The sequence below is a fragment of the Paramormyrops kingsleyae genome, chromosome 18, assembly GCF_048594095.1.
Source record: "Paramormyrops kingsleyae isolate MSU_618 chromosome 18, PKINGS_0.4, whole genome shotgun sequence".
Taxonomy (NCBI): Eukaryota; Metazoa; Chordata; class Actinopteri; order Osteoglossiformes; family Mormyridae; genus Paramormyrops; species Paramormyrops kingsleyae.
The window spans coordinates 6,307,789-6,429,684 of NC_132814.1; the positions used below are offsets into that span (position 1 = coordinate 6,307,789).

The 121,896-nt window shown below is 42.3% G+C and overlaps 8 protein-coding genes and 2 long non-coding RNA genes across 15 annotated transcripts in view; 7 read left to right on the plus strand and 3 right to left on the minus strand.

Moving 5' to 3' along the window:
- LOC111834669 (protein mono-ADP-ribosyltransferase PARP14) overlaps positions 1 to 12,376 on the plus strand; it is a 20,142-nt gene extending 7,766 nt beyond the window's left edge. Inside the window, exons 9-14 of the mRNA XM_072702453.1 lie at positions 257 to 433; positions 2,090 to 2,296; positions 2,516 to 3,130; positions 3,313 to 3,452; positions 10,982 to 11,156; positions 11,720 to 12,376. Coding sequence (XP_072558554.1) covers positions 257 to 433; positions 2,090 to 2,296; positions 2,516 to 3,130; positions 3,313 to 3,452; positions 10,982 to 11,156; positions 11,720 to 12,006 — 1,601 coding nt within the window. The 3' untranslated portion in view covers positions 12,007 to 12,376. The remainder of the gene's footprint in view (positions 1 to 256; positions 434 to 2,089; positions 2,297 to 2,515; positions 3,131 to 3,312; positions 3,453 to 10,981; positions 11,157 to 11,719) is intronic.
- A 1,967-nt stretch (positions 12,377 to 14,343) lies between these two features.
- On the plus strand, positions 14,344 to 38,011 carry LOC111834672 (protein mono-ADP-ribosyltransferase PARP14-like). 3 transcript variants are annotated; one of them, XM_072702454.1, is made up of 13 exons: positions 14,344 to 14,951; positions 15,220 to 15,332; positions 15,420 to 15,444; positions 16,000 to 18,293; positions 19,891 to 20,035; positions 20,580 to 20,729; positions 21,896 to 21,958; positions 22,623 to 22,799; positions 26,314 to 26,520; positions 26,780 to 27,394; positions 27,578 to 27,717; positions 35,898 to 36,072; positions 36,908 to 38,011. In XM_072702454.1, the coding sequence occupies exons 1-13, from the start codon at positions 14,774 to 14,776 to the stop codon at positions 37,192 to 37,194; spliced, it is 4,569 nt and encodes a 1,522-aa protein (XP_072558555.1). In that variant the 5' UTR covers positions 14,344 to 14,773; the 3' UTR covers positions 37,195 to 38,011. The 3 variants fall into 3 exon arrangements, with proteins under 3 accessions (XP_072558555.1, XP_072558557.1, XP_072558556.1); XM_072702455.1 differs by having other exon boundaries at positions 14,345 to 14,951; positions 19,891 to 20,005; XM_072702456.1 differs by lacking the exon at positions 22,623 to 22,799.
- LOC111838672 (uncharacterized) lies at positions 24,750 to 26,024 on the minus strand. The gene is made up of 2 exons (XR_002836924.2): positions 25,852 to 26,024; positions 24,750 to 24,940 (listed from the first exon to the last, which is right to left on the minus strand). It is a non-coding gene; the product is annotated as an uncharacterized lncRNA (long non-coding RNA).
- Positions 38,012 to 39,095: 1,084 nt separating the features above from the next.
- LOC140577611 (protein mono-ADP-ribosyltransferase PARP14-like) lies at positions 39,096 to 54,344 on the plus strand. Its single transcript, XM_072702451.1, has 17 exons — positions 39,096 to 39,675; positions 39,944 to 40,056; positions 40,144 to 40,168; positions 40,952 to 41,173; positions 41,438 to 41,674; positions 41,762 to 43,207; positions 43,478 to 43,714; positions 43,802 to 45,321; positions 45,991 to 46,105; positions 46,664 to 46,813; positions 47,077 to 47,139; positions 47,751 to 47,927; positions 49,562 to 49,768; positions 50,024 to 50,638; positions 50,821 to 50,960; positions 51,705 to 51,879; positions 53,209 to 54,344. The coding sequence occupies exons 1-17, from the start codon at positions 39,498 to 39,500 to the stop codon at positions 53,493 to 53,495; spliced, it is 5,907 nt and encodes a 1,968-aa protein (XP_072558552.1). The 5' UTR covers positions 39,096 to 39,497; the 3' UTR covers positions 53,496 to 54,344.
- A 1,675-nt stretch (positions 54,345 to 56,019) lies between these two features.
- On the plus strand, positions 56,020 to 73,381 carry LOC140579764 (protein mono-ADP-ribosyltransferase PARP14-like). The gene is made up of 17 exons (XM_072702452.1): positions 56,020 to 57,358; positions 57,627 to 57,739; positions 57,827 to 57,851; positions 58,620 to 58,841; positions 59,108 to 59,344; positions 59,432 to 61,725; positions 62,423 to 62,659; positions 63,866 to 64,087; positions 64,967 to 65,081; positions 65,551 to 65,700; positions 65,964 to 66,026; positions 66,657 to 66,833; positions 68,441 to 68,647; positions 68,907 to 69,521; positions 69,705 to 69,844; positions 70,885 to 71,059; positions 72,260 to 73,381. Exons 1-17 carry the CDS (start codon positions 57,181 to 57,183, stop codon positions 72,544 to 72,546), a joined length of 5,457 nt encoding a protein of 1,818 aa, XP_072558553.1. The 5' UTR covers positions 56,020 to 57,180; the 3' UTR covers positions 72,547 to 73,381.
- On the minus strand, positions 73,368 to 77,850 carry LOC111834671 (histamine H2 receptor-like). The gene is made up of 2 exons (XM_023794235.2): positions 77,574 to 77,850; positions 73,368 to 74,748 (listed from the first exon to the last, which is right to left on the minus strand). The coding sequence occupies exon 2, from the start codon at positions 74,567 to 74,569 to the stop codon at positions 73,577 to 73,579; it is 993 nt and encodes a 330-aa protein (XP_023650003.1). The 5' UTR covers positions 74,570 to 74,748; positions 77,574 to 77,850; the 3' UTR covers positions 73,368 to 73,576.
- A 6,458-nt stretch (positions 77,851 to 84,308) lies between these two features.
- On the plus strand, positions 84,309 to 91,991 carry LOC111834690 (eukaryotic peptide chain release factor subunit 1). 2 transcript variants are annotated; one of them, XM_023794257.2, is made up of 11 exons: positions 84,309 to 84,444; positions 84,831 to 84,939; positions 85,914 to 86,089; positions 86,612 to 86,751; positions 87,600 to 87,738; positions 88,019 to 88,209; positions 88,314 to 88,443; positions 88,585 to 88,758; positions 89,474 to 89,538; positions 89,745 to 89,892; positions 90,026 to 91,991. In XM_023794257.2, the coding sequence occupies exons 2-11, from the start codon at positions 84,854 to 84,856 to the stop codon at positions 90,106 to 90,108; spliced, it is 1,332 nt and encodes a 443-aa protein (XP_023650025.1). In that variant the 5' UTR covers positions 84,309 to 84,444; positions 84,831 to 84,853; the 3' UTR covers positions 90,109 to 91,991. The 2 variants fall into 2 exon arrangements, with proteins under 2 accessions (XP_023650025.1, XP_023650024.1); XM_023794256.2 differs by having other exon boundaries at positions 84,328 to 84,704.
- Positions 91,992 to 93,097: 1,106 nt separating this feature from the next.
- LOC111834692 (F-box and WD repeat domain-containing 11-B-like) lies at positions 93,098 to 108,713 on the plus strand. 2 transcript variants are annotated; one of them, XM_023794261.2, is made up of 14 exons: positions 93,116 to 93,213; positions 101,602 to 101,706; positions 102,403 to 102,453; positions 102,571 to 102,790; positions 102,881 to 103,067; positions 103,186 to 103,276; positions 103,363 to 103,500; positions 103,655 to 103,773; positions 103,847 to 104,096; positions 107,117 to 107,235; positions 107,317 to 107,427; positions 107,523 to 107,601; positions 107,684 to 107,848; positions 107,953 to 108,713. In XM_023794261.2, the coding sequence occupies exons 1-13, from the start codon at positions 93,118 to 93,120 to the stop codon at positions 107,843 to 107,845; spliced, it is 1,728 nt and encodes a 575-aa protein (XP_023650029.1). In that variant the 5' UTR covers positions 93,116 to 93,117; the 3' UTR covers positions 107,846 to 107,848; positions 107,953 to 108,713. The 2 variants fall into 2 exon arrangements, with proteins under 2 accessions (XP_023650030.1, XP_023650029.1); XM_023794262.2 differs by lacking the exon at positions 101,602 to 101,706 and having other exon boundaries at positions 93,098 to 93,213.
- A 3,061-nt stretch (positions 108,714 to 111,774) lies between these two features.
- LOC111834660 (fibroblast growth factor 18-like) lies at positions 111,775 to 119,259 on the minus strand. 2 transcript variants are annotated; one of them, XM_023794217.2, is made up of 6 exons: positions 117,570 to 119,259; positions 115,922 to 115,961; positions 115,404 to 115,581; positions 113,931 to 114,037; positions 113,602 to 113,826; positions 111,775 to 112,654 (listed from the first exon to the last, which is right to left on the minus strand). In XM_023794217.2, exons 1-6 carry the CDS (start codon positions 117,599 to 117,601, stop codon positions 112,571 to 112,573), a joined length of 666 nt encoding a protein of 221 aa, XP_023649985.1. In that variant the 5' UTR covers positions 117,602 to 119,259; the 3' UTR covers positions 111,775 to 112,570. The 2 variants fall into 2 exon arrangements, with proteins under 2 accessions (XP_023649985.1, XP_023649984.1); XM_023794216.2 differs by having other exon boundaries at positions 115,404 to 115,584.
- Positions 119,260 to 119,705: 446 nt separating this feature from the next.
- LOC140579555 (uncharacterized) lies at positions 119,706 to 121,686 on the plus strand. Its single transcript, XR_011983529.1, has 3 exons — positions 119,706 to 119,822; positions 120,865 to 120,981; positions 121,335 to 121,686. It is a non-coding gene; the product is annotated as an uncharacterized lncRNA (long non-coding RNA).
- The last annotated feature ends 210 nt before the right edge of the window (positions 121,687 to 121,896 follow it).

Consider the following 121,896-nt stretch of genomic DNA (forward strand, 5'->3'; position numbering starts at 1 on the left):
CCATCCTGTAAACCCGATCAGATACCTGTTGTGGCACCAGAATTGGTCTTTAATACAGATATCTGAGTCTGGTTTTTATTTTCTTTTTTGCTGAAAAGGATATTTTATCCTTCTATTTTCAAACCAATATTGTGTTGATCCCGTCAGACTCTGTCCCCCCTCCCCAGTTAAACACTGGGTCATGCTTAATTGCTTAGTTGGTTCCCACTGTGCACAAAAGTTGTTGTTTTTGTTTTTAATATATTCACTCTTTCAGGTTCCCAGCCACACAAGGGTTATTTACTCACCCAGCCGGGACAGCTGTCCTGTAAAAACATAATTCACATTGTCGGGCAGACTGACCCCAATAAAATCAAGGAGGTGGTCTACAAGGTGCTTCAGGTGTGTGAAGAGAAACGTTTTGTTTCCGTCTCTTTTCCGGCCATTGGCACTGGTAAGTAAGCAAAGTTAATTGTGAATGACCAGTTCTGTGTCGTTTTATGATTTTTCTTTTCTATATTCTATGTATATTCCGTCGTGTTTTCCTAGCTATTAGTGCTGGGTGCCAGTTGCAAACAGTGTCCATTGGTGTAGATTAGGCTCTGTGTAGCTTTCGTGTGGGTAGCTTTTCCCAGCAAACATGAGACATCTGCCAGATGTGTAGATTGTCTATATTGGGTCAGTCGGTCCAGGACCACATCTGAACGTCTGCATGACAGGCAACTCAGGTTCAGTATTCGGACGTCTGACTATAGTCCGTCTTGGATGTAGGTGTGCAGTTCAGTGTTTGAATGTCTGGTTAGATTTTTTTGGGCATCTGTGGGAGCGCAAGTCAGGTACAGGACTCAATACTGGATGTTTACAAGATGTTATAAAACGACATCATAAAAACTCTCTAAAGATGTATTTTGGACACCTCTTTGGGTTGTCTCTACCAAGAGCGCAGCCTCCAGGAAGACATTCTGGGGAGAATAATCCCCAGTCCTTCACTAACACAGAAGACGACCTATAAACTACATGTGCTTCCCCTGACATTATTGACAACATACAGATTTGTTTTTCTTATAGCTAAAGTTCCAAGCTGATCATTGCTACAGCTGTTTATACATGATGGTTCTGTGCATGTTTGCTGGGATCGGCCAGCTCGATAGTAACACCTAACCGGAACGCTGGGGGTTTGCTGGAGGGGTTGGTTAATTTCCAAAAATAAACTGTATTGTAAGGGGCAGTTGGCCTGTAATAACTAAATATAAGACGAGTTAATCACTGCCACAAATAGCAACTTATACCCCCACTAGATAAAGTACAGGCTTGTAAGGATGAACACAAAAGAAAAGATAAAATAACTGCGTTTATTCTAACCGATTTATCTGGACACAACACTGTTTCTTATACCAACCCTGCCATTTATACACCAAATAACAAAAACATATTTGAAACTAACAACATAACAAAACATGCAGTTCTATTAAATACAAACACAACAAACCTGCAAATATTAGTCGTAAAACCAAGCGCACCTGCTTAAGCGCATGATTGTGTTCGATTAACAAACACGAGCCTTTCTGAATGTAGCAAACGATTTCAGTTCAAACAGAGTTTTGAATCTTAAAACCAACATTTCATTTCGGTGGAGACGGGAGCTGGAAAAGCCCCCATCTGTTTAACACTTTGACCACTATTCACCCTTTCACTGATTAAAATGAAGAATTTTAAAAATCAAGACTTTCAATATAAGCAGTATACCTACAGGAGTCTCCAGGCACAATCAACAACTCGGCCAAACCTCACGTAAATCCCTCTTCCGCTTTTATATTCATGAGGAGTGTCAGGGTGCAAAATAATTGGATGCCGAGGACACGCCCTCCAACCCATCAGCTGACCCATTTCGTTCACACGGAAGACTGATAAAAATCAGAAAAAAGTCCCCCAGTTGGTAGAATCCCCCCCCCCCTCAAAAAGCAAACAAACATACATAATACATCCATCCACCATAACCCTTTACAATATATTATCAAAGAAAGCAATACACTTGGCAATGAGCAGGAGTGAGAGAAGAGTGAACAGGTCACTCTGTAAAGAAATGATATCTATTTTGCACATCTCCCAGGTGCTGGAGGAGTAAGCCCATCTCTGGTGGCAGATGCCATGATAAATGCCATGGTAGACTTTGAGAAGATCAAGAAGGGACAGTCTCTGAAGAGTGTGAAGATCGTAGTTTTCCAAGCAGGGATGATGGCCGACTTTCACAGGAGCCTGAAGACAAAAGAAGGCACAGATCAGCCAGAGGAGAAGAGTATATTCTCAAGATTAAAAGGTATCAGAGGATCACAGACATATTTAGTGTCTTATCACTTAGACTCACTAAAATGTACTTTTAAATGCAAAATGTTCTTCCATGTTCCTTCTGTGCCTTTAGCAACTGACAGAAAGTCCATTTTTAATGCAGAATGATTAGTTTAATTAACACACTTCTAGTATTTGAAAATGTTGTAAAATGAACTCTGTTCATAACTTTCCATTTGTTATCAAACAGACACAATTACTAGTGTGTTTGGAGGTACCAGTGTTCCACCTGATGTCGAACAAGATTTCACCATAGTAGGAGAAGAGTTCGCTCCAGCCATATTTCATTTTTGCGGAGAGAGCCATGAGGAGGTGTCCAAGGCCAAGAAGTATGTCCAGGACCTCATCATGAAAGAACAAATGGAACATACCATCAAGGACAGTTGTATTGGCTTATTCACTCAGGAGGACTGTAGGAAGCTTCAGGACCTGCAGAAGAAGTTGACAGTGAGCATTCATCTAGAGAAGCGAGGCACTGACTCCATCATCCAACTAGAGGGCCTCTCCAGAGATGTTTTGACAGCCAATGATAGTATTAAGGAAATGATGCGCAAGGTGGAGAGTTTGGACAGACGCAAGCGTGAAGCGGCCCTTGTGGGTGCCATGGTGGAGTGGCAGCATGACGCTTCCGGAACATTCCTTCCTTTTGACTCCTTCACCAATCTTATCCTTGAACAGGCCTTTGATAACCGTTGTGCTAAAGTTGAAATAAACATCAATAATTTGGAATATACGGCTGATTTAACTTCTAAGGAAGCTTTCAGTGGAAGACAAATTGTCAAGCTCAAAAGAAAAGAGCTGAAAGGTAATTTGCTTTAGTATAGATTGTGTGTAATTGTACATTTAATAGTGGTCAAAGTAATTTTATTGCTCTAGACAAATGCAAGTCCAGCTGAACATTGACTAAGGACCCTGTGCAGAACTTCTCTAAAGACAAGAGATACAAACTATGCAATTTACATTTTACATTTCTTTTTTCTTCATCAGCTGCGGAAGGTCTTCCGGGTGATTGGGATGACATGAAGGGTTCTGAACTATTTGAAGTGCCCCTGGGAACCAGCTCTACAGAATACCAACGAGTAGAGGCCGAATTCAGGAAGACCGGTCTAAGCAACAAGATTATTAAGGTACTACCAGGTCACCCTGAGCAGCTGATAGTCATTGTTGGTTCTTTGGTATCTTACTAGATATTCCAGTTTTAATCATAATTATTTCAGTTATACATTTATGTTTATTAATTTTGTAGATAGGCTTATCAAAAGTCAATCAATAACAAATATTGGTCATTGACGTAACTGATTCCGTAAATATTAAATTTATTGTGCTTATGGTTTATTACATGTACTTTGTTCAAATTGAACCAGAAGTTACAGTAAAACAGTACAGGCAAGATGCTATGAAATCGAGAGATCATGGCTTGAAACAGCAGCATGGTTTCCAGGTCTGTGAGCCAGAGATGGATATTATAGATGTCGAATGGGATGATTTTACTGGACTAGATTTTCAGACCAAACACAAAGTTAATACTGGAAATCATAATGACTGAGCATATTTTTATACTGCTTTTGTTAAAGTCCCTATTGTGTTGTATTATAAAAGGAGGTACACGGAGACCGCATGCCCCCACCTTATATTATATAACGTCATATCCTATCACTACACCTCCCCCATTCAGGTTAGGTAATTCCCTTTAACAAAGTAACTCTTCCAAGGTTTACTATATTTCTCTGTAACAATTAACATTCTACTTAACATGAACTTTGCCCAAAAACAAATTTCAAAATCCAAATTCACTACTCTATATACCCCCCGTTTTTTTTCCAGTGATTACACCAGGATAAATTTAAATATAAAATGAACATTCTTAACTTTTTTTCCCCCCTCACACCAAAGGTGAAAAACCTGTGAGGTGGGGTAGACTGCCCAGCCCCTCTGTTGTGGTATGGGGATTATTCTGCCCCTCTTATACACACAACAAGCTACAAATCCAGTCTGGAAGGTGCTTTAATCCTACACCCAGTCCTAGAATGTCTGTGACATGACAATCCTCCTGACACTGAAGGGATGACCCTCAGATGAGAGCGGTACCGTCTGAGCCGTCCTGTTGGTGTCTCTACCTCGTAAAATCTTGGGGTTCTAGCGCAACTTGCGACACTGCCTGGATGTGGACTGTTCTTTATCCAGACTCTCTGTCCTGGCTGGAGGGATGGTCTCTCCTTAGCTTGGTGCTGTGCATTGTACCACACAGCTTGTTTTGTTTTCAGTTGCCGATCTATTCTTTCAAAGGCATGCAGGTTTGAAGCTATCCGGACTGACAGGAAGTGGGGTACGGATGTTACATCCCATTAGGAGTTGTGCTGGTGACACTACGTGGGCTAATGGTGTTGCCCTATATGCCATGAGCGCGCTTTGAGGGTCTGCATTTTTCTGCTGCATGGCCTTCACAGTCCTCACCATTTGCTCTGCCTCACCATTGCTTTGAGGATAATGGGGGCTACTTGTAACATGTATAAAGTTGTAATCCCATGCCAGGGCTGGACTGGGACCAAAAAAATGGCCCAGGCATTTTTTGGTCATGGCGGCCCACTATGATTATTTATATGATATGCGAAAGCACATGACATACCAGAGGATATATACTCACCTAAAGGATTATTAGGAACACCTGTTCAATTTCTCATTAATGCAATTATCTAATCAACCAATCACATGGCAGTTGCTTAAATGCATTTAGGGGTGTGGTCCTGGTCAAGACAATCTCCTGAACTCCAAACTGAATGTCAGAATGGGAAAGAAAGGTGATTTAAGCAATTTTGAGTGTGGCATGGTTGTTGGTGCCAGACGGGCCGGTCTGAGTATTTCACAATCTGCTCAGTTACTGGGATTTTCACGCACAACCATTTCTAGGGTTTACAAAGAATGGTGTGCAAAGGGAAAAACATCCAGTATGCGGCAGTCCTGTGGGCGAAAATGCCTTGTTGATGCTAGAGGTCAGAGGAGAATGGGCCGACTGATTCAAGCTGATAGAAGAGCAACTTTGACTGAAATAACCACTCGTTACAACCGAGGTATGCAGCAAAGCATTTGTGAAGCCACAACACGCACAACCTTGAGGCGGATGGGCTACAACAGCAGAAGACCCCACCGGGTACCACTCATCTCCACTACAAATAGGAAAAACAGGCTACAATTTGCACGAGCTCACCAAAATTGGACAGTTGAAGACTGGAAAAATGTTGCCTGGTCTGATGAGTCTCGATTTCTGTTGAGACATTCAAATGGTAGAGTCAGAATTTGGCGTAAACAGAATGAGAACATGGATCCATCATGCCTTGTTACCACTGGGCAGGCTGGTGGTGGTGGTGTAATGGTGTGGGGGATGTTTTCTTGGCACACTTTAGGCCCCTTAGTGCCAATTGGGCATCGTTTAAATGCCACGGCCTACCTGAGCATTGTTTCTGACCATGTCCATCCCTTTATGACCACCATGTACCCATCCTCTGATGGCTACTTCCAGCAGGATAATGCACCATGTCACAAAGCTCGAATCATTTCAAATTGGTTTCTTGAACATGACAATGAGTTCACTGTACTAAAATGGCCCCCACAGTCACCAGATCTCAACCCAATAGAGCATCTTTGGGGTGTGGTGGAACGGGAGCTTCGTGCCCTGGATGTGCATCCCACAAATCTCCATCAACTGCAAGATGCTATCCTATCAATATGGGCCAACATTTCTAAAGAATGCTTTCAGCACCTTGTTGAATCAATGCCACATAGAATTAAGGCAGTTCTGAAGGCGAAAGGGGGTCAAACACTGTATTAGTATGGTGTTCCTAATAATCCTTTAGGTGAGTGTATGTGCACATTGTGTGATTTCAAAAATTAAAATAAAATGCAGCAGCCTACAAGGAAGAGAGTAACCATGTTAAAAATCTGATATGCTCTTTCACTACTCAGGGATTCATCTTGGGAGAGATGGTCACAGTGTCACAATTACAATGCCCCATATATTTTGCCCTGTGACTCCTCCACTCCTATTTCAACAGTCTGGCTTGACTAAACACACGGAGAGAAAGAGAGAGAGAGAGAGAGAGAGAGAGAGGCAGGAATGTTAATTTCACTAGTGTTATTTCTCTGGTTACCTATGAATGATAAATCATCCATTTCAGCATTTTTACTAATATTACATGATAACTGTAAGCTGTAACACCTGCAAACTGTAACTTTATGGCAAGCTAAAATACCCCTAAGTTGGACACCAAATCTACTTATAGCATTATTTAAAAATGAAGGCTATAAAGGCGATTCTCTCTCTCATACACACACAGTTTGTGCACAAACTCTATAGGCTAATATTATTTTGCATGTTTTAAGTCTGACTGAATAAAATAAGTCTTGTAATAATTTCCAATGTTGAGCATTTGCACACTTTTGGCCCAGATACTATTTAGTGAAGATGTGTCTCTAATAATTTTTTTATCATTTTAAAATTGTATTAATCCGAAGTCTTTTAACTTTTTTCTTATTTTACGTTTTCTGTTTTAATTCACTATTATTATTAATATTAAGCACATCCCAAAACATTATTTTTATGTTATTGTTAACTCTGACTGTGTGCGAGCTTACGTGTAGGCAAAAAGGGGAGGGAGGGGCAGGCTGAGGAGGGCTGAGAGATTTCATTGGATTAGCCCAATGTCCTTCAAGAAAATCAACCAATGGAACGTTGCGGTTGATAAAAATTATTTATAATATACTTTTTTGGGTAAATTATGTACGTAAATTGGCCCAAAAATGTACGTCGGCCCACCGGGCACTGCCCGGTATGCCAGATGGCCAGTCCAGCCCTGTCCCGTGCCAAGTCTCCAAACTCCTCTGCCGAAAACTGTGGTCCGTTATCAGATACAAATGTTTCCGGGACACCATGCCAACCAGGGTTGGGGCCATTCTGGAATGCATTCGTCAATTCCAATCCAAATCAGAAAATGGAACTGGATTGGAATTTAAATCTCCCTGAAATTCGAATTCAATTCCAATTCTGTTCTCCATAGTTTTTTTTCCAATCCCAACTCCAGTTCCATTTCCTGATTTGGACTGGAATTGATGAATTAATTCCGGAATGGCCCCAACCCTGATGTCAACCAAAGATTACCACTAAATACTGACCCTTATTCCACTGGAACAAGTCTGCTGCTATATGCTGCCATGGGCGCGAGGGTAAGGATGCGGTTAGCAGAGGCTCCGGAGCTTCATGTCTGTCTTTCACACAGGTTTCACACTCTCCTACTTTGTCCTTAATCTTTTTGGTCATAGATCGGCCTGGCCACCACACTGTCTCTCGGGCCCTGGCCAAGCACTTCACAATTCCCTGATGACCTTGAAGTAGTTTCTCAAGAATTTCATCTTGCATGCTTTCTGGAATAACAATTATCCTTCCCTTCATGAGAAGGCCATCCACAGTTAGCAGGTCATGCCGGTGCTGCCAGAATGGTTTTAAATGTTGGGTGGAATTCAGTCTGTCCCACCCAGTATCAATCAAAGTGGACAACTGTCTGCAATTCATATCCTCTTTTTGAGCTCTCCGAACCTGAGCTAACTTTTCATCAGTTGCTGGCAGTTGTTGTATGAGCTGCTGAACAAAGGCGCTCACCTCGCTCTGAAGGGTTAAGTCTTCCACAGTCAGAGGACTGATTCCCTTGTTTCTCTGTCTGGGCAATATTGTGCAAGGACTGCCGAAGAGTTGAGTTCCTGTTTCACTCATTCAAAAGCTTGCTGTTGTATACTGCCCCAGGTCCAGTAGTTCTCTGCTTTTAAGAGCTCCTTGAGTGACCTTGTCAACTCTGCAATGTTAGGGGAGAATTTCCTTGCGTAGTTGACCATGCCAAGAAATCTCTTAACATCAGCCACATCTTTAGGGACAGGCATGTCAGAAACCGCCTTTATTTTGTATGGCTCAGGCCGTATGCCTGGAGCACCAATAATGTGGCCAAGAGATTTGACCTCGGTCACTGCAAACTGACTTCAGTCATTCAGCGTCAGGCCCCACTGCTCAAGTCTCTGTAAAACCCTGTGAAGACGGTCATTGTGTTCCTCCTGTGTAGTGCCAAAGACCAGGATGTCGTCAGCATGACAGATCGTTCCTTCAAGGCCATCCAGCATCTGGGTCAGCTTCTTCTGAAAATGTTCAGGAGCTGACGAAATCCCAAAGGGAAGGCGATGGAAGCAGTACCTACCAAAGGGAGTGATGAAGGTTGTGAGTGAGGCTGAATCCCTATGTAAAGGGATCTGCCAAAAATCCGCAGTGGCATCCAGTTTGGAAAAAAATGTTGCTCCGGATAGTTTTGCCAGTGTTTTGTCAAGTGTCGGAAGAATGTGTCTCTCCCTGCACACATTCTCATTCAAGCGGGTTAAATCGACACACATCCTAATTTTACCATCGGGTTTTGGTACTACAACCATACCAGAACACCACTCAGTTACTCGTTCCATGGGCCCAATAACTCCTAAATCTTGCATCCGCTTCAGTTCTTCTTGTACCTTTTTCATTAAAGGCAAGGGTACTTGGCGTGGCATAGCCAGGGCAAAAGGAGTAGCTGGGTCCTTTAACTTAATTTTATACTATTTCCCTAAGCCACTGAAAATTTTAGGATACAGTTCCCTGTAATTTGGAATGGATGTTCCTATTGTGGCCACTGTACTGAGGATGCCCAGTTAACCCAGCAATGGTGAAACTAATCCTGGTATCACATATATGGCCTGTTGCACTGCTCTGTTCCTGTAGCCCAGTTTGGCATTAAACTGTCCATTCACCTGAATTGTGTTACTTGGTCCACGCGAGATCCTTGTGGTGTGGCAGAGGGCACCATGCTTGCAGTCACAGCAGCTCTTGTATCCAGCTTGAGTAAGAACTGTTCACCATTCACTGTAACTGTTGTTTCTCACACAGTTGCTGAATTAGCTAAAGTCGCTTCCTCCAAGAACAGTGTCCCCACCTCTTCAGGCGCAGTAATTGTGGTATTTATTTCATTCACTCTTTTCTTTGTTTTGCAGACTGCTGCAAAGTACCCCTATTTGTGACATTTCTGACATTCACTTTAATATGCTGGTCAAGCTTTGGGTTTATTGTCATGTTATCTTTGTGGAAATTTTGGTCTAGCTGTGAACTTCACTGCATCCATATTTGCAGTCACCATATCTTTGTCAGCTTGTCTCAGTACATGCTGCTGCTTTTTAATTTCTTCACTCTGTCTTATTTTGGCGATTGCCTTGCTGAGAGTCAGCTCTGGGTCTATAATTGCAGTCTCTCTGACAATGTGTGATCCCTTATGCCCACTACCAGTCTGTCTCTTATCATTTCCTCTTGAAGAGGCACATAACAGCAATGTTCAGCTAGTTTATGTACCTTATGAGTTCACGCAGTCTTCGCGTCTCTGTGCGCTGCTCCTGTGCTGCGTCGCGTCTTTTTGAAGTCACTTATTTTTTTCCTGAGCTAGTTACCCGGTTTGCCGGTAACATGCCAACAAAAGTTTTAAAAATTTTATTATTAGTATTATTATTATTTTCTTTTTTCAGAAGTGTGATCGACTCACTTCTGACACCATGTGTTGTATTATAAAAGGAGGTACACAGGAGACCAACGTGAATCAACTTAGGCTCTTGAACGTGAACTTTTTGCATATGCCACCACCTTATATTATATAATGTCATATCCTATCACTACACCTATAGCTGCATTATCGGACATGCATGGAAGTGCTGTATGTATGTCGTTAACAAGATAAGTGTCAGGGTCAACCCCTGCTGTGGTCCTACCGTGTCCCTTCCCCGTTTGACCAGCAGGTGTTGCTGGTCATCCCGTCCTTCATGTTAGTCTTTGTTCTCCTCTGTTACCCGTCTGATGATGTGGCTCAATGTGTTGAGCATGTGGTTGTCTGTGTACCCTTCTGTCGTGTGTTTGAATCCCGCCTCCCCTGTTTTTGTATTTTGCTCCCTAGTGTTTCATTTGAGTTTCTTTAGTTCTTGTGTCTGATTTTGTAGTTGGTTTTGGTTTTGTTCCTTGTGCCCCTGCTTGTGTCTTTACCTGTTTAATTCCCTAGTGTTGGTTTCTGTTTCCCTGTGTCCTGGGTTAGTTCTTAGTTTCCCTGTTTTTTAGTTCCTTTGAGTTTAGTTTCACCTATGCCCTGTTTCCCTGGTCTTTGTTAATTAGCCTCACCTGTCCTGTGTTAGTCTCGTTACCCCTTTAGTATTTTAGTTCCTGATTCTGTTCAGTTCCCCAGTGGTTCATTGTGTTGTGTGTTGTGTGTTGTGTGTTGTGTGTTGTGTGTTGTGTGTTGTGTGTTGTGTGTTGTGTGTTGTGTGTTGTGTGTTGTGTGTTGTGTGTTGTGTGTTGTGTGTTGTGTGTTGTGTGTTGGACCCCTCGTGGTCCTTTTTGGTTTTGTAGTTTCTTTCTGTTTTATTTAATAAACCCTGTTTTGTTTTCCTGGAGCCGCAAGTGGGTTGTCTGTGCTTTTTTGTGCACCATGCCTCGCTCTCGTGCCCGAGCCGCCCGCATCCATGACAGATAAGGTGTAGATGGTAGTCTGAACCTAGGGAGGTGGGATGTATAGAAACTGGCACCAATCCCTCATTAACATGAAATTGTTTTCTATGTCTACAGATTGTAAGGATCCAGAATAACACACTCTGGAAATCTTACGAGATCAGGAAGGCTGCTGTAGACAAGAAGAACAAACACAGCAATAATGAGAGACGGCTTTTCCATGGGACATGTGCAACTACCATCTCTCACATCAATAGCCAGGGTTTCAATCGCAGTTATGCTGGCAAAAATGGTAAGTGAATCTCCTTTTGTCCTTATTTGTAAATGTCGTCTTTTAGCAACAAGTGGTAAGGAACAAAATAAATATTGTAATAAAGTACCTTGGGTTTTGGCAGAGGTTCTACTAGTGTCTGTTTTTGTGTTTCAAGGATATGGTGCTATTGTTTCGTACGGTTATTTGGATTTAAAAAAATAATAATTTTGGGACCTCCTTCTCTGGAATCTCTAAGTATAAATTTTGGGTTGAGATCCGTTGACGGGAATGATCATGGTCTTTGGTTAATGTTGTGTTCTTGCTCCTCAGACCATTCCATAGCTACCTGTGTTCCATGATTTGGAGCAGTTCTTATCCTGGTTTGATTTTTTTTTTTTTTTCCCCCTGATTGTCAGATGTTTTAATATTTCAGTATAATTCAATACTTTTTGGTATAAACAAACAGAAATATTGTGCGTTATAAACAACATCCCTCATTACGAATAGCATGGTCTATGTGTATACTTTGTTTAAAGTTACACAGTACCTGATACTTGTCAGATCATTGATTCATTTTGATGACCAATTTGTTTTTTCTGCAGCTGCAGTGATAGGCAATGGGACTTACTTTGCAGTGGATCCCAAGTACTCAGCCAGCCACACCTACTCCAAGCCTGATGCCCAGGGGCACAAGAACATGTACTGGGCCAGAGTGCTGGTGGGGGACTTCACTCGGGGGTCGGCGGGTCTGGTTGCCCCCCCAGTCAAAGCTTCAGGGAATGTTTCTGATTTATATGACAGCGTTGTGGACAATGTCAGCAGCCCACAAGTGTTTGTCATATTTCATGATGTGCAGGCTTACCCTGAATACCTGATTACCTTCCACTAAAGAAAGTCCTTTCTTGTTTATAGATAAACATACTTCAGATGGGATTGTTAGGGTTCCTACATTACTTTTACATTTATCAAATTCTCAAACTGCCTTGGTTTCCTTTCAGAGGACTCACTTTTCAGCTAATTTCAAAGTTTGGTCATTTATGTTGATCGACCAAGCAAAGATGCTTTTTTCTTGTTGTTTTGTTTTGTGTCATAAAAAAATTGCACAACAATTACTGTTCCCAGGTCCTACTTTTAATTAAGCTGTGGGCTGAGTTGACACTACGGAAAGAAAAATACTTCAAGACGGCACACAAATACTGAAGGAATTTTGACAATACAGTCTCATATTCTCATTATTTTTAAATTACAGGTTTTTAGAAAGATTTTCTTAAATTGATTTAATGAACAGCATTTTCATTGTCAATTCAAATAAAAACATTATAATATGCAAAAAGTTGAATTCTACAGCTGGCATGTATCACGGGAATCTTTACCTGTGTTGCTATTTCATTTATTTGGCTGATAATTGGCAATAATAGAATAAAAACAAGTGATCAGGAGGCCTGCAGTTCTTTGCACCAGTAGCTGGTGATGGCAGGACCCTGTCCAATCACAAGGCACATGGAATAATGATGCAGTCTATTCATAGGCAAGGTTTGCAAGTGTAATTTGATAATGTAAAAATCTGGCAGATGATCCTTTCTATTTGGGGATTACCATTATAAGTGCAGGTAGACCATATCAACATAGAACAGAATACAATAACAGATATTGTATTGAGATTACATTATGTACATTTCTTTAAATTTAAATAAACTGTAAATAAAGTAGTTATGTAATGATTGTCCTTATTTCCTAATACCTATTTTTATGTTGTTCACTTAAGATTGTACACAATCATATTTTTGTGTTCTAATGGAAGGAACAACCCACTGGCCTGACGCTGGAATCCAGTTCGGCAGCTAAAGACTCTGAGTATGTGTGCTTCTGATAACGTTTGAATCACCCTCCTGAAAACTGTCACTCCTCCTCCTCAGTGGTCACAATGTCACACGGCATCGAACATCCAGAAGGCTCCTTTAAGGACCTTTGTTGCCAGGAGATCAGGCTGGACACCCTAGGGGTCTTCAGCACTGTCGGGCAATGCAGCAGCCGGCCATATGTGCGACAGAAATCTCGGTTTAGCATAGCATACAGAAGGGAATTAGTGTTTACCCGTCCTTACGGGATTTCAAAGAGTTTATTTGTGATTGTTGCGCCGAAAAACACTTGATTTGCGTTTTTTTTTCTCAAAATTTGCGATGCAACTTGTTGAGCTTTTTGCAGGATATTTGCATAAATTTAAAAACTGCAAGTTTGGGATTTTTGAAAACCATTACCAGTGAAGAAAGAGACATGACTAATTACTTTATTTTATATCACAAAACCAATCACATTTCTTTTTTGAATTCAAAAACCAAGGGTTCGTTTACTGAACTGGACGCCTTTACTGGTGATTGTTGAGTGCAGTGCCATCTACTGGTTATTGGAAATTTGTACACCAGTTATTCTGGTAGTTAATTTATGCTGTACGGAGTGTACGGTAATAAAAATTGAACGTGATACAACCATGTTGGGAGTCTTTGGTAGTGTCGGAAGGTTACTTTTGAAATGTAATATGTTTACAGATTACTAGTTGTTAAAATGTAATAGGCAATGTAACTGTATTTTGATTAGTTCATCAAAATAATGTAAATTATTACATCTTACTACTTTTGATTACAAATGTTTTAATGTTTCTACTCCTATATATATATATGTAACCAGGTTATTTGGTTTAATGCGTATAATTACACAAAATGTTTTTTTTTTAATTTGTTAATTTGCTATCGCGACACTTGATCCGTCAGTGTGTAATAGAAAAATCACACAACGTAGATAAACCGGTTACATACGTACACTATATATGGACACATATTCATATTACAACTGAACCTAATCAATAGCCCCCAAAAACTCGTAAAACTCTAACCCTAACCCCCAAAAAAACGCAAAAACTTCTAAAACCCTAACCCTAACCCCCAAAACACCCCTAAAACCCTAACCCTTAAAAATCCCCTGACCCCAAAAAAACTCTTAAAAGCTCAACTCGTTGGAACACCGGCATGCATTCTAAGGCAGGGATGCGTTTTTCGGCATAACACCTGTATGGTGCAAATCCATATCGTAGCGTACAGTCACACCGGTGTAGCGCCCACCCCTATAGGCTTTCCAACACTGGCCTTTCGACATCCATTAGTAATACATTTTGCCATTCATACAATGGTCTTCATCTGGATTTGAAAAATATTTGTTGAATTCATATTATAATGCCTATCACTTTAGCGCAGCTCTTGGAATTGTTACCATGATTGTAAAACTGCTCTGTGGAAAACAAATGGCATGTAAGGACAATTGGGTGTCTCCCAGTATCATACAGCCTGTTATTGCAGGGCAGTTGTGGAAGAAGATCAGTACAGGCGTATATTGTAGGCCCATGCAGTAGGGGCAGTGTGGCAATCCTAGAAACCTATTTAAGAGACTGGTTATTATGGCTGGATCACATGTACTATTGTTTGTGTCTGTCTATTTATCACGTTTAGCTAAATCTGGGTAATACCAAAAACATAAGCCCATTGGCCACACCTCTGCTCATCCCGAGCCTTTATCGGTTACGCGACCTAATTACAAAACAACTCGGAATCGAAAGTGAAACTTAGCGTGAAGTTTAGGAACACACTGCAAGTCATTATTCAACGATGGAGGATTTTCTGTATCCAGTTGAAGTTGAAGGCGAGTGGGGTTGCCCAAATCAAAAAGTGAAGACCAAGCTTCAAATATACTTTCAAAGTAAGAAAAAATCTAACGGAGGAGACTGTGTGGTTGAATACAACGAGGTTACCGGAAGATTTATCGTCCGTTTCAAATCTGATGAGGGTAAGTAAACCGATCAGCTGAGCTTTCATTTTGTATAAATCGTAGAATAATACAAAATGATGTACATGGTATTTGAAACGTATGTCTGGAAATGTCATACAGGGTGTATTGTTAATACTAAAACTTAAATAGTAAATAATCGAACTGCGCATAAATCATTCTCTACACTAATTGTAAACTGATCATTTAAATGACAAATTCTTATTTCGTATATATTTGCGTGGCTGTTATTCTTCGTTAAGTCAAGTAGTGCCGTCTGTGTCTTTAGTTAGGAGGAAAGTGCTAGAGAAAGGAGACCATGAAACTACGATAGAAAACAAGGAAGTGAAACTACGCGTTAATTCTTCGGTGAGCTCTACGCAAGCAGAGCCGCCTCAGACGGTAACAATCTGTAATAATTATGTGGAAGAATGTAATAATACAAATGCAGCTAGTTGTATATGTTGTCATCTTTTTTTCTTTTTCTAGGAAGGAGAGACCAGTAAGTTATCAGGTCAGTAATGGGTTGTGTGAGTGCTGTATGGAGTTCATGCATACAAAAAGAAAGAAAGTGAAAAAATAGGGATTCAGCACACTTGGTGTTTGGACCCCTAATAAAATGATAAAGAATACCAATCAAAGGTTTGAGTACACCAGCTTGAAACCATAATTAAACTTTAAACTTCTTTACACACTTGTTAATTAGCAAGATTATATATCAATCCTATTGAGACATTAAGAATCAGAATTATTTTAGATTAACTGCCATTAGATGCAGAAAGGGCAAGAACAAGAGGAGTTCATGTCCTGACCATGTTCTGGGCGTCTTTGCTGGTGCAGGGATTGGTGATCTCAGTCACAACGGCCTTCATTTATTTTAAATGCATGTCATTCCAGCAGGTTCATGACTAACTGGTAGTCCCTCATTCATAAGCAAGGGAATGTCACAAAACACACCTCAAAATTGTTAGCTATCTGGCAAAGTGAAGAGCAAGCCAAACTAATGACTCAGCTTGTCCTATAGAAAATAAGCAGTTATTTTTTTATTAAATACTATTTTTTCTTTTAGTCACAGAAACCATACAAGGAAGGAAGCATCACATTTATCAAGTCCCTGTAAATGTTTATCCCTTCTATACATCTATAGGAACAGCCCTATATGGAAAAGACAGACCAAGATGGAAGTTGCCTGATCCTTTTACTGAAAGTATTCATCCTGCTGTGTGGAAATTTCTGCAAAAGAAAAATGAAATTAGAACCATCAGCAAAGAAATGAGTAAATACTTCTGTGAAGTGCACCTGGATACTTCTGATGTCAAACTCACTCCTTTGCCTACTTTGCTAAAACAGAAGTGTTTGTCAGTCAAGCACATAGACAGCTGGAAAAAGAATGCGACAGACGCATTCCAGAACATAATGACCAAGTACAAGACCATTGAATGTGTTGTGAATAACCCTGTGTGGACGGTGGCTGAAAAGGAAATTTCCTCGTTAGCAAAACAAGACGTCATCCTACTGCATGATCAGACCAAAGGGGTTCTGACAGTTGCAGGCTTAGTTCAAGATGTTGATCGGCTGAAGCAAGTGGTTGAGGGAATCGTGCACAAAGTCACCAATCAAATAGAGAGAGCGACTCAAATAGTCTCTGATGAGCTGCAGGTGCCCCCAGGCATGTTCTACATACTGCAGCAAGATGGCCTCCAGCAGGAAGCCAGTCATTACCCAGAGATGACTTATGCATACAAATCTGATGTCAAGAAACTGATTCTGTCTGGTTTACTTTTTGAAGTGCTTCCCTTGAAAAGTTGGATTTTAGAACATCGACTGAAAATAAAACAGAAGCAGGTGGAGATTGAACCTGATATTTTGAGTTTTCTCAGTGCTGTCAACAGTGAAGAGATGTCGTCTCACCTCTTTACCTCTTGCGGCATCGCTGCTGTTTACGGGATTGATGGTTCCAATGTGGTGCTGACTGGAAATTCTGACAAGACTCTGGCTGACGCTCAGCGACGACTGCGGGATGCTCTGACATTTCAGAATATTGCCATTAAGGACCAGGCTATCTTGAGCAGAACTGAGTGGCAGATATTACACAAAAAGTTAAAGGACACTTACAGCTCATCTAAGAAGAACACAGTGACCATAAAGCTTACAGCCCAAGATAGAATCACAGTGTCTGGATTTTGTAAAGATGTGAAAGAAGTCTGTGAAAGCCTGTCTGATTTTATCAACAGATATACACGCGTGCAAGAGGTTGTCCAAGTCCAATCTACTGCAGTCATAAAATTCATTCAAGAGAGGAAAATACAGACTTTTAAGACTTTTCTAACCTCTAAAGATGCTGAGGTCTTTTTTGAGTCAAAGAGACCCCGTATACAACTGAATGGAACACAGTACTCTGTCCAGGAAGTGAAGAGCTTCTTTCAAAAAATAGTAAACACTCTTCATGTAGATTTCCTGAAGATTGTCAAACCTGGAGCAAAGAAATATTTTCTGGAGAAACAAGATGTGTTCAATGCCATGATTCTGAAGGATACTAACTGCATGGTGGTGTTGCAGGAGGACGTGATACCGGAGGAAATGGAGGAAGTAGGCAGTGTGTCAACTTACTGTAAGGTACAGATGCCCAATGGATTGATTATCACAGTTGCCAAAGCTGACCTATGCAAGTATCAAGCTGATGTGGTTGTCAATGCCTCAAATGAAGGTCTGCAGCATATTGGGGGTCTGGCGTTGGCCCTCCTTCAGGCTGCCGGGTCACAGTTACAGGATGTCTGTGATCGCTACAGAAGCAGGAATGGAGATCTTAAACCTGGCGATGCCATCATCACAGAAGCGGGCCAACTTCCCTGTCAGTATGTTATCCATGCAGTTGGGCCCAGGTTCTCTGACTGGGACAGAAGCACCGCTGTGCGGCTTCTCAGGCGTGTTGTCAGGCAGGCTCTGAATCTGGTCGTGGCAAAGGGGTGCCGCTCTGTAGCCATCCCAGCTATCAGCTCTGGTATTTTTGGATTCCCACTGGATCTCTGCGCAGAGACCATTGCAGCAGTGGTCCATGAGCACTGTGTGGACCACATCCCAGGGAGTAGCTCTCTGAATGAGATTCACCTAGTGAACCATGATGAAAAGACTGCGCAAGCCATGACTGAGGCTGTGAAGACAGTTTTTGCTGAGCAGCAAGAACAGCTGATGTTACGCCCAAGCAAGCCAGTTTTCTTGGAAGACACTAGCAGGACAAGGTCTGCTCTGGGATTCAATGTCCAGCCATTCAGAAAGGCTACGAGGGGTGAAGTGCTGGAGAGGATGCACACTGGAGAAGGTCTTAGAATCTGGTTTAGAAGAGGAAACATCCAAGATGCAGCAGTGAGTACCAGGAATGGTGTTTTATTCAAAAGTTATAAATGAATCAAGATGGATCACAGTCTCATTGTCTATGACCCGCCTCCACTTTGTAGCCCATATGTGAAGTTACATAGTGCAAACTTACATTGCCCCTTGGCAGTCTGTTAGAGACACATGGTACATACAGTGGTACCTTGGTTTACAAGCATAATTCGTTCCGGAAACATGCTTGTAATCCAAAGCACTCGTATATCAAAGCGAATTTTCCCATTAGAAATAATGGAAACTCATATGATCCGTTCCACAACTCAAAAATATTCATATAAAAATTAATACAAAATATAAAGTAAAAATACATAAAACAAATTAACCTGCGCTTTACCTTTGAAAAGAATTGTGGATGGTGTGAGGGAGACGAGAGAGGAGAAGAGGAGGGTTATTTTGTAGGACGACTTTCACTATAATTAACGGAATTATTACCATCTGTTGGCTTACTGGAATCTTTTTCTGTTTGTGCGACTTTAACAAGGAACCCATCCAATGACAGCCTCTTTTGCCTCCTTTTCGATTTCGCAAGAATGTGGACATTGCATTGTTACAGATTCATCGCTCGCACTGCTACACCCTTATTCAGGTGGTGCTTTTCTACTAAATTTTGACTATACGAGTGAGGCATGCTGACTGAGACCGAGCATGGGAGACGATTACCCAAAATTCCGCAGCGTGAGAAAGTGAATAACCATTGATTCAGTTGTGATGACGTGCGCTCGACGTCAAAACAAGATGCGCACGCATGCACTTCCTGTTTTGAAGCCGAGCGCACGTAAAAACAAGAAAAACAAGGAGCACATGTGTGCCATATGATTTTTGATGATAATTGGCGCTCGTAAACCAGGACTTGCTCGGTTTCCAAGTCAAAATTTATTAAAAATCTTTGCTCGTCTTGTGGAACACTCATAAACCGCGTTACTCGTAATCCGAGGTTCCACTGTATAGGGATACTAACTGCGTGGTGGTGTTACAGGAGGACGTGATACCGGAGGAAGTAGGCAGTGTGTCAGCTTACTGTAAGGTACAGATGCCCAATGGATTGATTATCACAGTTGCCAAAGCTGACCTATACAAGTATCAAGCTGATGTGGTTGTCAATTCCTCTAATGAAGGTCTGCAGCGGGCTTGTTGTTTGTGTTGTATTAGGTAATAAGTAATCTAGGGATGATTTAAAATACACAGGAAGATTAGGTCATATGCAAATACTACGCCACTTTATATAAGGGGCTTGATCGTCCGTGGATCTTGGTATCTGCCGGAGTTCCTGGAACCGATCCCCCTGGATACCAAAGGCCAACTTTCAGTAACTCAGCAGGAATCTTTTTAAAAATAACAAAACTGAATTGTTTCATTATGCAGTCATAGCTTTCTCTGGGGTTGTTGGATTCTGACATATTTAATTGTACAGAAGCCTGAAGATGTCCTCAGCCAATGAAAATTATTATGCTGCTTGGAAACAAATAAAGAAGAGCTTTGCTTTCAAAGCTCTTTGTAAAACAATTACTATTTTGAGTTAACTTAAATGGGTATCATTGTATTTATGCATTTATCCATTTTTCCATTCCAGTGTTTCAGAAGACAGTTTCCAGACTATAAACTGACCCATAGGGGGCAGTACAGGCAGCATGATGAACTTCCACAGGCTACTGGTCCCTCTGGTCCTTTGCAACAGAGCTCCTCTGGTAGGAAGTCATCAGAGATCAGCACTTGTGGTGGGGCATTTCACTTTTGGGGGGGCAACTTCTGTCACTGTGATATGCACAAAAGTCACTTAAGACAAATTGATACAAAAGGAAAACTCACATGGTTCTCATTTTCCATGCCACGAGAAGTCTCTCTGATATAACAGTTTACTCTGAGTTAAGGATTTTTCAATTAACAAAGTTTGAATCAATCAATTTTTAATTTATAAAGCACTGTTAACACCAGAGTCTAAACCAAATTCGCAGTGTTTTGTGGATGAAAACTATGCAAATTTACATTATGTTCATTTCTACTGCGCTGTTCATGGGGGGTCCAAGGCCCTTTAACACCAGGCCTGAGTCTTCATTAAACTCCATATAGTCACGCCATGAGAGAAGGTGCAGGGGATACTACTCAAATGGAAGCTGCATTTAATCTTGGTCATTTGAAGTGTTTCGCTAAATTGTAATTCAAATAAATATTTGAGCAGTTTCACCAACCCAGTAGTTACTCATTTAATTTTTATACCTGCAGAATCATGTCCACCTTCATGGTCTTTCTTCTTCCATCTAGGATTCTTTAGCCAAATCTCTACACCATCCCTGGGTGTGTATATGATGCGTGTAGGAAGCCTGATGTTGGAGGTGTCCTCTGGAGACATCACCAAGCAGAACACGGACGCCATTGTCAACTCCTCTAATGAATCATTCACTCTCAAAACAGGTGATTGTTGCATGATATATATTCATTTTGGGAAAACCTCTTCTGGTTTCCTGTAAAATGCAATTCATTTGCATTTTACATAAATGATATAGACACCAATATATACAGTAAACTGGTGAAATTTGCAGATGACACCAAGGTGGGTGGTGTAGCAGATACTGAACTAGCGGCTCAGCAGCTACAGCGGGATCTTGATTTAATTAGTGACTGGGCTGACACCTACCAGATGAAATTTAACATAGAAAAATGTAAGGTACTCCATGTAGGGAGCAGAAATATAAAGTATAGGTATTTTATGGGACCTACTGAAAGGTAGCTGATTATGAGAAAGACCTTGGTGTGTATGTTGATGCTTCCATGTCTCATTCTCGCCAGTGAGGGGAAGCAATAAAAAAGGCCAATAGGATGTTGGGGTATATCTCCAGGTGTGTGGAGTTTAAGTCAAGGGAGGTAATGCTAAGATTATACAATTCCTTGGTGAGACCTCACCTATAATATTGTGTGCAGGTTTGGTCACCATATCTTAAAAAGGATATTGTGGCCTTAGAAAAGGTGCAGCGTAGAGGCCACAAGAATGATTCCTGGTCTTAGAGGAATGTCAAACGAGGAAAGGTTAGTTGAGCTAAATCTGTTCAGCCTCAAGCAAAGGAGACTGATCCAGGTCTATAAGATTCTAACAGGTTTGGATGCTGTTCAACCAAATAGTTACTTCAGCATTAGTTAAAATACAAGAACTCGTGGCCATAGGTGGAAATTAGCGGGAGAACATTTCAAACTGGATTTAAGGAAGCACTTCTTTACACAGCGTGTAGTCAGAGTATGGAATAGTCTTCCTGATAACATAGTGCAAGCTGAATCCTTGGGTTCCTTTAAATCAGAACTAGATAAGATTTTAACAACTCTGAGTTATTAGTTAAGTTCTCCCCAAGTGAGCTCGATGGGCCGAATGGCCTCCTCTCGTTTGTATAGTTCTTATGTTCTTATATTTTTTAGTGAAACCTCTGCCAGACGTCTAGATCATGAATATATTGCGTTGGTCGGTCCAGGACCATATCAGTTAATCATAGACGCATTAAGCTTCCACCTACATATCGGCTAGAAATGCCGTTGCTTTGCATCTTTATCACCAAGCTAGTCCACATTCCTTGTCTCCATGGTTACTGCAGGTGTTTCCAGAGCAATTCTGATGGCAGCTGGCTTTGCTGTGGAGGATGAATGTAAAAGGTTGGGTAAGTCTTGCAGTCTGTGCTTCACACAACATTTCTGTCACATAGATCCCCCACAGTGCACAAAAGAAACCTCACAATGGGGAGCTTAAGGACAAAATTAGCATATGATGCAAATGATTAAAGTGCTGCTTCTTTAATTGTTTAAAATTAAGTAGCTTTTGTCCAGAACCAATAGTCTCATTTTCTGCCTGCATCTTTGCTTCGTAATGGAACAAAATTTGTAACCAAAATGCCAACAAAAAAAATCAGTGTTAATGTAGACCATTATTCCTCAGATTGGAATGTCTTGTGTGAACAGGAGAACGCAGCCATTTTGGGAAGTAAATTTAGGTCTGTGTTTTGTGTTGATTCACTCGTCCTTCCCTTTCTCCCACCCTGTAAACCCGATCAGATACCCGTGGTGGCACCAGAATTGGTCTTTAATACAGATATCCGAGTCTGGTTTTTATTTTATTTTTTTGCTTTTTTTTTTTATTTTATCCTTCCATTTTCAAACTTTTCAAACCAATGTTGTGTTGATCCAGTCATTTCAATGTCCTGTAATCCTGATGGGGGAGACTCTGCTCCCCCCAGTTAAATACTAGGCCATGCTTACCACAGTGGTTCCTACTGTACACTTAAGTTGTTGTTTTTTTATTTTTTTTATTAATAAATTCACTTTCAGGTTCCCAGCCACACAAGGGTTATTTACTCACCCAGGCGGGACAGCTGTCCTGTAAAAACATAATTCACATTGTTGGGCAGACTGACCCCAATAAAATCAAGGTGGTGGTCTACAAGGTGCTTCAAGTGTGTGAAGAGAAGCAGTTTGGTTCAGTCTCTTTTCCAGCCATCAGCACTGGTATGTAAGCAAAGTTACTGGTGAATAACCAGTTTGCGTAATCTTATGATTTTTCCTTTCTGTATTCTTGGCATGATTCTCACACTTTAGAAATGTATATTCTGTCATGTTTTCCCAGCTAGTAGTACAGATTGCCTGTTTCTAGCAGTATCCATAGGTGTAGATTAGGTTCTGTGTAGCTTGCGGGTGAGTAGACTTTTCCAGCAAACATGAGATGTCTGACAGACGTGTAGATAATGTCTGTATTGCATCGGTCGGCCCAGGACCACATCTGTATGTCTGCACGACGGGCAACTCAGGTTCAGTATTTGGGCATCTGACTACAATCCGTCTTGCATGTAGGTGCGCAGTTCAATATTTGAATGTCTGGTTTAGGGCTGCAACAATTCGAGTAACTCGAATAATTCGATTACAAAAAATCCTCGATGCAAATTCTTTGCTTCGATGCTTTGTGTAATCCGCACGACTGTGTACCGCTTAGTGATCAGCGTGTTTCACTCGGAGGATTATTACTGTCGCACAGTGGGCTTACGCTGCATTACGTGTAGCAGGTTTGATTTGTTGGTCCGTTAGAGGAAGAGTCAGAGAAAAAGACAAAAAAATGTCTAAAGTTTGGGACCATTTCAAACAGAAGAAAAGCGAAAATACTGTAGTGTGTCCATTGTAAAAAAGAATTAACTTACCGCAATAGCACAATGTCAATAATTCAACATCAACAGAAAGCACCCAGTCTATGCATCCATTCCACAGAGCGGAACCGATACAAGGTAAGCGTGAGCGTTTCACTCACATTTACGGCTAAACAAAGACCTGCAATAGAAACGTATTTATGGGCATATGTGTGAATAAAAAAGTATAACAAGATTCAGCCCAAGCAGCCCCTATTTTTCCTTAACAAAAACACTGATAGCACAACAGCAGTGAAAATAATGCTGTCATAGTTTAATTAACATGGAGCTGAAGCCTGTCTACACACTAACAGCAAAGAGCAAAGAGACGGTTCCGTTACAGAGATGGTGAACTCAGGTGGAGTGAAGGAAAACAACAACAATGCTTGTAATCGCTACTAAGCCTTTACTGGTAAAGAGCTGGCAAGAGTTAATCAAACCAGTGGCCTGCACTACGAAGCGGGGTTACTGGTTTATCAGGGTAACTTGTCGGATTTAAGGTACCACAGTTTAAATGGACTTCATATTCGCTCACTTACATTTTGCCCAGACTACCTTAAATCCAACAAGTTACCCCGATAAGCCAGTAACCCCGCTTCGTAGTACAGGCCACAGCTTTTCAACAAGCTGAAAGGTGAAGAAAAGCGATGTTTTCAGCTGCTCCCATCCACTGCCGTTTGTCTTCCACAGCAGCAAGGCTACAGTAAAGCTATACAAGTTAAAATAGAAGCTGTTTGCATGCAGATAAACTGTTAGCTTAGTTTGACACAATATTTAAATTTGGCAACTTGCAGCAGGCTGACAGCAGCCGTCACACTTTGTCGCAGTGATACCTGCAGCATGCAGGGGTGAGTAAAGGGGAGCATGGGGTGTACTCAACTAGATCTATTTCAAGGCTTTAGTAATATTATTTTGCAGATTTAGATTAATATGAATATCACATAATTATAATATATATTATATAAAAATTACCCAGCCCCCCTCCCCCAACAGCCAATAAAACTTTGACACTGAATTATCCAACCGCCACATGCTCCTTTAAAGGCTTACACACACACTCATTCTCTCACTCATTCACTTACACACACATGAACATGCACACACCATTCCTACCTCATCCAGGAGATACAATCCTGTCAGAAGGGTTTTTCAATAGCCGATGCCGATATTTAGGAGTGAGGGTCAGCTGATGGCCGATATATGCTTTTTGGCCGATAATTGGACATTTTCCCCTCTATCTGCATGGTAAAATATCACACTAATAACAAATGATACACAAAAATTCTCAACTTTGCATTTATTGAATACTGACTTGTAAATTTAAAAATAAACGTAAACACAATACAACTTGTAAACAAACTTATAAACAATAAAAATAGCATCAGAATCTCTTTCAGTGCACAATATAGTGTTGGCTTGGTGAAATGCTGCCATACAGGATTAGATTTTTGTTCAGCCTTGAGACAGCAATTACTAAAACAGAAGAAAAAATGCAAGGTTAGCTTTTTTATATAGTGCCTTCATCTTCAATTCATTCTACAATTCCAGTATTCCATGCACATTAAAATAATTACTCTAATACATTTTGAAATAAAAAAAAAAACACTAGTAACTAAGTGCATCATGGTATGAGTAGTGTACAAGGCCCGAAACCTTTCACTAACATGTTGTTTATGTTGTTAGCAGACAGACAGCTTACAAGCCAAATTCACAATTAGAATCTAGCGAAAATAAAATAACTTTGTCGTATTACACAGCCTTGTATGCAAAGACAACGTAAGCCCCTATTGATTGTGACGCTGTCGACAGATAAGCCCGTGTAAAGGATAGACGAATGAAGAGACTAACTGCGCAAAGTCGTGCACTTTTTATCTAGACGTCTGACAAATTGTTCGAATCTGAGCTCTTCAAATGCAAACAAGTTGCACAGAAGGACCATTGTCAGCATCAGCTCAAGTGAATGGTAACCACGCTTTCGAACAAACAGAACAGATTTCTCCGCCATGCATTGTTCTTAGCAGCTGTGTCTCAGAGGACGCCGCAGTCTTTGAGAGCTGCCTGCTCCGCCCCACACGCACAGAGTGAAACTCTCCAACACAAAAAAATTAAACAGAACTGATAACATCGTGCTGACATGGTAATAATTAAAATTAACAAAATGATTGATTTTTAACGATTAAAAAACGTGTGAGCCCACCAACAAGCGCACAAATCTAACTGTCAGAATCAATGATACTAAACGTTACCTGTAAGCTACGGTTGATTGAAGGCTCAATATCATTACGCCAGTTCCCCACGGCGTAATTCGCGTTCTTTTAAAGCAACATTTCATAGCAAACCAGTTAAATAAATGGGTCTTTGAAATATCAGAATTTAAGCCTTACCGTTTTCTCTCAGAACTCGTCCAAAACTTCTGGCTGAGGTCCTGTACAAGGCAGCATGGGTCACGTGTTCCACAGCAACAATATCACTGGGCTGCCCGCAGACGTGCCTGTCTGTAAATCGGCGTACAGGATGCAGGATGCTACCACAGCGAATGCGAGGCTGAGACTGAAGCTTTACCCTTTGTTTCCTCTGAGAGACGGCGTGACTCATTTTCCCGCGCGTACAAGTTATCTTAGGTCGGCGTTCACGGTTTGACTTCTGAGATTCAGATCGAGCTCTAGGTAATTTTTATTTTGAACTGGTTGGTTCGACTTTTAAGAAATTCGAGTTCTAATGAGTTCGAGAACTGAGGTACCACTATATTGTCAAAGAAAGCGATACATTTGGCAATGAGCAGGTGTCAGAGAAGAGTGAACAGCTCACTCTATAAAGTAGTGATATCCATTTTGTACATCTCCCAGGTGCTGGAGGAGTAAGCCCATCTCTGGTGGCAGATGCCATGATAAATGCCGTGGTAGACTTTGAGAAGATGAAGAAGGGACAGTCTCTGAAGAGTGTGAAGATCGTAGTTTTCCAAGCAGGGATGATGGCCGACTTTCACAGGAGCCTGAAGACAAAAGAAGGCACAGTTCAGCCAGAGGAGAAGAGTATATTCTCAAGAATAAAAGGTATCAGAGGATCACAGACATATTTAGTGTCTTATCACTTAGACTCACTAAAATGTACTTTTAAATGCAAAATGTTCTTCCATGTTCCTTGTGTGCCTTTAGCAGCTGACAGAAAATTATTTTCTAATGCTGAATGATTAGTTTATTAAACACACTTCTATTATTTGAAAATGTTGTAAAAGTCTTATCATTTGTACATTTCCATTTGTACTGTATTTATTATTTCTCTGATCATAACTTTCCATTTGTTATCAAACAGACACAATTACTAGTGTGTTTGGAGGTACCAGTGTTCCACCTGATGTCGAAGAAGATTTCACCATAGTAGGAGAAGAGTTCACTCCAGCCATATTTCATTTTTGCGGAGAGAGCCACGAGGAGGTGTCCAAGGCCAAGAAGTATGTCCAGGACCTCATCATGAAAGAACAAATGGAACATACCATCAAGGACAGTTGTATCGGCTTATTCACTCAGGAGGACTGTCGGAAGCTTCTGGACCTGCAGAAGAAGTTGACAGTGAGCATTCATCTAGAGAAGCGAGGTGCTGACTCCGTCATCCAACTAGAGGGCCTCTCCAGAGATGTTTTGACAGCCAATGATAGTATTAAGGAAATGATGCGCAAGGTGGAGAGTTTGGACAGACGCAAATGTGAAGCGGTCCTTGTGGGTGCCATGGTGGAGTGGCAGCATGACGCTTCCGGAACATTCATTCCTTTTGACCCCTTCACCAACCTTATCCTTGAACAGGCCTTTGATAACCGTTGTGCTAAAGTTGAAATAAACATCAATAATTTGGAACATATGGCTGATTTAACTTCTAAGGAAGCTTTCAGTGGAAGACAAATTGTCAAGCTCAAAAGAAAAGAAAAGAAAGGTAATTTGTTTTAGTATAGATTGTGTGTAATTGTACATTTAATAGTGGTCAAAGTAATTTTGTTGCTCTAGACGAATGCAAGTCCAGCTGAACATTGACTAAGGAGCCTGTGCAGAACTTCTCTAAAGACAAGAGATACAAACTATGCAATTTACATTTTACATTTCTTTTTTACTTCATCAGCTGCAGAAGGTCTTCCAGGTGATTGGGATGACATGAAGGGTTCTGAATTGCTTGAAGTGCCCCTGGGAACCAGCTCTACAGAATACCAACAAGTAGAGGCCGAATTTAGGAAGACTGGCCTAAACTACCAGATTATTAAGGTACTACCAGGTCACACTGAGCAGCTGATAGTCATTGTTGGTTCTTTGGTATCTTACTAGATATTCCAGTTTTAATCATAATTATTTCAGTTATACATTTATGTTTATTAATATTGTAGATAGGCTTATCAAAAGTCAATCAATAACAAATATTGGTCATTGACATAACTGATTCCGTAAATATTAAATTTATTGTGCTTATGGTTTATTACATGTACTTTGTTCAAATTGAACCAGAAGTTACAGTAAAACAGTGCAGGTAAGATGCTATGAAATCGAGAGATCATGGCTTGAAACAGCAGCTTGGTTTCCAGGTCTGTGAGCCAGAGATGGATATTATAGATGTCGAATGGGATGATTTTACTGGACTAGATTTTCAGACCAAACACAAGGTTAATACTGGAAATCATAATGACTGAGCATATTTTTATACTGCTTTTCTTAAAGTCCCTATTGTGTTGTATTATAAAAGGAGGTACACGGGAGACCGCATGCCCCCACCTTATATTATATAACGTCATATCCTATCACTACACCTCCCCCATTCAGGTTAGGTAATTCCCTTTAACAAAGTAACTCTTCCATGGTTTACTATATTTCTCTGTAACAATTAACATTCTACTTAACATGAACTTTGCCCAAAAACAAATTTCAAAATCCAAATCCACTACTCTATATACCCCCCGTTTTTTTTCCAGTGATTACACCAGAATAAATTTAAATATAAAATGAACATTCTTAACTTTTTTTCCCCCCTCACACCAAAGGTGAAAAACCTGTGAGGTGGGGTAGACTGCCCAGCCCCTCTGTTGTGGTATGCTTATTCTGCCCCTCTTATACACACAACAAGCTACAAATCCAGTCTGGAAGGTGCTTTAATCCTACACCCAGTCCTAGAATGTCTGTGACATGACAATCCTCCTGACACTGAAGGGATGACGCTCAGATGAGAGCGGTACCGTCTGAGCCGTCCTGTTGGTGTCTCTACCTCGTAAAATCTTGGGGTTCTAGCGTAACTTGCGACACTGCCTGGATGTGGACTGTTCTTTATCCAGACTCTCTGTCCTGGCTGGAGGGATGGTCTCTCCTTAGCTTGGTGCTGTGCATTGTACCACACAGCTTGTTTTGTTTTCAGTTGTGTCTCTAATAATTTATCATTTTAAAATTGTATTAATCCGAACTCTTTTAACTTTTTTCTTATTTTGCGCTTTCTATTTTAATTCACTATTATTATTAATATTAAGCACATCCCAAAACATTATTTTTATGTTATTGTTAACACTGACTGTGTGCAAGCTTAAGTGTAGGCAAAAAGGGGAGGGAGGGGCGGGCTGAAGAGGGCTGAGAGATTTCATTGGATTAACCCAATGTCCTTCAAGAAAATCAATGGGACGTAGCGGTTGATAAAAATTATTTATAATATACTTTTTTGGGTTAATTATGACAGCCCCAGGCCGGCCTAAAAATGTATGTCGGCCCACCGGGCATTGCCCGGTATGCCAGATGGCCAGTCCAGCCCTGTCCCGTGCCAAGTCTCCAAACTCCTCTGCCGAAAACTGTGGTCCGTTATCAGATACAAATGTTTCCGGGACACCATGCCAACCAGGGTTGGGGCCATTCTGGAATGCATTCGTCAATTCCAATCCAAATCAGAAAATGGAACTGGATTGGAATTTAAATCTCCCTGAAATTCGAATTCAATTCCAATTCTGTTCTCCATAGTTTTTTTTCCAATCCCAACTCCAGTTCCATTTCCTGATTTGGACTGGAATTGATTAATTCCGGAATGACCCCAACCCTTATGCCAACCAAAGATTGCTTTCAGGCTCCGTATCACTGCAGTAGTGGATGTACTGGTGAGTGTGGCAACTTCACTGTAGCAAGAGTAGTAACCAACTACCACTAAATACTGACCCTTATTCCACTGGAACAAGTGTGCTGCTACACGCTGCCATGGGCGCGAGGGTAAGGATGCGGTTAGCAGAGGCTCTCCTACCTTGTCCTTAATCTTTTTGGACAGTCCTGGCCACCACACTGTCTCTCGGGCCCTGGCCAAGCACTTCACAATTCCCTGATGACCTTGAAGTAGTTTCTCAAGAATTTCATCTTGCATGCTTTCTGGAATAACAATTATCCGTCCCTTCATGAGAAGGCCATCCACAGTTAGCAGGTCATGCCGGTGCTGCCAGAATGGTTTTAAATGTTGGGTGGAATTCAGTCTGTCCCACCCAGTATCAATCAAAGTGGACAACTGTCTGCAATTCATATCCTCTTTTTGAGCTCTCCGAACCTGAGCTTACTTTTCATCAGTTGCTTGCAGTTGTTGTATGAGCTGCCGAACAAATGCGCTCACCTCGCTCTGAAGGGTTAAGTCTTCCACAGTCAGAGGACTGATTCCCTTGTTTCTCTGTCTGGGCAATATTGTGCAAGGACTGCCGAAGAGCTGAGTTCCTATTTCACTCATTCAAAAGCTTGCTGTTGTATACTGCCCTAGGTCCAGTAGTTCTCCGCTTTTAAGAGGTCTTTGAGTGGCCCTGTCAACTCTGCAATGTTAGGGGAGAATTTCCTTGCATAGTTGACCATGCCAAGAAATCTCAACATCAGCCACATCTTTAAGGACAGGCATGTCAGAAACCGCCTTTATTTTGTATGGGTCAGGCCATATGCCTGGAGCACCAATAATGTGGCCAAGAGATTTGACCTCGGTCACTGCAAACTGACGTTAGTCATTCAGCGTCAGGCCCCACTGCTCAAGTCTCTGTAAAACCCTGTGAAGACGGTCATTGTGTTCCTCCTGTGTAGTGCCAAAGACCAGGATGTCGTCAGCATGACAGATCGTTCCTTCAAGGCCATCCAGCATCTGGGTCAGCTTCTTCTGAAAATGTTCAGGAGCTGACGAGATCCCAAAGGGAAGACGATGGAAGCAGTACCTACCAAAGGGAGTGATGAAGGTTGTGAGTGGGGCTGAATCCCTATGTAAAGAGATCTGCCAAAAACCCACAGTGGATCCAGTTTGGAAAAAAATGTTGCTCCGGATAGTTTTGCCAGTGTTTTGTCAAGTGCCGGAAGAATGTGTCTCTCCCTGCACACATTCTCATTCAAGCAAGTTAAATCGACACACATCCTAATTTTACCATCGGGTTTTGGTACTACAACCATACCAGAACACCACTCAGTTACTCCTTCCATGGGCCCAATAACTCCTAAATCTTGCATCCACTTAAGTTCTTCTTGTACCTTTTTCATTAAAGGCAAGGGCAATTGGCGTGGCACAGCCAGGGCAAAAGGAGTAGCTGGGTCCTTTAACTTAATTTTATACTATTTTCCTAAGCCACTGATAACTTTAGCATACAGTTCCCTGTAATTTGGAATGGATGTTCCTATTGTGTCCACTGTACTGAGGATGCCCAGTTCTTGTATGGCTGGCAAACCCAGCAATGGTGAAACTAATCCTGGTATCACATATATGGCCTGTTGCACTGTTCTGTTCCTGTAGCCCAGTTTGGCATTAAACTGTCCATTCACCTGAATTGTGTTACTTGGTCCATGCAAGATCCTTGTGGTGTGGCAGAGGGCACCATGCTTGCAGTCACAGCAGCTCTTGTATCCAGCTTGAGTAAGACCTGTTCACCATTCACTGTTGTTTCTCACACAGTTGCTGAATTAGCTAAAGTCGCTTCCCCCAAGAACAGTGTCCCAACCTCTTCAGGCGCAGTAATTGTGGTATTTATTTCATTCAATCTTTTCTTTGTTTTGCAGAATGCTGCAAAGTGCCCCTTTTGTGACATTTCTGACATTCACTTTAATATGCTGGTCAAGCTTTGGCTTTGTCATGTTATCTTTGTGGAAATTTTGGTCTAGCTTCACTGCTTCCATATTTGCAGTCACCATATCTTTGTCAGCTTGTCTCAGTACACGCTGCTGCTTTTTAATTTCTTCACTCTGTCTTATTTTGGCGATTGCCTTGCTGAGAGTCAGCTCTGGGTCTATAATTGCAGCCTCTCTGACAATGTGTGATCCCATATGCCCACTACCAGTCTGTCCCTTATCATTTCCTCTTGAAGAGGCACATAACAGCAATATTCAGCTAGTTTATGAAGTGCTGTTATAAATGTTTCACCAACGCCCCAGGTTCTTGGCAGCGTTTGTTGAATTTAGTCCGTTCGCAGATCAAATTGTGACAGAGCGGTAAGGAGAAAGGAGTTGCTATGCTTCTTCCCTTCCAACATAAGCCGACTACGCCACCCCGGAAGCTGGGCTCCAATAACCCGCCTCCCAGGGACAACCCAATAACTCCAATAAATCACCAGATTTAGCGACTTTTCAGACCCCCTTTTTTTTCAAAAAAGCGCCTAGCGACAAATCTAGCGACTTTTGGACAAACCTTAGCAACTTTCCAAATGTCGCCAGTACTGTCCTGTAAGCGCGAGGTCTTGCTTTCCCGATACAGTTACTCATCTCCCTGTGTCTGCTCTGATCAGTGAGCGCTAGCTCCGGCTGAAAGGAGCAGCATATTCCCGTGACCGCACGGCAGCTGACATAGATGTGAATGAGCTGCGCATGTGCAAATGGTGTTGCCACGGACCAATCACTTACCTGCTTCTCCTTTGCTTGAAATAAAACTATTTAATTTGACCGTTTCTTCTTATTTTTTGTTATTTATTTATTTTTTCTTCTGATGCACTTATATTACTCACTGTTACAGAGCTTAAGTTCATTCCAGTTTCTGAACTCGTCAGATCGTTTACTGAGCTACATCTGATTGACTGTACGTGATTCTACTTACTCATACACAACGATAAACTTCATTAAACTTATTAAACTTATATACACATAAAAAAACATATATACGTATAATATAAATGTTGTCTGACAGAAAATATGTAACGTAATTGATAGTTTTATATTGGACACGTGAGGAAGGATTAGGGAAAACACGCAGAATGCAAATACGACGTAATTACGTCATCAATATGCAAATATACGCATGACGTCGTCTAGTGACATTTGGCGACTTTTCGAGCAGACTTTAGCTACTTTCCATTGAAAATAGTTGGCAACACTGGTCACCCGTAGTGTAGTGTTCATGTGAAATGTAGGACGGAGGGGACAAACGACCCAGAGCATCTCTGACATGATTTGCATGATTGGTTCATGCATCACCGGCCAAACTGGCTGGTAAGTTTTTATCAATACCCGCCAAAATGATTTTTAACCCGCATTTGGCGGGTTGGTATGGGAGGTATTTTCTGCAAAAAATGAAATGAAAATGAAAATGATAAAAAGAAAATACAATCTCCACTTTGCCATTTAGTTTCCATAGTCTGTGCGCAAAAATCCTGCAAAAATGAAAAAGAAATCAAAATAACACCATTTGCATTTTCATTTTCCACTCAGGCACGAGTAATTTGTGCAAAAATTAAGTATAAAATTAAAAGAACACTTTGTCTTTTCATTATCTCTTTTGCATTTTCATTTTCAATATACTCGCGGTATTTTAGTGTCATAATTAAAATGAAATCGCTAATCGGTAAAAGAAAGAGCAATATCGACTTTGCATTTGCTTTATCTTCACAGCATGCACATTAACTGCTAAAATGAAAATGAAAATGAAATCTTTTCATCATATTTACTTTTCTGAGGCTTATCGGTACATCTATGACAATATTAAAAAGAAAACTCAAAATGGATAAACCGAAATCAAAGTGCCCGTTTGGATTTTCATTTTCAGCACAAACAGCACTGAGGCTGTAAAAATGAAAAGACAAACACAAATGAGTTACAGCGCCATCTACTGCACTTTGACTTTTCGTTTTCCATTTAGCATTTTCGTTTCCTACTTTTCATTTTCGTTTTCAAGTTCACATCATGCAAATATATGCTAATAAGGCGGGTGGGTCGATGGGCGTGTCTACGACTACAAACCAGTAAGGGTTCAGTCCCAAAAAGGCAGCTGGCAGGAGAAAGTGACGTCACAGGCACCCGTCAAGGCAGGTAGCGGCAGCTGCCACTAAGGAGCTTGGCAGCTGCCAGTTCTTAGTGGCAGCTGCCAGTTCTTAGTGGCAGCTGCCAGTTCTTAGTGGCAGCTGCCAGTTCTGTCCGTCGCTAGTGGCGCTTAACAGTGGCAGGTCCCGTTCGAATACAGTGCCTGCCGGGGTACAGAGACAGCCACCGCCGCTCGTGGAAGTAAACCCGAGATGCTGTGCACGGCTACGATAAACTGGAATACGGAAATAAATTGAGGACTTGTTTAATCTTTGTAATCTTTGTCGATTTGCACTTTGTAGACGGTACCTAAGCTCTCCTCAGACAGCGGACTGCTCATAGGGAGCAATGTTATCCGTATTTCTGTAAATACATATTGTTTGGACGAAAATCCAGTTGTAGCTCATTGTCTACCTTACCACTGTTAAATAGACCCGTATATTGTGTTGTAAGAACGTTTTGTTTAAGATTTATTGAGCCGCGAAGTTCGAATCTGCCAATATCGTCCCAACTTTACCGAACTATTGCAGTTGATCATTTAGCCGATGTACAGAATCTCTGGTTTAAGCTACTTCCAGGAGTGGCGGGTAGGTGCCTCTCTGCTGTATCTGAACGGCACCTGCCACTAGACCTGCCACTACCGGCAGGCACTGTTCCCGAACGGCTCCTGTCACTGTTTAGCGCCACTAGCGACAGCACAATCATTGCTTTTGATCATTTAGCCGATGTACAGAATCTCTGGTTTAAGCTACTTCCAGGAGTGGCGGGTAGGTACCTCTCTACTGTATCTGAACGGCACCTGCCACTAGAGCTGCCACTAGACCTGCCACTACCGGCAGGCACTGTTCCCGAACGGCTCCTGTCACTGTTTAGCGCCACTAGCGACAGTACAATCATTGCTTTCTCAAATACTATCTTAAAGAGATGTAGAGTCAGCAACAATAATATAATTCGTAGTCATACAAAGATTAAACAAGTCCTCAATTTATTTCCGTATTCCAGTTTATCGTAGCCGTGCACAGCATCTCGGGTTTACTTCCACGAGTGGCGGTGGCTGTCTCTGTACCCCGGCAGGCACTGTATTCGAACGGGACCTGCCACTGTTAAGCGCCACTAGCGACGGACAGAACTGGCAGCTGCCACTAAGAACTGGCAGCTGCCACTAAGAACTGGCAGCTGCCACTAAGAACTGGCAGCTGCCAAGCTCCTTAGTGGCAGCTGCCGCTACCTGCCTTGACGGGTGCCTGTGACGTCACTTTCTCCTGCCAGCTGCCTTTTTGGGACTGAACCCTTACTGGTTTGTAGTCGTAGACACGCCCATCGACCCACCCGCCTTATTAGCATATATTTGCATGATGTGAACTTGAAAACGAAAATGAAAAGTAGGAAACGAAAATGCTAAATGGAAAACGAAAAGTCAAAGTGCAGTAGATGGCGCTGTAACTCATTTGTGTTTGTCTTTTCATTTTTACAGCCTCAGTGCTGTTTGTGCTGAAAATGAAAATCCAAACGGGCACTTTGATTTCGGTTTATCCATTTTGAGTTTTCTTTTTAATATTGTCATAGATGTACCGATAAGCCTCAGAAAAGTAAATATGATGAAAAGATTTCATTTTCATTTTCATTTTAGCAGTTAATGTGCATGCTGTGAAGATAAAGCAAATGCAAAGTCGATATTGCTCTTTCTTTTACCGATTAGCGATTTCATTTTAATTATGACACTAAAATACCGCGAGTATATTGAAAATGAAAATGCAAAAGAGATAATGAAAAGACAAAGTGTTCTTTTAATTTTATACTTAATTTTTGCACAAATTACTCGTGCCTGAGTGGAAAATGAAAATGCAAATGGTGTTATTTTGATTTCTTTTTCATTTTTGCAGGATTTTTGCGCACAGACTATGGAAACTAAATGGCAAAGTGGAGATTGTATTTTCTTTTTATCATTTTCATTTTCATTTTATTTTTTGCAGAAAATACCTCCCATAGGTTGGCGGGTGTTAATTTCAAACCCTGTATATAATGTCATATCCTATCACTACACCTATAGCTGCATTATCGGACATGCATGGAAGTGCTGTATGTATGTCGTTAACAAGATAAGGTGTAGATGGTAGTCTGAGCCTAGGGAGGTGGGATATATAGAAACAGGCACCAATCCCTCATTAGCATGAAATTGTTTTATATTTCTACAGATTGTAAGGATCCAGAATAATTCACTCTGGAAATCTTACGAGATCAGGAAGGCTGCTGTAGACAAGAAGAACAAACACAGCAATAATGAGAGACGGCTTTTCCATGGGACATGTGCAACTACCATCTCCCAGATCAATAGCCAGGGTTTCAATCGCAGTTATGCTGGCAAAAATGGTAAGTGAATCACCTTTTGTTCTTATTTGTAAATGTCTTCTTATAGCAACAAGTGGTAAGGAACAAAATAAATATTAAAATAAAGTACCTTGTGTCACGCCCCGCTCCGTCCGTTCCCGATGTGTGCCACGCCCACCTCGTTACCTCGTGTTCAGCCCTAATTGTGATTGCCTGTGTCCTGTTAAGTCTAGCTTGTCATGTGTATTTAGTCCTCGTCTGAGTCAGTCTTCCCCAGATTAGTCATTGTAGTGTTACCCTTTGTTTGCCGTCCTGCTTCCCCAGTCCTGTCCTGCCCAATAAATCCCCGCTTTACCCGACTCCCTGGCTCCGTTTCCCTGCTTCCCTGCTCGCCTTCATCCCGTACCGTGACACCTTGGGTTTTGGCACAGGTTCTACTAGTGTCTGTTTTTGTGGTTCAAGGATATGGTGCTATTATTTCGTACAGTTACTTAGATTAAAAAAAATTTTTGGGACCTCCTGCTCTGGAATCTCTGATAAGTATAAATTTTGGGTTGAGATCCGTTAACGGGAATGATCATGGTCTTTGGTTAATGTTGTGTTCTTGCTCCTCAGACCATTCCATAGCTACCTGTGTTCCATGTTTGGAGCAGTTCTTATCCTAGTTTGATTTTTTTTCCCTGATTGTCAGATGTTTTAATATTTCAATATAATTCAATACTTTTTGGTATAAACAAACAGAAATATTGTGCGTTATAAACAACATCCCTCATTACGAATAGCATGGTCTATGTGTATACTTTGTTTAAAGTTACACAGTACCTGATACTTGTCAGATCATTGATTCATTTTGATGACCAATTTGTTTTTTCTGCAGCTGCAGTGATAGGCAATGGGACTTACTTTGCAGTGGATCCCAAGTACTCAGCCAGCCACACCTACTCCAAGCCTGATGCCCAGGGGCACAAGAACATGTACTGGGCCAGAGTGCTGGTGGGGGACTTCACTCGGGGGTCGGCGGGTCTGGTTGCCCCCCCAGTCAAAGCTTCAGGGAATGTTTCTGATTTATATGACAGCGTTGTGGACCATGTCAGCAGCCCACAAATATTTGTCACATTTCATGATGTGCAGGCTTACCCTGAATACCTGATTACCTTCCACTAAAGAAAGTCCTTTCTTGTTTATAGATAAACATACTTCAGATGGGATTGTTAGGGTTCCTACATTACTTTTACATTTATCAAATTCTCAAACTGCCTTGGTTTCCTTTCAGAAGATTCACTTTTCAGCTAATTTCAGAGTTTGGTCGTTTATGTTGATCGACCAAGCAAAGATGCTTTTTTCTTGTTGACTTGTTTTGTGTCATAAAAAAATTGCACAACAATCACTGTTCCCAGGTCCTACTTTTAATTAAGCTGTGGGCTGAGTTGACACTACGGAAAGAAAAATACGGCACACAAATACTGAAGGAATTTTGACAATACAGTCTCATATTCTCATTATTTTTAAATTACAGGTTTTTAGAAAGATTTTCTTAAATTGTTTTAATGAACAGCATTTTCATTGTCAATTCAAATAAAAACATTATAATATGCAAAAAGTTGAATTCTACAGCTGGCATGTATCACGGGAATCTTTACCTGTGTTGCTATTTCATTTATTTGGCTGATAATTGGCAATAACAGAATAAAAACAAGTGATCAGGAGGCCTGCAGTTCTTTGCACCAGTAGCTGGTGATGGCAGGACCCTGTCCAATCACAAGGCACATGGAATAATGATGTAATCAATATTCGTAGTCAAGGTTTGCAAGTGTAATTTGATAATAATGTAAAAATCTGGCAGATGATCCTTTCTATTTGGGGATTACCATTATAAGTGCAGGTAGACCATATCAACATAGAACAGAATACAATAACAGATATTGTATTGAGATTACATTATGTACATTTCTTTAAATTTAAATAAACTGTAAATGAAGTAGTTATGTAATGATTGTCCTTATTTCCTTATGCCTATTTTTATGTTGTTCACTTAAGATTGTACACAATCATATTTTTGTGTTCTAATGGAAGGAACAACCCACTGGCCTGATGCTGGAAACCAGTTCGGCAGCTAAAGACTCTGAGTATGTGTGCTTCTGATAACGTTTGAATCACCCTCCTGAAAACTGTCACTCCTCCTCCTCAGTGGTCACAATGTCACACGGCATCGAACATCCAGAAGGCTCCTTTAAAGACCTTTTTTGCCAGGAGATCTGGCTGGACACCCTAGGGGTCTTGAGCACTGTCGGGCAATGCAGCAGCCGGCCATATGTGCGACAGAAATCTCAGTTTAGCATAGCATACAGCAGGGAATTTGTGTTTCCCGGTCTTTACGGAATTTCAAAGAGTTTATTTGTGATTGTTGCGCCCAAAAACACTTGATTTGCGTTTTTTTTTCCTCAAAATTTGCGATGCAACTTGTTGAGCTTTTTGCAGGATATTTGCATAAATTTAAAAACTGCAAGTTTGGGATTTTTGAAAACCACTACCAGTGAAGAAAGAGACCGTCAGTGTGTAATAGAAAAATCACACAACGTAGATAAACCGGTTACATACGTACACTATATATGGACACATATTCATATTACAACTGAACCTAATCAATAGCCCCCAAAAACTCGTAAAACTCTAACCCTAACCCCGAAAAAAACACAAAAACTTCTAAAACCCTAATCCCCAAAACCCCCCTAAAACTCTAACCCTAACCCTCAAAACAGCCCTAAAACCCTAACCCTTAAAAATCCCCTGACCCCAAAAAAACTCTTAAAAGCTCAACTCGTTGGAACACCGGCATGCATTCTAAGGCAGGGATGCGTTTTTCGGCATAACACCTGTATAGTGCAAATCCATATTGTAGCGTACAGTCACACCGGTGTAGCGCCCACCCCTATAGGCTCTCCAACACTGGCCTTTCGACATCCATTAGTAATACATTTTGCCATTCATACAATGGTCTTCATCTGGATTTGAAAAATATTTGTTGAATTCATATTATAATGCCTATCACTTTAGCGCAGCTCTTGGAATTGTTACCATGATTGTAAAACTGCTCTGTGGAAAACAAATGGCATGTAAGGACAATTGGGTGTCTCCCAGTATCATACAGCCTGTTATTGCAGGGCAGTTGTGGAAGAAGATCAGTACAGGCGTATATTGTAGGCCCATGCAGTAGGGGCAGTGTGGCAATCCTAGAAACCTATTTAAGAGACTGGTTATTATGGCTGGATCACATGTACTATTGTTTGTGTCTGTCTATTTATCACGTTTAGCTAAATCTGGGTAATACCAAAAACATAAGCCCATTGGCCACACCTCTGCTCATCCCGAGCCTTTATCGGTTACGCGACCTAATTACAAAACAACTCGGAATCGAAAGTGAAACTTAGCGTGAAGTTTAGGAACACACTGCAAGTCATTATTCAACGATGGAGGATTTTCTGTATCCAGTTGAAGTTGAAGGCGAGTGGGGTTGCCCAAATCAAAAAGTGAAGACCAAGCTTCAAATATACTTTCAAAGTAAGAAAAAATCTAACGGAGGAGACTGTGTGGTTGAATACAACGAGGTTACCAGAAGATTTATCGTCCGTTTCAAATCTGATGAGGGTAAGTAAACCGATCAGCTGAGCTTTCATTTTGTATAAATCGTAGAATAATACAAAATGATGTACATGGTATTTGAAACGTATGTCTAGAAATGTCATACAGGGTGTATTGTTAATACTAAAACTTAAATAGTAAATAATCGAACTGCGCATAAATCATTCTCTACACTAATTGTAAACTGATCATTTAAATGACAAATTCTTATTTCGTATATATTTGCGTGGCTGTTATTCTTCGTTAAGTCAAGTAGTGCCGTCTGTGTCTTTAGTTAGGAGGAAAGTGCTAGAGAAAGGAGACCATGAAACTACGATAGAAAACAAGGAAGTGAAACTACGCGTTAATTCTTCGGTGAGCTCTACGCAAGCAGAGCCGCCTCAGACGGTAACAATCTGTAATAATTATGTGGAAGAATGTAATAATACAAATGCAGCTAGTTGTATATGTTGTCATCTTTTTTTCTTTTTCTAGGAAGGAGAGACCAGTAAGTTATCAGGTCAGTAATGGGCTGTATGGAGTTCATGCATACAAAAAGAAAGAAAGTGAAAAAATAGGGATTCAGCACACTTGGTGTTTGGACCCCTAATAAAATGATAAAGAATACCAATCAAAGGTTTGAGTACACTAGCTTAAAACCATAATTAAACTTTAAACTTCTTTACACACTTGTTCATTAGCAAGATTATATATCAATCCTATTGAGACATTAAGAATCAGAATTATTTTAGATTAACTGCCATTAGATGCAGAGAGGGCAAGAACATGTCCTGACCATGTTCTGGGTGTCTTTGCTGGTGCAGGGATTGGTGATCTCAGTAACAACGGCCTTCATTTATTTTAAATGCATGTCATTCCAGCAGGTTCATGACTAACTGGTAGTCCCTCATTCATAAGCAAGGCAATGGCACAAAACACACCTCAAAATTGTTAGCTATCTGGCAAAGTGAAGAGCAAGCCAAACTAATGACACAGCCTGTCCTATCTCCAGACTTCAGTCCCATAAAAAGTTTAGAAAATAAACAGGTCAGAGCAAAACAGATAGGAACACCTGCAGATTTCTGAGAAATGGAAAACACTCGTCACTTGTCATTCCCTGCTGAAGCCAGGCGCCTTTTGTTTATGAAAGTGCTATCAAGGCAAATGATTTTAAGTAATTCAACTTTCAGAGACAGGTTTCAGTATAATGCTGAAAATTATTTTACAGCAATTTTGCTCAAACTTTTGAGTCGCATGTGTATCCATTCATCTTCAAACAGAAATATAATTTTTAATATTCCAGATATTCAAGGTTCGGGCTCACAGGCTGATGGTGATCTTCCGACAGGAGCTGAGGGGTCTCCCCAGCAGCCTGTTATTGTTCTAGAAAAGGTGACAGAGAACTTCACTGAAGAAATGCTGGTCCTCATGGTGGAGAACATCAGTGATCTGACAGAGGCTGATTTCAGTCTGGAAATGATATATGAGAGACAGACAGCTGTCGTATCTTTCAAAAACACCAATGGTATGACACTGTATTCTTTCTGCATGTAATGTTAATTATTAAGATTTTTTTTTATTATTTCTCTTTAAAGTGAAACTGGGTGTTTTCCTAAAATTTGTAATATTTTTCTTGTGATCTGCTTCTTATTTCTTTGATATTTAGAATTTAACAAATAGCTTTCCCAGGTTCCTTTGTGTATCCTGGCAGATCAGTAGAAGAAATACACTAATGGTGGTACAGCAATTTTATATTTTAACTACTAGTCAGTAATATGTTTTTCTCTAGATGCTACACAGTTCCTGTTGAAGTGTGGAAAGAACAACAGATTCCAGCAGTCTGGATTCAATGCCAGGCTTCTGGAGCGTACCAGGAGTGTGAGGGTAGAGAATCTGCCCCCTCATGTTATGGAGGATATGCTACAACTTTACTTTGAGAGGAAGAAGGAAGGAGGAGGAGACATAGAGGACATCAAAATGATTCCTGAAGAACAAGCCGCCATAGTCACCTTTCTGGACCCTGAAGGTAACGTCACCCCTAATGATACTACTAGCATCCATATTTTACATCAGATCCCTTCATTTTTTATTAAGTACTATTTTTTTCTTTTAGTCACAGAAACCATACGAGGAAGGAAGCATCACATTTCAAAAGTCCCTGTAAATGTTTATCCCTTCTATACGTCTATCGGAACAGCCCTATATGGAAAAGACAGACCAAGATGGAAGTTGCCTGATCCTTTTACTGAAAGTATTCATCCTGCTGCATGGAAATTTCTGCAAAAGAGAAATGAAATTAGAACCATCAGCAAAGAAATGAGTAAATACTTCTGTGAAGTGCACCTGGATACTTCTGATGTCAAACTCACTCCTTTGCCTACTTTGCTAAAACAGAAGTGTTTGTCAGTGAAGCACATAGACAGCTGGAAAAAGAATGCGACAGACGCATTCCAGAACATAATGACCAAGTACAAGACCACTGAATGTGTTGTGAATAACCCTGTGTGGACGGTGGCTGAAAAGGAAATTTCCTCGGTAGCAAAACAAGATGTCATCCTACTGCATGATCAGACCAAAGGGGTTCTGACAGTTGCAGGCTTAGTTCAAGATGTTGATCGGCTGAAGCAAGTGGTTGAGGGAATCGTGCACAAAGTCACCAATCAAATAGAGAGAGCGACTCAAATAGTCTCTGAAGAGCTGCAAGTGCCCCCAGGCATGTTCTACATACTGCAGCAAGATGGCCTCCAGCAGGAAGCCAGTCATTACCCAGAGATGACTTATGCATACAAATCTGATGTCAAGAAGCTGATTCTGTCTGGTTTACCTCTTGAAGTGCTTCACTTGAAAAGTTGGATTTTTGAACATCAGCTGAAAATGAAACAGAAGCAGGTGGAGATTGAACCTGATATTTTGAGTTTTCTCAGTGCTGTCAACAGTGAAGAGATGTCGTCTCACCTCTTTACCTCTTGCGGCATCGCTGCTGTATACGGGGTTGATGGTTCCAACGTGGTGCTGACTGGAAATTCTGACAAGACTCTGGCTGACGCTCAGCGACGACTGAGGGATGCTCTGACATTTCAGAATATTGTCGTTAAGGACCAGGCTGTCTTGAGCAGACCTGAGTGGCAGATATTACACGAAAAGTTAAAGGACACTTACAGCTCATCTAAGAAGAACACAGTGACCATAAAGCTTACTGCCCAAGATAGAATCACAGTGTCTGGATTTTGTGAAGATGTGAAAGAAGTCTGTGAAAGCCTGTCTGATTTTATCAACAGATATACACGCGTGCAAGAGGTTGTCCAAGTCCAATCTGCTGCAGTCGTAAAATTTATTCAAGAGAAGAAAATACAGACAGCATCTGATGGTGACCTTCCGACAGGAGCTGAGGGGTCTCCCCAGCAGCCTGTTATTTTTCTAGAAAAGGTGACAGAGAACTTCACTGAAGAAATGCTGGTCTTCATGGTGGAGAACATCAGTGATCTGACAGAGGCTGATTTCAGTCTGGAAATGATATATGAGAGACAGACAGCAGTCGTATCTTTCAAAAACACCAATGGTATGACACTGGATTCTTTCTGCATGTAATGTTAATTATTAAGCTTTTTATTTTTTATTTCTACTTTAAAGTGAAACTGGGTGTTTTCCTTAAATTTGTAATATTTTTCTTGCGATCTGCTTCTTATTTCTTTCATATTTAGAATTTAACAAATAGCTTTCCCAGGTTCCTTTGTGTATCCTGGCAGATCAGTAGAAGAAATACACTAATGGTGGCACAGCAATTTTATATTTTAACTACTAGTCAGTACAGTATTATGTTTTTCTCTAGATGCTACACAGTTCCTGTTGAAATGTGGAAAGAACAACAGATTCCAGAAGTATGGATTCAATGCCAGGCTTCTGGAGCGTACCAGGAGTGTGAGGGTAGAGAATCTGCCCCCTCATGTTATGGAGGATATACTACAACTTTACTTTGAGAGGAAGAAGGAAGGAGGAGGAGACATAGAGGCCATCAAAATGATTCCTGAAGAACAAGCCGCCATAGTCACCTTTCTGGACCCAGAAGGTAACGTCACCCCTAATGATACTACTAGCATCCATATTTTACATCAGATCCCTTCATTTTTTATTAAATACTATTTTTTTCTTTTAGTCACAGAAACCATACGAAGAAGGAAGCATCACATTTATCAAGTCCCTGTAAATATTTATCCCTTCTATACGTCTATCGGAACAGCCCTATATGGAAAAGACAGACCAAGATGGAAGTTGCCTGATCCTTTTACTGAAAGTATTCATCCTGCTGCATGGAAATTTCTGCAAAAGAGAAATGAAATTAGAACCATCAGCAAAGAAATGAGTAAATACTTCTGTGAAGTGCACCTGGATACTTCTGATGTCAAACTCACTCCTTTGCCTACTTTGCTAAAACAGAAGTGTTTGTCAGTCAAGCACATAGACAGCTGGAAAAAGAATGCGACAGACGCATTCCAGAACATAATGACCAAGTACAAGACCAGTGAATGCGTTGTGAATAACCCTGTGTGGACGGTGGCTGAAAAGGAAATTTCCTCGTTAGCAAAACAAGACGTCATCCTACTGCATGATCAGACCAAAGGGGTTCTGACAGTTGCAGGCTTAGTTCAAGATGTTGATCGGCTGAAGCAAGTGGTTGAGGGAATCGTGCACAAAGTCACCAATCAAATAGAGAGAGCGACTCAAAGTGTCTCTGAAGAGCTGCAAGTGCCCCCAGGCATGTTCTACATACTGCAGCAAGATGGCCTCCAGCAGGAAGCCAGTCATTACCCAGAGATGACTTATGCATACAAATCTGATGTCAAGAAGCTGATTCTGTCTGGTTTACCTCTTGAAGTGCTTCACTTGAAAAGTTGGATTTTTGAACATCAGCTGAAAATGAAACAGAAGCAGGTGGAGATTGAACCTGATATTTTGAGTTTTCTCAGTGCTGTCAACAGTGAAGAGATGTCGTCTCACCTCTTTACCTCTTGCGGCATCGCTGCTGTTTACGGGATTGATGGTTCCAACGTGGTGCTGACTGGAAATTCTGACAAGACTCTGGCTGACGCTCAGCGACGACTGAGGGATACTCTGACATTTCAGAATATTGCCGTTAAGGACCAGGCTGTCTTGCGAAGACCTGAGTGGCAGATATTACACAAAAAGTTAAAGGACACTTACAGCTCATCTAAGAAGAACACAGTGACCATAAAGCTTACTGCCCAAGATAGAATCACAGTGTCTGGATTTTGTGAAGATGTGAAAGAAGTCTGTGAAAGCCTGTCTGATTTTATCAACAAAGATACACGTGTGCAAGAGGTTGTCCAAGTCCAATCTGCTGCAGTCGTAAAATTTATTCAAGAGAAGAAAATACAGACTTGGAAGACTTTTCTAACCTCTAAAGATGCTGAGGTCTTTTTTGAGTCAAAGAGACCCCGTATACAACTGAATGGAACACAGTACTCTGTCCAGGAAGTGAAGAGCTTCTTTCAAAAAATAGTAAACTCTCTTCATGTAGATTTCCTGAAGATTGTCAAACCTGGAGCAACGAAATATTTTCTGGAGAAACAAAACGTGTTCAGCACCTTGATTCTGAGGGATACTAACTGCATGGTGGTGTTGCAGGAGGACGTGATACCGGAGGAAATGGAGAAAGTAGGTAGCCTGTCAACTTACTGTAAGGTACAGATGCCCAATGGATTGATTATCACAGTTGTCAAAGCTGACCTATGCAAGTATCAAGCTGATGTGGTTGTCAATGCCTCAAATGAAGGTCTGCAGTGGGCTTGTTGTTTGCGTTGTATTAGGTAATAAGTAATCTTGGGATGATTTAAAATACACAGGAAGATTAGGTCATATGCAAATGCTACGCCACTTTATATAAGGGGCTTGAGCATCCATGGATCTTGGTATCTGCCGGAGTTCCTGGAACCGATCCCCCTGGATACCAAAGGCCAACTTTCAGTAACTCAGCAGGAATCTTGTTTTGTTACTGAAAAAGACAAAATATGTGCTGTGGAAATCTTGTAATGGTTTAAAAATTATCAATTTTTTTATTGCTGGTCGAAAATTCTGGTCATGTTCCCACTTCTTAAATTGTTTCATTATGCAGTCATAGCTTTCTCTGGGGTTGTTGGATTCTGACATATTTAATTGTACAGGAGCCTGAAGATGCCCTCAGCCAATTAAAATTAATATACTACTGGGACACAAATAAAGAAGAGCTTTGCATTCAAAGCTATTTGTAAAACAGTTACTGTTTTTGAGGTGCTTTGAATGGCATCATTGTATTTATGAGTCCATCTGTCCATTTTTCCATTCCAGTGTTTCAGAAGACAGTTTGCAGACTACAAGCTGACCCAAAGGGGGCGATACGGGCAGCATGATGAATTTCCACAAGCCACTGGCCCCACTATTCCTTTGCAACAGAGCTCCTCAGGTAGGAAGTCATCTGAGATCAGCATTTCACTTTTGGGGGGGCAACTTCTGTCATCATGATGTGCGCATGCACAAAAGTCACTTAAGGCAAATTGATTGAAGAGGGTGGTGCAGGAGGTAGTGCTATTATTCAGCACCCAGAGGGTTGCAGGTTCGAGCCCTGGTTCCTCTTGACTCCGTCAAAGTGTCCTTGAGCAAGTCACTGAACCCCAAATTGCTCCCAGTGTGCAGGTTGGTTCCTTGCATGGCAGCCTCTGCCACCAGTGTATGGAATCAATCATTTTTTTTATTTATAAAGCACTGTTAAACAACACCAGAATGCAAACCTAATTGGCAGAGTTGTTGATTGTGGATGAAAACTATGCAAATTTTAAATCATGTTCATTTCTGCTATGCAGTTGGTAGTTATATCTGTTGTTGCAGTGTGTGCACACCTAGAAACACGCATGGGGGGGGGGGGTGGTGTTCATCAACAGTTTCACCAACCAAGTAGTTACTCATAAAATTTTTATACCTGCAGAATCACGTCCACCTTCATGGTCTTTCTTCTTCCATCCAGGATTCTTTAGCCAAATCTCTACACCATCCCTGGGTGTGTATATGATGCGTGTAGGAAGCCTGATGTTGGAGGTGTCCTCTGGAGACATCACCAAGCAGAACACGGACGCCATTGTCAACTCCTCTAATGAATCATTCACTCTCAAAACAGGTGATTGTTGCATGATATATATTCATTTTGGGAAAACCTCTTCTGGTTTCCTGTGAAATGCAATTCAATTACATTGACAATATTTTTTAGTGAAACCTCTGCCAGACGTCTAGATCATGAATATATTGCGTTGGTCGGTCCAGGACCATATCAGTTAATCATAGACGCATTAAGCTTCCACCTAGATATCGGCTAGAAATGCCATTGCTTTGCATCTTTATCATCAAGCTAGTCCACATTCCTTGCCTCCATGGTTACTGCAGGTGTTTCCAGAGCAATTCTGATGGCAGCTGGCTTTGCTGTGGAGGATGAATGTAAAAGGTTGGGTAAGTCTTGCAGTCTGTGCTTCTCACAACTCTTTCCATCACTTAGATCCTCCATAGTGCACAAAAGAAACCTCACAGTGGGGAGCTTAAGGACAAAATTAGCAAGTGCTGCTTCTTTTAAATGTTTAAAATTTAGTTGCTCTTGTCTGGAATTACACCAGTAGTGTCTCTTCCTGCCTGGATCTTTGCATTGTTGCCTAAACAAGATTTGTTATTGTAAATTGGCAACAAAAAAATCAGTGTTAATGTAGACGGTTATTCTTCAGATTGGAATGTATTGTGATAACAGGAGGCCATTTTGGGAAGTAAAGTTAGGTCTGTGCTTTGTGCTGATTCCCTCGTCCTTCCCTTTCTCCCATCCTGTAAACCCGATCAGATACCTGTTGTGGCACCAGTATTGGTCTTTAATACAGATATCTGAGTCTGGTTTTTATTTTCTTTTTTGCTGAAAAGGATATTTTATCCTTCCTTTTTCAAACCAATATTGTGTTGATCCAGTCAGACTCTGTCCCCCCTCCCCAGTTAAACACTGGGTCATGCTTAGTTGCTTAGTTGGTTCCCACTGTGCACATAAGTTGTTGTTTTTGTTTTTAATATATTCACTCTTTCAGGTTCCCAGCCACACAAGGGTTATTTACTCACCCAGTCGGGACAGCTGTCCTGTAAAAACATAATTCACATTGTCGGGCAGACTGACCCCAATAAAATCAAGGAGGTGGTCTACAAGGTGCTTCAGGTGTGTGAAGAGAAGCGGTTTATTTCCGTCTCTTTTCCGGCCATCGGCACTGGTAAGTAAGCAAAGTTAATTGTGAATGACCAGTTCTGTGTCGTCTTATGATTTTTCCTTTCTATATTCTATGTATATTCCGTTGTGTTTTCCTAGCTATTAGTGCTGGGTGCCAGTTGCCAACAGTGTCCATCGGTGTAGATTAGGCTCCGTGTAGCTTTCGTGTGGGTTGCTTTTCCCAGCAAACATGTGACAACTGCCAGATGTGTAGATTGTCTATATTGGGTCAGTCGGTCCAGGACCACATCTGAACGTCTGCATGACAGGCAACTCAGGTTCAGTATTCGGACGTCTGACTATAATCTCTCTTGGATGTAGGTGTGCAGTTCCGTGTTTGAATGTCTGGTTAGGAGATTTTTTTGGACATCTGTGGGAACGCAAGTCAGGTGCTCAATACTGGACGTTTAGAAGACATTGTAAAAACTCTCAAAGGCTGTATTTTTGACACCTCTTTGGGTTGTCTCTACCAAGAGCGCAGCCTCCAGGAAGACATTCTGGGGAGAATAATCCCCAGTCCTTCACTAACACAAAAGACGACCTATAAACTACATGTGCTTCCCCTGACATTATTGACAACAAACAGATTTGCTTTTCTTATAGCTAAAGTTCCAAGCTGATCATTGCTACAGCTGTTTATACATGATGGTTCTGTGCATGTTTGCTGGGATCGGCCAGCTCGATAGTAACATCTAACTGGAACGCTGGGGGTTTGCTGGAGCGGTTGGTTAATTTCCAAAAATAAACTGTATTGTAAGGGGCAGTTGGCCTGTAATAACTAAATAAAAGACGAGTTAATCACTGCCACAGATAGCAATTTATACCCCCACTAGATAAAGTACAGGCTTGTAAGGATGCACACAAAAGAAAAGATAAAATAACTGTGTTTATTCTTATCAATTTATCTGGCCACGACACGTCTGTTTCATATAACAACTCTGCCATTTATACACCAAATAACAAAAACATATAGCTACATAACTAAATATAACAAAACCAAACTACAACATACAGTTCTATTAAATAAAGACACAATAAACCTGCAAATATTAGTCGTAAAACCAAGCACACCTGCTTAAGCGCATGATTGTGTTTGATTAACAACCATGAGCCTTTCTGAATGTAGCAAACGATTTCAGTTCATACAGAGTTAAAAATCATAAAACCAACATTTAATTTTGGTGGAGGCGGGAGCTGGAAAAGCCCCCATCTGGTCAACACTTTGACCACTATTCACCTTTTCACTGATTAAAATGGATACTTTTAAAAATCACAGCGTTCACTATAAGCAGCATTTCTACAGGAGTCTCCACACACAATCAACAACTCGGCCAAACCTCACGTAAATCCCTCTTCCGCTTTTATATTCATGACGTGTCAAGGTGCAAAATAATTGGATGCCGAGGACATGCCCCCCAACCCATCAGCTGACCCATTTCGTTCACACGGAAGACTGATAAAAATCACATAAAGTCCCCCCCCCCAAAAAAAAACCAAACAAACATAATACATCCATCCACCATAACCCTTTACAATATATTATCAAAGAAAATGATACACTTGGCAATGAGCAGGAGTGAGAGAAGAGTGAACAGCTCACTCTGTAAAGAAATGATATCCATTTTGCACATCTCCCAGGTGCTGGAGGAGTAAGCCCATCTCTGGTGGCAGATGCCATGATAAATACTGTGGTAGACTTTGAGAAGATCAAGAAGGGACAGTCTCTGAAGTGTGTGAAGATCGTAGTTTTCCAAGCAGGGATGATGGCCGACTTTCACAGGAGCCTGAAGACGAAAGAAGGCACAGATCAGCCAGAGGAGAACAGTATATTCTCAAGAATAAAAGGTATCAGAGGATCACAGACATATTTAGTGTCTTATCACTTAGACTCACTAAAATGTACTTTTAAATGCAAAATGTTCTTCCATGTTCCTTGTCTGCCTTTAGCAACTGACAGAAAATCCATTTTTAATGCAGAATGATTAGGTTAATAAACACACTTCTATTATTTGAAAATGTTGTAAAAGTCTTATAGTTTGTACATTTCCATTTATACTTTATTATTTCTCCGTTCATAACTTTCCATTTGTTATCAAACAGACACAATTACTAATGTGTTTGGAGGTATCAGTGTTCCACCTGAAGTCGAGGAAGATTTCACCATAGTAGGAGAAAAGTTCGCTCCAGCCATATTTCAGTTTTGCGGAGAGAGCCACGAGGAGGTGTCCAAGGCCAAGAAGTATGTCCAGGACCTCATCATGAAAGAACAAATGGAACATACCATCAAGGACAGTTGTATCGGCTTATTCACTCAGGAGGACTGTAGGAAGCTTCAGGTCCTGCAGAAGAAGTTGACAGTGAGCATTCATCTAGAGAAGCGAGGTGCTGACTCCGTCATCCAACTAGAGGGCCTCTCCAGAGATGTTTTGACAGCCAATGATAGTATTAAGGAAATGATGCGCAAGGTGGAGAGTTTGGACAGACGCAAGCGTGAAGCAGCCCTTGTGGGTGCCATGGTGGAGTGGCAGCATGACTCTTCCGGAACATTCCTTTCTTTTGACTCCTTCACCAATCTTATCCTTGAACAGGCCTTTGATAGCCGTTGTACTAAAGTTAAAATAAACATCAATAATTTGGAATATATGGCTGATTTAACTTCTATGGAAGCTGTCAGTGGAAGACAAATTGTCAAGCTCAAAAGAAAAGAAAAGAAAGGTAATTTGCTTTAGTATAGATTGTGTGTAATTGTACATTTAATAGTGGTCAAAGTAATTTTGTTGCTCTAGACGAATGCAAGTCCAGCTGAACATTGACTAAGGAGCCTGTGCAGAACTTCTCTAAAGACAAGAGATACAAACAATGCAGTTTACATTTTACATTCCTTTTTTCTTCATCAGTTGTGGAAGGTCTTCTGGGTGATTGGGATGACATGAAAGGTTATGAACTGCTTGAAGTGACCCTGGGAACCAGCTCTACAGAATACCAACAAGTAGAGGCCGAATTCAGGAAGACCGGTCTAAGCAACCAGATTATTAAGGTACTACCAGGTCACACTGAGCAGCTGATATCCAAGTACCAACAATGACTATCTTACTAGATATTCCAGCTCCAGTCATAATTATTTGTTACACAGTCATGTTTATTCATTTTGTAGATAGGCTTATCAAAAGTCAATCAATTACACATAATGGTCATTGACATAATTGATTCAGTAAATATTAAATTTATTGTGCTTATGGTTTATTACATGTACTTTGTTCAAATTGGATGAGAAGTTACAGTAAGACAGTGCTGGTAACCTGCATGAGTTCGTGTTTCATGACACACATGGTTTTGAGTCTCTTCGTAATGAAGGGGTTACATTTTTTAAACCAGAGTACTGGGTTTTGAGTGTGATACAGTCTTCAGATCTGGGAGAACAAGATCTAATTTAAGGAGATCATGAGGGTGAAAAAAGAACATTTTGGGAGGAATAGATTTACTTTGTAGTGGCCGGCTTGGTCCAGCAGCTTGGTTTCCAGGTCTGTGAGCCAGAGATGGATATTATAGATGTCGAATGGGATGATTTTGTTGGACTAGATTTTCAGATGAAACACAAGGTTAATACTGGAAATCATAATGACTATAACTGCTTCATTGGAGACGCATGGAAGTGCTGTACAGTATGTCTTCACAAACCAGTCATCTTCTGAGAAGATGGTCTTCTGAGCTTAGGGAGGTGGGATGTATAGAAACAGGCACCAATCCCTCATTAGCATGAAATTGTTTTCTATGTCTGCAGATTGTAAGGATCCAGAATAACACACTCTGGAAAAACTACCAGATCAAGAAGGATGGTATGGACAAGAAGAACAAACACAGCAATAATGAGAGATGGCTTTTCCATGGGACATGTGCAACTACCATCTCTCACATCAATAGCCAGGGTTTCAATCGCAGTTATGCTGGCAAAAATGGTAAGTGAATCTCCTTTTGTTCTTATTTGTTAATGTCTAGCTACAACACGTGATGGAAAAGACCAAAATAGGTATTGTAATAAACACCTTGGGTTTTGGCAGAGGTTCTGATAGTGCCAGTAATTGTGTTTCAGGGATATAGCACTATTTTTCAAACAATTATATGGATTATTATTTTTTATTATTTGGAAAGTCCTTCTGCTCCAGAATCTATGATAGCTGTTCAGGTTGAGATCCGTTGACTGGAGTGATTATGACTAAATGTTGTGTTCATGCTTCGAAAATCGTTCAGTAGCAACGTGTGTTCAATGTTTGGAACAGTGGGCATCCTAGTTTGAATTTTTCCCTGATTGTCACGTTTCAGTGTAATTTTATTAGTGTAAATGAAATGAAATTCTGTGAATCATAAATAACGTCTGTAATAACTAGGGCTGACTCGATTAATCGAAAGTCGATGATGTCGATGACATCAATATTTAAAAAAATTATTTTAATGAAATTACAATCATGAGTTCTAAGACACTTCACTTCATTATGACAAATGTTTTGCTTTTAATATAACAACGTAATTATTCTTAGAAGTTCAAATGATCACAAAGCACAATGGTGGTTTTGCACTGTGTAAATTTCGATGACATACTACACGGGTACCAGCATTACGCACAAGAAAGAGAAACACAGGCGCTATTGTGGACCACCAGGATAAGTGAAACCCCTGTATGTGGTGCCTATTTATAAGTATTAAGTTACAATTAGTACGGTGAGCTTTTAAATGTTCTTTGTCCTTGTAGTAAATACACCCGTTATTGAAGTGGAATCTCCATTGAATAAGTGTTTGAGAAAATGTTTAGGCTAAAATCTGGCCTGCTTCTACATGGATTGACAGTGCCAGTGTGTCTTCTTAGCATTGGGCTTGTTGGGACCAGTGTTATGCCACGTTCCATTTACCTCAGAGGCTGGAATTCGGAACTGGTAATGACATCACACACGAATTAAACGCGTTCCAGTACCAAGTCATAAAGCCATTTAACAATCCCAGGAACCCTTTTAGAAAAAAGCAAGATTTCTTGCTTTGCTGGACAACTTGTTGGATTTAAGATACCTCCCTTTAAATGGGCTTTATCTTCGTTCACTTACATTTAGCCCGGAATACCTTAAATCCGACAAATAATTACATAATGCAGCATTTATTGCATAATGAGTTGTTAAAACATCCCTTGTTACTGATAACATGGTCTACATGTTTACTTTGTCAGTTTAAAGTTACACAGTACCTGATACTTGTCAGAGCAGTGATTCATTTTGATGACCAATTTGTTTTTTCTGCAGCTGCAATGATAGGCAATGGGACTTACTTTGCTGTGGATCCCAAGTACTCAGCCAGCCACACCTACTCCAAGCCTGATGCCCAGGGGCACAAGAACATGTACTGGGCCAGAGTGCTAGTGGGGGACTTCACTCAGGGGTCAGCGGGTCTGGTTGTCCCCCCAGTCAAACGTTCAGGGAATGGTTCTGATTTATATGACAGCGTTGTGGACAATGTCGGCAGCCCACAAATGTTTGTCATATTTCATGATGTGCAGGCTTACCCTGAATACCTGATTACCTTCCACTAAAGAAAGTCCTTTCTTGTTTATAGATAAACATACTTCAGATGGGATTGTTAGGGTTCCTACATTACTTTTACATTTATCAAATTCTCAAACTGCCTTGGTTTCCTTTCAGAGGACTCACTTTTCAGCTAATTTCAAAGTTTGGTCGTTTATGTTGATCGACCAAGCAATGATGCCCTTATTGTTGTTGATTTGTTGCGTGTCATAAAAAATTGCACAACAATCACTTTTCCCAGGTTCTACTTTTAATTAAGCTGTGGGCTGAGTTGACACTACGGAAAGAAAAATACTTCAAGACGGCACACAAATACTGAAGGAATTTTGCCAATCCAGTCTCATATTCTCATTCTTTAGAAATTAGAGTTTTTTAGAAAGATTTTCTTAAAAACGCTGTTCATTAAAACAATTAATCATCGCTTAAAATGAAACTTCAAATAAAAACATTACAATATGCAAAAAGTTGAATTCTACAGCTGGGCATGTATCACGGGAATCTTTACCTGTGTTGCTATTTCATTTATTTGGCTGATAATTGGCAATAATAGAATAAAAACAAGTGATCAGGAGGCCTGCAGTTCTTTGCACAAGTAGCTGGTGATGGTAGGACCCTGTCCAATCACAAGGCACATGGAATAATGATGTAATCAATATTCGTAGTCAAGGTTTGCAAGTGTAATTTGATAATAATGTAAAAATCTGCCAGATGATCCTTTCTATTTGGGGATTACCATTATACTGTAAGTGCAGGTAGACCATATCAACATAGAACAGCATATAATAACAGATATTGTTTTGAGATTACATCATGTAGGCCTACATTTCTTTAAATTTAAATAAACTGTAAATAAAGTAGTTATGTAATGATTGTCCTTATTTCCTTATGCCTATTTTTATGTTGTTCACTTAAGATTGTACACAATCATATTTTTGTGTTCTAATGGAAGGAACAACCCACTGGCCTGACGCTGGAATCCAGTTTGTCAGCTAAAGACTCTGAGTATGTGTGCTTCTGATAACGTTTGAATCACCCTCCTGAAAACTGTCACTCCTCCTCCTCAGTGGTCACAATGTCACACGGTATCGAACATCCAGAAGGCTCCTTTAAGGACCTTTGTTGCCAGGAGATCAGGCTGGACACCCTAGGGGTCTTGAGCACTGTCGGGCAATGCAGCAGCCGGCCACATGTGCGACAGAAATCTCAGTTTAGCATAGCATACAGCAGGGAATTTGTGTTTCCCCGTCCTTACGGGATTTCAAAGAGTTTTTTTGTCATTGTTGTGCCCAAAAACACTTGATTTGCGTTTTTTTTTCTCAAAATTTGCGATGCAACTTGTTGAGCTTTTTGCAGGATATTTGCATAAATTTAAAAACTGCAAGTTTGGGATTTTTGAAAACTACTACCAGTGAAGAAAGAGACATGACTAATTACTTTATTTTATATCACAAAACCAATCACATTTCTTTTTTGAATTCAAAAACCAAGGGTTCGTTTACTGAACTGGACGCCTTTACTGGTGATTGTTGAGTGCAGTGCCATCTACTGGTTATTGGAAATTTGTACACCAGTTATTCTGGTAGTTTACAGTATGCTGTACGGAGTGTACGGTAATAAAAATTGAACGTGATACAGCCATGTTGGTAGTCTTTGGTAGTGTTGGAAGGTTACTAGTTGTTAAAATTAGTGCTGTCAAACGATTAAATTGTTTAATCAGATTAATCACAGGGTTGCTGTGGATTAATTTCAATTAATCACAATTAAATATGATTTATTTTTAATCTATATTAATCACATTTAATTTTGCATGAGCAAACAGACTCAAGAAAAAAGGGAATATAAATGCACTTAACATGTTTATTGAACATCTTGAACACGAGTCGGATGCATTCCATCTGCCACAGAAGTGCAATACCATGGACCCATATCAAAATGCAAGATTTTTTGCTTAGCCGGACAACTTGTCGGATTTAAGGTACTTCAGTTTAAATGGTCTTTATCTTCGTTCGCTTACAATTAGCACGAACTACCGTAAATCCGACAAATAATCCAACTAAACATGAAGTCCAATTCTAGCCCGGTTAATTGCCATTGTTAGCAATATCAGTTGATAACACATTATGCGCGGTGCTTTACATATAAAACTCCATAGCAACACATCCACAGATAAATTGGACGGCATAGCGTGTGCAACCGATTTAATGAGCCACAAATGAGAAGTAGTTCTTAAACAGTATAAAACTACAACTTTCCCTTCTGTTGATAAAGGGCGCAGCCATCTTGGATTCAGACCTCAGGATCCTCTGTGCTGCTCCGAGATATTTCTCGGATCTCCGAGAAACGGGAGCGCATGTTGTCACTTCCGGCTTCAAAACTCCGGATTCCGACTCGGAATACGAGTTCCGAGGGCAAATGGAACGCACTAAAACTGCCCGAAATGGGTTGACAGAGACATTTCAGGGATTTTGAATCATTCTGCACTGCAGATGGGTTAATTACGTAAAAAACTTTAATCCGATTAATCGTGATGATGGATTAATCCGCGTTAACCCGTTAATTTTGACAGCCCTAGTTAAAATGTAATAGGCAATGTAACTTTTGATTAGTTCATCAAAATAATGTAAATTATTACATCTTAGTACTTTTGATTACAAATGTTTTAATGTTTCTACTCCTATATATATGTATGTAACCAGGTTATTTTGTTTAATGTGTATAATTACACAAAATGTTTTTATTTTGAATTTGTTAATTTGCTATCGTGACACTTGATCCGTCAGTGTGTAATAGAAAAATCACACAACGTAGATATACCGGTTACATATACGTACACTATATATGGGCGCATATTCATATTAAAACTGACCCTAATCAATAGCCCCCAAAAACTCGTAAAACTCTAACCCTAACCCCCAAAAAAACCCAAAAACCTCTAAAACCCTAACCACCAAAACCCCCCTAAAACTCTAACCCTAACCCCCAAAACACCCCTAAAACCCTAACCCTTAAAAATCCCCTGACCCCAAAAAAACTCTTAAAAGCTCAACTCGTTGGAACACCGGCATGCATTCTAAGGCAGGGATGCGTTTTTCGGCATAACACCTGTATAGTGCAAATCCATATCGTAGCCTACAGTCACACCGGTGTAGCGCCCACCCCTATAGGCTCTCCAACACTGGCCTTTCGACATCCATTAGTAACACATTTTGCCATTCATACAATGGTCTTCATCTGGATTTGAAAAATATATGTTGAATTCATATTATAATGCCTATCACTTTAGCGCAGCTCTTTGAATTGTTACCATGATTGTAAAACTGCTCTGTGGAAAACAAATGGCATGTAAGGTCAATTGGGTGTCTCCCAGTATCATACAGCCTGTTATTGCAGGGCAGTTGTGGAAGAAGATCAGTACAGGCGTATATTGTAGGCCCATGCAGTAGGGGCAGTGTGGCAATCCTAGAAACCTATTTAAGAGACTGGTTATTATGGCTGGATCACATGTACTATTGTTTGTGTCTGTCTATTTATCACGTTTAGCTAAATCTGGGTAATACCAAAGACATAAGCCCATTGGCCACACCTCTGCTCATCCCGAGCCTTCGGTTACGCGACCTAATTACAAAACAACTCGGAATCGAAAGTGAAACTTAGCGTGAAATTTAGGAACACACTGCAAGTCATTATTCAACGATGGAGGATTTTCTGTATCCAGTTGAAGTTGAAGGCGAGTGGGGTTGCCCAAGTCACAAAGTGAAGACCAAGCTTCAAATATACTTTCAAAGTAAGAAAAAATCTAACGGTGGAGACTGTGTGGTTGAATACAACGAGGTTACCGGAAGATTTATCGTCCGTTTCAAATCTGAGGAGGGTAAGTAAACCGATCAGCTGAGCTTTCATTTAGTATAAATCGTAGAATAATACAAAATGATGTACATGGTATTTGAAACGTATGTCTAGAAATGTCATACAGGGTGTATTGTTAATACTAAAACTTAAATAGTAAATAATCGAACTGCGCATAAATCATTCTCTACACTAATTGTAAACTGATCATTTAAATGACAAATTCTTATTTTGTATATATTTGCGTGGCTGTTATTCTTCGTTACGTCAAGTAGTGCCGTCTGTGTCTTTAGTTAGGAGGAAAGTGCTAGAGAAAGGAGACCATGAAACTACGATAGAAAACAAGGAAGTGAAACTACGCGTTAATTCTTCGGCGAGCTCTACGCAAGCAGAGCCGCCTCAGACGGTAACAATCTGTAATAATTATGTGGAAGAATGTAATAATACAAATGCAGCAAGTTGTATATGTTGTCATCTTTTTTTCTTTTTCTAGGAAGGAGAGACCAGTAAATCATCAGGTCAGTAATGGGCTGTATGGAGTTCATGCATACAAAAAGAAAGAAAGTGAAAAAATAGGGATTCAGCACACTTGGTGTTTGGACCCCTAATAAAATGATAAAGAATACCAATCAAAGGTTTGAGTACACCAGCTTGAAACCATAATTAAACTTTAAACTTCTTTACACACTTGTTCATTAGCAAGATTATATATCAATCCTATTGAGACATTAAGAGTCAGAATTATTTTAGATTAACTGCCATTAGATGCAGAGAGGGCAAGAACATGAGGAGCTCATGTCCTGACCATGTTCTGGGCGTCTTTGCTGGTGCAGGGATTGGTGATCTCAGTAACAACGGCCTTCATTTATTTTAAATGCATGTCATTCCAGCAGGTTCATGACTAACTGGTAGTCCCTCATTCATAAGCAAGGGAATGTCAAAAAACACACCTCAAAATTGTTAGCTATCTGGCAAAGTGAAGAGCAAGCCAAACTAATGACACAGCCTGTCCTATCTCCAGACTTCAGTCCCATAAAAAGTTTAGAAAACAAACAGGTCAGAGCAAAACAGATAGGAACACCTGCGGATTTCTGGGAAATGGAAAACACTCGTCACTTGTCATTCCCTGCTGAAGCCAGACGCCTTTTGTTTATGAAAGTGCTATCAAGGCAAATGATTTTTTCAGCATTATACTGAAACCTATTTTACAGCAGTTTTGCTCAAACTTTTGAGTCGCATGTGTATCCATTCATCTTCAAACAGAAATATAATTTTTAATATTCCAGATATTCAAGGTTCGGGCTCACAGGTTGATGGTGACCTTCCGACAGGAGCTGAGGGGTCTCCCCAGCAGCCTGTTATTGTTCTAGAAAAGGTGACAGAGAAGTTCACTGAAGAAATGCTGGTCCTCATGGTGGAGAACATCAGTGATCTGACAGAGGCTGATTTCAGTCTGGAAATGATATATGAGAGACAGACAGCTATCGTATCTTTCAAAAACACCAATGGTATGACACTGTATTCTTTCTGCATGTAATGTTAATTATTAAGATTTTTTTTTTTATTATTTCTCTTTAAAGTGAAACTGGGTGTTTTCCTAAAATTTGTAATATTTTTCTTGTGATCTGCTTCTTATTTCTTTGGTATTTAGAATTTAACAAATAGCTTTCCCAGGTTCCTTTGTGTATCCTGGCAGATCAGTAGAAGAAATACACTAATGGTGGCACAGCAATTTTATATTTTAACTACTAGTCAGTAATATGTTTTTCTCTAGATGCTACACAGTTCTTGTTGAAATGTGGAAAGAACAACAGATTCCAGCAGTCTGGATTCAATGCCAGGCTTCTGGAGCGTACCAGGAGTGTGAGGGTAGAGAATCTGCCCCCTCATGTTATGGAGGATATGCTACAACTTTACTTTGAGAGGAAGAAGGAAGGAGGAGGAGACATAGAGGCCATCAAAATGATTCCTGAAGAACAAGCCGCCATAGTCACCTTTCTGGACCCTGAAGGTAACGTCACCCCTAATGATACTACTAGCATCCATATTTTACATCAGATCCCTTCATTTTTTATTAAATACTATTTTTTTCTTTTAGTCACAGAAACCATACGAGGAAGGAAGCATCAAATTTCAAAAGTCCCTGTAAATGTTTATCCCTTCTATAAGTGTATCGGAACAGCCCTATATGGAAAAGACAGACCAAGATGGAAGTTGCCTGATCCTTTTACTGAAAGTATTCATCCTGCTGCGTGGAATTTTCTGCAAAAGAGAAATGAAATTAGAACCATCAGCAAAGAAATGAGTAAATACTTCTGTGAAGTGCACCTGGATACTTCTGATGTCAAACTCACTCCTTTGCCTACTTTGCTAAAACAGAAGTGTGTGTCAGTGAAGCACATAGACAGCTGGAAAAAGAATGCGACAGATGCATTCCAAAACATAATGACCAAGTACAAGACCATTGAATGTGTTGTTAATAACCCTGTGTGGACGGTGGCTGAAAAGGAAATTTCCTCGTTAGCAAAACAAGACGTCATCCTACTGCATGATCAGACCAAAGGGGTTCTGACAGTTGCAGGCTTAGTTCAAGATGTTGATCGGCTGAAGCAAGTGGTTGAGGGAATCGTGCACAAAGTCACCAATCAAATAGAGAGAGCGACTCAAAGTGTCTCTGATGAGCTGCAGGTGCCCCCAGGCATGTTCTACATACTGCAGCAAGATGGCCTCCAGCAGGAAGCCAGTCATTACCCAGAGATGACTTATGCATACAAATCTGATGTCAAGAAGATGATTCTGTCTGGTTTACCTCTTGAAGTGCTTCAGTTGAAAAGTTGGATTTTAGAACATCAGCTGAAAATGAAACAGAAGCAGGTGGAGATTGAACCTGATATTTTGAGTTTTCTCAGTGCTGTCAACAGTGAAGAGATGTCGTCTCACCTCTTTACCTCTTGCGGCATCGCTGCTATTTACGGGATTGATGGTTCCAACGTGGTGCTGACTGGAAATTCTGACAAGACTCTGGCTGATGCACAGGGACGACTGAGGGATGCTCTGACATTTCAGAATATTGCCATTAAGGACCAGGCTGTCTTGAGCAGACCTGAGTGGCAGATATTACACAAAAAGTTAAAGGACACTTACAGCTCATCTAAGAAGAACACAGTGACCATAAAGCTTACTGCCCAAGATAGAATCACAGTGTCTGGATTTTGTGAAGATGTGAAAGAAGTCTGTGAAAGCCTTTCTGATTTTATCAACAGATATACACGCGTGCAAGAGGTTGTCCAAGTCCAATCTGCTGCAGTCGTAAAATTCATTCAAGAGAAGAAAACACAGACTTGGAAGACTTTTCTAACCTCTAAAGATGCTGAGGTCTTTTTTGAGTCAAAGAGACCCCGTATACAACTGAATGGAACACAGTATTCTCTCCAGGAAGTGAAGAGCTTCTTTCAAAAAATAGTAAACTCTCTTCATGTAGATTTCCTGAAGGTTGTCAAACCTGGAGCAAAGAAATATTTTCTGGAGAAACAAGACGTGTTCAATACCATGATTTTGAAGGATACTAACTGCATGGTGGTGTTACAGGAGGACGTGATACCGGAGGAAATGGAGGAAGTAGGTAGCCTGTCAACTTACTGTAAGGTACAGATGCCCAATGGATTGATTATCACAGTTGCCAAAGCTGACCTATGCAAGTATCAAGCTGATGTGGTTGTCAATGCCTCAAATGAACGTCTGCAGCATATTGGGGGTCTGGCGTTGGCCCTCCTTCAGGCTGCCGGGCCACAGTTACAGGATGTCTGTGATCACTACAGAAGCAGGAATGGAGATCTTAAACCTGGCGATGCCATCATCACAGAAGCGGGCAAAATTCCCTGTCAGTATGTTATCCATGCAGTTGGGCCCAGGTTCTCTGACTGGGACAGAAGCACCGCTGTGCGGCTTCTCAGGCGTGTTGTCAGGCAGGCTCTGAATCTGGTCGTGGCAAAGGGGTGCCGCTCTGTAGCCATCCCAGCTATCAGCTCTGGTATTTTTGGATTCCCACTGGATCTCTGCGCAGAGACCATTGCAGCAGTGGTCCGTGAGCACTGTGTGGACCACATCCCAGGGAGTAGCTCTCTGAATGAGATTCACCTAGTGAACCATGATGAAAAGACCACGCAAGCCATGACTGAGGCTGTGAAGACAGTTTTTGCTGAGCAGCAAGTACAGCTGATGTTACGACCAAGCAAGCCAGTTTTCTTGGAAGACACTAGCAGGACAAGGTCTGCTCTGGGATCCAATGTCCAGCCACTCAGAAAGGCTACGAGGGGTGAAGTGCTGGAGAGGATGCACACTGGAGAAGGTCTTAGAATCAGGCTCAGAACTGGAAACATCCAAGATGTAGCAGTGAGTACCAGGAAAGGTGTTTTATTCAAAAACTATAAATGAATCAAGATGGATCACAGTCTCATTGTCTATGACTCGCCTCCACTTTGTAGCCCATATGTGAAGTTACATAGTGCAAACTTACATTGCCCCTTGGCAGTCTGTTAGAGACACATGGTACACACTGTACACCATACATTCAGTGCCTGGGTTAAGAATGTCTGACTCGTACTTATGAACGGACTGCCGTAAAGCCTGTTATATTAAAAATTTGGGTTAAATAATGACACACGCACTACTTTGTGATGCTCGTGAAACATTGTGTGGCTTCAGCAGTTCATCTGCTCAAGGTAAAGTACTGTATGTACTTTCATTATTTCTGTATAATTATTTTGTAATGTATAATGATTTTTTTCACCTAATTTCACCAAATTTGATTTAAAGACAGACTGAGGGAAGGGATGTTTTTCAGAACCTGGCCACTGCCTGTATTAAATTCTTTCTGCACAGTAATACAGGATGAGTTTGGAATTTTTTTGTCATTATTTTTTAATTGTTAGATTGAAGATGGTGAGTGAAAAGCTTATTACATGCCAAAGCAACTTTCATGACACGGAAGATTTGATAAGTGGGCTGCTTCATACTGAATTCATGTAACCATGTTCCGTGTTAAAATGTGGACATGCTAACGTATGTCTCTCTTATGTTTAATCCTTAGACGACTGTGATTGTTAACACCATCTCTGAAGACCTGAACCTTAAGAAAGGGGCTGTGTCTCAGGCAATTTTATCAGCTGCCGGCACCAAGATACAGTCTGCTGTATGTGACAAGGCCAAGAAATCTACACTAGAGCACGGAAGTATGGTGGTCACTGATGGCTATGACCTGAAGTGTGAACAGGTGTTCCATACAGTTTGTCCTTTTTGGGACAATGGATCCGGCAAATCAGAGCAGGTAATTGTATTTCCATTTGTGTTTTCTTTCATAAAATGTCATTCTCAGATCGCAAATTGCACTTACTAATATCCTTCTTACAGTTTTTACATTATTGTTATTACTTCATTACACTGTTTTTACTCCTGGACACATAGGCCTATTGTACTTATCGAGTGACTTTAATTTGTAGCCTGTGGCTAAGAACCTCCACTGTTAGCCCCGCCCCCTCTGTCCTCTGGAGCTCTCCATTTGCTGCACACTCACTAGAACTTGAAAACAGTGAACTTTCTTTGTCAGAATCCTTTAGCTATTGGCAATGTCACTTTCCCTACATAACTGTTGATTAATTAACGTAGTACTGCAGTTGTAAATGTTTGAACTGTGATTCATAATCACAACTTCAACATCATGAACTCATAAATTAGGATTCGTAAAATGAGGAGTGTAATCATGAAACTTAGGTGATCATTCCTATGACTAAACTTTGCATTTTTGGGTGAGTTCGCCAAACCTGGATGTCCCCTTTTAACATGTACTTACATTGCAGTCCTGCTGTGCTGATATTAAAGTTCTGCTTTGGAAAACTGACAGAGGACTGCATTTTCATTTGCTATTAATGTGCTTACATGCATGTAATGCTTTCACTACATTGCAAAGTAATCGATGCTTTTAAATAATCATTTAATTGAGTAATCGTGACAGCTCTAGTTCTGTTTGGGTTTACATTGTATTACTGAAAGCCCAAAACATGTGTTTAATTGAAATTTTGACACTAGATTGCCCATTTGATGGAGCACGTGTCCTGTGATGAACTGGCTCATGTCTTCCAGTGCAATGTGTATAGTCAGTGCAATTTGTATAGTCAGTGCAATTTGTATATTTTTTTATATATTCTTTTATTACTCATGCCTCACATTGAGTCGCCTGCACTTTCACAATTTTGTTGTCAAGTGACAATGACAATAAAGCTTATCTTATCTTATCTTATCTTATCTGTTTCCTGGAATATAAACCCCATTATCGCTGCAAACTTGTACTGGATAAGTGGTTGGTGCCATAAAGCTTATTCAGTGTTTATTGGATTCACATTGATTATTGAGTTACGCTTGTTTAAGAAAGAAAATTCGAATTTATGGCATTTAGAATTAGTCAAAAGCTGATGTTTTATGGATTATTTGAGCAGTGTTTACAATGTATGTCACCAGTATTTGTTTTGTTCTTTAGATATTGATTGACATCATCCAGAGATGCCTGACAGCAGCTGAAAAGCACAAGATGGAGTCGATTTCTCTCCCTGCTCTTGGTACCGGTAACCTGGGCTTCCCCAAGGACCTGGTGGCCAAACTGTTGCTGTCTGAGGTTCAGACATATAGTCGAAGGCATGCCCCGAAACACCTGTCAGAGGTTAACATCATTCTGCACCCTGAAGATTCTGAAACTATTGCTGTAAGCCAGGATTTCCATCAAATTTTTCATACTGGTTTTGTATTTGGCTCCCCGTAAAAGTATAGTACAGTCAGCCCTCCTTATCCACGGATCCCACATCTGCGGATTCAACCAACTGCAGAAAATATTCATTGGAAAATAAAATTCAGAAAATTGCAAAGAACTTCAATTTGCTGTGTGCCAAGCACTGTATTGCAAGTGTAATTTGGGTTGACTCATCATCATTTTCAGCCCAATTGGGGGGGGGGGAGCAACTTGGTGTTGTCCATTTTTCCTGCTTTATCGTGTTGATAACGAAGGCTGCTGGTTGAAATTCAGTATTATGATCTTGAGTCTTTAAAGTGAAGGCAGAAAAAAATTATTTTATTTTACATTATCAAGTCATTTATTTGTCTGCTGTATTTTCTCTTGTTATTTGCATTGTATTAGGTAATAAGTAATCTAGGTATGATTTAAAATACACAGGAAGATTAGGTCATATGCAAATACTACGCCACTTTATATAAGGGGCTTGAGCGTCCGTGGATCTTGGTATCTGCCGGAGTTCCTGGAACCGAACCCCCTGGACACTAAAGGCCAACTTTCAGTAACTCAGCAGGAATCTTTTAAAAAATAACAAAACAACTGTTTTGTGCTGTGGAAATCTTGTAATGGTTTAAAAATGATCAAATTTTTAATGCTGGTTGAAAATTCTGGTCATGTTCCCACTTCCTGAATTGTTTCATTATGCAATCATAGCTTTCTCTGGGGTTGTTGGATTCTGACATATTTAATTGTACTGGAGCCTGAAGATGCTCCTGCTTTGCATTCAAAGCTCTTTGTAAAACAATTGCTATTTTGAGGTATTTATGTGTCCATCTGTCCATTTTTCCATTCCAGTGTTTCAGAAGACAGTTTGCAGACTATAAGCAGACCCATAGGGGGCAGTACGGGCAGCATGATGAACTTCCACAGGCTACTGGCCCCTCTGGTCCTTTGCAAGAGAGCTCCTCTGGTAGGAAGTCATCAGAAATCAGCACTTGCAGGGGGCATTTCACTTTGGGGGGGGGCAACTTCTGTCACTGTGATATGCACAAAAGTCACTTAAGACAAATTGATACAAAAGGAAAACTCACATGGTTCTCATTTTCCATGCCAAGAGAAGTCTGTTTGATATAAGAGTTTACTCTGAGTTATGGATTTTAAGGGGGGGGGGGGGGGGCACTGGGCTGTTCATGGGGGGTCCAAGGCCCTTTAACACCAGGCCTGAGTCTTCATTAAACTCCATATAGTCACGCCATGAGAGAAGGTGCAGGGGATACTACTCAAATGGAAGCTGCATTTAATCTTGGTCATTTGAAGTGTTTCATTAAATTGTAATTCAAAGAAATATTTGAATAGTTTAACCAACCAAGTAGTTACTCATTTAATTTTTATACCTGCAGAATCACGTCTACCTTCATGGTCTTTCTTCTTCCATCTAGGATTCTTTAGCCAAATCTCTACACCATCCCTGGGTGTGTATATGATGCGTGTAGGAAGCCTGATGTTGGAGGTGTCCTCTGGAGACATCACCAAGCAGAACACGGACGCCATTGTCAACTCCTCTAATGAATCATTCACTCTCAAAACAGGTGATTGTTGCATGATATATATTCATTTTGGGAAAACCTCTTCTGGTTTCCTGTAAAATGCAATTCAATTACATTGACAATATTTTTTAGTGAAACCTCTGCCAGACGTCTAGATCATGAATATATTGCGTTGGTCGGTCCAGGACCATATCAGTTAATCATAGACGCATTAAGCTTCCACCTAGATATCGGTTAGAAATGCCATTGCTTTGCATCTTTATCACCAAGGTAGTCCACATTCCTTGTCTCCATGGTTACTGCAGGTGTTTCCAGAGCAATTCTGATGGAAGCTGGCTTTGCTGTGGAGGATGAATGTAAAAGGTTGGGTAAGTCTTGCAGTCTGTGCTTCTTACAACTATTTCCGTCACTTAGATCCTCCATAGTGCATGAATAAAAGCCTCACAGTGGGGAGCCTAAGGACAAAATTAGCACGTGAGGTCAAATATTAAAGTACTGCTTCTTTTAAATGTTTAAAATTTAGTTGCTCTTGTCCGGAATTACACCAGTAGTGTCTCTTCCTGCCTGGATCTTTGCATTGTTGCCTAAACAAGATTTGTTATTGTAAAATGCCAACAAAAAAATCAGTGTTAATGTAGATGGTTATTCCTCAGATTGGAATGTATTGTGATAACAGGAGGCCATTTTGGGAAGTAAAGTTAGGTCTGTGCTTTGTGCTGATTCACTTGTCCTTCCCTTTCTCCCATCCTGTAAACCCGATCAGATACCTGTTGTGGCACCAGAATTGGTCTTTAATACAGATATCTGAGTCTGGTTTTTATTTTCTTTTTTGCTGAAAAGGATATTTTATCCTTCCATTTTCAAACCAATATTGTGTTGATCCAGTCAGACTCTGTCCCCCCTCCCCAGTTAAACACTGGGTCATGCTTAGTTGCTTAGTTGGTTCCCACTGTGCACATAAGTTGTTGTTTTTGTTTTTAATATATTCACTCTTTCAGGTTCCCAGCCACACAAGGGTTATTTACTCACCCAGTCGGGACAGCTGTCCTGTAAAAACATAATTCACATTGTCGGGCAGACTGACCCCAATAAAATCAAGGAGGTGGTCTACAAGGTGCTTCAGGTGTGTGAAGAGAAGCGGTTTATTTCCGTCTCTTTTCCGGCCATCGGCACTGGTAAGTAAGCAAAGTTAATGGTGAATGACCAGTTCTGTGTCGTCTTGTGATTTTTTCCTTTCTATATTCTATGTATATTCTGTCGTGTTTTCCTAGCTATTAGTGCTGGGTGCCAGTTGGCAACAGTGTCCATCGGTGTAGATTAGGCTCCGTGTAGCTTTCGTGTGGGTTGCTTTTCCCAGCAAACATGAGACAACTGCCAGATCTGTAGATTGTCCATATTGGGTCAGTCTGTCCAGGAACAAATCTGTATGTCTGCACGACAGGCAACTCAGGTTCAGTATTCGGACGTCTGACTATAATCTCTCTTGGATGTAGGTGTGCAGTTCCGTGTTTGAATGTCTGGTTAGGAGATTTTTTTGGACATCTGTGGGAACGCAAGTCAGGTGCTCAATACTGGACGTTTAGAAGACATTGTAAAAACTCTCAAAGGCTGTATTTTTGACACCTCTTTGGGTTGTCTCTACCAAGAGTGCAGCCTCCAGGAAGACATTCTGGGGAGAATAATCCCCAGTCCTTCACTAACACAAAAGACGACCTATAAACTACATGTGCTTCCCCTGACATTATTGACAACATACAGATTTGCTTTTCTTATAGCTAAAGTTCCTAGCTGATCATTGCCACAGCTGTTTATACATGATGGTTCTGTGCATGTTTGCTGGGATCGGCCAGCTCGATAGTAACGTCTAACCGGAACGCTGGGGGTTTGCTGGAGGGGTTGGTTAATTTCCGAAAATAAACTGTATTGTAAGGGGCAGTTGGCCTGTAATAACTAAATAAAAGACGAGTTAATCACTGCCACAGATAGCAATTTATACCCCCACTAGATAAAGTACAGGCTTGTAAGGTTGCACACAAAAGAAAAGATAAAATAACTGTTTATTCTTATCGATTTATCTGGCCACGACACGTCTGTTTCATATAACAACTCTGCCATTTATACACCAAATAACAAAAACATATAGCTACATAACTAAATATAACAAAACCAAACTACAACATACAGTTCTATTAAATAAAGACACAATAAACCTGCAAATATTAGTCGTAAAACCAAGCGCACCTGCTTAAGCGCATGATTGTGTTCGATTAACAACCATGAGCCTTTCTGGATGTAGCAAACGATTTCAGTTCATACAGTTAAAGGCGAGAGCTGGAAAAGCCCCCATCTGGTCAACACTTTGACCACTATTCACCTTTTCACTAATTAAAATGGAGACTTTTAAAAATCACGACTTTCAGTATAAGCAGCATTTCTACAGGAGTCTCCACACACAATCAACAACTCGGCCAAACCTCACGTAAATCCCTCTTCCGCTTTTATATTCATGAGGAGTGTCAAGGTGCAAAATAATTGGATGCCGAGGACACGCCCCCCAACCCATCAGCTGACCCATTTCATTCACACGGAAGACTGATAAAAATCACATAAAGTCCCCCCCCCCCCAAAAAAAAACAAACAAACAAACATAATACATCCATCCACCATAACCCTTTACAATATATTATCAAAGAAAGCGATACACTTGGCAATGAGCAGGAGTGAGAGAAGAGTGAACAGCTCACTCTGTAAAGTAGTGATATCCATTTTGCACATCTCCCAGGTGCTGGAGGAGTAAGCCCATCTCTGGTGGCAGATGCCATGATAAATGCTGTGGTAGACTTTGAGAAGAAGAAGAAGGGACAGTCTCTGAAGTGTGTGAAGATCGTAGTTTTCCAAGCAGGGATGATGGCCGACTTTCACAGGAGCCTGAAGACGAAAGAAGGCACAGATCAGCCAGAGGAGAAGAGTATATTCTCAAGATTAAAAGGTATCAGAGGATCACAGACATATTTAGTGTCTTATCACTTAGACTCACTAAAATGTACTTTTAAATGCAAAATGTTCTTCCATGTTCCTTGTGTGCCTTTAGCAACTGACAGAAAATGATTTTCTAATGCAGAATGATTAGTTTAATAAACAAACTTCTATTATTTGAAAATGTTGTAAAAGTCTTATCGTTTGTACATTTCCATTTGTACTGTATTTATTATTTCTCTGATCATAACTTTCCATTTGTTATCAAACAGACACAATTACTAGTGTGTTTGGAGGTACCAGTGTTCCACCTGATGTCGAAGAAGGTTTCACCATAGTAGGAGAAGAGTTCACTCCAGCCATATTTCAGTTTTGCGGAGAGAGCCATGAGGAGGTGTCCAAGGCCAAGAAGTATGTCCAGGACCTCATCATGAAAGAACAAATGGAACATACCATCAAGGACAGTTGTATTGGCTTATTCACTCAGGAGGACTGTAGGAAGCTTCAGGACCTGCAGAAGAAGTTGACAGTGAGCATTCATCTAGAGAAACGAGGCGCTGACTCCATCATCCAACTAGAGGGCCTCTCCAGAGATGTTTTGACAGCCAATGATAGTATTAAGGAAATGATGCGCAAGGTGGAGAGTTTGGACAGACGCAAGCGTGAAGCGGCCCTTGTGGGTGCCATGGTGGAGTGGCAGCATGACGCTTCCGGAACATTCATTCCTTTTGACTCCTTCACCAATCTTATCCTTGAACAGGCCTTTGATAACCGTTGTGCTAAAGTTGAAATAAACATCAATAATTTGGAATATACGGCTGATTTAACTTCTAAGAAAGCTGTCAGTGGAAGACAAATTGTCAAGCTCAAAAGAAAAGAGCTGAAAGGTAATTTGCTTTAGTATAGATTGTGTGTAATTATACATTTAATTGTGGTCAAAATAGTTTTATGGCTCTAGACAAATGTAAGTCCAGCTGAACATTGACTAAGGAGCCTGTGCAGAACGTCTCTAAAGACAAGAGATACAAACAATGCAGTTTACATTTTACATTTCTTTTTTTCTTCATCAGTTGTGGAAGGTCTTCCAGGTGATTGGGATGACATGAAGGGTTCTGAACTACTTGAAGTGCCCCTGGGAGCCAGCTCTACAGAATACCAACAAGTAGAGGCCGAATTCAGGAAGACCGGTCTAAGCAACAAGATTATTAAGGTACTACCAGGTCACACTGAGCAGCTGATAGTCATTGTTGGTTCTTGGGTATTTTACTAGATATTCCAGTTCCAATCATAATGATTTCAGTTATACATTCATGTTTATTAATTTTGTAGATAGGCTTATCAAAAGTCAATCAATTACACATAATGGTCATTGACATAATTGATTCAGTAAATATTAAATTTATTGTGCTTATGGTTTATTACATGTACTTTGTTCAAATTCGATGAGAAGTTACAGTAAGACAGTGCTGGTAACCTGCATGAGTTCGTGTTTCATGACACACATGGTTTTGAGTCTCTTCGTAATGAAGGGGTTACATTTTTTAAACCAGAGTACTGGGTTTTCAGTGTGATACAGTCTTCAGATCTGGGAGAACAAGATCTAATTTAAGGAGAACATGAGGGTGAAAAGAGAACATTTTGGGAGGAATAGATTTACTTTGTAGTGGCCGGCTTGGTCCAGCAGCTTGGTTTCCATGTCTAAGCCAGAGATGGATATTATAGATGTCGAATGGGATGATTTTACTGGACTAGATTTTCAGACCAAACACAAGGTTAATACTGGAAATCATAATGACTGAGCATATTTTTATACTGCTTTTCTTAAAGTCCCTATTGTGTTGTATTATAAAAGGAGGTACACGGGAGACTTACTGGACTAGATTTTCAGACCAAATCAGAGGTGGAGATTTCAGGTCCAGAGAGTACAAATTCAGACCAAGATTTTGTTTCAACCAACCAGTTGAGTGCTTTGTGACTGTGACTTTTTATACTCAACTAGTTGGGTGAAACAAAATCTTGGTGTGAATTTGTGCTCTCTGGACCTGAAATCTCCACCACTGGACCAAACACAAGGTTAATACTGGAAATTATAATGACTATAGCTGCTTCATTGGAGATGCATGGAAGTGCTGTATGTCTTCACAAGCCAGTCATCTTCTGAGAAGATGGTCTTCTGAGCTTAGGGAGGTGGGATGTATAGAAACAGGCACCAATCCCTCATTAGCATGAAATTGTTTTCTATGTCTACAGATTGTAAGGATCCAGAATAACACACTCTGGAAAAACTACCAGATCAAGAAGGATGGTATGGACAAGAAGAACAAACACAGCAATAATGAGAGACTGCTTTTCCATGGGACATGTGCAACTACCATCTCTCACATCAATAGCCAGGGTTTCAATCGCAGTTATGCTGGCAAAAATGGTAAGTGAATCTCCTTTTGTTCTTATTTGTAAATGTCTAGCTACAACACGTGATGGAAAAGACCAAAATAAGTATTGTAATAAATAGTGGTTTTGGCAGAGGTTCTAATAGTGCCAGTAATTATGTTTCAGGGATATAGCACTATTTTTCAAACAATTATATGGATTATTATTTTTTTTATTATTTGGAAAGTCCTTCTGCTCCAGAATCTATGATAGCTGTTCAGGTTGAGATCCGTTGACTGGAGTGATTATGACTAAATGTTGTGTTCATGCTTCGAAAACCGTTCAGTAGCAACATGTGTTCAATGGTTGGAACAGTGGTCATCCTAGTTTGAATTTTTCCCTGATTGTTCAAAGACACTTCACTTCATTATGACAAATGTTTTCCTTTTAATATAACAACATAATTATTGTTAGAAGTTCAAATGATCACAAAGCACAATGGTGGTTTTGCACTATGCAAATTTCAATGACATACTACACGGGCACCAGCATTACGCACAAGCGCCTGAAGAGAAACACAGGCGCTATTCTGCACCAGCAGAATAAGCAAAACCACCATAAGTGTTGTCTGTTGATGTGTATTAAGTTACCATTAGTATGGAGAGCTTTTAAATATTCTTTGTCCTAGTAGTAAATACACTCGTTATTAAAGTCAATAAAGTTGTCTGCCTGCTGCCTTGGAATCTCCACTGAATACGTGTTTAAGAAAATACTTTGGGTAAAATCTAGGTTTATTATACATGGATTGACGGTGCCAGTGTGTCTTCTTAGCATTGGGCTTGTTGGGACCAGTGTTATGCCACGTTCCATTTACCTCAGAGGCTGGAATTCGGAACTGGGAATGACATCACACACAAATTAAACGCGTTCCAGTACCTAGTCATAAAGCCATTTAATAATACCCGGGACCCGTTTAAAAAAAAGCAAGATTTCTTGCTTAGCTGGACAACTTGTCGGATTTAAGATACCTCCCTTTAAATGGGCTTTATCTTCGTTCACTTACATTTAGCCCGGAATACCTTAAATCCGACAAATAATTACATAATGCAGCATTTATTGCATAATGAGTTGTTAAAAAACATCCCTTGATACTGATAACATGGTCTACATGTTTACTTTGTCAATTGACAGTTCAAATGCCTGATAATTGTCAGATCATTGATTCATTGTGATGACCAATATGTTTTTTCTGCAGCTGCAATGATAGGCAATGGGACTTACTTTGCTGTGGATCCCAAGTACTCAGCCAGCCACACCTACTCCAAGCCTGATGCCCAGGGGCACAAGAACATGTACTGGGCCAGAGTGCTGGTGGGGGACTTCACTCAGGGGTCAGCGGGTCTGGTTGTCCCCCCAGTCAAAGCTTCAGGGAATGGTTCTGATTTATATGACAGCGTTGTGGACAATGTCGGCAGCCCACAAATGTTTGTCATATTTCATGATGTGCAGGCTTACCCTGAATACCTGATTACCTTCCACTAAAGAAAGTCCTTTCTTGTTTATAGATAAACATACTTCACATGGGATTGTTAGGGTTCCTACATTACTTTTACATTTATCAAATTCTCAAACTGCCTTGGTTTCCTTTCAGAGGACTCACTTTTCAGCTAATTTCAAAGTTTGGTCATTTATGTTGATCGACCAAGCAATGATGCCCTTATTGTTGTTGATTTGTTGCGTGTCATAAAAAATTGCACAACAATCACTGTTCCCAGGTTCTACTTTTAATTAAGCTGTGGGCTGAGTTGACACTACGGAAAGAAAAATACTTCGACGGCACACAAATACTGAAGGAATTTTGACAATCCAGTCTCATATTCTCATTCTTTAGAAATTAGAGTTTTTTAGAAAGATTTTCTTAAAAACGCTGTTCATTAAAACAATTAATCATTGCTTAAAATGAAACTTCAAATAAAAACATTACAATATGCAAAAAGTTTATTTCTACAGCTGGGCATGTATCACGGGAACCTTTACCTGTGTTACTATTTCATTTATTTGGCTGATAATTGGCAATAACAGAATAAAAACAAGTGATCAGGAGGCCTGCAGTTCTTTGCACCAGTAGCTGGTGATGGCAGGACCCTGTCCAATCACAAGACACATGGAATAATGATGTAATCAATATTCGTAGTCAAGGTTCCAAGTATAATTTGATAATCATATAAAAATCTGGCAGATGATCCTTTCTATTTGGGGATTACCATTATAAGTGCAGGTAGACCATATCAACATAGAACAGCATACAATAACAGATATTGTATTGAGATTACATTGTGTATGTTTCTTTCAATTTAAATAAACTGTAAATAAAGTAGTTATGTAAAGATTGTCCTTATTTCCTTATGCCTATTTTTATGTTGTTCATTTAAGATTGTACACAATCAAATTTTTGTGTTCTAAATTCTAATGGAAGGAACAACCCACTGGCCTGACGCTAGAATCCAGTTCGGCAGCTAAAGACTGAGTATGTGTGCTTCTGATAACGTTTGAATCACCCTCCTGAAAACTGTCACTGCTCCTCCTCAGTGGTCACAATGTCACAAGGTATCGAACATCCAGAAGTCTCCTTTAAGGACCTTTGTTGCCAGGAGATCAGGCTGGACACTCTAGGGGTCTTGAGCACTGTCGGGCAATGCAGCAGCCGGCCATATGCGCGACGGAAGTCGCGGTTCAGAGTAGCATACAGCAGTGGGTTAAGGGCAGAGTTAGTGTAGCCCAACCAGAGCACAATGGAGTAGGGTTCCTTTGGGGGCTTCCTCTCCTCACACAGTCCCATGAGAAGGAAGAAGGTAAAGTATGGGAACCAGCAGAAAACGAAGGCCCCCAGAATGGCTGCCAGCGTCACTGTGGCTTTGTGGTCCCGCAAGGCAGAGGCGACGCCAACCCGTCTAGCCTGAGCTCGCGCGATTCGGAAGATACGATAGTACATCAGACACATGGCCAACAGGGGCAGGTAGAAGGTGGCCAGTGAGTCCAACAGCACATAACTGCGATTCCACTCAAAGCGACACATCTTCTCACTGGCTACCTGAGCATGGTCCAGGTTCTGGTTCTGTATGCGGAAGTCTAGAGTGTTCCATCCCAAGTGTATAGGAAGGAATGACACAGTGAGGGACACAGTCCAAATTAGCACCAATGCTGCAGCAAAGCGGGCAGGCGTGACCCTGGTGTGGTACTTTAATGGGGCAGTGATCGCCAGGTAGCGGTCCATGCTGATGGCGAGCAGGTTGAGGATGGAGGCGGTGCAGAGCATGACGTCCAGGCTAATGTAGACATTACAGAGGGCGCTCCCCAACGGCCAGTCCTGGTGCAGCTCTAAGGCCGCAGAGAAGGGCAGCACCAGCAGGCCCAGTAGCAAATCTGTTGCCGCTAGTGACACAACAAAACCATTGGCAATGCAGCGCAGTTTGGGGCTGGTGGCCACAGCCAAGCACACCAATGCGTTTCCACACACCGTCAACATAATTAGAGACACCAGCACCAACAGGAGAACCCACCACATGACCAAGAGCTGTGGGATAGCTGGTAGTCTCTAGGTACTATCCAATGAGAAGTGAGCTCCTGACAGTCATCCAATCATCAACATCTTGATAACTGTATAATCAGCATCAAGCTCCAAGCAACCAATGGGGTAGTTCCAATGATCGTCGAAACAGAAATGAGCAGGAGTGGAGAAAAAATCTGCAAGAGAAGTATTCAAATCAGCCTTGATGGTAAACAACTGGAATCAAACAATTAACCAAAACAAACAATTGGTAAATGTGTGCATAATGGCTTTTGACTCAGAATACTGGGGGGGGCACATTTCCCCACTGCCCCTCCCCCCCCAAACTACGCCCTTGTTTGGGATCCAAAGCAGTGTTCTTCTTCTCATGTGTCAAGATATCAGTAACTTTTTGGATAACAGAAGATTTTTTTTTATTGTTTTAGTGTAAGCAATTATTATTGTTTTATTGTTACTATTAATTCACATATTTAATGCTAAATAGTTTTTTTCCAGGCTATCATATGCTTTTTACCAACAATAAATAGCTATACCTTTAGATCCTGCTAATTTTAAGCTTGTTGGTGGATCTTGTGCTGCAATGGCACTATGTCTAACCCCAGAGTAGAAGCTTCTGTGTTCAAATTACAGTGGGGTCATGTTTTAAGACATTTCACAGTACAGATGTGCAGTTTAAGTTTCTGCATATAACATGAAAAACTTGAACAATTTTCCTTGACTAATTCTTCTGTACAGTACTGTATATAATTATATAAACGACATAATAGCTGTTTTATACACTCACCTAAAGGATTATTAGGAACACCTGTTCAATTTCTCATTAATGCAATTATCTAATCAACCAATCACATGGCAGTTGCTTCAATGCATTTAGGGGTGTGGTCCTGGTCAAGACAATCTCCTGAACTCCAAACTGAATGTCAGAATGGGAAAGAAAGGTGATTTAAGCAATTTTGAGCGTGGCATGGTTGTTGGTGCCAGACGGGCCGGTCTGAGTATTTCACAATCTGCTCAGTTACTGGGATTTTCACGCACAACCATTTCTAGGGTTTACAAAGAATGGTGTGCAAAGGGAAAAACATCCAGTATGCGGCAGTCCTGTGGGTGAAAATGCCTTGTTGATGCTAGAGGTCAGAGGAGAATGGGCCGACTGATTCAAGCTGAAGAGCAACTTTGACTGAAATAACCACTCGTCACAACCGAGGTATACAGCAAAGCATTTGTGAAGCCACAACACGCACAACCTTGAGGCGGATGGGCTACAACAGCAGAAGACCCCACCGGGTACCACTCATCTCCACTACAAATAGGAAAAACAGGCTACAATTTGCACGAGCTCACCAAAATTGGACAGTTGAAGACTGGAAAAATGTTGCCTGGTCTGATGAGTCTCGATTTCTGTTGAGACATTCAAATGGTAGAGTCAGAATTTGACGTAAACAGAATGAGAACATGGATCCATCATGCCTTGTTACCACTGTGCAGGCTGGTGGTGGTGGTGTAATGGTGTGGGGGATGTTTTCTTGGCACACTTTAGGCCCCTTAGTGCCAATTGGGCATCGTTTAAATGCCACGGCCAACCTCAGCATTGTCTCTGACCATGTCCATCCCTTTATGACCACCATGTACCCATCGTCTGATGGCTACTTCCAGCAGGATAATGCACCATGTCACAAAGCTCGAATCATTTCAAATTGGTTTCTTGAACATGACAATGAGTTCACTGTACTAAAATGGCCCCCACAGTCACCAGATCTCAACCCAATAGAGCATCTTTGGGATGTGGTGGAACGGGAGCTTCGTGCCCTGGATGTGCATCCCACAAATCTCCATCAACTGCAAGATGCTATCCTATCAATATGGGCCAACATTTCTAAAGAATGCTTTCAGCACCTTGTTGAATCAATGCCACGTAGAATTAAGGCAGTTCTGAAGGCGAAAGGGGGTCAAACACCGTATTAGTATGGTGTTCCTAATAATCCTTTAGGTGAGTGTATATTTACACATCCTTCTTCTATAACTGCTTACTCAGCACAGCATCACATCGAGCCTTCAGCCAATTCTAGGAAGCACAAGGCAGAGGAACAAGAATGCAAATGGACTGAACAAAACATCATTTATCAGACAAATAAAAATCTTAGACCAGCACTGACCATTTAGCACTTTACGGGTAACCAAGTGCATAGTATTACGACATGTTTGGTATGTCGCTAAGATACACCTTATAGTGGACGTAAAATACGAGGCTTAGAAAAGGTCCTTTTCTGTGGATGCACAGCCAGTGATAGCTGGGGCTAATAGAATTAGTTAAACAACTGCAGTCAACTGTACAACAGCCGAAACCACTCAGTGTTCTAGTAAATGAGATTAGTAACAGCTTAGTACTTAAACTGCTTAAATGTGATTACTAACTACTCATTACACACATATAAGTTTGCTTACATATTCAATCATGTTGTTAAACAGTAATGTTGCTGTTTCCTGTCCTTTAAGTAACAGATGATGCTGCTAATGTGGTTTCCAACATAATACTACTACTACTACTACTACTACTACTACTAATAATAATAATAATAATAATAATAATAGTTGCAATGTCAACCATGAGATTCTTCGTCTCAGGGACCCCTAGTGTCAAGTAGTGACATTTTCGGCAACACTTTACTTGAAGCAGTCTACATAAGGGTGACATGTAACCATCATAAGAATGACATGACACATGTCATGCACATTAATGACACATTATTGGTGTTTATGACTGTTGTCATAATGTGTCATTCAGTTCCAAAAACCGAATGACACATTATGACAACAGTGATGTTTATGACAACAGTTACATGTTACCCTTACTGTATGTAATCTGCTTCAAGTACAGTGTTACCAAATTTTCAGACTGTTTCCCAGCCATTCACTGGACCAGGAAGTCTCACCTACACCAGAATTACATACGTTTCAGATTAATATTAAACATTTGTCTATCTGCAGTAGAAAAACACCTTACCTGTAGCATTAGTGGTTTATATGCAGTGGCGATCAGTTCTGCCATCTTTGAGACTGAGTGATAAAGTAGAACCCAGCTCCTCTGAAGAATCTACACCCTCTGTTTCAACACTCACAACACTGCACACCCTTTCAGGCTTATACATTTACTCCTGGTCAAACAGGATGATTAAGACCACCAGATTTGTTTCATGAAAACAAAAGGCTTGGTAGGGTAAACTGCTGGACCATGTCCTCACAAGCTCAGGTCTGTCAGTGTGTTTGTTGACGAACCTTCAGCTCAAGTTGAAAATCATGTAAATCGAGTCCCGTTCTCTGTCTCATTTAAAAATATGATTCAGAAGATTCAAATCATTGTGGATACAGTAACATTTTTAATAGTAAAACTGTTTTATTAATATAAGGGTTTCTTTACAAATTGAGTCACTTTTGAATACTTTTTCTAAGCTAGGCAGAATACTTGTCTGGTATACAGTATCTTTTCTGCAGAATTATAAGAAATGTCAAAGGCCCCCTTTAGTCAGAGTTACAGGTCGCTTCATAATTCAAGTTTCCTGCTTAGTATATTGTTTTGACCATTTGTAGGAAAGTCAACTCAATTCAAGGATGGAACCACTTAATATTTTGTCACTGATGGGAACAGAAACCACTAAAAGAGTTCATAGTATGAAAGGCACGTGTCACTCAGGTCTGAGGGGGGCAAAAAAAACATGAACTCACACTCTCATCTGCTCAAGAAGTCAAAGCGACTATTGAAAATTATCATTAAAGATGGTGAAAAAACATGATTTTAGCCACAAACTGACCTGTTGCTGAACCATTCACTTGAATCACTCAATCTTTTGCTAAATTTTGGAATGTTGACGGAGGCAGAGTTGGGCTCCAGCAAGGGTGAATGACAGAGTTTGTGACATTCCTTATAATTCCGCAGAAACAATATTCTATACCAGACAAGTGTGTGTGCCAAGCTAATCTCAACACTTGTAAAATATTTGTGCCTAGCCTAAAAGACTGACTTTTGTAAATAAACCCATCTGTTAATAAAACACTGTATTACTATTAAAAAATGTTACTGAATCCACAATCGCTTGAATGACACAGAGAACTGAACTCGATTTACTTGAATTTCACCTTGAGCTGAAGATTCATCAACAAACACACTGACAGAGACCTCAGATTGTGAGCAACGTTGTGCAGCGGTTCACCCTACCTTGCTTTCTGTTGGGCAAGGTGCGATTTGGACATAAGGAGGCGGAGCTGGGCTTCGTCTATATTTAAAGCCTGTGTATAAACAAGGAAAGCAAAGGTCATGTATATATATATATGTATATATTATGAGAATACATTCAATCATCTGACGCACCCATATTTTGCCCCCTCCAAAATAATTATTTACTAAACTTGGGAGACACCTTTGTTGGAAGTAGATGGCATGCAAAGACTCATATTAAGAAAACACTTCTGATGGATTCTGAATATCCAATAATTATGCAAAATGTCAAAATGTTAAAGAGCTTTTATACATTTTAGATATAAAACAAATCAGTCTACCTGGCCATTCTGTTTTTATGTATTGTTATTCATCAAAGGTCATTAAAAAAAGCTTGGAAAAACATAAATGGACAGATTGAATTCTGCAGAGACACAAACAGCAGTAACCCTCTGATTATCGTCAGGAACACAGATCTTAAAATATTTCAATATCAAATTTAATAACATTTGAGTAATTTAATTGGATTTTTAAATGTATAGCCTCCACGTCTTCATTATTGCCACTTGAAGTATGATGTGTCTGATTTTTATATTAATAATAATCATGACCAAAATCAGATCCTGCACTGCGATATCACTGACCTCAAACTTCACACTTCCCCTTTGAAACTCGGCTGTCAGTGATTCACTGATCCAGTACAGAGAAGCTGTTATTGTCACTGGCTCAAGAGAAGTTGGAGATTCCTGAAAAATCCTTTTAATATTTTCAGTGACCCTTATTTAATGATCTTCTGATATAATATGTAATGACAATTTAATATGATAACATTATATTAATATAATAATATAATACTATTAGAATAATATTTTATTTATGGGTGGGTGTGCCCTACAATGGGTTGGCACCATCCTGGGTTATTCCCATTGCTTGTAGCATAGGCTCCAAACCCTTGTGACTCTGCATAGGACAAGTAGGTATAGAAAATAGATGGATGGATGGAAGGATGAATGGATTGATTTTATTCATGGTTACCATAAGACGACTTCTCACGCCTCTTTCTTTTTGAGGGCTCATCTCATACTCTATTGCTAAAACAGTTACACTAGTAGCCAAAATTGTGGAATATTTTCAGATATTGCCGAACTTTGTTCAACTGTTGCTCGAGTTACTTATCGGCCAATATATGTAAACATTGTAAATATTCTTTGATTGTTTAAAAACATTACTGCCAGTATTGTGTAGTAATTTTTAACGTGACTTGCCAATAACACTAGGTGTTTCCACAATTTTTGACGCTAGTGTAAGACATTCCACAAGGTCACAGTGCGATTTGCAGCATGTTTGCTCTAAGAGGCTTTTCTCTGACACTCCTATCATTGTTCTTTTTTTAGTCCATTTGTGAGCATATCTGTGGTTTATTCACAGTGCTTGAACTTTGACCTCTGTTTCATTTACCTCATCCAACTGACAACACAACTGTACCTTTAATGCAGCTAAGGAATTGGAGTATGAGTTAATTTCTCCTTTCTCACCCAAATCATGACATACATACAGGAAAAAGGCAGATAATCTTTGGTTCCTGTTAAATCTCAAGCTGGTGTCTCTGTTCAGTAACTCCATTCCGGAATCCAACACTGTCACCACATATCACCCAAAAGCATGTCTATCATTTCTCTATGGATCATTAAAGCGTTCGAGATTCCAGCAATGAAATGGAAGAGTCCAGCTCCAGGATTCCCCATTATTGCTGCATGCTGACAGGACGTCATGAGGCATAATTATTATTGTACTGATTTCAGAAACATAGATGCTGGATTACTGGAGGTGACAAAATAAATATGTTCAGTCAGACCACAGAGTCACATTTTTTCTCCAAGCAGAAAGTGCTTTTTTAATCACTAACACAGCAAATCAGTCTCAAGATGAGGACGAGACAAACACATATACACATATGCATAAAGCCTCATTAATCATAATGACTTAAAATTAAGTCAGTAAAAACTCTCCCCTTATCTTCCATTAACTAAGCCTGACTTGCCCTATGATCCATGCCCTACACCCTGTGCTGCTTGCGATGATGGGCAAGCAGAGGACAAAATGGACATTAATTTTAACTTATTTAAGTCTTTTCAGTCTGTGATTCGTCAATCAGTTTGCTTAATGAGTGATTCATTGTTCATTATTTTTAATGAGTGATTCATCTTTTCATTCAGACCATTCACTAGTGAACTTGATCATGCCATTCACAACCTATCTTTCACCACCCAATGGTGATATAATGCAAACTCCACACACACACACACACACACACACACACACACACACACACACACACACCCATGGCTGGGACTCAGACACTGGCCCTTGAGGTGTGAGGCAACAGTGCTAACGCAAAACTGATGTCATATGTGTCTGTCAATTTGGTTCAGTCGTTTGATTGCATGTGGGGGGGAGGGGTGGTATCAATCGAACAGGCCAAACATCTGACTCTCTAGGTTGCCTACAGGTTTCTTGTGACATAGAAAATAGATATATAGAACATACAAAGCAACAGAACTCAGCTGCCATAGTTCCATGCTTTTATATTCAATTGTGGATGAGGAAAGCAGGAAATGTTATTCAAATCAGCAGGTCTGTTCACTAGAAGTGAAAAGCAGATAAGATTAAATAAAAGCTCATAGAGAGCCAGTGACCGGAAGATATGCCATTGGTATACAAACAGTCAATTGTAAAAGATGAGACAATAACAGACACCTTTATATAAAGTCTAAAGCTCACCTTATACAGTGCTGGTTTTATGGTTAGGGGGAGAAAAAGTTAAACCAGCTCTTCACACTTGCTTTACAATGTCCAGATCACTGAGTCATGGCCTTTTCATAAGAGTTAGCAGTTAGCACTCTGTGATGTATGAAAAGCATCCATCCATCTTCTGTTACTGCTCATCCTATTGGATCCTACCCCTGAGGTTACAGGTGTAAGGCAAGGAATGACCTAGGATGGTGTGCCAACCCATTGCAGGGCACACTCACACCTATGGGCAATGTGGCAACTCCGAATGACCTCAGCATGTTTTTGGACCACGGGGGCGGGAAACCACAGAGTTCCCAGAAGAAATCCTGCAAGAACACAGGGAGACCATGCAAACACCACACAGCAGGGCAGAGATTCAGACTCAGGTCTCAGAGATATAACTGCAATAACAATGTTAACTTCTGCACCCTCCCATAGCAAAAAAACCAAAACCAACTAAGTTCATTAAAATACTTTCACTTTGTGTATTACTAAGTATACTTGATATCATATTTGTGCAATACTTCATAAATGCAAACTGCAACCATCTGTAAGGCTAATGCTGTTGTTTTAAGTAACATGCTATTTCCAGCTCTCTGTAAAGTGTTTTCATCCTCATCATGTATCAAAGAACATAGCAGATGAAGAGGAGAAGGCTACTCAGTTCAGCTTATTTACATGTTTGAATGTATGAGTATGTGTTGTTTGCAGTAGGTAGAAGACCAGCTCTGGAGATGCTGGCAGCTAAGAAATAAGTGCAGGGGCAGGTCAGCCTACAGAGGACCCCCCCCCCCCCCCCCGCCCAAACTGCTCTAGGCTCCCTTCCTATCCTTCCTATTTGTTGGTACTTAGCAATCACAAATTTCAGTCTTATACGATTCTGTATGTAGAAATGGTGCCTCTATCCGTTACCTTTAAGCACTGCAGGGAATCCCATGCCTGTGTATTTAAACAGGAAATGTTGTTGGGAAGACTGAGGAAAAACATCCTCTTTAAACCTGGTGACTTTCTACATGTCCTTTGTGAATATATTATGACATATTGATGTCTTTGATGACTGTATAATGAATCATCTGAAAAAAATTAAACCACTATTTTTGGAATTAATGGGGAAAAATGAGGGTTACAAGTGGTACAGGGACAATCAATTAATAGGATAATGTGGCCTTATAACATGTTTTTCTTTTTTCAGTCTTAATGTTAATCACAGTCCCTGCCATTCTGAGTCTTAATGTTAATCACAGTCCCTGCCATTCTGATTCTGGCATCAAATGTTAAGATGCTTTCATATGTGCGCTGGTTTATTTTTTTCCAGATTTTCATTTGTTATTTATTACTTTGTTGCGTAATAGTGCTTGAAGTCAGGAAAAACAGGCACCAGTATTCTCATTGTTATTCGGAGAAGTTCTGGTATGCAAGAAACATTCCTGTTATTCTGTAGGCAAAAGCCAAGGGGCACCAGTACTGTGTACCCTGGGCTGGACTGGCCCTTGGATTTTGGGGTCACCAATTATAAATTTTGCCCACAATCGCATCGACCCACCGGGAAAAGCTGGGTGTGTCAGATGGCCGGTCCTGCCCTGTGTGTACCAGTCCACGTCAAGCACCCAAACGGCACTGCACCTAACACCTACCTGTCGCCTTGTGGATGGTGGGCCCACAAGATGGCTTCACGTAACCCCCTCCAAAGATTATAACCTCATTCTCATGTCAATTTTCATGCTTGTAGTTATTCATGTTTCACACAGGGGGAAAAAATTAATTCGCTTTTCCTTTCATGGGGCAACCTATTGTAGGCATCACAGGACACAAGGCAAGGAACCAATGAATGGGATGCTATTTACATTTTTAGTAGTTTGGTAATGTATCTGTTCATTTGTTTCATTGTTTCTTTCTTTCCTTCCTCACTCCCCTTTTTCTATTATTCTCCCGTAATGATGTTGCACTGTATCACAACACACCCATGTACAGCACCTTGAGGTGACTATTGTGACAGGTGCTACATAAAAATGAATTGAATTCAATATGTATACCTTCACCCAAGACTCAGTACTGGACAAGCTGTTGAAACATGAATGAATGTTTGCTTTTCATGTTGGACTGACACCACGTTGATGTACAGCAGATGGCGCTATTGTACATTCATTGAGCTGCTACATTTAAATCTGGAATATAAGCTGTTTTACACTGCAGTCTTCTCAAAAGCTCATTTTTTATATAATACACATACTATATAGATATCTGATTAAGGGCGTAACCATTTCGTTTTCCATGTCAAACTCACAATCTTTTCCAAATAAGACTTACATACACTTGGAAAATATCGATAAAGGTACGTGACATGATCATTTTGCTGTTGATTTTGAGCGATTTACATTCTTGGTGGTGTGAAGAAAAAGCAAGAAATCCTGCTTCGTTGCACTCACCCCTGTAAAGTGTACGACTGTATTTGTTTGCCTGGCAACAGTTTATGAAGTGCAATTTTATCCCATTCAAAGATGTTCTAAAACTGTAGCTCCACAAGCAATAAGCCAAAATGGGGTTTATCAATTTGCTTCAATTCGTTTCAGTTAAAGAAAATGATTGGCTTTAAATTTTATAACAAATCCCGCTTTTATTTCTAACGTAAAATTGTAACTGAAGCATGAATGCTTTAATTCTTACACGCCCCAATTAAAAGCCATGGGCCAATCATCGTTCTCAGAAACCTTTACGTTGCCCTGGTGCCCCGGAAATGATCTTGACCGGACATTTTGGGCTCCTCCTCCACGCGGACCACGCGCAGCAGATTGACCGGTAGGGTGACGTCACACGGCGATAGCGGCGCGGAGACCAAGCGAAGCGGCGGAGCGGAGCGGCGGAGCCTCAGGTGAGGAGAAAGCCCACACCTGCCCTTCATTAACGGCGCTCGTCGGGCTTTAATGGGCCTGACATTCACAACCGCGCGTTTTAGCCACCGTAAGTGTAAGTTTAAAGATATGGGAAAAGGACTGGGTAGGGCACGAGGCTAATAGCGCCGGGTAAACGCGGAGGACTCTAGGGCCTGGGGGGGAACCTGTGGCCTGTACAACCGCGCACTTTCCTGAGACTCCCAGCCGGGGAAGGGGCCTCCTGTCTCCACTGCTTTAGGTAAGCTCTGCCGGTAGCTTCTGTCACTGTTTGTATGATATTCGGTTACGCACGGGTGCTGGTATCTCATTTCTTTGTATTTGTTATTGTTGACTTCTTTTTGTATGGTTCTGAAACACTTTTTAGGCGCTGAACCGATTATAGGAAAGATGGCGGACGACCCAAGTGCAGCGGACAGAAATGTGGAGATCTGGAAGATCAAGAAGCTGATCAAAAGTTTGGAAGCTGCGCGCGGGTAAGGGGGGAAGAATCGTCAAGACGAAGGGCGGGTTAGGCTTAATCCGAAGAAGTCCTGAGGTTACAGGAGGTGTGTGGGTCTTGGACCACCGAAGGAAGCAGCTGTCTCGGGAGGCCGAGAGTTGGGAGAAGGAAAAGACTCGGTTATAGGAGCGTCGAGGGCGAAGAGCTTTCGTTGTTTTTACGGCGTGTATTGTTTGATTTGTATATTATATCTTGTGATTTATAACTAGTCCGACGTCAGTAGGTTTGCTGCTTTGGAGGACGTATGGCGATTATTTGAGCGGCGTGGTCCGCTAGAGCACATGCGTGTCGGTGTGGTGGGGTGTTGGTCCGCGTGACGGAAATGAATGAAGGCTCCGTCATGCCCGCTGCTACGGGCCCAAAAGGGATGCGTGTCGTTATATTGCTTAACAATATGGACTCGTCGCCCGGTTCTCGGGTTAAGGGGTGGGATAATCCTGGTAAGATTCCTGTAGTTGGAGCATTTCCACTGGTCCGGTTCGCTAACGAAATCTGATGAGCAGGTTATTTCCTTGACTCAAGTTCTACGCACGTCATGTTCAGAAGTGTTACATAGTGTGCTCTAGGATTGTCCCTGGCCGGTAATGAGGCTGTTGAGTGTGTGCCCCCATGACTTATCTGAACCTGTTATTCCTCTTCCTGTAGGTCACCAAGTAGACTTAGTGTTTATTGTATACAATGAAGGAGAGAAGCCAAAGTGTGTAATCATGCATAAATGTTTGTCATCTGAAGTCAGAATGAAAATGCAAGGTGCTAAAATTTTATACTGTGAGTATAATAACTCGCAATGTAAGATGCACACAGCTTTTTTTAATCGCTAAACTTCTAGGCTTTTCCCACTTGCCTAGATTGACAAAATGTCCCTCTGTCATTCCTGTGCCTGAGTGGAAGTGTGTTTGGGTCTAAAACTGCCTCTTTGGGTGATGCAGCTTTTATATGTCTTTACAGGAATGGCACTAGTATGATCTCCCTGATCATTCCACCCAAAGACCAGATTTCTCGTGTGGCTAAGATGCTGGCGGATGAGTTTGGTACAGCCTCTAACATCAAGAGCAGAGTCAACCGACTGTCTGTGCTGGGTGCCATTACTTCTGTACAACAGAGGCTGAAGCTTTACAATAAAGGTGGGTGTGCATGCATGTGCTTGTCCATAGCAGGCAGCAGAATGCAGGCAAACAGCTGTAGCCTTGGCAAATAGTGTATTGCAGATACTGGACTGACATGATGAGCTGGATCAGTTTGGGCTGTACTGAAAAGCCAGTTTGCCCTTGTGTGTTTATCCTGTGCTGGCCTGTACTATGAAGCGGGGTTACTGGCTTATTGGGGTAACTTGTCGGATTTTAGGTAGTCTGGGCAAAGTGTAAATGAATGAATATGAAGTCCGTTTAAACTGTGGTACCTTAAATCTGACAAGTTATCCCGATAAGCCAGTAACCCTGCTTCGTAGTACAGGCCACTGGTCTGTACTCCTACCTTGTCACTTCTGTGTTTCCAAATGTCAGTCCGACCTCTGAATGTTGCTATTAAACAATGATATCAGCCTCCATGGTGAACCTATTGTGACCATGTATCATTGTATTTTATTGTGTGTGAGGTGAATTTGTGTGTTGGTGCTGTGAGTTGATTGGGTATCTGTCTCCTTGCAGTGCCCCCGAATGGGCTAGTGGTGTATTGTGGCACTATAGTAACTGAGGAAGGCAAAGAGAAGAAAGTGAACATCGACTTTGAACCCTTCAAACCCATCAACACATCCCTGTATCTCTGTGACAACAAGTTTCACACAGAGGTAGGGCATCTCTCTGTGCCTTATGGAGTTTATGGGAAGCATGATGGTATTGTCTTATCTGTTTAACCCTCTGGGGTCTAGGGGTAGGAAACACACTTTCACTGACTGGGGCATTATCACACATTTCTTCAAATATCATAAACTTAATTCATGGCAAATTATTTCTTATATATTTGTTTTGCCATTACACTCATCTTTATTTTAATGTATACTGTAAATATGTCAGGTTTTTAAGTTTGTAATTTGACATCAAAGTAAAGACATTGCAAGATGTAGTTTGGAACACTTGCAGAAACATTATAAAAGTACATAGTAAGCAATGCTGGCAGTTTGTTTTGATCCCAGATATCTGATCAGCAAAGTCTTGGCTACATGACGATGACTAAATGGTGAAGTTGCAACATTCAGTTGGATAAATAAATAAAAAACTAACTCATGTCACTATTTCTGGCTCCTTTCATTGAATATGTAGCAACTTTCATGTGTATGAATGAGCCGTTGTCACCTGGCCACGTCCCTCCCCCCTTTTATGGCGCTGATGGGGATGTATCTGGATTGCGTTTCACTGTTGCGCTGTTAATCATATTACTATCTGAATGCGATTTGAATACGCGCTAATGCGGCTACAGTGGAACCTCGGATTACGAGGTACAAGGGCAAACGACTTTAACCCCAGAGGGTTAAAGTGTTCCTGTTTGATTATGAAAATTTTATAAAGGAATTTGGCCCTGGTCAGGATTTTTAGAATTAAGTCATATAGACCATTGCATCACAATGTATCGATTGCTGAATAATTTGGCAGTAGCATGTGACATCGGTGCCTATGTTTTTCTGCCCCTGTTCCCCAGGCTCTAACAGCACTACTCTCAGATGATAGCAAGTTTGGCTTTATTGTCATTGATGGTAGTGGTGCCCTGTTTGGCACCCTGCAAGGCAACACCAGAGAAGTCCTGCACAAATTCACAGTGGACCTGCCCAAAAAGCATGGTAACTCCACCTCACATCTTTGAAAATGACTCTCCCTGCCCTTTCTGTATCCCCATCATGTGCTGTGTCCCCCCCCCCCCCCCCCCTTAACCTTAGTTTTGAAACTAATGAGTTCTATGATGTGCTTTGGTGTTCTCAGATGGAGTGGACCTTTACTTAGGGAGCTGCAGTGTTATTTTATTTTTTTAAGCTGCTTTCCAATGTTTGGTGCCCTGAACGTCCGTATCCTTTGTGACCTGAGCAGATGCTTGAATGTTGGTGATCAAGGTCCCTTTTTCAGGACGAGGAGGCCAGTCGGCTCTGCGGTTTGCACGCTTGAGGATGGAGAAAAGGCACAACTATGTGCGCAAGGTGGCGGAGACAGCGGTGCAGCTCTTCGTGTCCAACGACAAGGTCAACGTAGCTGGTATGGTGCTAGCGGGCTCTGCCGACTTCAAGACCGAGCTCAGTCAGTCGGACATGTTTGACCCGGTAAGTGCCAGAAAGACAGTTGGAGTTGGACAGTTGAACTGTTGGTTATGGGCTAATCTGAACAGATCTCAAACTAGGCTTTATTTTCTGGTCATGTCTTTCAGAGGTTACAAGCAAAGGTCCTAAAGTTGGTTGACATCTCGTACGGTGGAGAAAATGGTTTCAACCAAGCCATCGAGCTGTCAGCTGAAGTATTGTCTAATGTGAAGTTCATCCAAGAGAAGAAGCTCATAGGTATGTGTGTGCGCTAGTCTATACCACTCTTCTCTCCTTAAGTTGGTGGGCTTGAATCCCCCCACCTGAAGTTCAGTTGTAATACTGGTATTCTGAATTCAGAAAGCTAACCTGTTCTGGACTCTTCCTCTGACCCTGCAGGGCGTTACTTTGATGAGATCAGTCAGGACACGGGAAAGTACTGCTTTGGTGTGGAGGACACGCTCAAAGCCCTGGAAATGGGTGCAGTGGAAATCCTCATAGTCTACGAGAACCTGGACACCATGCGCTATGTCTTGCGTTGCCATGGCACTGAAGGAAGCACGCCTGAGAATGGTACAGGCACCCACACGTGTGCATATGTGCCTGAAAACACGCCCGTGATATTTGTGCTTTACTTATCTGGTCACATGCAGATGTCCTTTGGTTCAGAGGCTATACCTATTTCCTTTTATTGGAGTTGTTTCCAAAAATATTGGTAGTCACCATTCATGTGTCTTTTTTATGGTATTTAGATTATATTACATTGAACTTTGTCATTGTACAGGTACATTGACATTCAGTTTAGCATGCAAGTGCAATAGAAAGGTACAATAAGGCAGTGTGCAAAAGAATGTATATAATATAAAATATGGAATTTGAATTTACAGGTGGTATTTACAAGAAATTTTCCCATAAGAAATGAGTCAGCCATTCCTTCCACTATACCTGAATTAATCTCCCACAAAGTATCTCCTAACCTTCCAATACTTTAGTTTTATAAAACACTGAACATTTGTCACCTAACTTTAAACGGTTAAATACAAACATATTACACCATTATGTTCACAAGCATTCATTCACACTTGAAAACAAAATACATGAGTGATAGTGTGTGTAGTCAGGTGACATCTACCATGGCGTGTTTAGATAGAATCTCAAATGCCTGGGGCGTAGGTGTATTTGAAAATGATAGACAATTAACAACTCCTGATTGATTAAAAGAACAGTGAATGTGATTGGTGTGACTGTCCTCTGGTCTCCATATGACACCACATTTCCTGTTTCTCAGATGAAAAGACTCTGTATTTGACACCAGAGCAGGAGAAAGACAAGTCTCACTTTACAGACAAAGAGGTGAGCATGTCTGCAATCTCCACATGGAATGTTAAAAGTGCTTTGTCAGTTCTGCACCTGGACCCGGTAGCCAAAGGTGCTTGTGGGTACGGCAGCCCTGCTCACCCTCGGGTGTGAGTGTTCCCAAGCAGTTTGCTTGCCAGTGCTTAAGTGTGAAATCCATGGGCGTCCAAATGGCACTGCTCATTAAGTTCCTGTGTTTGCAGACAGGCCAGGAGCACGAGCTGATCGAGAGCATGCCATTGCTAGAATGGTTTGCCAACAACTATAAGAAGTTTGGTGCCACACTGGAGATCGTCACAGACAAGAGCCAGGAGGGGTCGCAGTTCGTTAAAGGCTTTGGCGGCATTGGTGGTGAGTGTCACCAATGGCTGACCACCTGCTGGTGATGCCTTCAGAGCCTCTTCCAATCAAAACATCCAACGCTATGCCCTGCCCCCTTCCACAACCTAGATTGATTACCCGCCTCTCTCTTTGTTCCCTGCAGGTATCTTGCGATACAGGGTGGATTTCCAGGGCATGGAGTACCAGGGAGATGATGACGAGTTCTTTGATTTGGATGACTACTAGGTAGTCAAGACTGGCTTTGAGGGGAGGGGCTTGCACTCCCGTCTTCCCCTGAGAATGAGTGAGGAAAATCACAGGAGGGAGTGACAATGAGAATTCCAAATATGGGAAAGCATACATGTGTATCCCTGCCTTAGAATGGAGTGATCCCATCTTCTGGTTGGATATAACTTGCCTAGATCTTCTCTCCACACTGTACATTTATGCGTCGACTTAGCAGTGACAGGCCACACCTCCTACACTCTGCCCTGCTCCGCCCACAGTGCTTTGGACTCTTATATAAATTATCCTCCATCTACCCTGCTTTTTTAAACTGGCATCTGCTGTATTTTATTTTTTAACTTGGGTTCCTGTAGAAAGCAGGCAATGTATTAAATTTGAACTGCTTAACAAAACTAGTCCACGCTCTGGTCCAGCTTCCCATTTCATCCTCTGTCCTGTTGCACCGCTGCTTGGTTTATCCTCTCCATGGTCCTGCAGTCTGATTTAGTAACAGGGTGGGTGTGAGCTGAGTGCAGGCCAGCCGCCAACCTGTTGCCATGGTCGCTTCTCATTCTGATTGAGAGATGCACTCTGGATTGGGTGGAGGGCTGAGCATCATGCTCAAGCTATTGGTTTAGTGGTTGTGCTCTTGCTTTACATTAAGTTCCATTGCTCGCCCTGTCATGTATGGCTTATGATAAATGGTATTTTGGTAATCAGACTGCAGTAACTTGTCTCACTGTGCAATATGTAGATGTAGCCATGGATGACTACATGCCTGGGGGGAGCAAGGGCTATAATCAATGAATCAGTGATGTGGGCAGTTTTATGGGGCCTGACTGAATATCACTTGGCTTGAGATGGTAGATACCCAAGCTGAAGACCTAGACTGTCTACCTTATGCTGCGAGCCGTGGAACGTTAACTAATTCATGTAGCCCTGTACTTTAAGTACAGTGGTAGTGTGGGTGATTTTTATAATTGATGTAGTTGCATTGAAGGAGGGGGGGGTGGTCAACTGTTCCACTGTTGTTCACCCAGCTTAAGATAATGTGAAACATCCCATATTGACTATTTTCTACACGTTCTCATACATGTCAGGATCGTAATACAATGCAGATATGATGTTTTGGCCTGTTCAACCACTCTGCTCAGGAAGCTCTTAAGCCTAAGGAAGCAGAATAGAACACAAATGGGACCGGGTATGGCAGGTCCAGTAACCCGACCATCAGGTGTTTCTCCTGCTTTATAAAGGAACATAGGGTGGGCTGACCAGCATACATGCAGGAAGGGCATCCCACAGTCCTGGCCTACATGTGGTTGGAGTGAGAACTGGGCAGAACTTACTTATACACTTTTTAAACATTTGTGGTTTGTCTTAAGTCTCATAGGAAGTGATTTGTAATCCATGGGTTTCTGTCGTCAGGGGTAGGGGAAAGGTGGAGGTTTAACCAATTTTGTACTGTGAGATGATTGGTCCACAGTGCCCACTGGGTAATGTTTGTTCAACTTTTTGTACCAGTGATGAGGGTGTGGGAATTCGCCATTACCCCATCCCCCAACAACTAGTTGTCCCGTCACTAGTTGACTTGAAGACATTTGCCCTGGCTCCTGTTTAAGAATATTTTCAGCATGGTGGCCAGTGAAGCAAATATCTGAAAACATCCCTTAGGTTAGCCAGGGTGTGTGGTATGGTTTAGACTTGGTCTTCATTTTGGAGGACATCTCCTTAATGGTCTTCAGAGTGTAATGATGGTATTGAACTGCAGTGCAAGTCCTCTGTCTACATTCTCATATTTCTTTTGTCCCCCTGCAATATCTGTTGCTTTTCTTTTTCAGTTGTCACTATTTTGTATAAATTTTAACAGGCCTCACTTATTAAATGTTCTCATTGTTTGCAAAATGGTTGAGAGTTCATTTATGATTTATTCTGCATGCTTGTCAGTGTGGTCTTGTGTGAATGATGTATGTCCATACATAGAACTTCATTGTTCAGTAATTATGCAGCACTATCTGAACCATTTTGATTTTGTTTCATACAAGCCTTACGTGGTTTGCACATTGACAGAAGACGATAAGCAGAGGTTTTGTATTGTTAAACCAGTAGCTTTACAGTTACTGTCTTTGAGAGCAACAGTGTTTCTTGGTAAGTTTTGGAGCAATATTTTCGTCAAATCTGTTTTCCTGGAGGGTGGCACAGTTCCTCCATGGAGAGTATGACTCGAGTCTCTCTACTGGCTCTGTGTGTGTAATTTGCTTGATCTCCATGTGGAGTTTCCTTCAGGGTCTCCAGTTCCCCCTCCAGTTCAAAAAAGTGAATTGGGCTTGCTTGATTATCTAGGTGTGAATGGTGTGTGTTCCCTGGGACGGGTTGGTGCCCTGTCCTGGGTTATTCCCTACCTTGTGCCTGCTACTTATACGATGGCTCTAACTTCCCCTTGACCTTGTATAGGATAAGCAGGTATGGAAAATGAATGAGTGAGTTTGCCAGAATCACATTGCAGTGGAAACCTAATGTGGGCCAATTCCTGGTTAAACCATGAGATAATGGTCTAGATTAAAATTGAATCCTGCAGCAGTGTGATTCTTGATTTGAGGGCTTAAGACCATGTGCTGGAGCATAAGATGGCATTAATATGCCAGTGACAAGTCCAAAACCATTGTTAGGGTTAATTGCCTTAGTCTTCAGTTCTGGCAGCGACACGGTTCAACCCTTATAAAGCATAAATATCAGAATATGCTGATAACTGTGCATTTCTTCGCTCATGCATTATCTTGATATTTCATGAGTCGAAACGCTCCTGCGGTTGGTTTGTCTACAGCGGTTCATGAGCCGAACGCTGAAGACGTGACAACTGTAGACCGGCGGTCTCAGGGAAGCAGCTTCAGTCGGACAATTGGGACTCGCCGCTGTCCTCGCCATAGCAGCAGAACAGCCAATCAAGCAAGAGAATCGCCTTACTGACAACGCCTTCTGTCAGTTGTAGACCAATTAAACGCGCCGTTCCACTCCCTGCTCCGCCCCTTCCAAATGCGCGACGAAGGGCTGGGTTTCCATTTTCGCTTCGGGTTTCGGGGAAACGTCAATATGGAGCCGGAGATGGAGGACAAAACCTTGGAGCTGATGGTAAGTTCCGATGAAACTCTCCCGTATCACTGGAGGGAAATGTCTAAAGGAACGTAATGATAAACAACGGCAGCAGGGACGTTCGAAACGACCCCTGTTATACGGAGTCTGTTCTTTCTGTGGAGGCGTAGGTCGGGTCTGCCTGGTCGAGGCGACCGGTTCCCGATTCCCAATTCCTGGTTCCCTTTTTGGGTGTCGTCTAAATGCGAAGCACAGCTGCTCCGGTTCCGGGTTAATATATACTGCGGCGCCGCTGCGCTAGTCGGCGGGGCCGGCGAGTGCCAGGGCGTCCGGGAGCGCCCCCCACACGCCCCCGAAACGGAGCCGAATAATTACCGGCCATCCGGTCTCTCCCCCGTTCGCCCTGTTCCGTACAAAATGTACGACCAGAAAGGATATCTGTGTGATTACACATACATAAAATATAAAATAAAAATATAATATGTCGTCTCGCTCTGACCACCGCACACTGACGTACTTGTATACATCTGTACATCGAGTGCGTTTGCTGGGGCTGTGGCTGAATATTAGTCGTCTTCAAAGGTAGCCAGTTCATACTTATGGGGGGGGGGGAAACTGCCCTCTAAAATATTTTTCAAATACATTCAGTATTATTGTTATTGTGCTATTTATGGTTTTGCTGTGATTTTGAAAGATGAATCACCTTGTTCATGCTTCACCTATCGATTGTTTTGGAAGCTAAGCTTCTGATTTATCCGGAATATTTTACTTGTTTTGTAGAAAAGCTGTTTGATATTAAACAAACGTAAATATAGCAAGCTAACTGTTTTGTTGGTGAGTGGTTCGGTGCATTTCTCCGTGGCCTCATGCTTTCGGGATTGGGCTTTGAATACGGCCCCAGCCCCGTCAGTGTCCGTGGGATTTGCGTGTTCCTCTCGCAGTCTTATTACATGCAGTAAAATAAGTACATCTTCCCTCTCGACAGTCTGTGCAGTCATGTTGTAATCGTTAAGTGCGTGATTATGTGTAGGTCATCCTGTGGCCTGAGATGGACTAACATACCGTTGCCCCCCCCTCCCCGCTTCAGACATACCATGACCCTGTACTGCATGAAAGGAATCGAAGACGGAAGGATGGATCTTCCTCTTTCTTTAATAATGCATTGTATCTGTAATTGTAAGTTATTGGCTGTATTCAAAACAGACTCTGAAGTCATTCTGCGTTGACTTCATCGTAATCAGGCCCGGAGAGAATCGATTGTGGGTTCCTACTTTTAAAAACACCTTAAGCGATCAGCAACCTTTTCCCATAATATCACCTTGACATGTTTTAATAATCGAGTCTTCTTTTTAGATGTGTTTCTTTCCTCTGCCTCAGTCACATTTACCTCTTAGGAGGTTTGAACATTCAGTCCTTTTCGCCCACATAATACCACCTATTATCAGACAATTATAGTAAGTGTTTGAATCATGGTTTACGCCGCCCCTTAAGTCCGGAATAGTGGCCTCTCTGCTTGGCATTATTGACCATATTTTTGCACACCTGTTTATGCTGGTGTTATATATTCATGCTAATCTCTGTGTCCTGTGCTGCATGGCCACATGGCAGCCTGGGTGGTTTTTTCACAGGTTTTGCATTGTCAGATTTCTTGTGTAAATACAGTTCCCTCCATAATGTTTGGGACAAAGACACGTTTTTCCGTGATTTTCCCCTCAGCTCCGCAGTTTAAAATTTCAAATCTAACATTCAGACGTGATTAAAGTGCACATTCCAGACTTTAAGTTATTTGCATACATTTCAGTTTCACCATGTAGAAATTACAACACCCCCTCATTTCAGGGCGCCATAACATTTGGGACATTTGGCTTCATAGGTGTCTGTGATTACTCAGGTGTGTTTCATTGATTCATTAGTGCAGGGATAAGATACCTAGGTTTGCTCGTACCATTTGGAATCTGTAGTTGTCATTGTTCAACATGAGGAGAAGAGCTGCGCCAATGAAAGTCAAAGAAGCTCTTATGAGGCTGAAAAACAAGAATAAAACCATTAGAGACGTGTGTCAAACCTTAGGGTTACAAAATTAACTGTCTGGAATATCGTTAAGAAGAAAGAACAGGTGAGCTCAGTAATCACAAAGGGACTGGTGGGCCAAGGAAGACCTCCACTGCTAATGGCAGAAGAATCCTCACTAGGAGAAAGAAAAATCGGCAAACGTCTGTGCAGCAGATGAGACGCAGGAGGCAGGTGTGTCTCTGTCAGAGACGGCCGTCCGCAGGAGGCTTCATGAACAGAATTACAGGGGCTACACTACAAGATGCAAACCACTAGTTAACCTCAAAAACAGGATGGCCAGATTACAGTTTGTGAAAAAGTACTTAAAAGAGTCTGCAGAATTTTGAGAAATGGTCTCATTGACAGATGAGACCAAGATTAACCAGCAAAAGAGTGATGGCAACAGGGAAGTGTGGAGATGAAAAGGAACTGCCCAAGGCCCAAAGCATAGCAGCTCATCTGTTAAACATGGTGGTGGGGGGTTATGGCTTGGCCTGTATCGCTGCCACAGGTGCACATTCCAGACTTTAAGTTATTTGCATACATTTCGGTTTCACCATGTAGAAATTACATGGACACTTACCTTCACTGATGATGTAAGATGACGACAGTCACACGATGAAGTAGAAACATCTTATCTGCTCAAGTTCCACTAAATGGCTCCAAACTCATTGGACGACGCTTCTCCCTGCAACAAGATAATGATCCCAAACCTACTGCTAAGGCAAGACAGGAGTTTTTTAAAGCTAAAAAATGAAAAGTTCTTGAATGGCCAAGCTAGTCTTTGCATACAAGGGATATGAAACAAAGTATTAAACATGACTGCTTTAATATACCTACCATTGTTATGTCCCAGACGTTATGGCGCCCTGATATGAGGGAGTACTATGGATAAAAAGTGTGGTAGTTTCTACATGGTGAAATCGAAATGTATGCAAATAATTTAAATGTCTGAAATGTGGACTTTAATCACATCTGAATTGTTTGAATTTTAAACTGTGATGCAGAGAGGTAAATCAATGAAAAATGTCTCTTTGTCACAAACATTATGGAGGGCACTGTATATATCGAGAGCAAAAGTTTTAGTCTGGGTCACCTGCATATTTCTGCTCTTGGCTATGAGCTGGGAGCCCGGGTTTGAGTTCCGTGTGCTGGCTTTTTCAAAAGTTGAAAATCTGCCTCTTATGATAGAAATTATTTTTTTAAGCTACCCCCCACTAACACCACACACACAGAAATACTCTTGTCCAGAGTGGTGGCTCCTGGTTATTTTCAGAGGAGGGGCGGGGGGGGGGGGGGGGGGCATCTGAAGAGGACAAATTAAGCCTGGCATGAGCTTCTTTCTATTAAATGTACAAAAAATACACAATAATTATGGGCATGATTTGTGTGTTTTCATGCAATTCTGTGAACTACCAAAATCATATTTGTATCACATACATATGTTGGGAAAAACCTTATACTGCATTTAATGATCAACATCACTAAGAATCAATGAGAATGGACAGTGCATCTGGGGGTCCCATCTATTTTTTGGGGGGGGGGCTGGATGTTGCCCCCCCGTTGACTCTACCACTTTACTTTTAATTTTTAATTGCTTGAAAATGGTGATTTGGAGGGTCCCCACCTGGGTGTTGCACTTGATCCTCTTATTTCAGAGACTCCCCTTCAGCAGCAAACCAGGAGATTTGTGGGAATGTAAAGCTTGGATTTAAACTGCAGTGATTACCTAGCTGATGGGAACCCCCCCCCCCACCTTTCACCATCAGCTTCCATACACGGCCCACTTCTAACCAAAAATATCATCATAGCTGTTGCCCATTTTGCCATTTTTAGATCTGATATATGTCTGTGTCTGTCTTGGCGCATACCCTGTCGCTGTGTCTTTAGTGGTGTCACGCACTTTGCCACACTTCCCGCGTCATCCACTGTCTGTTACAGATCACACAGCATCCTCAATGCATCTGCCACAGTATCAGCATACTGCTCATGTGCAAGATCTCCGAGGCTATAGAATGGGTGTAGCAAGCAGGGGCAGAGACTGTATCAGATTGTCATAGGTGCTTCTTCACCCATTTTTTTCCCTCAGCCCTCCTGAAAAATATTTTTTTTAAGACTTTTTACCAATGTCCCGTGTTTTTGTAAACATAATGTTGTCCCCCCCCATTTCTTCAGGGGTCTGAGTCCTTAAGGTCAATTCCTAGAATCACCCCAGGTTTAAGGCTATCACAGATATCTGAAACTTATCAGATGAATGTGGTGTTTTGGTCAGAACATCAGCCATTAAATTTAAAACATGAACTATGTTTCTGTGTGTATGAGAGACAGTGCTGGCAGGAAACTGGAATCTCCTGTAATAAGTGACTGATCTTTACTGCACAGGGACATGGCAGTGATATGTAGTGAGAAGTCCCTTAAAGAAAAGTCAAGCTTGTACAGACCTTATATGTAACCTCATACAGAGCCCTGCGGTCCCTCCTCCAGCAGCTGTATGTGGTCAGGGAGGAGTTTAGGGAAGAAATGGCCACACAGAAGAGAAAGTGTCTTTTGCTTATGAATCATTATGACGGTTTGTCTCTGCCTACATGTGTGCGTAGTTACTGTTATGGGGGTGCGGCGTTTGGCGGGGGCCTGTTACCGTTTAGGGGGTGCCGGGTTGATGGGGGCCTGTTACCGTTTAGGGGGTGCGGCGTTTGGCGGGGGCCTGTTACCGTTTAGGGGGTGCCGGGTTGATGGGGGCCTGTTACCGTTTAGGGGGTGCCGGGTTGACGGGGGCCAGTTACCGTTTAGGGGGTGCCGGGTTGACGGGGGCCTGTTACCGTTTAGGGGGTGCTGGGTTGACGGGGGCCTGTTAGCGTTTAGGGGGTGCGGCGTTTGGCGGGGGCCTGTTAGCGTTTAGGGGGTGCGGCGTTTGGCGGGGACCTGTTACCGTTTAGGGGGTGCGGCGTTGACGGGGGCCTGTTACCGTTTAGGGGGTGCTGGGTTGACGGGGGCCTGTTACCGTTTAGGGGGTGCGGCGTTTGGCGGGGGCCTGTTAGCGTTTAGGGGGTGCGGCGTTTGGCGGGGACCTGTTACCGTTTAGGGGGTGCGGCGTTGACGGGGGCCTGTTACCGTTTAGGGCAGGGGTGTCAAACTCCAGTCCTGGGGGGCCAGAGCCCTGTGTAGCTTAGTTCTTTCCCTGTTCCACCACAAATGATTCAGCTCAAGAGCTGTGTGGTAATTAGCACAAGGAGTTGAATCAGGTGTGTTAAATGAGGGGAAACACAAAAATGTGCAGGGCTACCATCGAGTAGTCAAACCAAAGCAGCAGGCGCGCCAAGCAACAGCCAATGACATTTCAACATCATAGACGACGTCTGAAAATTTTTAATGCATTTAATAATTAGGGTTGTGATCTAGAGACCTGCGCGGGACAAATTTTTCAGTCCCCCTCCCCGCTCCCGCAAGATTCTGTCCCGCTCCCGCAAAAAAATATATATAATTTTCTCCAGCTCCCGCCCGCAGTATTCAAGTTTTGTCCCGCTCCCGCCCGCAAAATCCCGCAGGTAAACATATAAGTAGTTGTATTTTTACCACTTCTTCCCGCTACTCTGTTATTTGTTTCACTTGCTTCCCTTTTGAGTATATATAAAAAAGAAACGGAAAATAAACAAATATGTTTTGTTTTATTTGAGTTTAATTAAATGGAATGATGAACATGGACACGAACGAGGAGCTTTTCAGAACATAGAAATACACTCAGAACAGTTAGAAATAGGCTAATAATATTGCAATGAAACAAAATAATAATAAACGTTGATTTCTCAAGTGGTCAAACAGAAAAGCATTTGGCCTAATACTGCTTCAGAGCGTTAGCCTTTAATTTAGTCGTTCTTGTTGCTTTTGTGCAGTAGATAAATAATGGAGTACTTGTATTTAATAAATTAATTTTAAGATAATTCCATTTTGCTGGAGTCCCGCGATTAATTCTATTCTCCCGCAACCCGTACATACATGAGGACCTTACCGCCCGCACCCGCATTCACCCATCAAATCTTGTCCCGCGCCGCACTCGGTGCGTTGGGTCCCGCGGGAGTGCAGGTCTCTATTGTGATCAACTGGCACGCGTGCCTAGGGTTACAGATCCCTGGTTTAGGGGGTGCCGGGTTGGCGGGGGCCTGTTACCGTTTAGGGGGTGCCGGGTTGACGGGGGCCTGTTACCGTTTAGGGCAGCGGTCTCCAACTCCGGTCCTGGAGAGCTACTATCCAGTAGGTTTTCTGTCCTACCTGGCTTCTGATGAGCCACACCTGTTCTCAGGTAAATACCAGGGCCATATGTGGCTCATCAGAAGCCAAGTGGGACAGAAAACCTACTGGATAGTAGCTCTCCAGGACCGGAGTTAGAGACCCCTGGTTTAGGGGGTGCCGGGTTGACGGGGGCCTGTTACCGTTTAGGGGGTGCCGGGTTGATGGGGGCCTGTTACCGTTTAGGGGGTGCCGGGTTGACGGGGGCCAGTTACCGTTTAGGGGGTGCCGGGTTGACGGGGGCCTGTTACCGTTTAGGGGGTGCCGGGTTGATGGGGGCCTGTTACCGTTTAGGGGGTGCCGGGTTGACGGGGGCCAGTTACCGTTTAGGGGGTGCCGGGTTGACGGGGGCCTGTTACCGTTTAGGGGGTGCCGGGTTGACGGGGGCCTGTTACCGTTTAGGGGGTGCTGGGTTGACAGGGGCCAGTTACCGTTTAGGGGGTGCGGCGTTTGGCGGGGGCCTGTTAGCGTTTAGGGGGTGCGGCGTTTGGCGGGGACCTGTTACCGTTTAGGGGGTGCGGCGTTGACGGGGGCCTGTTACCGTTTAGGGCAGGGGTGTCAAACTCCAGTCCTGGGGGGCCAGAGCCCTGTGTAGCTTAGTTCTTTCCCTGTTCCACCACAAATGATTCAGCTCAAGAGCTATGTGGTAATTAGCACAAGGAGTTGAATCAGGTGTGTTAAATGAGGGGAAACACAAAAATGTGCAGGGCTACCATCGAGTAGTCAAACCAAAGCAGCAGGCGCGCCAAGCAACAGCCAATGACATTTCAACATCATAGACGACGTCTGAAAATTTTTAATGCATTTAATAATTAGGGTTGTGATCTAGAGACCTGCGCGGGACAAATTTTTCAGTCCCCCTCCCCGCTCCCGCAAGATTCTGTCCCGCTCCCGCAAAAAAATATATATAATTTTCTCCAGCTCCCGCCCGCAGTATTCAAGTTTTGTCCCGCTCCCGCCCGCAAAATCCCGCAGGTAAACATATAAGTAGTTGTATTTTTACCACTTCTTCCCGCTACTCTGTTATTTGTTTCACTTGCTTCCCTTTTGAGTATATATAAAAAAGAAACGGAAAATAAACAAATATGTTTTGTTTTATTTGAGTTTAATTAAATGGAATGATGAACATGGACACGAACGAGGAGCTTTTCAGAACATAGAAATACACTCAGAACAGTTAGAAATAGGCTAATAATATTGCAATGAAACAAAATAATAATAAACGTTGATTTCTCAAGTGGTCAAACAGAAAAGCATTTGGCCTAATACTGCTTCAGAGCGTTAGCCTTTAATTTAGTCGTTCTTGTTGCTTTTGTGCAGTAGATAAATAATGGAGTACTTGTATTTAATAAATTAATTTTAAGATAATTCCATTTTGCTGGAGTCCCGCGATTAATTCTATTCTCCCGCAACCCGTACATACATGAGGACCTTACCGCCCGCACCCGCATTCACCCATCAAATCTTGTCCCGCGCCGCACTCGGTGCGTTGGGTCCCGCGGGAGTGCAGGTCTCTATTGTGATCAACTGGCACGCGTGCCTAGGGTTACAGATCCCTGGTTTAGGGGGTGCCGGGTTGGCGGGGGCCTGTTACCGTTTAGGGGGTGCTGGGTTGACGGGGGCCGGTTACCGTTTAGGGGGTGCCAGGTTGACGGGGGCCTGTTACCGTTTTGGGGGTGCGGCGTTGATGGGGGCCGGTTACCGTTTAGGGGGTGCTGGGTTGACGGGGGCCTGTTACCGTTTAAGGGGTGCCGGGTTGATGGGGGCCTGTTACCGTTTAAGGGGTGCCGGGTTGACGGGGGCCTGTTACCGTTTAGGGGGTGCCGGGTTGACGGGGGCCAGTTACCGTTTAAGGGGTGCCGGGTTGGGTGTAATGTTGTGGAGGTATAGAGTACTCATTCTTATACTGGATTGTCTTTGTCTCTCTCCCTGGTGTAAACCCCTTGTGTGTGTGTGTGTGTGTGTGTCTGTGTGTGTGTGTGTGTGTGTGTGTAAGACTGGCTTTCTAATGCCTGTTTTCCCCCTTTCCCCTCTATTCATTCCTCTATCCTTCCTTCCTTTCTTCCTTCCTTCCTTCTCTCTTGTCCACAGTGCTCTATGCCTCGCTCTCTCAGGCTTGGCTGCTCCTTGGTGGCTGGGAGCCTGTGTGCACTCAAGTGTCTGCAGAACATGCCCAGTGTGCTGGGCCGCAGTCAGGTGCCTCTCTTCATTTCTCCCCCTCTGTGCTGTGCTGTCCGCCCCCCCTTGTCCTCCTTCCTGACCTCCCGGCCCTCGTATGCCCTGTCTGAGCTGCGGCTGGATGCGGCTGGAGACTGTTAGCATGTTGATGGTTGAAAATGTGTGTGTGTGTGTGTGTGTGTGTGTGTGTGTCTGCGGGGTCTTCAGTTTCTGTAGTGACATTACACAGATTGACATGGTGCGCTTACATCTTGCGGGCTCTAGATGTGTCTGTTAGCTGCTTCTGTCACTGTCTCTGTTGGGAGCTTATATGGTCCAGATGAGGAGGTCTTTTGCTCCATGTGCATGATGATGTGGACCATATTCAGGCCAGTGGGATAATTGGAAGGTGTGGCCTATCCCCAGGCCGTTGAGATCATGGGGGAGCGTAGCCCATCCCTGAGACTTTGGGTTCAGTGGGGGTGTGGCCTTTCCCTGGGCTTCAGGCTCCAGAAGACTGAAGTTTTTGCTGCCCATGTCCTGTGACGTGTGACTATTTGCCCCACCTGACCCTGCTTCTGCTGCAGGCTTTTGCATTCTCTGACTGGCTTTGCTGCGATAATGTTGTGTGGAGGACAGTCAAAGTACGGGTCATTGTCCTATACCTCAAAGTGTCACCATATTTGCCTTTGTGTTCAAACTGCTCAGTCACCATACTGCTGTTCTCTCCTGCAGAACATGGAGTCTCAGAATGATGACCTTTCCCCAAAGACCACAGTGTTAAAGGTAGGTGATCAGGTTGTATCTAGTGGCCAATCAGGTTTCGGTTTGTTGCATGCGAGCTCCCCCTAGTGGCAAATAGGGTGCATAACATGCAGTGTAATCACTGTTTCTACCGCACAGATTATTAATGGACCAGTGATGGGCTCCAGGAAGAGGCCCTCAGAGGGAAACTATGAGAAGGAGAAGGACCGGTGCATCCAGCTGTTTGACCAGTGGTCAGAGGCTGACCAGGTGGAATTTGTTGAGCACTTGATTTCCCGTATGTGTCACTACCAGCACGGCCATATCAACTCCTACCTCAAGCCCATGTTGCAGAGGGACTTCATCACCGCGCTACCGGGTAAGCCGAACCTTCGCCGGCGTCCTCACACACTCACACGCTCTCACGCGGCCGCAGACGCGTCACGCCGCTGGTGTCTTCGCTTTGCAGCTCAGGGTCTGGACCACATAGCAGAAAACATCTTGTCGTTCCTGGACGCGCGCTCGCTGTGCGCGGCCGAGCTGGTGTGTAAGGAGTGGCAGCGCGTCATCTCTGAAGGCATGCTGTGGAAGAAGCTCATCGAGCGCATGGTTCGCACAGACGCGCTGTGGAAGGGCCTGTCCGAGAGGCACCACTGGTGAGTCCTACTGGCCGACGGGTCACCCTGCATGGTTGAGGCAGGGAGCGAGATCCTCCCATCAGAGCAGGGACCATTCTAGGCTGTGACCTGCATCATTTATCTCTTGTTCCTGTAGGGAGAAGCATCTGTTTAAGAATCGTACTGCAGAGGTCCCTCCAAACAGCTACTATCATTCGCTTTACCCCAAAATCATCCAAGACATTGAAGTAAGTCCATAAATTCGATGTAGAAAGGGCTAAGTGGCGCATTCTTCCACTTGGTCCTCCGTCTGACCTGCTGCCTCTTTGCGTAGACCATCGAGGCAAATTGGCGCTGTGGAAGACACAACCTGCAGAGGATTCAGTGTCGCTCAGAGAACAGCAAGGGCGTGTACTGTCTGCAGTATGACGATGACAAGATTATCAGTGGCCTTCGGGATAACTCCATCAAGGTGCGTGTGCATGTGGGCGTCAGTTTGAGAAGGAGAACGAGGCTGATGTACATAAGAACATAAGAACTATACAAACGAGAGGAGGCCATTCGGCCCATCGAGCTCGCTTGGGGAGAACTTAACTCTGCTTCACTCGGCCCTCCCTGTGTCTCAGATTTGGGACAAGCAGACTCTGGAGTGCCTGAAGGTTCTGACAGGACACACGGGCTCCGTGTTGTGCCTGCAGTATGACGAGAGGGTCATCGTCACCGGCTCGTCCGACTCCACAGTCAGGTGAGGAGGATTTACTGGGGATGCTCGAAAGCTTTGGTGCCAGGGGCTGCTCCTCAGCCGGCTCTTCCCCCAGGGTGTGGGACGTCAGTACGGGTGAAGTGCTCAACACGCTGATCCACCACAACGAGGCCGTGCTGCACTTGCGCTTCTGCAACGGCCTAATGGTGACCTGCTCCAAGGACCGCTCCATCGCCGTGTGGGACATGGCCTCGCCCACCGACATCAGCCTGCGCCGCGTGCTGGTGGGCCACCGCGCCGCCGTCAACGTCGTAGACTTTGACGACAAGTACATCGTCTCGGCCTCCGGGGACCGTACCATCAAGGTGAGTCGTGTGGATTTCCAGCTTCTGCCTAGGGACTCCCCCCCCTAAAACCTGAAATGGTACTGACTTCCCCTCATATCATCTGAGCTATTTCTCCATCTCTTTCTCAGTTCCTAAAATCATAATAAAATATATCCTTTGTAAAAGTTTTTTTTAATTCTCTGTCTCTGAATTTTCTCACTTCATTTACTGTACTTTTTGGACTTTAAGTCGCTACTTTTTTTCCCAAAATTTTGGCCCTGCGACTTATAGAACAAGTGCGACTTATATGTGAATTTTTCCGATTTTTTGTACGCCGGCTAAGTCATTTTAAGCAGTATACATTAGGCGTAACTCGCCTAAAAGGGATAAAGGCATTCTTTACATAACTCTAGATGTAATGTCAGACAAATAATTCCGTAACTCACAAACCCAATATGGAGTCCCTCCACGCGATGGCAAGCGTTCACTAATTAAATGTAACTGGGATCATATTAAATTTATTCTAATCCTTTATTTGAATAAAAAAAAATGCTCGATAACTATTATTACGGCCAGATATTAGGATCAGCTTAGCATGGGATACCATAAGCATTAAAACAATAACATCCGGCTTCAGAAAGGCAAAAATAGCTGGTGCAGAAGGACAGGAAGAGGAAGAAGAAGAAGACATTCAATACCGGGATATTCCGGCAGCAATATCTCAGCTATTTGAGAGTGACACTGAGAATGAGGACTTTGACGGCTTTACTGACACAGACAATTAAGACATTTAACATTGAAAATTCAAATTAGTAGATTTTTGATTTATTTAAACTGCCAAAGCCATTTTTATCAAAGGTGCTTTTCTGGTTGAAAACCGATTAAAATATAGAACTTTTAGTTGTATATGTGTTCCTTTCTAGCCGCGACTAATTCAAAGGAGCGACTTATATATGTTTTTTTTCCACATTTTTGAGGTTTTAGGTAGGTACGACTTATACACAGGTGCGACTTATACACAGGTGCGGCTTATAGCCCAAAAAATATGGTAGTTAAACACTGGTCGGCCGCACATCAAACAGGTAATATCCTACTGTGTCTGTAATCTGTGAGTAAACGGCACATGCGTCCTCACCTGGAATCCCACAAAAATGTTGTGCGTTTGTGCAAACCTACTGAACTCTCCGCATGGTGTATGCTGAGCTCTGTCAGTGTGTAGAGGTGTCAGACTGAGCTCATTCTGCTGATTCCTAAACGCTACCTGGGAACGATTGTAGTTCTGAGTTGTTCTTTGTGTTGAGCAATCCCCCCAAAAACACCAGTGTGGGCAGCTCATTCAGTTATTTTATAGCTATACCAGTTGGTGTCATTCTTGAGCCATAGTTGATGTTGGATATTGTCCCAGGTTAGTGATGTTGAGGCTCCTTTGTGCAGGTTCCTAACCCCCCCAAACTCCACACCATCTCAGCACGTTTCCATGGTAACTCCTTTGAGCCATTTGGACACTCCGGAACATTCAGGATGCCGAACAGCATTTAGACCATGCACCCATCTGTCTCTCCCTGTCCACTCTTCTGGGCCTTTTTGAGTAGTTAGGATTCTCCCGCGGCACATCTGTGGGAAAATGGCCCGTGCGGGAATCTCCTACCCCACAGTCCCCCTTTCCAAAAACATTCTCAAATGCAATAATAAGACGATTGGGGTACCCTGGTTTCCCCTCAAAGGGGCTGCTGGAATTCCTGGCTTCCAGACACGAGGGCGTGGTGGTTCTATGGAAAGTTCACACACAGCTCTTCTGTCGTTCGTCTGTATCGGTACCTGCAGCCGAAGAAATGAGCACATCACCAGTGCAACTTAAAAACCACATGAAATGTTCGCTGCTTTTAATGAAACTTGTTTACTGCTACTACAAGAATGCGACTGAATGGGGATTTTTATGTTTTCCCAACCAGAAACCCAGAGCAGGGTGTCAACTATGAAACATTTAAAGCTATAAAAAGTCATCTATAAAACATATAAACACAAACATCGGACGGATTAGATGTGTTAGTAAAGTTAAAAGGAGCCAGACCAGCCTGATTCCTAGGAGTGCCCCACTACAGACTATACATATGTGGATTATTATGGGCTGCAAACCCTCTATATAGATTATTGATTGGATTTCTGTACGTAATACTGTAGTATTCTGACTATAATAAAATGAGGTGGAATGTGCTGCTTTGATCTTTAGGTTTTATAAATGGCAGCGTCCCCCTTATCAGGCTCCCACAGCTTTTCGTTTTCTGGGGACTGCTTCACGTAGTACCGGGGGGGTGCCAGGGGTGAAGGGGGGGTGGTCCCGACGATGACATTTACCGAGCGGGGTGAAAATATACCATGTGTATGGAAATACAGGACAAATCGTGTATTTTTGTTGGTCGATATGTGACATGGCATTTTATTTTCAATATAGGCCGAGCCTGTAATTAACACTACTGACAGGAAGTCTTTGGTCTTTGGGACGCTTGCTTAATGCTTTAAAAATGTTGCAAGTGCATTGAAGTGTTTCATAACAAAAGTCCATTGACAAGCAAAGTTTAATCTATCTGCATATATTTTCCGCATGGATATTTTCTTTTTATTAAGTGTTATGATGTTTTTCACTGACTCATTCAGTTCTGTTCTTGCCATTTTGTTTTTAATTGCAATTCGATTCATTGGCTCCCATAGGGATACTAAACACAAATGTTTGGTGTTTAATGTTATTGCAAAGGTGTTACTTATTAAAAAGCACCCAATGAGACTGCTTGGCAATGAACTTTTTAACTAAGAACAGCTCTTTCTGAAGTATAATAAAATAGCAAATCGCCCATAGGTGTGAATGGTGTGTGTGTGCCCTATGATTGGTTGGCGCCCCATCCGGGGTTGTTCCCTACCTGGCACCTATAGGCAGTGGACCCCCCACGACCCTAAATTGGGCAAGCAGTTAGATGGATGGATGGATGGATGGGTGGATGATGGATGGATGGATGGATGGATGTTTAGAAGCAGTGTTGAATGGGCTTCTTTCCCCTCTTCAGGTGTGGAGCACCAGCACCTGTGAATTTGTCCGCACGCTGAACGGACACAAACGAGGCATCGCTTGTCTACAGTACCGGGACAGGCTGGTGGTCAGCGGCTCTTCGGACAACACCATCCGGTCAGTGTACCGTTCTACGTGTGGATATGCGTGTCTGTGTTACAGTGTGTGCGTGTGGGTGATAGCGAACTGTGTTTGCAGGCTGTGGGACATCGAGTGTGGGGCTTGTCTGCGCGTGTTGGAGGGTCACGAGGAGCTGGTCCGCTGCATTCGATTCGACAACAAGAGGATCGTCAGTGGAGCTTATGATGGGTGATGACATCATGCTGTTACCATGCCAACCATCTTATATGCAGTGCTAGTCAGTGATGTACATCTGTCTGAAACCCCAGGTCTCTCTCTTCCAGGAAAATTAAAGTATGGGACTTGCAAGCGGCTCTGGATCCCCGAGCCCCTGCCAGTACTCTCTGTCTGCGGACACTGGTGGTGAGTCCCTGCTGCCCTTTATCGTGGTCTGTCTGTTGTTAGCTATGCCCAGTCTCTGACTCTGTCTCCATGGTCTCACTAGGAGCACTCTGGCCGTGTTTTCCGGCTACAGTTCGACGAGTTCCAGATTATCAGCAGCTCACACGACGACACGATTCTCATCTGGGATTTCCTGAACGTGTCGTCTAACGGCCAGACGGAAGGGCGTTCCCCTTCCCGCACCTACACTTACATTACCAGATAGCAGGTACTTTAGCTTTATCATCAGAGGCATATGTCCCCCCAAAGAGACGTTCTCAGCCCAGCCGCACCTGTGTATCACTTAGTTTTATCCCGCTTTTCTTTCTCTAGGTCAAGTAGGGGGCACTGTGTGTCTTCTTGGTACAGTCTGTCCTTTCGCCTCTTCGTCTCACCTTATCCTCTCCCTCGTTCCTGGATTTGTCGCTTTCAACTGAGCTGTGCCATTGGGTTGGGCTTGAAAACAGTCCAACCGTCACTCTGAGCTCCCGTACACTGCTGGTTCTGCCGGACCTTATAGACGTTCTCCTGTTGTCCTCACCCTGGAGGTGGATAGACAGAAAAGCAAAGAGAGGATGAAAAGACTTTTTCTCAGCCAGTGGGCACAGTGTTGGGGGAAAGGAAGGATATCCTGACCTATGGGTGCTCTGCGGACTGTAGGACACGCCCTCCTCCACCCCCCCGTAAGCCACACCCCTCCTGCCACTTGAAGGATTCCCTTTCACCCTCCTGTTTTATGGCACAGGAAATGAGTAGAAATAAGAAGAGATGCAAAGATTATGAACTGTGTAACTTAAGTGCATGATTGATGGAAAGGTTCTCCATTTATGGTGTCCTCACATTTTTTAAAATGAATTATTTATGTGTTTTGTTTTTCTTTTGGGGGGGGGGGGTGCAGTGTTTCCTTTGTAATATTATACTGCCCGTTATAGTTCTCTTGGCCCCTCAACATCCCTGCTTGGGTTTTGAATGGCCCATAACTTTGAGTTTAGTTGTAAACACAGCTGTCTTGTCAAAAATGTGTTGTACATTGACATGGTTTTTTAAGGGGAAAAAAGCAGACGTGAATGAAGAATAAAATCCTTGACTGTGAAGGTGTATTTACGTGTGTGTGTGTGTGTGTGTGTGTGTGTGTGTGTGTCCTTGGCCTTCCTGTGTGTGTGTGAGAATTAGAGAGAGACACATACACACACAAACACACACACACACACACACAATGCCCCCACAATGTGAGGAAAAACCATTTATTTTGATGTTGTGGGGACCATTTTCTTGGTCCCACAAGGGGAAACGCAGTTTTTTGCTGTGATAACAATCAAAAAACTAAAAATGCCAAAAGTCCCGTATTTCGTTTGTTTACTCATGGTTAAGGTTAGGGCTGGATAGGGGTTAAGGTTGTCATTGTTGGGATGAAATGAATGAAGAGTCCCCACAAAGATATATATATATAGATATATATAGATATATATATATATATATATATATATATATATAGATATATATAGATATATATATATATATATATATATATATATATATATACACACACACACCTACTCTGTGTCTGTGTGTGAGAGAGAGAGAGAGAGTGTGAAATAATCACAGACAAATGCTCACACCAGTCAGATCTTTCTGTTGAGTGGAAGGGCTTGTAAGGGTGTGTCCCCCAGTCTAGGAGTGCCTGTGGTCAGCAGGAGGGGCAGTGGGCCCGCCAGGACGGGATGTGGGTGGAGGTCCCATGTGGGACGGCCCTTGGCCTGACTGGCTCTGGGTCTCAGGAATGTCGGGGGTCTCTTTGAAGCACAGCTCAGAAGGCATTCCTCCTGAAGGGGGGGCAGCTGATGTGCCGTGGAAGGAGGCCACTGCACCGTTAAAGACTGTTTCTGCACAATGTGAGTTATATTTGCATTTTCATTTTTAGTTAAACCTCTCGATCCAACTAGAAAGTCAACTTCAACCATTGCCGTTGTGGAAAACATCTGGAGATGTTCACCCGTACTGATGTGATCTGTATTGCTGATTCGCCACGAGTAAACCACAAGTTTTTGTTGTATAGTGCAATCATTTATGTTTTTTTAGATGATGTTAAGCTGTCATTAATGCAGAGGGACCCCTACCCTTCACTATGCCCAAACAAATCTGACCTTCCCCATTTGACCTCCTTCACTTTGCAGCCTAAACATTATATACTATATGGCCAAAAGCACATTGTATTGGGATAAGGCTCTTAATCATTGAATTTAGCTGTTTAGTTCAGACCCTTTGTCACAGGTGTATAAAATCAAGCACCAAGCCATGCAGTCAGGTTTGCAAATGAAAGAATGGGTTGTTCTAAAGAGCTCAGTGAATTCAAGAGTAGTACTGTCATAGGATGCCACCATTGCAGTAAGACAGTTTGTAAAATTTCTTCCCTGCAAGAAGAGGTAGTGGCATTATTGCAAAGTGGAAGCATTTAAGAACGACAGAAACTCAGCCATGAAGTGGCAGACCGTGTAAAGAAACAGAGCAGGGTCACTGAGTGCTGAGGTGTATAATGTGTAAAAGTCGCCAACGCTCTGTTGACTCAGTAACTGTAGAGTTCCAAACTTCCTCTGGCATTAATCCCAGCACAAAAACTCTGCACCGGGAGCATGATGGAATGGGCTTCCATGGCTGAGCAGCTGCTTGCAAGCCTCACATCAGCAAGCATCAGATGGAGTGGTGTAAAGCATGTCACCACTGGACTCTGGAGCAGTGGAAATGTGTTATGAGACAAATCATGCTTTTCTGTCTGGCAGTCTGATGGATGAGTCTAGGTTTGACGGACGCCGGGAGAATGTTACCTGCCTGACTGCATTGTGGGAGCTGTACAGTTTGGTGGAGGAGGGATAATGGTATGGGGATGTGTTTCAGAGGTTGGACTAAGCCCCATAGTTCCAGTGAAGGGAATGCTTCAGCATACCAAGAGACTTTGGACAATTCTATGCTTCCAATTTTGTGGGAACACCTTGGGGAAGGACCTTTTCTGTTCCAGCTTAACTGGGCCCCAGAGGTGGAGATTTCAGGTCCAGAGAGTACAAATCTAGACCAAGATTTTGTTTCAACCAACCAGTTGAGCACTCTGTGAGTGTGACTCTTTATACTCAACTGGTTGATTGAAAGAAAACCTTGGTCTAGATTTGTACTCTCTGGACCTGAAATCTCTACTGGGCCCTGCTACACAAAGCAAGGTCCGCAAAGACATGGTTAGCTGAGTTTGGTGTGTAAGAACTTGACTGGCCCACACAGAGTCCTGACCTCAGCCCTACCAAACACCTCTGGGATGGACTAGAATGGAGATTGCGAACCAGGCCTTCACGTCCTACCTCAGTGCCTGACCTCACAAATGCTCTTCTGGATGAACGGGCAAAAATTCCCACAGACACACTGCAGAATCTTGCAGAAATCCTTCCCAGAAGAGTGGCAGCTGCATAGGGGGGACCAGCTACATATTGATGCCTATGGATATTGAATGGGGTGTCATAAAAGTTCCTGTAGGTATAATGGCCAGGTGCCCCAATGCTTTTGTCCATATAGTGTATCGGGACACCAGCTTATCAAACATCTCATGGAAATCAAAGCGAAGTTGATCTGCCCTTTGGAGCTATAATAGCCATTCTTGTTGTGGGACAGCTTTCCATTAATGTTCGAACACTGCTGCTGGGATTTACTGCCATTCAGGTTTGGTATTGATGTTGGGTTATCTGGTCCCTGTCTGCGAGTCTGTGCAGCCCTACCACTTTGCAAATAAACTTTTGTTGAATTGAGTGTGAGGGCTCACACTGTAGCCAATTTCCAGACTGAGGAAAACAACCAGATTGTTTTCAGCGAGGCCCGTAGTTTGTTTGTTTGCCATTTCTAGTCCTGGCTTTGGGGTTGAATGCAAGGCCCTGGAATTGGTTTCATTTCCAATTCTGGCCACCAGATGGCAATAAATTACCTTTTCAGCAATCAGAAGATATGTATTAGAAAACATTTCTACCTTTGCTTATTGTTCTGTTTTTCCCTTTCCCATTTGAATTGAGACATATGACCATAATGTGACAGAGTAATGTTTGTTAACAGATTTAGGGAATAGATTACTACAGTGTATGGGTTCTTCATTGATTCGTCCACAATGATTCACTCTACACAGGATCCTTTCTGTTCCTCTTTAATAACTGAGGCAGTCAGAATGGGTCTTACACAACTAAAATAAATAGTTTTTTTCAATAACAATAATATAAATGCTTATTTTGTTTTAATAGTTTTGTTCCTATTTGTTCCCTTTAAGTACATAGATATGAGGCTTTTTTTTCTCCACCAAATGTCCTGGTAGCAGCATTCATACGGCCGGTGAGCAGGAGATAAACTCCATCTGTCGTCATCTTTAAGCACAGGTACCAGGGGTCAGGGGGGTTGGGGAAGGGGGGAGGGAGTCTTAAAGGTAAAGTACAGTCTTTGGTGACTTATCCTTTTGGTATAATGGACCTTGTGCAGTCCAGTATCTTTAGTATGGTTTTGAGATTATATGGGATGGAACATCCTGTTCCGTAACATGTCACCACAGCATCAGCATCACGTTAGTCTGGAGTTTGGGTCACATGCACACATTACACAGCTGAGCGTCTGCGCACACACACACAAACACACACAAACACACACACACACACACACACACACACACACATACACAGCTGGCATGGAAAGCAGTCAATAAGTCTTCCTTTGTCAGTTTCCTTCTACTGTTCCAGCATCCACTGTGCTTTATGTTCCCCGTGATCCTTGGGCCTGTCACAGTCTGTCTTGCTGATCTCATTTTTAAGTCCAGCTGATCCAGTTCATTGGTTCTGGTACCATAGCTGCACATCAATCAACCCAGCATGGCCCTCTTTGGCATCACGGCGTAATTCCTTTCCAGCATCAGATCAAACTGGGATTCCAGCACTCCGTGTCAGTAGTCCAGTCCCAGATCAGTTTTTGTAGGCTTGTATCCAGCAATGCTGTGTGAGATTCCAGGGCCGGGGGCTGAGGTGTTCTATGGGGGTGTGTTAGCAAGACACATTAGCCGAGCATAGCATCGATGGTACATTAATGGAATGTGTTATCAGGACGTACTAGGCAAAGTATATACACAGTGTGAACATCAGTGGGCTGTGTTAGCAGCAATGAGTTAGTGAGGTACGTCAGTGGCGTGCGTTAAGGTGTATCAGCAGAGCAGGCTAGCACAGTGAGCTATCTCATTGCGTTAGCGGAGCAGCCTAGTAGGCCACGCTACCTCAGCGTGTTAGCAGAGCAGGCTAGCAGCATGAGCTACCTTACTGTGTTAGCAGAGCATGCTAGCAGGTTGAGCTACCTCGATGTCTTAGCAGAATGGGCTAGCAGAGCGAGCTGCCTTGGTGGAATAGCAAAATGAGCGAGGAGAGTAAGATACCTCGGTGTGTTAGCAGAGCAGAATAGCAGAGTGAGCCCCCATGGTGCGTTAGCAGAACCTGCTAGCAGAGTGAACTACCTTGGTGTATTAGCAGGGCTGGCTAGCAGAGTAAGCTACCTTGGTGTATTAGCAGAGCTGGCGAACAGAGTGAGCTGCCTCAATGTGTTAGCAGAGCGAGCTAGCAGAGTGAGCTACCTCAATGTGTTAGCATAGCGGCCTAGCAGAGCGAGCTACCTTGATGCATTAGCTGAGCTGGCTAGTAGAATGAGCTGCCTCAATATGTTAGCAGAGCAGCCTAGAAGAGTGAGCTACATTGGTGCATTAGCAGAGCGGGCTAGCAGAGTGAGCTGCCTCAATGTGTTAGCAGAGCGGGCTAGCAGGCTAGCAGAGTGACCTGCCTTTGCATGTTAGTAGAGCGAGCTAGCAGGCTAGCAGAGTGAGCTGCCTCAATGTGTTAGCAGAGCGGGCTAGAAGAGTGAGCTGCCTCAGTGTGTTAGCAGAGCGAGCTAGCAGTCCTCTGTGGTTTGCACCCTCTTGCTTCGTTTGCTGACCGTGGTGAAGCGAAACGGCTGGGGGTCTGGTTGCTTGCCGGGAGGGAAACGCTTCATAAAGTGCACGTCCTGTTGGTTGGGCAGGGTGTGTGGACCACGCCGAGGGCGCCCTCTCTTGGTGAAGCCAACGTACCACCCAGCATAGCGTGCAGACATCAGTGCTGTATAGTTGTTTTCCAGCACCTTCTCCACAAAGACACAGTCAGGGCTGCGATTGCTGGCCTTCTGGAAAGCGCACACACAATAGCCTTTGTTAGCATGTAGACAAACAACATGGATGCTATCATTAGATATGCTGAAGATCATTAATACTAATGTCACCCACTCACCTTACCCACCAGTTTTCCTCGGCGGTTCATGCACAGGTAATAGTTGGTCTCCTTGCCCCGTATCCTCACCTGGCTGCCAAAGGAGTCTGCTTCCACTACAAGCTGGGCTTGTAAAGAGACAGAGAACGGGACAGACAAACAGACCACACATGCGGTTTTAGGGGGCGTGGATTTCCACCTTTCCTGGCTGTGACTGGTCATGATCATTAACGATCACTATTGAAGTACTATGACTCAGGATTTATATCAGTTGCATTTGACATAATTGGGTTGTGATTAGTTGCGATTAGTGGTATAGGGTGTTACGTCCCTGGATAGGGTTCAAGACAGATCAAGATATAAGACAGAATAGGGAGGGGGAGGGGAGTAAGTGCAATGGGAGGTGAGGAACAGTAAAGAGGGTTTGGATTGGTATGACTGGTTTTGATCAGATAAAAGTTATTGGAAACATTGCCAGGATAAACAAATTCAAAACAGAGCATCAATATAGGAATACAGTTCATAATAAAATCCAAATTTTGTAGAAACAGGCACTACTGTGTTAAACATACAGGTTTGTTTTAATCTGTTTCACTCACTGTCATTAAGCTTCCAACCTTCACCTCTGTTTTCAGCCTTCTGCCCCCTGCTCCTTCCTAACTCCCTTTACTCTTTTCCTGTTATATTTCATTTTCTTGTTTTCTTTGAACATACACTGTCCTGGCACCCCCATTACAGTGAAAGTGAGGGAGAAGCTTAAAGTTTCAGCAACATGAATTTTAAGTAACATCAAGCTTGTGGGAGTTTTACTTACACAAGAATGTTCTGAGAGCAGAAGTAAAAATGATTGGTTCAGGGAGATAGCCAATCAGATTGTAGAGGAGGTGGGTCCAAGTGACTAGAGGGGGCGGTACCAAGACATCTAACTGGCTGGTCCCACCTCCCCTAGTTGCTTGAACCCACCTCCTCTACAATCTGATTGGTTATCTCTCTGAACCAATAGTTTTTCTTCTGCCCTCAGAACATTTTTGTGTAAGTAAAACTCCAATGGGCTAATATCAATAAAATCTGTCCATCACTGTCTCTCACCCTGCGTCTTTCTGTAACCTAAACGTTTACTTTCCAGCATCTCACTTTTCCTCACCCTATCTGCGTTTGGTATACCTTTCACGCCTGTCTTATCCCTGCTATGGTCTGGTATGGCTGTGTTGCACCTCACCCTCTTTGCTGCCTAAACAGGGGCAAAAAACACCCAGACATAGAGAGAGAAAAGGGCTCAAATGAGAGACTGAGTGAAATGTTCTATTTTAATCAGGAGGAGAGAGCAAAGCAAGTGGGAAATCAATAAGCTGCGAGATCTCACCTCCATCCATCCCCCCTGGGTCCTGCTGTTTGTTGCTGTATGCCAGCTCGTTGTTTACAGCGAAAGGGACTGGCAGTGGCGACCGTGTATCTAAATACGTGTTTGTGAAAGTGCACACCTGTGTTTCTTACCATATCGGTCACCATCCTCCCCCCGTGCACTGATCTTCCTTCCCAGCACCTGTAGGTGCTTCCCACTGGTGCGGCTGTACAGCTGATATACTCTGTGCTGTCGCCGGCTCATGGCATCATGGACACGAGTCTGGTTTTCCACGTGTACACTGAAGTTCACGCCGTCCCTGTCAAAAACCTGCTAGGGCCACAAACACCCTTTCAGTCACTGACATTCAGTCATACAAATGCTCAGTCTGATGCTACCTGGAACAAGCACAGGTGGAGATTTCAGGTCCAGAGAGTACAAATCCAGACCAAGATTTTGTTTCAACCAAGCAGTTGAATATAAATAGTCACAGTCACATAGCACTTAAGTGGTTGGTTGAAACAAAATCTTGGTCTGGATTTGTACTCTCTGGACCTGAAATCTCCACCTCTGATAAAGAAAAAAAAAAAAAAGCAATAATTCATTCAAGCAAGGATTCATTCTGTCATTTCACTGCCTCAACTTTACCACAAAAGACATACAGACTTACTTGCAAGGGGCTACACATTGCAAACAGAGCCTGGACACACCTATGAATGGGAAGGCAAAAAATGATTTACTGAGGATCAACCAAAACATCAGCAGTTCACTATAAAGTAGATTGTCATCCAGGAGTATCACAGAAAGCGATTAATATGGATCATTCATTAACATCAGAGTAAAACATGTTTTAATATCAGCTCTCCCCGAACATCAGATTACATCCCAGCTGTAAGCCTGTGATGCCATTATCTTCCTCACTTGGCACAAAAAGTGTACATTAAATAAATGTTTAGATTTAACATATTTAGCAGATGCTGCTGTCCAATGCAAGTGAGGCAAATATCACATTACAAACATATTTGCTGTCAAGGAGTCAACTATGCATAAGTGAGGCTAGGCTGAGCTTCCAGTGAATGCAGAGGTACAGGCGTAAGCTGGATTGGAGCAGGAGCGACACAGCAAATTCGAACAAAGCAAGAACTAATAAGACCATCCAATGACCATGAATGCAACATTGAGAGCTTTCAGGGAACATAATGTGGCATCTGGCCTGTAATGTAAACATCAGCATTACTAGGCCACACACCCAAAGGACAGGAGGTTAGGAGAAACCCCCCCCACCCCCCCAATCCAGAGCCTCTCTGCACTTTAATGACAGATATGTGTGCAGCATTACAGGGACGCCTGTTTGGCTATGCTTTGCATCCCAACCCCACCCCCTGTCAGGTGCCCCAATCCCATGTGGCTGTAGGAGGGGCTTGGATCCTTGCCCCTACTGGGCCAAGTCACAGAAAGATGTAGCAACAGTTGGGGGAGGTGGAGAGGGCAACAGAGGTCACAGCTGTGTTGAGTCGCTGTTGAAGCAGTGCATTGTGGGAGAATGGGCACCACATCCAGTTTCATATTCATCTGGACCACACCACTCTTCTGTCTTTACTTTGTCGCTCTGCAGACCATTTCATCCACTGGTCGATGGCGTACAGTTTTCACTTACCCTTTTTGGCACAGTTTTACATCTTTAAGTCATTTTGGTTAGACAGTTTTCAGAGATGTACAACATTTGGGGTCATCTGGGTAGAAGTCTACCCCGAGGTCACAATGCCTCTGACAGGTCGACCTCTGGCCTCACAGTGGCCTCACGCCTTCTAGCCTAGCAACTCTCCCTGGAGGCCTTAGCCCTGCTCATCATGCTGACTTCTGACCTCTGACCTCAGCTCAGCTCTCAGAACATGCCTTCTGATCCATGCTCAATATCCCCAGCAGGTATCACTGTGCATCCCAGAAAAGGTGCCTTTGAAAAATTTTACTGAGTGTTTTTTCAATTCTAGATATGGATAAACTAATAGAATTTTTCAAAGTACTGAGATACCCTCCTGTTGAAATATTAAAACAAAAATGGTGCATTAATGCAAATGGAAATTCAGTTTTGTTTGTTTGTTTGTTTCTTTGTAGTGTAAACAAAGGTTCTTCTACAGCAGCAGAATCGCACCCTGTTGTTTCGTGGGAGACCTACACCTGCTGTATGTGTCTGAATACAGGCACCTGCTGCTCAACTGGAGACGGCCGGTAAGCGGTGCCGCAGCCAATTAGTGTCATGTAGACTGTAAACGCACAGCCTAATCAAATACATGCAGGTATAAAACAAATATACTCACAAGACAGCTGCAGCATAGAGGAGGTACCGCATCGCTCTCCCGGGGACAGAACCGCGTCCTGCCGCGGTCGGATCCCCGGATGTGAACGGGGATTACACGGGTTTGTAATCCGTTGAGAATAACTGCTTTCCACCTAACACCTGGGGGCTTGTTCTGTTCTGAGATGAGAACACCCCCGGTTTTTCCGGGTACTTGGATCCCGGTACAGGAGGGGCACCTTTTAGTCGGCGGCTGTTTTTTTCTGACCGCCGAAGTTACAGGTGAAAATCACCGTTGAAAGTGCATGCATGGAAATGTCTCCGTCTTTCTAATTCACGCTTCTTGTCCACGTATTCCGTTCATATTAAATCCAGACGCTGCTCAGACTCATGTTTTCCCAAAGCTGCGAATCGTGAAAGTTGCCCAGCACTCATTAATGCACTAAGCGCTTCCACCAAAAGACGGGATAAGGTCCTCTGTTTGTTTGGTGCTACTTTATTTAATCGTTTACTTTTCTGTCCCACAATTTTTTCTCTCTATGTTATTTCTTTCCGAAATCGGTGAGATTAGAGAGGAACTGCCAGGTCTTTGTTGGAGGACACAAGCGAATCCACACTGGGTCTGCAGGGAGCACCGATGTAAAACTCAAAACATCAAACCCCGGGGAGGTGGGACCGTTAAGGGCAGAGGTAGGAGATGCGGGCGATCCTGCGCTAGTGCCAAAGGTGCGAAGACAGTTCCCGCGGGAGGCAGGGCACCTGGGCAAGACGGAAACCAGGGCGGCGGGGTGAGAGCAGCTCCGCGGGCTTCAGGTGCTGCCGACCGGCTTCTGTCATGACTAATCCTCTCAGATGGGTCGCGGAGTCCGTAGGTTGGGGGACAATGACGCGCAATGTAAAGAATTACAGCATAGACAGCTACGAGAGTGGGGTAATCCGACTATCCAGATCTGGAGGGGATGCGGGAAAGACGATGACAGCGGGGACCGCCAGCGACAGCACAGAAGAGTCACGGCCATACACACGCACCTGATTCACGGACAACTCGGCTCGTCCAGCCGCTCGCCTCACAACGGTAGTCTGTACGGAGCCCGCACACAATACCAGCCCCAGCACAGCCAGATGACATCACCCTCAATTTTTTTTAGGAAAAAATGCAATCCGATCTTTTTTGAACTTTGCATTTATACCAAAAGCCAAGTCAGGACGTCGCAGAGTGCAGTCGGTCTCGTTGTTTCTAGTCGAGGTGAGCTTGGGTCAGCGGTCCCAGTTTGCATAAAGTGAACAGATGCACAGGAACGCCAGAGAATGTGGGATCGCATTGATAAATCGACCTCAAAACCTGCCTCGTCTCTGTCTGTCTCTGGGCTCCGTTCTCTTCGACATGTAAATTAAAAACGAATGCGTTTCCCCTCTTACCTGTTTGACTTTGTGCTGCTTTAAACTTTTCGTTATTTCATACAACCTTTTCACTTTATTTCCTTAGCAAAACGAAAAAAAAACTACTAAAGAAAGATTTTAGTCCGGGAAAAAGAAGAACATTTCTACAGCAGCAGATCAATCCTTCCTCCTCCTCCTCCGCCTGCTACCCCCCACACCCCCAGGCACACACACACACACACATTTTCCGGATCCAAATGAGATTAGTCAATCAGTGTGTGATGCTGTGTGGCCGCGGACGCCACTATTGTTACGGTAACAGGCTGCAACAAAGGGGGGGGGGGGGGGGGGGGGGGAGACGCGTTCAGTCGTCCCCATGGAGCAGCGCTGCTTCTTGTGTTTGCCATGTTTCCTAGTCGTTGACACGCACAGGGTCCTGCGGGTGTAGTCTGACACCTGAGAGACGGAAACGCTCACAGCGAGGGCTGGAGCCTCCTCGCCGTCATCTCTCAGCTTTCCAGACCGTGCAAAAGACGACTTTCCCTATATACACAAAAGTCAGCCTGCATGGAGATGGTCTCAGGCGCAAGGAAAGAGAAGTTAGCTACTAATCAACTCTCCAAGCGCTCAAGAAACTCCGCACCAATTAATTCAGTGAGAGGGATTCATTCTAATCCGAAAGAAATTAGGGGGGGGGGGGGGGGGAATGAAGAAAGCGCAAGAATGATCGGCAGGAAGGGGAGGGCGTGAGTGAGGTATGTTAGTACAAAGAGGGATCCAAAATGAACATTTCCTAGGGAATTCGACAGAGCCGCCCTGTCCGCGCCCCCTTTACCGCTACTGAACCGCAGACAACCGGCCGGCGAGGAACCTGGGACATTGTCTGCCTCTCCCTGTATGTGTGTGCTGTGTGTCTCTGTGTCTGGTGGCTTGGCGGAGGTTATGCTGATTTCTGTCAGCAGGTTTTAGATTTTATGTTTCTTCCAGACTCTACTGGGTTTAGCCCACTGCTTCCATTTCACATTTTGGCACTGGATGCAGTGGTAACCCAGAGGTCAGATTGGGGTCACGGTTCCATCAAGGCCTCCTGCCTCGGGACAGGTAATGATAAGCTGTGTGCATAGTGTATATTATGGGCTGCCTGTTAGGGACCACTGTTTCCATCTAACTGCACTACCAAGCTGTGAATAAGATTCTACATCCTGGGACTGGGTGCCTCATTCCAAATTGTCATATCTAAACTCTCCACAAGGTGGTGCCATTCTTGGATATCCTTTGCCCTTTTGGCTGCAATGAATCAGAATCAGAATCTTTTATTCGCCAAGTACAGAGAAGTACAAGGAATTTCTTTTGATGCAGGTGGTGTAAAGACTTACGGAAATTAAGCATACAACTAAAAAGCCAAAATGTGAAAAAACAAAGACAATAAATAGAAAAAGGGAAAAACTAGGTCTTTTTCAGGAATGAAAACAAACGAATGAATGAATGAATGAAATGTGCAAACAGTGGGTAGTTAGATTATGAGAGTTTCCCTATTCAGAAGGGTGATGGTATGGGGGGAAGAAGCTGCAAAATGGCGATCTGTCCTTGTGCTCAGGATTCTTATTCTCTGCTTTCACTGGAATAGAAGACACTGGAAAATGGAGTGGCCAGCATGCAGGGGTCAACAAACTATTATTATTATTATTGTTGTTGTTGTTAACATTAATAATCACAGGCAGCCCAAGTATGTAGGCCTACTGTGAAATTCTGTGAAGAACTTTTTTAAAAATATATATTTTTGACAAAGAATTCACACAGAGAGATGCATTAATTAGAAGTGAACTGATGTTAATTAAAATGATTGATCTCACTGTCCTTCCCATGTTCTATTTTTTTTATTTGTCTGTCTCTATGGATGCATCTGTTATAATACACACCTTATCCGCCCTGGGAAGGGAGCTGATGCTGTGTGCGGTTCTCGGTACGTAAGGAACAGGTTACATGAGGCTGGAAAAGAACACTGGCAGCTTGGAGCCAGAACCTTGACTTGCTGGAGAAGAGTCACGTGACAGGTATGGAAAGACACTAACTGGAAGATCTGTGCACTGCAGGAAGTCCAAATGTTCACATTTGGGAAAAAAAGCATAGAAACCAAAACAGCCACAGAATTTTTCATGTAAATTCAAATGTGTGACTCTGAAGTTATCTGGCATAAGAGTTTCAGGACTTTCCTGTTTTAAAATTTGAAGAACCATAGAAAAAGCATTTGTTTTACTTTTTTACTAGAAGGTTTATGTTCTTGTACTTTTGTATCCAAACTTAAAAGGTATTGGCGATCAGTCTTTTTAAATGCAATCAGAAAATTCCACGTTTTGGGGTGTTAAAAGCATTTAAACATTTTTCTAATTATTTCTTATTATTCCAGGTGTTGGTGTGAGGGGCCATTTTAGCGATTTTACTCCCCATTTCCCCAAAATCATTTTACTTTCCAAAGAGCAGATGTAGGACAAGACAAAGATAGATCTACATGGATCACCTAGCTCTTACATATTTATTCTTACTTTTCCCATGTATGTTTTGCAAGAAAAGTGCTATTTTTCCATGAATTATCTTCAAGCTGAATTTGTAAGATCTTTTTGGTTCCTTTGCAATGATGCTAATTCTGTCATGTGTTTACACTTCAGTCTCTCAAAGGATGTGTAGCATAGATTCAAGATGTTTTACCCACCATGTGCATAATTTGTGCTCTCCATTGTTGTACCTCACCATACAATATGGCGTCCACCATGTGTTTGTACTGTCGTTTGAGCTGCTCCCAGCAAAAACGTGGGGTAGGTGAGAGAAATAATAAAGTCACCTTAGTGATACTGTTGGACTTGATAAGTTGATACGTGAAAAAAATAACCTTGCGCCGGCATAATGAGGAGTAGTGATTCGTGGTCTGAGTGGGTTTCGCTTTGCACTCCTAATCACCCCTATCCTCTTTC

What these genes read in the sequence shown, in the direction of transcription:
- LOC111834672 (XM_072702454.1), top strand. Translation starts at nt 14,774, where the DNA reads ATGGAGGATTTTCTGTATCCAGTTGAAGTTGAAGGCGAGTGGGGTTGC. An exon ending in TTTTCCAGCCATCAGCACTG is followed by an intron (nt 22,800 to 26,313) that starts GTATGTAAGCAA and finishes TACATCTCCCAG; the next exon opens with GTGCTGGAGGAGTAAGCCCA. An exon ending in CAGTTATGCTGGCAAAAATG is followed by an intron (nt 36,073 to 36,907) that starts GTAAGTGAATCA and finishes TTTTTTCTGCAG; the next exon opens with CTGCAGTGATAGGCAATGGG.
- LOC140577611 (XM_072702451.1), top strand. Translation starts at nt 39,498, where the DNA reads ATGGAGGATTTTCTGTATCCAGTTGAAGTTGAAGGCGAGTGGGGTTGC. An exon ending in CCGTTTCAAATCTGATGAGG is followed by an intron (nt 39,676 to 39,943) that starts GTAAGTAAACCG and finishes CTGTGTCTTTAG; the next exon opens with TTAGGAGGAAAGTGCTAGAG. An exon ending in GGATGAATGTAAAAGGTTGG is followed by an intron (nt 47,140 to 47,750) that starts GTAAGTCTTGCA and finishes TCACTCTTTCAG; the next exon opens with GTTCCCAGCCACACAAGGGT.
- LOC140579764 (XM_072702452.1), top strand. Translation starts at nt 57,181, where the DNA reads ATGGAGGATTTTCTGTATCCAGTTGAAGTTGAAGGCGAGTGGGGTTGC. An exon ending in ATCATTCACTCTCAAAACAG is followed by an intron (nt 65,701 to 65,963) that starts GTGATTGTTGCA and finishes TGGTTACTGCAG; the next exon opens with GTGTTTCCAGAGCAATTCTG. An exon ending in TATATTCTCAAGATTAAAAG is followed by an intron (nt 68,648 to 68,906) that starts GTATCAGAGGAT and finishes GTTATCAAACAG; the next exon opens with ACACAATTACTAGTGTGTTT.
- LOC111834671 (XM_023794235.2), bottom strand. Translation starts at nt 74,569, where the DNA reads ATGTGGTGGGTTCTCCTGTTGGTGCTGGTGTCTCTAATTATGTTGACG.
- LOC111834690 (XM_023794257.2), top strand. Translation starts at nt 84,854, where the DNA reads ATGGCGGACGACCCAAGTGCAGCGGACAGAAATGTGGAGATCTGGAAG. An exon ending in AGTTTGGAAGCTGCGCGCGG is followed by an intron (nt 84,940 to 85,913) that starts GTAAGGGGGGAA and finishes ATGTCTTTACAG; the next exon opens with GAATGGCACTAGTATGATCT. An exon ending in AGGAAGCACGCCTGAGAATG is followed by an intron (nt 88,759 to 89,473) that starts GTACAGGCACCC and finishes CCTGTTTCTCAG; the next exon opens with ATGAAAAGACTCTGTATTTG.
- LOC111834692 (XM_023794261.2), top strand. Translation starts at nt 93,118, where the DNA reads ATGCGCGACGAAGGGCTGGGTTTCCATTTTCGCTTCGGGTTTCGGGGA. An exon ending in AAATCATCCAAGACATTGAA is followed by an intron (nt 103,277 to 103,362) that starts GTAAGTCCATAA and finishes CTCTTTGCGTAG; the next exon opens with ACCATCGAGGCAAATTGGCG. An exon ending in CCGGGGACCGTACCATCAAG is followed by an intron (nt 104,097 to 107,116) that starts GTGAGTCGTGTG and finishes TCCCCTCTTCAG; the next exon opens with GTGTGGAGCACCAGCACCTG.
- LOC111834660 (XM_023794216.2), bottom strand. Translation starts at nt 117,601, where the DNA reads ATGCGGTACCTCCTCTATGCTGCAGCTGTCTT. An exon ending in CTCTATGCTGCAGCTGTCTT is followed by an intron (nt 115,962 to 117,569) that starts GTGAGTATATTT and finishes TCCCATTCATAG; the next exon opens with GTGTGTCCAGGCTCTGTTTG. An exon ending in GAGGAAAACTGGTGGGTAAG is followed by an intron (nt 113,827 to 113,930) that starts GTGAGTGGGTGA and finishes TGCGCTTTCCAG; the next exon opens with AAGGCCAGCAATCGCAGCCC.